This window comes from Macrobrachium rosenbergii, chromosome 4, assembly GCF_040412425.1.
Source record: "Macrobrachium rosenbergii isolate ZJJX-2024 chromosome 4, ASM4041242v1, whole genome shotgun sequence".
NCBI classification, from domain to species: Eukaryota; Metazoa; Arthropoda; class Malacostraca; order Decapoda; family Palaemonidae; genus Macrobrachium; species Macrobrachium rosenbergii.
Window position 1 is genome coordinate 73,471,123 of NC_089744.1, and position 142,720 is coordinate 73,613,842.

Consider the following 142,720-nt stretch of genomic DNA (forward strand, 5'->3'; position numbering starts at 1 on the left):
ACTCGAAGGAGGAGTTTTTGCTAAAGTTACGCCGTGACTTGATCGTGCTTCAAATGTGACGTTAGAAGTGCATTGCAAGGGGATCGAGTTTGCATTTAATTAGCGTTTGCCGTTAAAATGTTAACTAAGCTGGAATGTATCATATATGTAATATTCATAATGTCACTTTTTCGTTCATAAGATATTTTTATGCTCTAATATATCCCTAATTATATATATATATATATATATATATATATATATATATATATATATATATATATATATATATATATATATATATATATATATATATATATATATATATATATATATATATACACACACACATATACATATACACATGCACGCGGGCGAGCGAGCGAGAGAGAGAGAGGGAGACAGATGACGGTGCAATCCCCCTGTATTCCAACTAATATTGGAACATACAGTAGAGTGATGAAGAATATTGTTGTCAAAAAAGTACTGAAACAAGAAAAATCAATTCTTGAGATGATTACACGCTTTCGGTTTATTTTAATGCACTTACATTGTACCGAAGGCCAATATTAATAAAAGTTGTTTCTTATACCACGAAACAGATATAATAAAAAATCAATTAAAATGGGGGACTCAAAACATCAAATCGGAGCACACTACTTGTTAAGAATGAGGTTCCTCCGTGACTGCTGGTCTAGAAAGCAATACAGTACAGGATGTACAGTAAACGATACGGATCAACTGTTATAATTTTTATAATCATTACCATTTTGCAAGACTCGCAATAAGGCATGGCAAAAAGAGGATCATATGCAGTTTTAAAGGAGAGAAAGCGAGTTACAAGACCAAATAACAATGAAATTCAAACGGAAACCAACATGAAAAAACGGTGCCGAAACACAGGAGGATTATAAAAAGAAAACGGAAGCGAGAATCTACAACAAAGAAAATGCAGTTCTTTTCGAGCAGTAGGGAGTTCGTCCTCTACACACTCCAACTTTTTAACCACAGAGGAGGCACTCATTCGAGTTCCTGGTAGAGGAAACAGCCACCGCCAGGGACATTTTTCATCGTTCCATTCACGCTGACTCTTGTTTCATGAAAAAGGGCTACTATTTACTTGGAAGAAGAAGAAGAAGGGCGACTTCCTTCGAGAATAAACAGGCGTTGTATTCATTAACATTTTTAGTAGTTTATGTGGTTACGCAAAGGCAGATAAGAATTACCAAACAGTACGTAAGTACTTCCTTTCAACAACAACGACGGCAAACAAATACATGAATACAATACAAATAAATTTCCTACATTTCACACATACGTAAATTTTCTGACTGACACCACACAACACTTCTAACAAATTACCTTTCAATCAGTAACGACAAAATTGCACTTAAACCAAACAAAATAATTCTCAAATGAAAAAAACCGGTTTGCTTGGAATGTCATTAGGTGTGGTAGAAAAAAATACAAAAAAAACGAAAAGAAAAAAAGCTATACATGGCCTTGACGTTGATTGATATTCTGGGCACGACACGCCTTCGATACTTCCCTTTAAGGAGGTCGGTTTCTATGTAGATTAGCATGATAGCAATGGCTTCAATGCACCCGAGCAACACAAACGCAACAATGAAGTGTACATACAGACAAACAAACAGTCACACATACAGTACATAAATACACACGCACACTATATATATACATATGCAATATATAAAATATTAGTATCATTATGTATAAAATACGTATTAAAATAATAATATATATATATATATATATATATATATATATATATATATATATGTATGTGTGTGTGTGTGTGTGTGTGTGTGTGTGTGTATATCAGAAGCATATAGCATCAAGAACTCCCATGTACGAAAAAGTGCAAAAAAAATGGCATTGCTCAATTTATAACTTATTGCATTATAATGATCACTTTAATAGCATCACTAAATAAAACGCAAACGCAATCCCCTTACAACGCACTTCTAACGAACACTTAGCAAAGTTTGTGAATGAAAAGGCCTTTTAAGCTGAGGGACACTAGAGAGAGAGAGAGAGAGAGAGCCAGCCCTCCTACATCATCATTACACGATTAAAAGATGAAAGAAAAATCGCTTAACCAGACATGAAAAGTCAATTTCACGAATGGGCGAATTTCCATGGGAACAAAGAGAGAGAGAGAGAGAGAGAGAGAGAGAGAGAGAGAGAGAGAGAGCACAACCATCATTCACTCGCGTTCTAGACCCGTTCCGTATGAAAAGATGCATTTTCATGCATTCCTGGTCACGGTGACGTAACGGCAGAGGCTTCTGAATAGCGATATCCCTTTCCACAAGGTCCCATGGCAATCTGTACAGGCTGAGTACGGCAAAGTAGTTGACTTTCATTATGCAAAGAAAACTGAGAAATATATAATGTCGGGCAAATTATCATAGACAATGGACAGATCGCACTGAATTGAATACAGAATTTAGCCAAAGGCCAAGCACTGGGACCAGTGAGGACAATCAGCGCTGAAACAAGAACTGACAGGTTTGAAAGATGTAACAGGAGGAAAACCTCAAAGCAGTTGCACTACGAATCAATTGTTAGGAGAGGGTGGAAAGTAAGATGGAAGAACGAGAATATGAAAGGAGGTACAGTAAAAGGAACGAAAGGGGTTGTAGCTAGGGGACGAAGGCACGCTGCAAAGAACCTTCAGTAATGCCTACAGTGCACCGCATGAGGTGCACTGGCGGCACTATTCCCCTACAGTGAAATTGACAGATATTATCCCTTCTTAGGCTAAATTTGAATCAACTTGTGAAGGTAAAACGTAAGGGTACTGGCTCAATACGTTTTCATCATAGGTCTGTTAAATTAAAAGGGTAACATAAACAAGTTTGAACACAAATGAGCGCCAGCTAAACTTTCTCAAATTTGGAAACATTAGTCTTTAAAAAAAAAAACACTACTGTTATAAGTAGTGATTTTCAACAGACTGCAGTCTCATGGTGTAATTGCATCATTCCTCGAAAAATCAAATAATTTTTAAAAGCTCTATAATCACATGAAATTCGCCAAATGAGATATATAGACTTGAAAACGTCTAACCAATCATTTCACTTATTACAAATAACTAACGGTGCACACTAATACTAGTCACGGAAAACAGAAACAAACCACATATAAATTCAAGAGCATAACCTCTTTATAACGGAAATAAGCAAATTGAAAAGAAATTCTGGCAAAAAATACCGGAGTAATCATCATCATCATCATCATCATCAACATGCAACTCCCTTTTCCATTTTGCAACAACAGGATATGGACAATCTCAACTACTGGACCAATGCAATGCGTGACGTTTAAGCCAAATCCATAATAAACTGGACCCAGGGCCAGGATCAGAAATTAGGTCGGGACAATGACTCGAGGGCTACAAATAGGACCAGAGGTGGGGGGGGGGTTGAGGATTTTAGGAATAAGGTGGCGCTTTAATTTTAATTAAATCTTTCAATAAAAACATCTAGATCCCGCTTAGTCTTTTATTTTCTTAATGATGAAAAGAAAAAGGAAGTTGCGTCATTAATATGACCTCACGGAATTGCCACGTGATTTGACGGCGAAAGAAATGTAAAAATAAATCATCGGATGATATTTAAGACTTGTCACATGTTTTGCCTCTTTCTAAGCACGAAAGAAAATTTTTGTTTTTTCTTACTTTATCAATACTCCAACTTCTATTTTTTCAAGTGTGTTATCAAAGCAAGAGAAGCACAAGGCTTCTATTTTTCCAGTTTTTTATTTATTTTTTTTTTCTTGGTCCGCGCTTCGTAGTAACAGGGAGAGGAGCGCCAAGGGCGTAGTCCTCCATCGGCGCCGAAATTATAATAGTCTCAATTCGGTTTCTATAAATATCTGTCGTAAAGAAAAATATTTCTATGAGGAATGCCAAGGTTAAAACTACAATTCTCTCTCTCTCTCTCTCTCTCTCTCTCTCTCTCTCTCTCTCTCTCTCTCTCTCTCTCTCTCTCTCTCTCTCTCTTCAAGACAAGCGCACTTGAACATGAAGGCAGGCTTTGTCACAATAAGAGCGAGGAAGTCGTCTACAACCACAAATTACTTTTCATTAACCATAATCCTTCTGAGCAGCCATAAAAAAAAAAAAAAAGAGCGTCGAAGTTCCTTCGGCGCAATCGAGTTTTCTGTACAACGTATAAAGCTGTATGAAACTCTCAGACACTCCCCATGAAACTCTTAGCCGCGCTTCATGAAACTTTCAGCCACGAACCGGTGGTGGCATGTGTTACTGGCACCTACAGCGGTGCCACACGCACGATTATGGCTAATTTTAACCTTATATATAATAAAAACTACTGAGGCTAGAGGACTGCAATTTGGTATGTTCGATGATTGAAGGGTGGATGATCAACATACCAATTTGCAGCCCTCTAACTAGCTTCAGTAGTTTTTAAGATTTGAGGACGGACAGAAAAAGTGCGGACGGACTGATAAATAGCCATCTCAATAGTTTTCTTTCACAGAAAACTAAAACATGAAAAATTACTTCAACTCACAATACTGAATTCTTTCGCATGAAAAGGCAAAAAAAAAAAAAAAAAAAAAAAAAAAATTACACCAATCTTTTGTAAGGAATAAAAAATAAGTCTGCCAATCACCCAATTATCATTGTTTTGGCTTAGCATCATTGCACGTTCCAGTAAATGTTGGAATGTCATAGGCTGCAAGTCATACTGGGTGATGATATCAGATATAATTTTTTGATTTGCTGCGGTTCAAAAATTTGGGCAGGGACTGGATATGTGTGGTAATCACATTTTTTTTTAAATCTATTATAATTCATTACAAGTAATAGTGATGAATGAACAGCGAGATATAATGCTGATTATAGTTATGGGTGTCAGAATAAATCCCACAAATTTTATATTTTCCAATCCCTTAAATCTTGTGTTAAGAAAACCTGCTTTGTCTTGAGGGTTCAGAAAACATACTTGATGCAGAGTCATTAAATGCACTTTTTTTTTTTTTAAACACGATCACACCTATTAAATCGGACGAAAAATCTAAAAACATGTAGAACACTAATTCAATAGAATAAAACTACACGTTCGGTCGACCATACTCAATTGTAATACAATGAAGACAGATGCTTCTAACCAAATGCTGTAATACAATGAAGACAGATGCTTCTAACCAGATGCTGTAATACAATGAAGACAGATGCTTCTAACCAGATGCTGTAATACAATGAAGACAGATGCTTCTAACCACATGTTGTAATACAATGAAGACAGATGCTTCTAACCAAATGCTGTAATACAATGAAGACAGATGCTTCTAACCAGATGCTGTAATACAATGAAGACAGATGCTTCTAACCAGATGCTGTAATACAATGAAGACAGATGCTTCTAACCACATGTTGTAATACAATGAAGACAGATGCTTCTAACCAAATGTTGTAATACAATGAAGACAGATGCTTCTAACCAAATGTTGTAATACAATGAAGACAGATGCTTCTAACCAAATGTTGTAATACAATGAAGACAGATCTTTCAAACCAAATGTTGTAATACAATGAAGACAGATGCTTCTAACCTGACACATTTGGCTTCCAAGGAAAAGGTGATTCCTCCAACATTACAAACATAAACAAGTGAAGAAATGCCAATATTACTGAACAAACAAAAATTTCGCGGTCAGCATGGCAATAATGAATAAGGTCTCGGACGCCACAATACAAACAAACAAGTACACGAGACTACTGCACAAAAAGAATTCTAATATGATTTCACTTCTCAAAATAAACAAAGGTGCGTCCATTTACACTTCTCTTCTTCATTTTGGATATTTTACGACACCTGACCACACGGTGTAAAAGCAAAGTGCACCTGCGGCTTGCGAGCGAGCATGAATTAAAGCGCGTGCGCAGACTGAATGAGGGTAGAATGAAATGACCAAGAACGAATGGATGAAGAATGCGGAGGAAACGAAGAATGAATAGGTGAAGAATGAAGTATGAAGGGTGAAAAAGAATGTGGAATAATTGAAATATGAATTATATAACAGTGGGAAGAATTCTGAGAGGGTGTATGATAAGACAAAAGCAAAATAATGGTGCGAGAGAAGTAACTAAAATTTTTTTTTTTTTTAAATCGAATATACAGTGCACTTACATGAAGACCAGCCATAATTTTTGCAGTCAAATGCAAATAACCTACAACGATCAAGTAAAGCAACAAACTTTTTCATACAAAATCATTTACAAAAATCTGGAAAAGCAATAAAAACGAACAACAGAAGAGAAAAACCAAGTCCGGCCATTTGGTGAACCTCAGTAGTACCAGTGACCTTGAAGATGACGACAAGGCTAACCCACAAAAGCGCTGGAGACAAAAATCCAAGGCAAAGACTCGAGACTTTCACCCTAAAGTAACCGAACCGAAAGCCCTTTGCCTTCAGATGCGCCGCCACTGCCAGTCCGTTTCTTTGGATTCATTTTATTTAAGTTCGGCTTATTCTCACGCAGACGTCTAATGCTTCTCGGTTCCTTGTTGAGGGTTCTTTATCATTTCCGTTTTCTTTATCATGTTTCGTTTTCTTTGTCATATTCCGTTTTTGCTGAACTCTACTCTTTTATCATTACTGTTTCATTTTAAGAGAAGGTTAAGCGTGTGAGATATTCTGTCCTAAAAAACTACGAAGCTACGGTAGTTGCTAAGCAGGAAACTACAATAAATCGACTTCCACTGCAAGCCAAAAACTAAGGTCACTAGAAGTATAATAAAAAAAAATAGATCATGCATCCTGGATGGCACTGACAGACTTCAAGAGAGATCCGTCAACAATTACATAATTACTAAGCCCAACCGCAAATGTATTACGTCTTCTCTCTCTCTCTCTCTCTCTCTCTCTCTCTCTCTCTCTCTCTCTCTCTCTCATTTCAGACCTCTACCGCCACTACAGAATAAGATGTCCTTAGATGAGAGAGAAAGACAGTGAGTGTGAACTCATTGAACAAACTTTCCCAGTTAAGCTTTCAGAAGGAATGATGATTTATGTACTGCAAATCTGAGAAGATATACAAAGTTAACGGCGTAAAATATAGTTCCTCGTGATTCAGAAAAATTAGTATTCGTATTTAAGATGTAAATAATATTACGGCTCATAGTTTCATCAAATAAACTCTTTCAAGATCTAAATATTGCGGCACAGAATTTTATCTTAAAAAGAAAAAACTCCCAAGATCTAAATATTACGGCACAGTTTTATCTAATGAACTCTTACTTTGTCTGAGCCAACGTCCCAGTAAAGCAGCCCAATATCTTCCCATGAGTTTACTTTAAAATATAACAACTACTTCCACACAAGTGATGGTAACAGATTGTGACTTTGCTTTCATTAATATCACCTAAACTTCTCATATACCTCTTTGCCAGGTTAAAATGACTTAGCACCTACGAATCATCTAGTCAGGAAATTTCACTATATACTATAAAATCTACCAATGTTGAAAAGAAAAACTTAAAAGACTCCTCAAGAAACGTGACTTAAAACATTCGTTACCAACTAATGGCTTTTAAAAGAGCATAAAAGAAATAAAGCAACGTCAAAAATAATAGGAAACGACGAATTAAAAGAGACAGCCTTCGTAATTACATTCCATTCAAAGCGTGAGTTATCACATAATGCCTACTATGCACCGACATCGGCCAAATGAACGCGCCATTTCGTTCAGCTGGGTCAAGGGCTCACTTGTGCGCATGCGCTTGTTTCTCGGGATGTCGATTCCATTAAATCTATATTATTAATGTGACGTCAGGTGTAATTGATTACTTCTATGCTGTAATGACCGGTAGGTCGAATAACGGCGGTACTTGGGTTTACATAAGCACTAATGTTAAATTTATACAAGATAATTAGTTAAAATTTTCAAACGCTCGATTTTTATAGTCTTAGCTTAATTCTAACAATTTATTCATGGTTAAATACAAATTCAACGGTAGAAATAACGCCACAATGTCATCCATACTTTTACCAATAAAATACAAAAACCGAAACCTAAGTAATAATTCTAAAGCTTAATAATAATGCTGATAATAAATCAGCAAAAATCAAGACGTCGGAAAAGTATACACTAGCAAGGTTGTAGAAACCCCCGAGAATACAATTAACAAAGGTTTGAATCAGTGGCTCTGACAGAAGTGACAGATAGTGAGGTTACTGCATTTAAACTGCGTAGTTCTTCAGGTACAATTTTTTTACGTTTAATCACCGAGATAGGAAAGAATGTAACAAAGGAAACTGTTTAATACATGAGCAGAGACGCAATAAATGTATTGTCGGGTCTTCTGTATCGTTAAGAAAATAGGTATTACCAGAAACTCTTCAAACAATTCCGACCAGGTTTCATCAATTTCATGTGTATATCTTCATTTGCAATAATTACCCAAGTACCTTCTCTTCAACTTATGTGATTGTTAATGATTACTAGTTATGTATTCGAAGTATTACCTCAGGTTAATCAGCTGACTCGCCTCTCCATGGGGGTAGTAGGACTAGTAGTAGTAGTAGTAGTAATAAAAGGGATTTGTCTTTGGGACGGCTTACCCCTCACGTCCTCTACATAAGATTCTCTCGAGAGCCTCAGTATCACCCAACGTGCCGTTCTGCGCGTTCGCTCCTCCCTTATTAGCCAAGACGGGATATGACCACAGAGTGGCCCCCTTCCCCCAGACACATTCTGAACATGCTAACATCAAGGAGAGGTGGGCAATTTATCTAGTATCTCTTTCCCCTTTACTTACGAAAAATGCTCTTTGTGCTTGAAAGCAGGTCCTGATAACAGCTCGGCTCAAAAGGTCAGGTCGAGTTTTTTCCAGGTTCTTTAAGGTCATGACACGCACTTTCCGATAATATGCAAATCTCCAAAAAATATTAATATTTCATTTTATGATATCTAAGGCTTTTAATCGAAGAATACTTTTTTCCCACATACAAGTGGACATAACAGTACGGTCTTACAATATACAAAATTTAAACAAAATTTGTCTTACAATATACAAAATTTAAACACATTTCGTTACAGAAATTGAAATGAAAGCTTATAAACAATTTGAAAGAATAAATAATGTAACAAAAATGAACCTATCTACAATGGTTAGAATGACAGACAATTACAGTATTAATATTATTATTTGAGGTAGTGGTACTATTAATAAAAACAAGTAACAAATGCGCTGAAGAGTTTTCTATACAACGTATAATGCTATATGAGCTGCGGTCCATGGAACTTTCAGCCACGGCCCGGTGGTGGCATGTCCTATAGCGTTGCTAGACGCACGATCATGGATAACTTTAACCTTAAATAAAATAAAAACTACTGAGGCTAGAGGACTGCAATTTGGTATGTTTGATGATTGGAGAGTAGATGATCAACATACAAATTTGCAGCCCTCTAGCCTCAGTAGTTTTTAAGATCTGAGGACGGACAGACAAAGCCATCTCAATAGTTTTCTTCTACATAAAACCAATAAGAACTTTGAGTCATAGTCGTTAATTAATTTCAAAAATCCAATAACATAAGCACAAGCAGCGCCTAGATCTCCGACTAGCTATACGTGTCCACGAAATTAACGATCAAAACCGCAAGGCAGCACAAAGAAGGGAAAACGACATCAAGCCGTTGCGATATTGACGACTACCACCTGATAAACTGACATCCTCATAAGTCTCATAGATGGCGGTGCCACCATATTGGAAAGAGACCATCAAAGATCAAATGGCAAGTTTCTTTTTTTCTCGAAAGACAAATCTGTTCCCATATCTCTCTCTCTCTCTCTCTCTCTCTCTCTCTCTCTCTCTCTCTCTCTCTCTACTGCTCGCGAAGAGCTGGCCTCACATAAAACAGCCTGTTTTGTACATGATTTTCTTTTCCCGCCAATTTCGTCGATTAAATAAGTGTGTCAAGGTCTTAAGGAACATATGAGGAAGTATACTGACTAGGTAACAGTAGGCTTTAATTATTTAACAGCATTTCTACCAATCGACCACAGAGATTTCCTTCAATGAACAAAAAAAGACTGGAGCACCTCAACATAAACAAAAATATAAACCAGCGGCAATACTTCAGCAAAGACCTTGGTTCTGAGTATGCAAATGAACACGAAACCAGGACCCCCTTCCTCCAACTATGGACGACATCTACCAGCCATCCCACGCACAAATTCTCATCCGAACACCCCTCCCCACAATCCCCCACCTCTCTTACCTAACACTACAAGTCCTTAGTCCTTCCCCTTCTCCCCAACCCCACCACTTCCCAATCACACTGACAAACACCCTCCTCGTCATCTTTCTCTCTCTGCCCCCCTAGACCACACCTACCCCATTACCCATGGTCAGCCATAGAATACTAATTGAATGCCATCACAAAGTACGTCAGGCCGACCGTTCTTCCAACTTCGGACAAGCGTCTCACAATAAACATGAAACAGAGTGATGGAGACGAGATTGTGTGTGTGCACACTTCCACTGATAAAACAGACATATCCTGGGCACAGCAGAGCTAGAATACGTATTGAGATAATGGCAACATGATGTGTACATCAACTCGCGTATTTAACATATACAAAGGGAAAAATTAACAAAAACAGTGATTAACAAAGACAAGAGAATTTATTGCCAAGCAACTAGCCTCAACCTTTTTATCCCTGTTGCTTAGAGCGAAAGTGCATAAAACCTTACCACTTCATCCTCCATAACTGTCAGCCAAGAGTATCATAACGCTTTACTAGGCCCAAGCCCAGATTTAATCTTAAAATCTAGCCCGAGAAAACAAAATATCCACCAGAGAATTCGACTGAGCAATACTCTCTCTCTCTCTCTCTCTCTCTCTCTCTCTCTCTGTGTTAACAGACAGACATTCATTTCCAAGAACGACCGCTATACGCAACCAAGACCATACAAGTACAATAGCCGAGACGTCCACCAGCATATATAAATAAGGTTACTGGGAGAACGGCAAACACGCTGGACAGAGTCGAACACAAACACATTTGCATTCTCCTTAAGTTGAGAGACGAGTCTGGCCTATGCAAGTTAAAAATATCGCCTCTTCGTATAGCTAAATGGCTGCAGTGCATCACTAAGTGTGTGTACCGTGGAACTAGGCAGAAATATTATCTTTGTTCGTCTGTTAGGACTAATTCAAAACCATTCGAAATACAACTTCCAAATAGAGGTCTACCGTTCACTTGTAACTCCATAAGCTGGGCTTTATGACAGAATAAATCGCAATGAATGAGTCAAAGCTTCAACAAGAAGAGGTTGTGACCACCGAGTCGTCTATGACTACAATATAGTGATAGTTTTGAAGTCAAGAGACTTTCGAAAACGCGTATAGCTAATATTCGCTTTCAAGGTAAAGACGGTGTTCGTTAAACGTCTAGTAAATTTCAGATTATCACTAAAGATGGTATATATATAGATAGATAATCATAAAAATATAAATATATATGCATATAATTACACATATGTATAAACATGAATATATATATATATACATATACATAAATAAATATATGTATGTATAGTGTATGCATGTATGTATGCATGTACAGTATGTGTGAACTTATGGATAGATGGACGTTTCCACATAAGCTTAACTGTACTAAAAGCTGGGTAAGTCTCTATTCAGTAACAGTCCACTATGCAGTCACGAGTAAAAGGAGAAAAGACAGATGAGGAAAAACACACTCCCAGATGCAAGAAGCAAAGAGGATAAAGACCATCGTGTTTACAAACTAGCACAATTACAGTAATGCAGAACACTGATAAAACAACGCGCAACACTTTCACCTGCTACCGTACTCTCTCAATCAAAAGCTGCGAAGCCAATTGCCTGATCATTTTAGATAAATGCAAGGAGTCATTGTCTAAATTTTAGACAAGATTTATTTTAGACTAGTATTTTTTAGTATTAAATGTGTTAATTTATGACTTAACATTAATATTTATGCGTCCATTGCTTAACTCGTTTTCCTGGTAAATGTGTTCATTTATGACTTTACATCAATATTTATGTGTCCATTGCTCAACTCTCTTTCTTGGTATGTGTTCATTTATGACTTAATGACATCAATATTTATGCGTCCATTGCTTAACTCCTAAGTTTTAATGCTATGTTCTTAAGAAATATTCACAGCTAACCCTTAAATTAGTAAACAATATAACACCTCAACATTATAGTACCAGCGGTGAGGAGAAAACTGTTATATCTTTAACATTTAGGACCAAAAGAACACAGAGGAGCTTATGGATCTACCGATCTTATCACAGCACACCAACTCTGATATAGGTACTTAGTGGTTTCAAGAACGCCCAGTCCCCGGAGGAGGGAAGTGCCGTCAGTGCACCTCATGCGGTGTCCTGTAGGTATTACTTAAGGTTCTTTGCAGCTTGCATTCGGCCCCTAGCTTCAACCTCTTTCATTCCTTTTACTATACCTCCGTTCATACTCTACTTCTTCCATCTTACTTCCCACCCTCTCCTGACAATCGATTCACAGTGCAATTGTAAAGTTTTCCTCCTGTTACACCTTTCAAACCTTCGTATAGTCACTTTCTCTTTCAGCGCTGAATGACGTCATACGTCCCAGCGCTTGGCCTTTGGCCTAAACTCTATATTCTAAGAGAGTCCAGTGTATTAATAGTGTATTTAACTATTTAGAAGTAATGAATAAAGGTCACTAAAGAAATGTTGTAAGCTTACTACCAAGACGCAATAGATTCATCTTCATGCCCTTCATTAACATCAGCGCTCTCTCTCTCTCTCTCTCTCTCTCTCTCTCTCTCTCTCTCTCTCTCTCTCTCTCTCTACGTATTTGAAAATAACACAGCGGTGATGACAAAATTAGTCATCGGTACATGATTTTTGGCTCTTTCATTTTTCTTCAGGATATCAACTATCAATAAACAACCTCATCTAAAGAATAAATCAGATCCTGATTTGATAAAATTAAAAATTTCTTCCGGCGCGAAATTGTCTTAAATTCTCCAAAGAACAAATCGTCTGCAAAACTGCGGTGGTATCTAGCCTTGCAGTATGAAACCTAATGTCTTGTCTTAAATCTGAACTTATGCCTCAAAAGGTCTTGAAAATTTTTATTTTCTCCGTAATAACTTAGGGACAAAATAATAATAATAATAATAATAATAATAATAATAATAATAATAATAATAATAATAATAATAATAATAATAATAATAATAATCTGGACAAGAATAAAAGTTGATAAGGTGTTGCTTCAGCAAAAACATATCTATGCAGAGAGAGAGAGAGAGAGAATCTTATCAACCTTAAATCTTACATGGGAAGCAAAGCGTCTATACTTGACAAAAGGAACAAAAATGAACCATCATCTTTCACATTATCCCAACTACAGGCTCATATTCGTATCAGCAAAAAACCAAGGAAAAAATTATTGACGCTCTATGGAAAAAACAGCCCCGTGTTCGTTAAAATTCAATATTCATAAAGACTTTTGAGGACTAAGGCTTTATCTGCCCTCATGAAACACTAAAAAGAACTTGAGCTTGACTTCTCTTGCGACAATCTGATATTAAACCAGTTCTCTTGTTCTTATCTCTATTCATCGATTAAGCATACAAAATCTGGTTTGTCCAACAATCAGTCCTTTGCCAAATAAGATCAATTCTTCTTTTTCCTCATTCTTAATGCAACTGCAACGCCTACTGTCCCAAAAAGCTTGTACACAGCGCCGAATGAGGTTGTCTGTGCATTTGGGGTGGGCGTCTGAAACCGCCTGATGATCATGTTATCATTTAAGTATGATCGTGTGACTAAGCCTTCAGCGATTGACAAAACAGCTGGCAAATACTTATCAGAGAGTAGACCCAACTTTCACACGAAAGGCTGAAGGCCCTAGCTCTACAAAACCAGCCCATGAACCCGGTAAGATAAGACGAAAACCGAAAGGTTAATTCAAGCGCGTCTATCCAAGAAAATCTAGAGGTACGAGAAGACAGCCTCGGTTCACTCTCACAGCCATTCTTTACCAGTTACCTTTCCAGGAAGAGGTTACCGGTGTAAATTCGATTACGAAGATCATTCCATTTTACCTGTGGAAGACAAGAGAAAGGGAACATCAGTCTGATGTGCCATGATGACTAGAAAGATGTAAAACGTAACAAAAAATAGGGATATTTAATATTCCCTGTCAAGTGAATTAATTGCCCAGCGTACTGTAGCTAACATTATTACATAAAGGGTATGGGAATATATTTCCATTAGTAAAGAGTACGTATTGACATTACGGCTCCTTTGCTTATAGAAGAGTAAGGGCATAATGTGAACATTGTCTGTTTACTATACAGGTCTAATGCATCTTCGCGAAATTTATTTTATTCTCTATTTTACGTGCAGTGTCTGAAAAGTCTGACTGCATAAAACTGGACCAGAACCTAAGATTATTCTCAAAGTTAAATAATTTAAAAAATACGGCGCTTCAGTGTTAAACAACATAACAAACCAAATTCTTCCCGGGTGTTAACATTAGTATTCTCTAGACAGAAGCACCAAGCAGAGATTGAGCAAATGTCCACTGAACCTCGCCGGTTAGCCCTACGTCACAGAAGACAGACGAAGCGTAAAAATGGTGTCCTGATGAGCAACATCAATCTGAGTCACCGCTTGCCTCTTGAAAACATAAAATTACTCTAACAACCTTTGTCGCGAAACTCCCTCGTGTGCTTTGGGGCTGACGACGGCACGTAGGCGCCAAAGTTTTCTCCCTTTAGCACGCCATCTCTCTCTCTCTCTCTCTCTCTCTCTCTCTCTCTCTTTGTGTGACACCGCCTATCCCCATTTCCAACAGCCCTAGTCCCCTGACTCCTTCCACCCAAACCCAGGCTCTTCTTCAGAAGACCCAAGTCCAGACAGTCTTCTATTGTGACGTCACGCCTTTCGCAATGGACTGACTGTAGAATTGAGAGAGGAGAAGAGAGAACCCTATCCCTTGTATCCCTCCCTTCTCTGCTATCTTTCAATCTGTTTCCATCTACAATCATCCATTAGCTCTCTCTCTCTCTCTCTCTCTCTCTCTCTCTCTCTCTCTCTCTCATAATAAAACGTCCACCACATGGCAAAAAGCAACGAAGGTCCGGTGAATCTACAATCCTTCATTACCTTCTCTCTCTCTCTCTCTCTCTCTCTCTCTCTCTCATGATAAAATGTCCAGCGCATGGCAAAAAGCAAATAGGGTCCAGTAAACCTTGAAAGTCAAGCCTGGGAATACTGAAAGTAAAAAAGGTAGACAATTATCAAGTGACTCCCATCTACTGAAAGTTACAAAGAAGGAAAACTCGTGTATATTCAACAGAGTTGTATTCATTTAATTTACCTCGATCCCATTAAAAACGAATTAACATTCTAAAAGTGAAACAAACAAAAAGAGTATAGGTACACGATGAACTTCCAACGTGAGTAGCAAACTTAATCTGTCGCAGCTTTCCGAGAAGATTCATCGGCCGCAAGATGGCACTGCATAACACTGCAACACGCCACCTTACACATTCCACTTCTAGAGCTTCCCTACACGAATTACGTTCACACCAAAACCAAGATGAAGCAGAAATTGCTTTTTGTTTGATTTTAGCAGTATAGTAAGTGTCAGATTACTGGAGAAAACAACCCTAGTGTACTAAATGGGACGCACTTATTTACATTTGCAGAGGTTTCGTGACTTTCCTAAACATAAAACCGATAATTATCGTTATAATAAAATAACTGCTTTCATTAATGTTCCACTAGGGCTAGGCAATCCAACCCTTGATCATCATCAGACCATGATTGACAGCAGCAGTGTGGCATTCCCAAAATGTCCACCCTGCAGGCTCTCTGTATGACACAACACAAACCCACCACAACTCCACAAAGCCACGATCGGGTTACCAAGCCACCAAGTTGTCTTCCTTCTCGTCTCATTTTTAAAGAGATTCCGTACATAACCCTCAAAGGCAGACCGATATATAAAAGTCCCTTTTGTTAATGTCTTTGAGAGATTCAATATACGTTTCTGATGTGTTACTGAAGACTAAATAGAGGTATATCAATGAAAATGATAAACACGTTTACAAAATCATAGCATGATCTTGAGATCTGACGTAACCTGTTCCTCGTATATCTTACGCTTCTAATCCAATAAACAGCACACAAAGGAAAGCGCCAGCGCGTGCGTCACAATCCATGCAGTACGTAGACGCAAAAGATTCCACTTCCTTATAGCATGTGAGTAAAGAATAACCTTAATTTGTTTTTGCGCACTGTGACAAACTCGGTAATACCTGACCTTGAAATTTCTCATCATCTTCAGAAGAGTAATGGCCTTTGGAGAGCCTCACTCTCTCTTTCTCCCTCTGGCCCTCTCTCTTGACGAGGTAATCTCCCAACCACAAAGAAGATAAGACCAGGTAAAATCTCTCTCTCTCTCTCTCTCTCTCTCTCTCTCTCTCTCTCTCTCTCTCTCTCTCTCTTGCGTGAGTGGCACATCCTCATGGAAACAATTTGAAGAATAACTTACGGAAACTGTAAATTTATTCTTTTCATGAATTGTTATTACTCTCTCTCTCTCTCTCTCTCTCTCTCTCTCTCTCTCTCTCTCTCTCTCTCTCTCATAATAAAATGTCTAGCCCATGGCAAAAAGCAAATAGGGTACGGTGAATCTTGAAAGTCTATTCGAAAGATGGTCGTGTAGTTGGGATAGAAATCCATTCTTGGCAATAAAGAGAAATGGAAATACCGAAACAAGCAATCCAACAGCCATTGCCAAAGAGTCAGTCTAAAAACAAAAGTTCGCGAAAATAAAATTTACAAAACAAAGGTCTAATGGAAGCTGTATGGCCCTCCTATTTTTCCCCCTCTCCAGTCACTCCCTAAGAGCCAATATAAAAACAAAAGCCCGTGAAAATAAAATCCGCAAAAAAAAAAAAAAAAAAGTTTAATGGAAAATGTACGGTTCTCATATTTTTTCCCTCTCCAGCCACTGCCTAAGAGCCCACATAAAAAAATAAGTCCGCGAAAATAAAATCCGCAAAAAAAACGTCTAATGGAAGCTGCAAGACTCTCATATTTTTATCCCCTTTCCAGCCAGTGCCTAAGAGCCCACATAAAAACAAGTCGGCGAAAATAAAATCCGCAAAAAAAAAAAAAAAAGTCTAATGGAAGCTGTAAGACTCATTTTTTCCCTTTCCAGCCACTGCCTAAGAGCCCACATAAAAACATAAGTCCGCGAAAATAAAATCCGCAAAAAAACGTCTAATGGAAGCTGCAAGACTCATATTTTTCCCCTTTCCAGCCACTTCCTAAGAACACACATAAAAACAAAAGCCCGCAAAAATAAAATCCGCAAAAAAGACTAGTGGTGGGTTTAAGGTCCTGATATTTTTTCCCTCTCCTTGCGTGTCCAAACCAGTATTCATGCCCACATTCCTGTCCGAAAATAGCATGAATCTGGACCGTGTTTTCACATTGCAGGGACACTGTGACCCCGGTGATGCGCTCCAAAAATGACTGTAATTCCACGAATACCGCCACTGTTTAATGCCATGCCAATATCCCTTCCGAAGTCGACCCGGAGCAAGTTCTTGTTGACTTGTTTCGAGTTCTGGGGAAATGCGTGAGAAGATATTTTCTGTTTTCAAGAAATCGCGCAGACGCATGACATTTTACAGGTGATCACTCTATAAAGCAAGTTCAAAGACATTTGCAGAGCGCACTGAGATATAAGTTGCATGTTTGATTTTATCAAACATGTATGTCTGTACGTATGTTTGTATGAATATGTATATGTATGTATGCGTGTACCACTCGTACAGAACCATGCATTTCAATTTATACGAACCAAACATATTGAAAAACTATGAACAGACTACTTTGGTTAACATAATAATTGATGTGTATCAGTATCACAGAATGCGTTATAACCATATTATTACATCTAGTCTTCACAAGTGGAGCGGGGGTTTTATCCTTATATCAATGGGACCAAAGTCTGCAGGAAAAGGATGACTATAAGCTATAAAAAAGAAGAGACGATCACAAGACAGGAACGATAGATGCCATTATAGTGCGGTAGACCACTGACGCCACCATCACCACCACCAATAATAATAATGTTATACTGGTTTCATGAGGCTATCTTTCGAATATTTAGGAACAATCTCTAGTACAGGTTACCATGAGCTGGAATGTACAGTAGTGGAAGACAAAGAACATTCAACGATGGGCCAGCTGAGCAAGATTTGGAAATCAAGACAAACTGCTTACGGAAGGATATGCAATGTATGTCTAGTACGATCTGTTTTGCTTGTAACGACATTACTCGCGATAGGACAATGATAATCTAAGAGATTTTGTCGATTTGAGAAGAAAGCTTTAAGAATAATAATGAATATTAGAAGTCTAACAGCAGGACAAAGTGAGAAATGATGCCATAGGGAAATTACAGTCACTCAATACGTGTACGAGATTATGATGTAGAGTTAAACGGACGACCTAGACCTACGTGATAAAGACCACGAGATGGAAGGCTCAAGATTGGAACTGGACTATAAAATTTAGGGCAGAGGCCAAGCGCTGGGATCTATGAGATCATTCAGGGCTGAAAATAATGTTGAAACAATTGTTAAGAGAGGGTGGAAAGTAAGTTGGAAGAAAGAGAATGTAAACAGAGGTATAGTAACAGGAATGAAAGTGGTTGCAACTAGGGGCGAAGGGTAATGCATACAATGCACCGCGTGAGGTACACTGACAGCACTAACCGCCTACGAGGCGGGAGGGAAGAAGAAAGCTACAGATAAGTGGAGATTTGTGGTACAGGGAGTACCGGAAAGACATGATTGGCAGAATTTCTGACGCCGCTTGCGTCACACGGTGTTGGAGGCGATGATGATGATGATGACTGTTTAATGTATGGGCGATACCACTATATCGCCTACGTGAATAACCTTTAATGCAGTGAGAATGAATCGCTTTAAATAAGTGAATGACACAACTGACACGTTTTGATCCGGCGGGAACTCGGCAATGACTTGCCGATGTCGCATTCAAACGCCCAGCTGCAAATCAGACCCGACACACGAGTCAAATCAGCTTCCATAATAAATACACGTATTGGAAGTAAAGTATGTAGATGGAGGGGTAAAGCTGTCCAAATCTGTTTCTTGAAATTTAAAAGTCGTAATTCCATGGCGTTATCATTTCAATGTCAAAGTAATTTTTTTTTTACTGAAAACATTAGAGGAAGATTGAGGCTTGCTGCCAAGCCATAATAATATGGTCATCATTCGCCCAAGGACAAGTAGCCATATATACTTACCCAAATAGACAAGCACACCCACACGCGCGCGCAAAATGGAAAAGATGAATTACTAAAAAGCGGAGAGGAACTTATTAGCATAGTTCGATATATTAATTAATGGGCCACACAAATTATGAAAATGTGCTAGCAGAAAGTAGTATCGAAGTAACTGCGTTGTTACGTAATAAGTAAACTTCGCAACTGAGAGAGAGAGAGAGAGAGAGAGAGAGAGAGAGAGAATCTCTCAGTTATGAAGATACGTTTTACGTAATAACACACTCATCTTCGATACTACTTCCTGTTAGCATATTCATAATTTTATTTGTCAGCTAACTGGTTTTAGTCTTTTAGGGACCTTGAGAGAGAGAGAGAGAGAGAGAGAGAGAGAGAGAGAACTAAAACCCCAAAACGACTAGAACCAGTTCGCAATGTAATTGCATGGTCTGATGCCATAAGCGGCGCTTTGCCACTTGGTAACATACCTCCTTCAGTATAGCAGTGAATGTTAACCATACATCCCATACGCACGCGCGCGAGCGTCTGTTTTTGTTTTCATGTCAAAACGACAATTCAGTATCACTGGACACCAGACTTGTCATTTTTCCACCGTAAAGACAACAAGACAGAGATCAGTGCTCTACAGTGACTTTAAAGTGATAACTGCGATTTGAAAAAAAAAAAAAAAAAAAAGTAAAACATGCGCCGAAGGTTCTTAAGCGCAATCGAATTTACTGTACGGTACAGGCCACCGCCACCGAAAATAGATCTATCTTTCGGTGGTCTCGGTATACTGCTGTATGCGCCCGGGCCCACGAAACTTTAACCACGGGCCGGTGGTGGCCTGGCATGTATTGTTGCCAGACGCACAATTATGGCTAACTTTAACCTTATATAAAAATAAAAACTACTGAGGCTAGAGGGCTGCAATTGGGTATGTTTGATGATTGGAGGCTGGGCGATCAACATAACAATTTGCAGCCCTCTAGCCTCAGTAGTTTTTAAGATCTGAAGGCGGACAGAAAAATGTGCGGACGAACAGACAAAGCCGGCACAATAGTTTTCTTTTCAGAAAACTAAAAAAGTATGCGTTAACATAAACTCCTACATCGTAAAAATTTCTTTTGTCCGATTTTCTTGGTAGCAAAAACTGTATCCTTTGATTAACATCATAAGGTCTGAAAATGAAGAGATGAAGTTTGAAAAGATTAGCTCAGATTTCTTACAATAAACGGAAAAAATCTAAAAATACGCATCATACCAACCACTCTCTGGTATATAAAAAGGATATATATATAAATTATATATACACATGGTACCGACGACTCTGGCTTTTAAAATATAAAAAAATAAAAATGATAAACTGTTTCAATGACGTATTTTCGTTAAAGTAGGCCATATCGAAACATATTACGTGGCGCTGGAATTTCTTGCTACAACGGAAACATCAAGAATAAAATACAGACAGCCAACAATTCCCTTCCAAGGTAACACAGTTTTACGAAACCCGAATTCCATTAATGGGTCAAAGGTCACAAAATACCCCTGAATTTGCCAAAGCCGTTTCCTTCCATCATTCTGTAATATTTCCTTTGTATACAACCACGATTTACTTACAGTACACAGCAAATGGCAATAGTTGCACAAAAGGAAAAGTAAATCTTCTGTTGATTTAACATGTGGTTTTATCAGTAGGAGCAAAATTATCATCACCTCATCTTCATACGAATGCTAAAAGTTCTAAGCAAGAAGAGAGAGAGAGAGAGAGAGAGAGAGAGAGAGAGAGAGGGCCACAGCAAAGCTTCTGGAAAGTTACTAAATATTTCTGAATTGAGCTGAATGAAAACCAGTAGTGCTGGATGAAACTTAGAAATGAGCAAACCGACAGCAACATGAGGAGACAAGTCTTCATAAATATAAAGACTTAAGAGATATACAGACTATCGATATGAAGGTTTTCACACACTACATTACCAAAGAACTTTCACACTGCATCACCTGCACAGGCAATGAGCAACGTGACAGAAAAATAACGGTTTTAAGAGCTGGCAAGTTCAGTCACCCTCAAATCAAACGGAAGACTAGTTCAATTAAAAGTAATTTGTTTTAAAAAAATATATGATTAATACTCATTTACAGGATTTTTTTCGAACTTGACAAATGAATAACCAAAATTTATATAAAAAAAGAAAATTGTAATTACAGAACTACCCAAGCACAAATGAAACAGTACAAAAAAAAAAAAAACTGATCGATTACCCTGGAGGCAATCTCACCCTAATTCTTTGCCAACAAAATCACTTATTTTTTGTCCACTTCACGTTGACGTTCCTGAGAAAAGCGATTTCTGACGTCCACATTTTCACGCTTTTTCTTCCACTGGGACGGAAACGTGCAAACCAGGGAGGTGACATAAAAAAAAAAAAAAAAGGGAATTCACTTGACGTCACAAGACACTTTGATTCGTGAAACAACTGACGAACGCGGCTTAACCGGAAGTGCACATCATTCACCGGTTGGTGGAGAGAGAGAGAGAGAGAGAGAGAGAGAGAGAGAGAGAGAGAGAGAGAGAGAGACGAGATACTGTGTTCCTTTAAAATCAAACTATAACGAAATGTGAATATTTCGTTGAATTTCCGGCATAATTACAAATCCTGTGAAACTAAAGTGAACAAAAACCGCTTATATACTCAAGTTTTATGAACACACCTAACGGGAATTGCATATCACAAGATCGAAAAAAAAGCTTGACTTAAAACTCCTTGTATCTCGTGTTCAAAAACTTAAGGAGCACTTCTTTCGCCACCAACCTCTCAAACCTCTTTTTCCTGAGCATAAAGCTACTATCATAACAAGTGTATCGCAATTTTATATAACCAGTGTATCGCTATTACATATATTTTTCTGTAAACGACCGATAATATTAGTAGGAACAGCATTATCGATGCAAGTTATCTATTTCTCATAATGAAGAAATCCAACTATTTTCCAGTATAAGTTATGAAATTGGGTTCTCACTATTTTCCTATCTTTTTGAGTAAGCAGTATTATATATAGACATAATATATATACAGTATATAAGTATATATATATATATATTATATATAGATAGATATATACATATATATAAATATATACATATATATATATATATATATATATATATATATATATATATATATATATCGCGAATGAACTTCGCAACTGCATACAAAGACCTAATTTACTTAAAGGATTCTACAATACCAGTTTACTTTCAAAGGACCATAAGTGTAAAACACTCAACACAAAGTAGACATCTAAGACTTCAGAAATATCAGATGTCCGGTATCTAGCATGTTTTTTTTATATTAATTTGTATAAAAAAGCTACTTCTTTTCCTGTTAGTCCAAGTTAAATTCTGAACTTTCAAACGGCGCCTACGCGTGAAAGCTTTCAGATATTTCTCCTGGATTCAACGACAGTGGCCATACCTCGGGACCAAATGCATTGCACGTAAGCATTTAATCAACAAAACATGAGTTAAACTCATGCAGACTTCCTTGTAAGTGTATGCTTTTGTTCTGAGAGAGAGAGAGAGAGAGAGAGAGAGAGAGAGAGAGAGAGAGAGACTGCTGGAAATAGACCAACGCGACAAAGGGGAAACTAAAGCACATAAATAACTCGGTTGATCCCAAGAACCGGTTTGAACGCCGACACCGGGAGTAATCCACTTTCAAGACCAGGTTACCAAAAAGCTCATAAAAACTGTTACACAACGTTTTCTCGCTTTATGACCACAAAAGAGAAAACGAACAACGGACCAAGTGTTTATAATGCACACAAACTTGCATACATACAAAAATACTCATATACATATAAATATGGATCCAGGATCCGCAGTGACAAACGTTTCAAAAGGTAAAGTAATAGAGAAGTTAAGGGGGCGTTGTGCTTACCAAAATTACAGTTATCTGGTACAATGACCAGCAGGTTTTTTTAGACAACACACATAATATACTGAGTATATGTATATATATATATATATATATATATATATATATATATATATATATATATATATATATATATATATATATATATATATATATATATATATAATAATCAAAGTGTTGACTTATAGCATGTCGGATACGTAGTACAAACAGGAGAACGAAAAGGAGGGGAATTTCAAAGTATCCACGGTATGGCAGAACAACTATCACAGCCTGTACCCAGAATGGATCTGACTCTCTCTCTCTCTCTCTCTCTCTCTCTCTCTCTCTCTCTCGTGTCATAAATGTTCCCATTTACCGATTTACATCATCCGTTAAGAGTAAATGATAACCCTCAATGATGAAGTGGTTATTAAGGATACACGTGACGATAAACAAATGCCAGAGACCCAAATGGATGATGTTTACAACCAAAGAAAAGTTGAGCAACAACAGTGAAAGTTTCGGTGAGGCCTTTTGTGTGCCCCGAACTTTCGTCTTCTTGAGATATTCGGATAAAGAAGACCACACCTCTGGTGCACACCTGGTGTAATAACATCAAAGAAAATAACATAATGGAAACCCTTTGTCAAACACAGAACTTGGCAGATCATGGTATCAGGAAATCAGGCTGACTGAAACTGACAGGTGCACCAGTCTCAACTCTAGGTCTAAGGAAAGTTATTGCTGTGCAATAATTCATTTGGGAGAAAAATAGAAGTCATCTCCTATTGTTAAATAAATACCTTTTCCATAATTAAAGAGCCTACGCACGAGCAATCAGTAAAATTACTGAAAGAACTCATGAAAAACTGATAAGTAGGCTGATGTTAAGCACTAGAAAGTCAATATAAGCCTATTCAAACTCGATCGGAAACCTTGGTTAGGGAAGAGAGTTGAGTCAGGGAAAGCGAAATTATGAATAATTTCATCCTCTATGTGCATATTTCACAAGCCTTTACACACCCACAAACACACACACACACACCCCTATAGAAGGTCAGGCATAAAACCAAACGCTCACTCTCGGCGAAGTGGGTCACCGGTACAGCTAGAAACACCTGTTGGTCACCTGTAATCGCCAGGCAAACACACCTGGTGGCTCCAGGAGGTCACGCCTGGGGTCCAGATAGCAATCACGCACAACCTTACTGTCGCCAGATATTCCAATTAACACCAGGTATTTAGCGAGGCAATTTGGGGCAGGTAAAGATGCTCACTCTGAGAGATAATGGAGGAACCAGATTGGCTACGTGACATCCAGCCACTCTCTAAGACGAGATTGGACAAATAACTATCCAGCTGAAGACTGTTTCACAAACGACGTGCACAGGCTGCAGATTTCCAAACTGGGAAGGCTTTCAAAATCGATTTAACTCTCTCTCTCTCTCTCTCTCTCTCTCTCTCTCTCTCTCTCTCTCTCTTACACTTTCTATGTAAAAAATAACACACGTTCATTAAATACACACACATATATTGAGAAATAAAATAGATATTCCTCTTTCATCGGTTCCCAAATTTTGCATTACAAACAAGAGAATTTCTCTCTCTCTCTCTCTCTCTCTCTCTCTCTCTCTCTCTCTCTCTCTCTCTCTCTCTCTCTCTCTCTCTCTCATGTAAAAAAAAGCGCCTTGAGTAACATAATGTGAACGAATTCAAAACCATATTAATACAGAGACAGAAAATCAACAGCATGAACATCAACAATGACTTCCAAGTACAGTATACATTTTTTTATGCAAGCAGCTCATAGGAGAAAGAATCCTCACTGGCATAAGGCCAGCTTAATTTTGTGTCCACATAAATAATTCACAGAACTCACCGAATTCCAACGAAATTCTCCCAAACGGTAGTAAGAGTTGCACATGTGCAGCACAGGTGTGAAAACGCCTCGCCGGATTCCACACAGGTGTCAGGATACTACACACACACACACACACACACACACACAGTGTAGTGTGTTTGCTTTGAAAATTTATTAATAGAGCGAAAACGAACCGATATTCTGTGTTGAAATGAAACTTAGGGACGATGAAGTTTCAGGAGTTAACCGACCTAAGGATTTGCTATGACAAAAAGACAGGTAAATGTAACTGTAAAGGAAATATCTGTGAGGTGCAACAATGGAATTTTTCTTTAGAAAAGTCTAATTCATGTGAAGCAATTAGGACACCAAGTAAAGTAAACAAAAGTACTATAAGCCGGTAAATACATTCAGAATTACTAGTATATATATTTATATAAAAATTATACCTTAACAATGACAAGATAAGCTTGAAATCGAGGTTTCACAATCCTGCGTATATGACAGAATAAATAAGTAAATACATGCCAAGATTGAAAATGCTTGAATACAACTAGTCTTTAGGGTTTCTCTATGATTACCACCTCTTGAAGAAAGCCTCTAATATATATATATATATATATATATATATATATATATATATATATATATATATATATATATATATATATATATATATATATATATATATATATATATATATATATATATATAAAAATATATACATATATATGTCTGTATGTATTAATGTATGTATGTACATATGCTTTACGCAATATGCCCTCTTCCAGATTACACATTCCACGAACAGTTAGGTCTGTTTTCCGAGAAGGCTTAAGGCAGCCCGCATTGCACTTCCTCTGCCACCACCTCCCCCCACCCCCCAGCCCCCGCCCACACACCCCTATAATTCAATTAGGGAGTCAAATCCTTTCTCTGGGTTTCCTCAACTACGTACAAATATTCACAGTGGAAATGTAGAAAAAAATTGCATACAACATACGACGAAACTAACGTACATACATAGTGTACGAACACACACACATATATACATATATAACATATACAATGATAACAAATACACAGCCTCAAATGACTTATGAAAATGTATGGTGTACTCCGTATTTAAATAAGTAATGCATTCACAGGAAAAAAAAAAATTTATGGAAGTGCTCTGCAAAGAACAGAAACTAAAATCCAAAGACCGCACAGCCAACAAAACTATAGATCGTTCGTCTTTAGTCCCGCCTCTAAAAATATCTCAAGGTCTATGGACACCTGTGAATATTTCTGATTAATATTTCTGACAGAATTGAACACGACAGTCGAATTCACACTGCGCATATTTATCGGGACATAGTTGTTGAAAAACCGAATTTCGTAAGTTACCTCAGAATCACCTTTAGATCTAGTTAATGCGTCCATTACCATTTCTTATTTAGAGCATTAACTATTCTTCCTTGATTAGCTAACCAGCGATAAAAGCAAATCACGTGACCTACGAAGCCAAACAGTCCCCAAGCAATTTTTTCCCTTCCTGTTAGCTCTCATCTTGAGCCACTTCTTACTGAATGTGCTCTAAATTTAATGGCTTTTGCAGATGACTTTTTTCCATTATCAAACCTGATCTCATTAAATACAATCCTCTCTACAGTTTGCCATTTCAAAATGCACGTAGGCATTACGTAATTAGTTCCAGACCTAAACAGCTGCGAGTGCAAACAGCATGTAATAACTATAGGCCATCATTCATTCAACCTTTGCTTTGTAAGGTTTCTGGGAAGCTCATCATGGAACATCAAGTTCCTTAAATCTAAACATGGCTTCCTGAGAGCCATTGTGCCAACAGGAAATTATTTGGTATCTTTTGATGCCCATTTAGATTTGACTGATTTCATCTGAGTCAACCATCAAACCAGATGAGAGTGCAAGCGTATGCGAACTGATCTTGTTGCTGGCCCAGTCTTTATGAACCATGGGGCTCGTAAGTTTATATATATATATATATTATATATATATATATATATATATATATATATATATATATATATATATATATATATATATATATATATATATATATATATATATATATATATATATATATATATAGTGTGTATATAATGTATAAAATACACAAAACTTAAAAAGTTCGAGGTTATGCACTCAATTTTTTTGGACAGTTTTTCAAGAGACCAACTCATGTATTTTTGGAGAGCCTTGACCTATCGTGTCCAGTGTTCCAGAACAATGCTTTGGGGACCTTTGCCGTTTTACGTATTTAATAATGGAGTGCTTCATGGCCATGAAAATGAGACATAACAATAACGAGATAATGGCACTTTTGTTGCAGATAACTGCCCTCCTAATGCAGTGTGAAGCAACAGCTACCCTGACAGAGACTAATTTCTGACAAAACCAAGACGCTATTTAATACGTGTTGCTAATATTGCACTCAATTATTCCAAATATCTGACACTAGATTTGACGTTACATTCGATTTTCCTATTCCTCTTTCGCAGTACTTCAACATATCAATCACACTCTTTCAGAAAAATATGTATATAATGTTTTTAGGAAGTCTACAGCCAAAATGGGTAATGCAATCCTTTAGCCTATTTCGTTCACTATACTTCTTGACGTGGTAGCTACATTAAAATTGACTGAAACAGTACTTTAAAGTGACATGGTCCTTGGCTGAAATTTTTATGATTTTTTTACTTTTCAACTAGAGTTTCATTATATAAAACACGTTAATTTAATATAGGCCTATATATCATCTTCACATGTAGGCTGACTTATATGTATTTCTCCCTTTTCTTGTCTTTCACATGAGGAAATCCTGTACAGCAAAGGTCCATTATGCAAATGAATGCCCATTTCAGACTGTCCTACAAATCTGAAAAAACAAAATAGCGACGATGATCATCTGAACACCTGACCACATACGAAGAAGCAGAAAATTCTCTCCCTAACAGGCAGGTAACATATTCAGCGACGAAGCAAAACGAAACAAGCAGATTGGATAAACAGGTGCAATGTTCTCTCTCTCTCTCTCTCTCTCTCTCTCTCTCTCTCTCTCTCTCTCTCTCTCTCTCTCAACCGACAGAGACACATCCAGTGTTGATAACAGCTACGGACGCTGACAGGAAATGGCACACAGTTGAGGCGAACTACAGAGCAGACAGTCCCACGTCGAATTGGAGGAGGGAGGGGGAGGGGGGGTTCACATACAGTACATGCATGACATTAGTAGTTTTCGTCCTAAATCTTAAATTCCAGTTTTGATACACACATAATATTATACATACACACACATATATATATATATATATATATATATATATATATATATATATATATATATATATATATACTGTATATATACATATATATAGTATGCGTGGTCATGAAAATTGATATATAGATATATTATCTAGTGATGCTTTTCCTTAATATAAAACCACCAATTTACCCAGAAATACTGAACTGACTTCGGTTTCGCAAATGTCAGTACCCTACCGTAAGGGTAAAGAAAACTTTTCCATACACGAACATAAAATGACAATGCGACTAAGCCCAAGAAAGAACAATAGGGTTTTCCAAACAATTATTCCGGTCACATAATAATTAGCCTTAAACGTGTATGGGTGGAGTTTGCAAACACCACATGCAAAAACTAAACGCCCTCATAATGAATAAAGAACAGCGGATTAAGGAAAGGAGATTTTATATAACTTTTAACGCTAATTCCATTGAACTTTCTCATTCACATCTACACAGCCCTGCATACCCTTCAGTGTAGTAAAAAATATTCTATAAACCTTAACAAAAACAACTTATACCTTAAAGTACATATATGAAAAACACAAAAACAAACATTTACAAAAATAACCCGATATTAGCAAAAGCGCAAATACCAGGAATAATGCACAAACCAAAAAAAAATGGCTGTACATGTAGCAAAGTATGTATTTCGCTGATGAGTCTGGCATGTTTGCGTGAGAAAAGGGGCGGAGGGAGTGTGGTAGCCCACCCACCACCCTCCCCCCAACCCCACAACAACTAATGTTACTGCCATCACCCACGACAACATTACTCACGCCCAGAAAGGCTCCCAAATTTACAGGCCCACCCAACACCCAGAGAGCTGGCTGGCTGGCGACCACCACCACCCGCGTTCAGTGCGAAACGGATTCCTGGAAAAATGACCAGGTACGGTGACTGGTTGTCAGTTTCGAGCGATCACAAATTAAGAAGAAGAAAGAAAACTGACAATCGTCTGAGTCTGCCGAGGGCGGGATCAATAGTGAAAAAGAACACGAAGAAAGGATGCAATAAATTCGACCAATCACAACGAAAAAATCTGGATCGATATGAAGAAAAGACAAGAAGAACAGCATCTTTCGTTGAAGAGCTAGAAGTCTCTAGCGCAAGAATACATCAGCAAAAAAGACTCTCTCTCTCTCTCTCTCTCTCTCTCTCTCTCTCTCTCTCTCTCTCTCTCTCTCTCTCTCTCAAAGAAAGAACGAGACTAGTTTTGTTACCACGACCAGCAAACTAGATCACTTTAACCGAAGACACGAGAGACAGTGGCTGAGATAAATGCAAGCACACAGTGAGTTGACTGAAAGCAGATAAACACGAGAAGAGGAAAAACAACTAGACCAATGTATGCAAATCATGCAAAGAGGGACAAAGAAAACTATATTGAGAAAATGGCACACTGTGAGAGAGAGAGAGAGAGAGAGAGAGAGAGAGAGAGAGAGAGAGAGAGAGAGAGAGAGAGAGAGAGAGAGAACTAAACTAAACCACTTCTCCAGCTGACAAGAAGTATATATATCGTGTTGCCTTGACTGCTCCCGTTTCTCGAGGCATTATAACTTGACTTGCGTAAGCTTTTTACTGTTTAATCAATTTTTTTTTCTTTCTTAAATCCTTCCCAACGAATTTCTTCTACAAAATACGCTAATGATTTGTGTAAGAACTTAAACAATGTTATTCTCGATCGATCAGAATAAAGCTGGAGAACCATGAATGAGAATTATCACACATACTGCAAAAGAATTTATGACGCGTTTATGCAGAATACTGCAGCTTTACTGCTTATTCAAGCAGTTTTCATCATCCAATGACGCAAACAAATGCATTATTGCACTATCTTGCATTTCATCGTTTCAACATTCAATCTCTCTCTCTCTCTCTCTCTCTCTCTCTCTCTCTGTGTGTGTGTGTGTGTGTGTGTGTGTGTGTGTGTGTGTGTGTGTGTGTGTGTGTGTGTGGCATAATAAAATATCCAGCACATGGCAAAAAGCAACGAAGGCCCAGTGAGTCTACAAATCTATATTAGCTACTCTCTCTCTCTCTCTCTCTCTCTCTCTCTCTCTCTCTCTCTCTCTCTCTCACACACACACACACACACACACAAAGGCACAAACATATATATACATATCATGACCCCATCCACTAATGTCGATATATTGATAAACTGAACCATCGTCTTCCTCCAACCCTGATTGCAATAGTGATATTTGGACCCAGCACGGCACTTTAGTGATCTATTTAAAAAAAATCCACAAAGAGGATGGCGCCTCAATGCACCCATAAAAGTGGAACGAAGCCCTACTTAACGGCATCGTAACAACGAGATAAAAAGAAAAAAGTCGGGGGGAAGGGGGGTTAGGGGTCTACGTCAAAGGCAACATCAACAATATTTCATGGAAAAGCAATTTAGGACTCGACACTAAAACCATTAACGCTGTAAAAGTATAAAATCGTTACAGTTAACTGGTTTATACAACCTGTACATATGTAAAAAGCGCCAACTGCAAAATCTGTTCAGTTACACTTCGACGGAAAATCGAACATAACATAATCACAAACACTTAGGTTAATGCAGCAACAATCTTTCTCCAAATGTACGATAACTTTTATCAGACATTGTCATGAAAAACACCGTTAAAATAAAAATCAGCGTTACCACCATAAGATGAAATCTGTGCATATTTTCCCACTAGAAAGGAATGGCATTTTTCCACCAAGGCGAAGCCACTCCCCCAAAACTATTTACGAGGCTGACTCGAAGCCAGTGCCCTCTCGTATCGCGAAAGATTTTCAAGAAGCGCCAAGTACAGTGACATTTCTTCCCGTTCCTTCAATCCCCAGAATCACTGTGGATGAGGTGTAGCAGAAAACAATTTTTACTATACTGTTTGCAACACCTGTGGCCCATGACAGCAAAATATTTCGAAAATAACCTATTCCAACATCCATCTTGGGCCTAAGACAAGCATAACCATTTTAGAGAATTAAAACACTTCTTATTCCTGTTGTTTCATAAAAATTTGTAATTTGCAAAATTTACGTCTACGATTCTGATTTTTCAATAAGACATTTACCGCCATACAACTGACTTTTCGTACAGATCCAACAAAATACATCACCGTCAGCCTAGCCTACATACAAAGCCTGCTCAAGCACACACACACAAGCATGCGCACCCCAGATCCCTAATTAGAGCACTAACGGTAATGAGGAGTCAGGAGAACACTGAAGTTCAGTTCAGACGTCCGAGATGATTTTCCCTCGAAAACTTCTAAAATTCTTGTGGTATCGGTCGTGACCACACGCCATCCGGGAACTAAATTCCTCTCACGCCATCGACCCGGGGAATTCTCTTTTGCAAAGGACAGATTCACGTAAATCGTAGCTTCGTCCCCCTCTCTCCCTCTCTCTCTCTCTCTCTCTCTCTCTCTCTCTCTCTCTCTCTCTCTCTCTCTCTGTTCAACCATTTCCACAAGCAATTTTTTCCTGGTCGTTTATCAACCAGGCCTTCAGACCTGTAGGCCAAATTACTGTTGAAACTAAAAAGAGCTTCGCTTAACTTTGTTCTTATCCCTTTTGAAATAAAATATTCCGCAAAACAACAGTGCTCGTGTAGTTGTATTTGTTGTTTTTGCCAACATGAAGTTTGCTCCTCCATCAGCCCGCACGCGAAAAAAAACAAGCCCGTAAAAGAAATGCACGGAAATGAAAAGGCTAAGCAAATGCACGACAGAATAGTGGCCTGGGAGAAAATCTACATAATTAAGGAGTCTAGCAACACTTAACCCTTACAGAAAATCAAATAAAAATTTTAAAATTCGAAAATATTTTATAATTTTAACTGCATGACCGATCAACTTAATGACAACAACATAGCAAAGTCCAGTACTTAAAATAGCAGAGAGAGAGAGAGAGAGAGAGAGAGAGAGAGAGAGAGAGAGAGAGAGAGAGAGAGAGAGAGAGAGAGAAACCTAATTACACCTGCCTGACCCAATTTACAAATTTAAAAGTCGTCATACGGAGTCTGTTTAACACCGTGGCGTAAATTTCAAATTCACAAACCTATTATATTTTGCGAGAAGACCGTAGGAGGCGTGAAGCAATCACACGTAATTAGCATAGCCTCACACAATCAAACAAAAGGTGGAAGAACAACACGGCACTTACGAGAAACCATTTACCAGGAGAAAATAAAAACTTCCTGTTTCGACATGCAGCATTACACATATCAACCGTCTCTCTCTCTCTCTCTCTCTCTCTCTCTCTCTCTCTCTCTCTCTCTCTCATATATATATATATATATATATATATATATATATATATATATATATATATATATATATATATATATATATATATATATATATATATATACCACTACTAATTTCACATCTCTAATTATATATAAATATATATATATATATACCATTACTAATTTCACGTGAGTAATTATATATAAATATATATATATATATATATATATATATACCATTACTAATTTCACACACGTAATTATATATATATATATATATATATATATATATATATATATATATAACAAAACAGTTGCATATTTATTAAGAAACGTTTCGTGTTACTTAAACACATCATCAGTCTAAAATTGAAAAAATACACATTAATTCTCTAATTTAAAATAAAAGCTAGATTAAAAACCGGCAGTTAAATTCTTTAAAATTACAACATACATAAAAAGTAAAAAGAAAGGAGATTTTTCTAAGTCTATGATCAATAGAAGGGAAAAGACGATGAGACCACAAGCTCACATGCCCAGAGTACACTTAGGCCAAGTGCAGAGGAGAAGAAGACACGTTGGAGTTTAAAAAGAGGTGCATGACGTTTAATAAACAAAGACTCAAGGGTCGTTAAATAAGCCGATTGTTTGGTAGTTCCCATGATGGAAAAATGTTTTTATCTATATTAACCTTGCATTTAACGGCATGATTTCTAATGCTAAAAATTTTAGTTATACGTGAGCCAGTTTAAACTCCAACGTGTCATCTTCTCCTGTGCACTTGGCCTAAGTGTACTCTGGGCATGCGTAGCTTGTGGTCTCACTTCGTCTTTCCCCTTCTATTGATCAGGTAGACTTAGAAAAAATCTCCTTTCTTTTACTTTTTATGTATGTTGTAATTTTTAAAGAATTTAACTGCCGGTTTTTAATCTAGCTTTTATTTTAAATTAGAGAATTAATGTGTATTTTTCAATTTTATATGATGTGTTTAAGTAACACGAAACGTTTCTTAATAAATATGCAACTGTTTTGTTGACTGTCGTCTTCTTTACTCTGCTTGCTGTTGTGTGTGCTTCCGCCTGAATGTGTGTATATATATATATATATAAAAGGCAATGAGAATGTTATGTAAAGATAAGAAAAACATTTAACAGTTACACGAAGACTGGAAATGACAAAAATCTTTCACTTTCATTTCCAGAACCAAATGAGTGCTTTCACTAATAAAGAAAAGACACGCGTAAGACACCATTCCACCATAAACTTGAGCCGGACAGTCGATACAACTGGATTTCTTATGAGCACCGACCTTGGCATTTTTCGCATTCCGAGGCTGGAGGCTTCTGTGCGTCTCCGTGGTTGTCAAAGGCATTTTTTTTTTATTTCTTTCTTGCTTCATCTCTCCTTGAGAATCCAGCAGTCTGACAATGGAAATGAGAAGCGGCAAACGCCTAATTTCACTCAAAGGCTTTGCCTAAAAGGACATGAAAACGGGAACGTGTCTCGTCAGCGAACGTTAACTTACGTCGATGATTTTTGTATATGAACGTCAGGTGCTCTACTGATGTCGCAAAAATTTGCATTTTCTTCGGACACGTCTTTGTTAAATCAATGCTACCACTTATAAATGATCATTAAAATATGATTCGTCTGTAGATACACAGAATTAGCAATTTCCGTAACAGATATCGAAATTCCAGGAAAAATACTTTTACACCATAGGCGCATCGGCCTAAATTCAAATTTTCATCGGTTTCGCATAAGACTGACGTAACTCAAGGATTCCGGTTAGGACATATGTGTCCTTTCCCTCAAAGGAGATGTGGTATCCCAAAATGACACTGGTGAGACGAGGCAGAGACGGCAGAGTCGAATCCAACGACTCGCAAAAAAATTATTGTTTTAAAACTGCTTCCGTAAAACTCCAAGACGGGACCTGGTTTTATTCACTCGTAATTCACGTCCTTGTCTTCAGTTCCCTCACTTCTCTTTCCGTGAGACTGATCAACCCCATTCACTACGCCCACAATTCAGTATTCAAGGACATACCTGGAGTATTGGCATCCCTTAAGGGGATACTGAATTACCTTGTCGAGACCCTCCTACGATTCTACATTTAAATGTATTGGTTACTTAAAGGGACGACTGTATAATCAACTTTGAATTTCGACTTGTGATAAGATGGCTAAAAGGACCAGTTAGACTCGCATCTTCGTTCATCTGGGAAGATCCACGAAGTTACTGTGTGTGTGTGTGTGTGTGTGTGTGTGTGTGTGTGTGTGTGTGTGTGTGTGTGTGTGTGTGTGTGTGTACTGGTTAATTAGTGATGGCTATTTTTCTAAGTTTATGGCAGCCATGGACACAGATTACGAAATACGAGTAACAGCAGCTGTGCTATATACATTTATATATATATATATATATATATATATATATATATATATATATATATATATATATATATATATAGAGAGAGAGAGAGAGAGAGAGAGAGAGAGAGAGAGAGAGAGAGAGAGAGAGAGACTTATCAAACAGAACGAATGCAAAAAGGAAAAGACCAGGTAAATGGACTAAGGTTAATTTTCATAATCTCACATACAAAAAATTTACAGCTGGCCATCAAACAAATCTGAGGCATTTCCTGTGAACTATCTCTGACGCCCTGCCCGAGTACACAAACGAAAGTTCTAGACCATTAGATGGTAGTCTTATGTGAATGTCACCTAGATTCTTGGCCTCTACACAGTTTGATTTTTTTTTTTTTTTTTTGGCAAACAGTAATACTTGAAAGGAAGCTACAAAACGACAAAAACTCAGTTACCTACAAATATCACTGGTCTTAAAGAACTACATTAAATAATATGTTCCTTTCATTCGCAAAGCATTTCATAAATCGTGTACTATGTCAAATGACACTTTCATTTGGATAGATCATTATCTTGCATACACCCAAATTCCCTGTCTAAAACGGGGCGTTTGATTTGTATCTAAATCTGATACGAATACTGTTGTCATTTTCTGGGCATCCAGTTACCGTGGCACTAAATGACTTAGCATTCCTTTTTAACATCAAAACAGTTAAAACAGTTTCGTATCTCAAAGTCTTAACAGACATTCTGTCAATGTTGGTACTAATACTGCGTTGATCATTATTGTTGGGTCGGAGGATTTATTAGCACTTGCTGGAAAATGAATCGCCTTCAACAGCAGCAGTGTACTGTGCATTTTTCAGTTCAGACGAATATATGAAAATAATCCAAGAAACGTCTCTTGCTATACAGAACAAAATGAACAGGCAAGTTAAAAGTGTACCTCTGCTCCACCCAGACCCATCTCTTTTGAACACGGGATGTGAACTCTGACCTCTCCCAACGCCTGCTTTTCCCTGCACTTGTCTATCATGTGGCAAACTTTTTTTACTTTAAACGCAGTCTTTCCTTTTTGCAAAAATGTATGGGCTTCAGAATGACTGAAAAAAATTTAAGGCCCTTGGAAAACGAGATGATTTCGATATATTAAGGAGGGCTTACCAGATAATCATGAACAGCAAATTACCCGAATACAGTAAAACGAATCCGGCTACTTTAAAATTTGACGACATCTATATTACGAAACTATTCCCTGTATTAATGGCAAGTAAACCCAAGCGGTGGATGAGCTGTCTTGACTTCTTAAACATGCACTAAGCACCCCTCTGGCCAAATTTGCTTGCTGAGCACTAGACTTATCGTTCGAAGTTATTTTACTTTCTATGCGAATTACGAATTACAATACTTATTCCCTGAACTGAATACTTACTTCTAAAATTTTAAAGCTAATGATGTGACAAAATAATGCTGAATTGCAGCGTTATTTCCCCTGAAACGCAAACTGAATGACTTAATCCTAAGCCAAAGACGTCAACTGCCGGATCCGAACGAGTGCAGTTGAGAGGTTGCTCACAGTCCAATATACATCGGCGTTAGCATTCCGATTTATATAAGTTCTCTTAAAATCCTGTCTGAATCCGCTAACTGCCGTATGCAATTACTAAACAAATCAAAGTCAGAATTTATTCAATTTTCACTATCTTGCTTTCAACCATGCGTGCCGGATGCATAGCACAATTTATAAAAAGTAACCTCTAGTCTTCACTACTGCTGTGTGCATGACAGCACAAGCATTAATCATAACCTGACACCTAAATAGCCTGCTTGTCCAAGAACAGTCCTTCAGTGCACGGAAGGTTAACACTACAGGGCGTGTGCTCGTTTCGGTAATAATGCATTGAGCAGTTCTCTGCAATTTCGCCAGTAAAATTTTTTAAAAAATGAGTAACTTGTGAAGCTGTAACTTGTTAAAATATACAAATTTATCCGCTTATAAAAACTATATATACGCTTTGTGTCCCTAATATAGTAAATTGATGTGATCCTTACATTATTGCCACTGTACATGCAAAGGGATTTTATCTTGACACCGATTAAATTAGTATATCCTAGTGTTCCTGTAGAAAGATATCCTAGTGTTCCTGTAGAAAGATTGCACTTCACGCAAGCACCCTACCCTTACAGCCTTGGTTAGGCCTAGGCTATTCGAAGTCTTTAGGTTCTTAGCCCTTTTTAGGTTAAAATGAAATACCTTCCTAACATTATCTCCCTTTTAATACTTGTATTCAAAAGACATTTTGTCAGGCGTGTATTTAACGATTATTTTATTCAACTTAACCCTAATGGAACGCGTTTAAACTCAGAATGGTAGTTTGAACTGTGTAACTGACAACCACCGTAAGGAGTATCGGTTAAAACAAGTTATTTCAAGGTTGTGAAGTAGCCTGGGATGTTCAGCGTCATAAAACCTTAACAGACGTGTCGTCGAAGTTTCTGGGAGATTACTGTGTAACTCCAAAGAGAAGTTTGGCAATGAATGTCATGAGAACTGTCATGGATTTTGGGTAGGAGACTATTCAACAGGTGTCTCAGACAGACCCTACGAAGAGAGGCAGTAGAAATAGAAGCCCGTGTATGAACCAGATAGTAGTCGATAGGGGGAGGGGAAGTGAACATCTCACAGCGATACCAACGGTCATTTATCTAACTCTCTAAGGAGTTTGTCAAGTTGTTAGATCTTACCTTCATCTGGCATTCCCTGCTGAGACCGTAGGAGGGACCGTGGTAAGCCATTTTTGATTAGTGATTTATGAAACCCGAATTTATCCCAAGGGAGTGGAGAGCCCACGAGAGAGCTTCGCGAACGTACGTGTTCACAGAATGAGACACAACTGACGAGTGTTGATGGTAACTCCCACCTACCTCAGTGTGAGGAGTGAGCCCTGCCCCTTCCCTCCCTACTCACTTTCACAGGACAAGCTTTCCTAATATGGCAAGGCCGGGTGATGCCAGCTGTTCTCTCTCATCTCCCTTTATTATCCAGTAACAATCATTACCCATTAATTGCCATAACTCTCGTGCGAGTTTCCGTCATCAGAGTTCGGCGTGTTACATCAAAAGAAGAATGTATTGGAGGTAAGAACATAAGACCCTTCGTAAGCTCCACACGGGTACTCCAGCCCCATGACCCGACAACCAATCAGATTAAACGGATGATGTGAGTCACAGGAGTCCACCAATGAGATCTCGTCTAGATGAAGTCTGGTGATGTCACTATGACGTCGAGGAGTGAAACAGAAAGAGAGAGAAAGGGCCTCAAAGTTTGCCGAGATATGTTTGGATGACATAATTTCCTGCAGTTCACCAACTGCCGAAATATTTCTTAAAATAAGGGTAATGGAGTGGCACTTGACGTTGCCGTCGATCAGAAAGGAACCCCTCCGCAAAACAAAATGCTTTGTGGGAAGTTAAATTACACAGAAGACGGAAATTTCCGGAGAAACCAGTGACAGGACTTTAAAAGGTAAGGAGAGTAAATCCCTCACCGGGGTTACTGTGACTCCTTTGTACTTTATCGGTCAGGTGTCCTTTTTATTGTTGCCGGACCTGATGGATTACGAAAGGCAACAGTTACATAAAGAAAACAATGTACCCTCACATTAGCTTTTTACTCTAGAAAATAACGTGACTGACAAAAGAACTGAACGCTGAAATATGTATACAAGCAACGTTCACCTTTCCTATCAAAGGACTTTATGAATTTCCTTGCTACATGATTTTTTTTTTGGGGGGGTGGGAAATAGAGTGGGCAGCGCATAAATATGTTCCTACAGAAAGACAGAATCACATCTTTTGTAATGAAAACAAAGCTGTAAATCCAAATCTTATTTGGGCTTCAGGAAAATGCTGGTCTCTTGAAAAATTAACGAATAATGTCACTAGGCTCATGTTTTTACATCAGTTTGCAACTGCAACTGTACGCAATATGAAGTTCATGATGAATGTGAGTACAGCAGCTGTATAGAAATGTATATAGCATACCTGAGAGTTATGGAAATTTATTGATGACCCAAAATGGCATGTTTACTCATGTTGACGATTGTATATACAAATAAATACAGCATTTCTCATATCAAAATAACCAATAATAGGATTGGAGAATGTTTGAGATAAACCGAAACTCATCAATGCCAACATTCATCAATGAAGGGAAGGGGAGAAAGTGAAAACTCCACGGAGAAATATAGCCATGTTCGGCAGAATCATTGTATTCTTTTGCTTATTATATATATATATATATATATATATATATATATATATATATATATATATATATATATATATATATATATATATATATATATATTATTGGATCATGTCAAGATTAGCGAACCCACTCACAGCAGGGTTCGCTATTGTTTACAAGAAGATTATTGGGTTCGTTATTCTTTTCATGGAATAATCGGGTTCGCTGTTCTCGACATGAACACTTCGGTACCATACATTTGATCCCCAGGGGCTAGCACTAAACAAGGCGAAACACATTTGACCCCGCGGGGCTAGTACTAAACACGGCGAAACAGTGTAGATGATCCGTGTTTAGTACTAGCCCTCATGTGGAATTGAAGTTCGGACAGGAAAGGGTTGGCCATTCTCTACATGGGGATCATTGGGTTCGCTGTTCTTTACATGGAGATTTTGGGTTCGCTAATCTTGACATGACCCTTATTATTATTATTATTATTATTATTATTATTATTATTATTATTATTATTATTATTATTATTATTCAGAAGATGAACCCTGTTCATATGGAACAAGCCCACAAGGAACCACTAACTTGAAATTCAAGCTTCCAAAGAATATGGTGTTCATAAGGAAGAAGTAAGAGGAGGTAAAGGAAAATACAGAAAGAAGAGATCTCACTCATTAAAAAAAATACATTAATAAAATAATAATAATAATAATAATAATAATAATAATAATAATAATAATAATAATAATAATAATAATAATAATAATAATAACAACACGACTGTTAGGAAGATAGAAATCTCCTAATCCCGATGCACTAGACCTCAACATGTGGTATACTGAAAAAAAAATTGTAGAGTTATCTATTAAGCAGTTTCTGTCCTGCAGCACAGTAGGTACCGCTTTGAAACATTTGTACCCCAGCATGGTCCTATTGTTTCAAATTTTGTTGCTCTTGCTCTTTGAAGATGTGTTTGAATCATTTAGGGATTAAATCCACAGAATAAAGATGATATACGTAGGAATAAAAACACACACACCTAAATACATCTTGTTTCACCTCTGGAATGTCCCGACTTTCTTAACAATTAGAAGATAAATTTTTATCCTGAAATCGGCTGACACATCATTCACAGTATTGCATATTATGATGTTGTTATGCATTATATTTTCTTATAAGGTCTGATGAAGACGAGCTGATGTACAAAACCTATAATATTTTGCAACGTGCCTTCGGCCCCTAACTGCAACCCCTTTCGTTCTTTTTATTGTACCTCCGTTCATATTCTCTTTTTTCCATCTTACTTTCCACTCTCCTAGCAATTGATTCATAGTGCAACTGCGAAGTTTTCCTCCTTTTACACCTTTCAAACCTTTTACTGTCAATTTCCGTTTCAGCGCTGAATGACCCCATAGGGCCCAGTGCTAAAATAAGTCTAATCCTTCGGGCCAGCCCTAGGAGAGCTGTTAATCAGCTCAGTGGTCTGGTAAAACTAAGGTATACTTAACTTTTTAGTGCTTAGCCTTTGGTCTAAATTCTATATTCAATTCAATTCAAAACCTATCATTTGCATTTTAAAGCAAACTTGACATAACTAAAGTTTTCATTGCGTAAAACGAAAAATGAATGAACGCAATAAAGAATTTATTCTTTTAGTCCATATTTTTAGTTTTCTGTAAAAGAAAACTATTGTTTCGGCTTTGTCTGTCCGTCCACACTTTTTCTGCCCTCACTTTTTCTGTCTGCCCTCAGATCTTAAAAACTACTCAGGCTGGAGGGCTGCAAATTGGTATGTTGATCATCCACCCTCCAATCATCAAACATACCAAATTGCACCCCTCTAGCCTCGGTAGTTTTTATTTTATTTCAGGTTAAGGTTAGCCATAATCGTGCTTCTGGCAACGATATAGGACAGGCCACCACCGGGCCGCGGTTAAAGTCTCATGGGCCGCGTTTCATACTACATTATACCGAGACCACCGAAAGATAGATCCATTTTCAATGGCCTTAATTATAAGCTGTAGCGGCCGTACAGAAAACTCGATTGCATCGAAGAAACTTCGGCGCATTTTTTACCTTTTTTTACTTACAGATTTCAAATGGTTTTTAGTTCGAATAACTGTTTTAAATCTAAAATGTTCGTTTCTTGATTAGAGCTTTACAGTTGCCTCTTTCAGCGTCAGTTCTTTATTTGTTCTAATGTTATTGCATCCGCCAAGAAGACTTTTTACACCTGTGTGTGTGTGTGTGTTTTTTTATAAGTTTCCGTGTGTGTAACTGGAGAACAACATTCGCTAAGTGACCCCCTTCAAGAGGGTTACCTTTCGCTGGACGTTAGTAAAGATGTGACGATTTGTCGCATTGAAAGCCATCTTATGCTTTATTTTCCCGCCTTTAGACGGAGTTGCAGAGGAAATCCGGGAAGTTCGCGCCAAAGATTAAAGTTATTCATGATAATTCCCTCTCTGGGCAGCTAAGTCTGACGAAGGTTACTCTCAGCTTGTAAAATTTCTCGTAGATCTTGACGCCTAACCGGTTTTGGTAGATGAAGATACATACTCGTGGGGGTTGGGTTGAAACTGGCAGAGGTATGCTCTGTACACTCTAGTAACCTCAAGCATTTGTTTGTCAGTGTTAGCAAGATAACTTGAAAACCCAAAGAGGAATTTTTGTGAATTTTTCCAAGATTCCCAACATTCCAGGAACAATTGCCTCGATTTTGGTGCAGATCTGAGTTTGGAACTGGAACCATAACTATTTGTTATGTTTGCCACAACTTTCTCTCAACTTGAATCTCACAGCTTTGCCCAACATCTCCAGTCGGTGCAAGAATAATAAGCAGAAAATATGTTTACATCATATTTAGGAGCAAACTTAACAAATTCAAAAACAATAATATTTTGAAGAAAACTATATGCATAAAACTGTTGGGTAGAATCCATATAAAACATAACAAAATGTCATAAATGGTCGACACGACGGAGCCATGGTGGGCAAAGTGCCCCCTGAATAATTAGTTCTACTGAAGGAAGGACAATAGCGTTGCTTTGACAACAGAGATTTAAAATACAAATAAGAAAATTATAAGGATGGGAATAGAGGTATCTCTTGACGAATCACCTGGTTGCTTTGGCAATCCTAGCAAGTCTGCCGAGCACTCCATTTAAAAAAAAAAAAAAACAAGAGGAAGGGCAAATTGACAGAGAAGTGTGGTCGAGTCAAACCCTCAACAATAGAACCCTACCCAAAGACAGTGGAAAGCCACGGTACATGGGTTATGACACTGTGCGAGAACTAGAAAACATTGGTTTCGCTTTGGACTGGCCTTCTCCTAGGAGAGCTTTCCATAACTGAAAGTCTCTTCTACCCTTACCAAGTGGCCCCATGAAATAACCACTATATCTCTGGCGGCTGTATCTTAAACGTGTGATTGTTATTTTGGCCTTTAAAAGAAGCAGAAGTCATTAGTTTAATGACGGAAGGTGCTGCATGGCGTCCTGGGAGCTATATAAATAAAAAAAAAAAAATCTCTGGAACCTTAATGGGCCTCTCTTCCAGGACTACCAGCAACAAAATACAGTACTTCCTAAGCCTATTTTGGCCCGCGACACTAACCAATTATAACGGCTCCTCATGGATGCAAAAACCTCTCGAATGTGTTTACCAGAATCGCAATGACACAGATCACCACAACTTGGGTGGTATTTTCTTCATTCGATAATTACCAGAAACTGCAAGTGTGACCTCTTTCTGTATCCAGTCTCGTGTCTTTCCTTATTTTAGTCATTTAAGTTAATGTTCGTGAAATTTATTTTTTGTTTTCCTGGGGGTAGGGGGAACTCGGGAGAAAGGTGTAGTTTAAATTTACTTTCCCGATAAAATCCTCCTACTGTATAAATTAACGGAAAGCTGTAAGGTTTTCACATAATATATACGACCAGAAGTTGAAAGGTGAACCGTACAGTATAACTGTGTGCCAAACCCAGAACTTTCTGGTACATTCCTGTTTTACTTTTCTGACATGGAAATGAAGTTTATAAACCATTGGCAACCCTCAGGAAAAATAGCTCACATCATAAACAAAAGAAGTCTGAATTCCACTATTTTCCATGATCAGAAGGTTATGGTGCATACTCCAGAACTTGCGGATTCTTAGCAATGTGATTTTAGTAAGCCCTTGTACTGTAAATGAAGATAATAGGAGTTTCAAAAACCTAATAAAATTATACGATAACTCTTTTAAAAAAAATGTAAGATCTCGGCCTCAAAAGATCAGCACTGACCATTAGTTACAAAGGTTAAATGAAACAACCGCTTACAAAATCGAGAAATACAGTCCCGCGTGACCATATTTCCGTACCATTTATTACATTTTCATAGAACTAGGAACCAGTTCTCTAGAAACAACAAGGATACGAGCCACAAAACCGTTGTGGTTAGATTGCAGTAGACCAAAGAGAAGCTACGTGAAAGCAAACATTGTACATGAGACAATTGATTAATAGGAATATGTGCCCCATTAGCACTGGAATGCACTTGCGTAGCTACTATATATAAAAAATGTTTGTCCTATGTTACAGGATTTAGGTCTAATGATTACATTCTTAACAGTTAAGGCAGTGTGACTATGTATCTACATCAGAATGATACAAGGATTTCCAGCCATTTGTCTGACTGTGTGAAGGATACAGTTACCATTTCTGATCAGACTATGTACTATAACAACATTAACAAGGAAAACCCGCTCTAGTTTCCATAAGTTTCTTCAAGAAAGAAATGTCATTGAAGCCATAATTCTACATGTGACATATCCAAGTGTCGTGTCATAAACTATAAATCTGCAAAATTAGTCAGACGTATGGCCTTACATCATGCACTGTTATCAGCCACATATTTGCAAAATATGATTACCATAACACATGGCTTGACATAACGTAAGTTACAAATTAGGCTGCTAAGTATCTCAACGTCATATCGTAAACTACACGTGTCCTCTTTACATGAACTGGCGTAAAGTTATGCAATACAAATATGCAAAATCAGACGACTACGTGACCTCATCTGACGTAAATCATACGCTACAAAACTACCAAATTAGACTAAAAACATTGACTCTCTAAGCAATTTTCATGAACAATGCACTTAACGATGTACTTTGGCTAAGCCATACCTAATACCACAGATGAATGACTTATCTGAAATAAAGAAGAGACCTGGATATCTTGATATTGTCTTGTTTATACTAGAGTTTCTTACCAGAACACATCATTTTGATTTCCTTCTACAATTCTAACAGTGACCAGCATTTATTTACATGCACTAGAACCTTAAAACTCTAGTACTTAATAACTAATATTCTCCACACTGCTGTGTGGATTCAAAGTCCTTAATTAAATAATTGCTCAGAAACTTCCTATAACTATACACAAATAACAGCACCTGTAAATGCGAATGTCTCGTATAATGTATACAGTTCACAGACATTACCCATCACACCATACCATAATAATTATACACTCAATGCGTCATTAACAGCACCATACAGTAATGTTCACAATTCCTCATCTGGAAATTTCTCCTCTTTTCAAACTACAACACTCCTCGATCAGGCTTAGTTCTTTGAGAACTTTAGTCATTTTTGGAGCTACATCAAACATTGTGGTTAAATTCAAATGTAGTTGTCGGGTATCGCCTTAATGCCTTAAAGTTGTACCCTTTACCGCATCGTAGATTTTTAGCAGTTTTGCTCAGTAAAATTCCTCTTGAAATGAAATGAGACTGTTGAGTCAGTCTTTTTTTTTCTTACTTGGAATAAAAACGAACATGCAGTGGATACTTAATGCAATGTGTTATCAAAAGTAAGCATGTCCAGAGAGCTGAGAAATTTTGGAACTTAATCAATACTGTGTCATGCAGTAATACTATGCACTAATATATACATACATATATACAAAAGGAAACACGCGTGGTTTCATGTAGGCAAATGCATAAATATGTTTGTGTGTGTGCCTGAGAAAGAGATAGAAAGAAACTTTTAGTATTTCCATTGGCAGTGCTTATGTGACAACTCACATCTTCAGTTCATGTAAACTGGATTGGTCTTGAATGGTCTGGCATCAGAAAAAAAATGGAATACAGGAGAAATACAATATACTCAGAAATTTTCTATGAGAATTTATCTTCCTACTAGTTGTGATTGTTAAAGTCCAAATAATCTGGTTATTTCTATTTCTGTATATATACCTATATATATATATATATATATATATATATATATATATATATATATATATATATATATATATATATGAAAGTAAAATATAACAGCTAGTATGTACAGTACATGGACGAACATCGGCCATTGAGCATCGGTCCCATGTATAAGCGAAAAGTATTTTCATAAGCAACAAATGTGAACGCTTCTGATATCTAGTAACAGGAGCCTCTTTCGTAGCGGAATGAACTCAGAAAGTTCAACTAGTCCAATGGGATGGAATATTGCATGACTAGGGTTGGGTTGCGTAGGTCTAGTCAGTGGAATATTTCACTCACTTTATAACTGCAAACTCCGTCTAGTCTTGTTTTAAATGTATCACTACCCAGAGTTCTGGAACATATTTCCAGTCCCTCAGTGCCCCTTTAAATTAAAAGAATTTGCTCTCTCTGGTGTTCTCTCTTGGCAATATTAGAAGCATTTTGAAAAGGTGATATTTCCTAATTTCCCTTTGCTGTTGATTTCACAACTTCATGAGTGGGCTAATGTTCTAAATGGGAAAGTATATAACTTCATAACAAACTAGTTCTGTGCTAAGATTTCTAAAAAGTGTACACATTCATAACTTCAGTGTATTTTGTTGCTTTTATGTGGACTTGGTGACGGGACTGGATTCCTAAAATGTTACGTTGGTTTGATTTGAAAATAAAGAGAGGTAATTCCCAGCCTTCATGCTATCATAATTATTACTACTAATAGGCCTACAGTACATTACTATCTCATCATTATCGCCTCAAACGCCGTGTCTTAAAATGCTAAGGATAAACTGAAAACGGGTAGTTGGAACGTAGGTACCCTACATCACAATGAAAAAATGCAACATGCAGAAAATTAATTTAGGCCAAATACTTGAAATCTTGTGAATCGTAGTGCAAAGAAATGGAAAAGATATGAATGGAGGTAAGGTGCATACGCATACACATATACACCCTATATAGGCTATATATATATACACACTATATTGTGTGTATATATATATATATATATATATATATATATATATATATATATATATATATATAATATATATACACACACACACACATTTGCCGTATAAATTTCAGCATGCAAAATCAGTAAGTTTTCCCAACTCCAAAATATGAGTAATACATTCGCTGATACCGACTATTTAATTAAAAATCTTGGATGATGCATGACAAATTGATTTTATGGGTTGACCCGTTGGCAACCTAAAGTGTTTTGGGAAACCAAAAACAAGACGTGCACAGAAATGGCCAAAGTGCGTAAATCACGAGATAAGGTAAGCTGTTGGAAACGGACATTGTTCTTGAGAGTCATCAGCATAAAGCTCTTGAGAGACATCAGTATAAAGCGCAAAACAAAACATGAAACACAAACGCGGATAGGTTAATTGCAGGGATACGTCCTTCAGTAGGGAACCCCTAGACCCCAAACCAAACTTCACCAGGAAATCCAAAAATTAGAGAACAAAACGCTGTAATGCACCCAAACTTGAGCAAACATAACCTAAGAACCCTGGTTTTACATGGATCCCCAATCTTAGCCTAACCTAGACTCCACAAATCACTGAGTGAACTCTGAGTTGCAGGCTCGCCTACCCTAAACTACGATGATGAGCAATAAATACCCAGGGTGACCGTAGACCGAGTAAAGTTGCTTACCTTAATGTTGTATAAGGAAGGTCTTGCGTGCAATGAAAGGTTGAAACATTTTTTGATTCTTCTGGTTTTCATTAAAAAGGAGGCTCAAGCATTTGTATTTTCAGATACAATGAATTTTGGAAACTTATTCAAACAAGTGTAAAATTCTAACTGTAGTATGTTTTGAAAATCTTCGATTACAAAGCGTCCAGATTTCGTTTTCCCCTTATACCCAGGTACTGAAGGAAGTGACATTCCCAATCCATATCAGAGCCTATATATACAGTATATACAGTATATATATGTATATATATATATATATATATATATATATATATATATATATATATATATATTATTTATTTATATGTTGGCTTTGTCCATATCTGCAAAGCGGTGATAAAAAAAATGCTCAATTCTGAAGTCATGCGTAAACTGGTGTAATATAAATTGAATTATAATTTCTTTTTAAAAAAATGGTGAATATTCACTATTAGACATGGGAGCATGAACTTCTTGAAAAAACAATCAGGGAAAGAAATCATGCCTATACTTAAAGATTCTGGAACTTCACGGGATTCCGTGGTTGCAAAAGAAATAAATGTACCCTACTGTAAATTAATCCTGTTTCAATTTTCAGTCAGGCTAATTGGCAGAGCCTTTCTATTTTCATTATTACGACATTTACTATTGACCAATGTTCCTTACTGGACAAATTAATAAATTATGTTATTTTTATATTTTAGTAATTCTAGAGTCGTATAAGATCATCAAAGGTTTGATTAGCGATAGTCATCACAACGTTAGCTAAGTCTGAATTTCTGAAACAACAACAAAGCCGAGTAAGTGTATCGCAAGGTAAACTAGGTTTGTAAGCTTTAATATTATTGAAAGTAATGTTGCTGTGTAGCATTATTTCTAAGTATGTTATATACCGATATACTCAAGCTTATTCAGTTTGGGAAGATTATGTGTCAGGTTTTCAAAAAGGCTGGTAATTACAAAGTTATTTTTTTCTATCTTGAAGGACGATGCCACAGGGTAAAAATAGATTAGGGATTATGGGATATATCGTAAAGCTAGGGTTGGAACTAAGCCAGGACGTGCCCAATCCCCGAGGAGATATAGGGTAATGATGAAGAGGATAACAAAAAACTAGGCTATGGTTTTGTATGTGATTGCAGTTTTATGATACCTTAATAAGGTCAAGCGCTGGACAACCCCATTAAATAGGACCAGGCACCACAGGGTAGGTGAGCCTGGTATGTATTCCTTTATATCCATGCTTCATTATGCTCTAGCTCAGATTACTTTTGTCCCCCTCCTCCCCTAACCATTAGGTAGGGCACTGCTCCTAGGTTAGGGTATACCCCTGTTTTTCCCTAATTTTTGTATTTCCCCACCAGTAACAAATGTTTCCTAATGTGATCCTACATTGTTGTTAGATATAGTGGCCCTGTGATGGGTTAACTAGTGTTTCCTATACAGTATTTGGTAGAACTATAGGGTAGCTCCGCGTCGCTGACGGCACTATAACTTGACTTTTTCTAGTTTTTTGGTTGCTAATTATGAATTTACCTTTCATTTTTGGCGCTCGAGTCTAATTAAGCTGTAATTAACCCCTGAAATACATCCAACAAGGGGTTTCCATACGCGATCTTCACAAGACAGAGCACGGCTACGTCTGTTTCAAATGGTTCATATCCCGTCCAGCAAGTGCAATAACTTGTTAACATATGGGTACCCCCCCCCCGGGCCAGTACTAAACACGGCGAAGGGACATTCCACTTGGCCAACAACAAACAGATGCACCGCCAGTATCAGAACCCCTAAAAATGTAGAAAAAGCCAGTTGAAAAGGTAAAAACAGGCACGGAGCTAATATATAGAATTACCATTCCATCATTACTGTTGGTAACATTCACTAATACTAAAAATCTTCCAACCCACTGTGATCCTTAATAAACTATACTGGTATGGATAGAAGAAACAAAAAAGATTGATTTGCCAACAGATATGGTTAAAATAACACACAAGTGAGCAATCCAGAAAGGAGTTCCCATCCACAGTTTTTGCAAGATTTTATTAGTATTACACATTTTTTGTATGATTCAAGATTGTGAGGTTTGCAGCTGTATGCAGAATACTCGTATTTAAATAACTTAAATAGCTTACTTTTCCAGTTTGTGTTACACATTGATTCCATTAATTTGCCCATGCTTTTGTACGCACCAATGCTTGCAGTGGTATACTTTTGAATTTTATCAGATTTTTTACCAATGTATACATATATCAATAGATTTGTTCCTCATTATTGAAGCTCAAAGGACAGTACTACATTGATTTGCAGTTGATATCCATGATCAGTTTTAATTTTTATTTTTGCATATTCTTTGAACTTTTGCCTTGATATGGCCCATTTTTGTCTGGGCCTTGACAAGGTACATAATCAGTATACAGTACACTTTGCATAATCTGAATCACAGTCCTTTAACTTGTGTTCTTTCCCACTCTTTGGGCAAATGAGTTCTCCAGTTCATTTGAACTGCTCTTGCCTAAATTTCTGGCAACATTTGAAGTATTGTATTATGTATGGCATTTTTCATAAATATTGCAACACTTATTGGACATGTAGGTTTGCATGTACAGTCTTCCTATATTTCTTCATATGTGCGGTGTGCATTTTGTAATGTAATGTTTCATCCTTTGGTGTAAGATTTCAGTGTAGCAACCTTTTTAAAGTCATTTTTAACTTTTACAAAATCTCTTAGCCATGAGTTCTTACTTTTTATTTATTATGTGATGTAATCTTCTTCCTTATTCTCTGGGACATGTGCTATCTTGATCTTCGTGGTCTTTATTGCAATTTTCATCAACCGAAATACTGACTATTTTTCACTTTTTTCATAGGTCTTATTTTTTGCAGCTAATAACATTGTTCTGTCAGACATCACTGGTTAAGTGATGTCTGGAACTGATGTCTGGAACAAATCCCCACTCCCTCCTTCACCTGAAATGTCTTAGGGGAGAATGGGTGGGTTGCATAGTGCCCAACCCATTTAGTCTGCCTGGAACAGGATAATAGATGGCACAGTGGACAAGCCTGCTACTATCATTGACCCTTATGCTAATTCCCTCTCACCTGTTCCAGTTTTAGCCACTACTTTGAGGTGCCTCAAGGAGATGGATATCGATGTTTTGGTATTGTCCAACGGTTTCAGTTGGTAGGGTCCTTCTCAGTCTGTGATATCCCTGCCCCTTTGTTTCTTTCTTTTTAATATATCTTTGTTACTTCTTGTAAGCTGCATACAATATAATTTTTCACTGTGAATAAACACATTTCAGGAGGAGCATAGATTAGGTGTTTTGCATGCTCAGAAGGTTAGCATGGGTGCAGATTGTAGTAATTTCAGGATAGTCACAGTCCAATCTGTGTCCTCTAAGTTGCTCAGAAGTCAATCCCCAGTCTTCTGTGGAGGCACATTACGTACCATGAATGTAAAAATCTTGCTTCTAGGTGGACATTAGGTTCTTGTGATTCTCCTTTTAGATATGATACACTGTACTGCAACTAGATACACCAAGGCATCCACAATAAATGGCAGAGTCCAAAATTATTCAATTTCTTTTGACTTGGTTGGTCATGATGTTGTTTCATTTAAGCTTCATAACTTGGGTGTAAGAAGCTGTGTACAGTACTTTATCTCCTTCATAGATTTTAGAAGCCCAGCAGTGTAAATTCAGTACATGTACTGTACATTAGTTTGTGAGCCTCGACCATTATAGTTTTCTGCAAAATACCTGTAGTTCTGTAGGACCTGTGTTTTTCATGTTGGCCTTGGAAATAAGGTAAGGAATATGAATGTATGAAGAACAATTTGTGTTTATATGTGGAGTAAGGTTGAGATCCTTTGTGTCATGCAGTGTTTGAGGCGATGATGGTGTTGTATGTGAATGATGGAAGCCTTTGCTTCAGTAAATTCTTCTCTCCATATACAAATGAATCAGCTGGTATCATAATGTATATCCAGAGTAAACCACCAGTTGTTGTAATTTGTAAGGTATGAGACGTAACACTGAATAAAAGCCAAGACTTCATTATCCATTAGCCTCCCATGCTTCCACCCAGTGATTTATTGTGCATTTGTAACACTGCTCGAATTATTCTTAGTTGTGTTTGATAGTATACTTTGCGTCACCTTTGAGTTCACGCTTATTTTTTCTGCAGTACAAAAACTCATCAAGGGATTGCTTAGCTTCCTTAATGAGCAGAGATGGTGGGGCTTATGTCAATTGCATAAGATATTTCAGTCTAATGTTGCTCTGTTGGAGTAGTATGCATGAGTCCAGATGTTAGCAACATCACAACCCTTATCTTTTAAATAAAAATTGTTCAAAATTATAATTTTTTTTTCTAGATATGTCAGGATCAGCATAGGATAATGTTAAAAGATTTCTTGCTTGGCCATTTTCCATAAGTTTTATTATGGTAGGAAATGTCTGGTATTACCATGCCTTGAGTGTTTGCTTATTTTGCATAACTGGCACTCGTAATTTGTTGAGGTACCCTAAATGAGTACTGCTTAATACTAGAAGTGTTTGACTCTCTTTAGATTAAAATGGTCCCTTATACAAATTAACAACCAGCTACCATAATCCTTTGTTTTGGAAATTACTACATGGTTGTGTGGGCTGACATTTCCTATAAAGTATTTGTACAATCTGAGATTCTCTATAACAACCTCCTATACTGTACTTATCTAATTTGGCAAAAGTGCATGTTCAGTAGCTTGACCATCTCTGCTGAGAAGTTATTTCATTCATTGTAATTCTTGAAGCAATAATGGAATAATTGAATTTGTTGTGATTCTTGAAAATGCAAAGAAAATTTCATTTTGATGTGATTCTTCAAGTAAATATAAGTTGATGATTAGATGCATTGTGATTCTTTAAGTGAACAAATGGAAATGATTTTTTGTATAGTGAATGCTGAGAAAGTATCTGTCAAGTGTTCCAGTAACAAGTGTGAGACAGCAAATTAGAAGAAAAAGATGACTTGTAATTGGAGTTGATAGATATCCTTTTCCACATCCAGTATTATATGAGCTTCAAAAGTCATTGATTATGCTGATGGGGTAGGGGCTTATAATGATATGGAATGTACTTTACATGTAAATTTGTTAGACTGAAAATTGGCTATACAGTTGGTTATGATGGAAAACACAACCCAATCATAACCCAAAAGCAGCTGTGATAATTATACTTCCTTGTTTTTATACCCTATGTGCATGGCTTTGCATTTATCAAAAGTTGAATGAAATCTGCCATTATACTAACCATTTGCCCATTTTCTTCGGATCATCCTGAAACTGCTTTATCATTATACTGTATCATCATAGCACTGATACCCAATTTTTTGTATAATCTTCCCAACCATTTGTCTATTTTCTTTGGATCTTCCTGAAACTGTTTTATCATTATATCATCACAGCACTGATACCCAATTTTTGTATCATTAGCACATTTGCTGATTTGGTGAGTCAGCACTAAGTCTAGGCCAGTTAAAGGTATTGGTATTATTTTGCTTACTCACAAGGCTTATGAGGGGCACTGTTTCATAGTAGCCACCTATCCTTGGCTGGACAAGTGAGAGTCATGCCATCAGAAAAACCAAGACTACACAAGCATTGGTGTAACATAAAGTACGATTGTAGAAGATTTGCTTCTGTTTTGTCACATTCCTTAATGATATTGGAAATTCCTGTTAATAAAAAGCCAGGGCATTACAGTGTAGATATTCAGAATAAGGTACACCCTCAAAAATGAAAATGTTCAGACATTGTGGGAGACAAAACTTGAAGGTTAACTCTTCTGAACTGAGGTAAGAAGATGGAGATTGTAACTATCTAATATTTAAGGGCATGAAGGAGCACAATTAACACTCAATAACCAGCCAGAACAAACCTGGCTGGTCAGGTATGTTGTAGACTAAACTGTAGTACAGTTTTGGCTGTCAGGACTTGTTGAAAGGTATTGTAGACTATGGCTTTATGTGATTCTGTGGTGTAAGGAAGCACAATTTCCACTTTATTAACTACCTAGAATTAATCTGGACTGGTTTAGAAGAGTAGAAACCTGGAGGAGGAGGACCATGAACATTCTAGGCAGGCACAGGAAAGTGAATGTGCATTTAAAACTTCATTTAACAGTATGAGATGAGCAGTACTCTCCACAAACTACATTAATAAAAGTTTGAAGACTGCAGACCTCTGCCAAGGCAGAACTAATCAATACACCCCAAGAGGGCTGCATTCCCACAAAAGTTACTTTAATAATTCTCCCCAAATCTAATCACTTGTTGCCAGTCACAGAGGAATGATTAAATTTGGTTATTAAAACCTTTTGTACTGCTGCATATAGTTTCAACTTCTTGAGCCTGCATCTTTCACAATAAAACTGAGCACTCCACCCTATGAATGATCCCTCATAACCAAAAGTTCCTTAACTATCTCTCCTAATCTAATAACTTGTTGCCACTTATTTGGACCACCTTTTGGTAAAATTTACATAAAAATCCACCCTAAAATTTTCTGTAATCCTGCTAACAAATGGACAAACGGCAAAACACACAACAAGGATAATCTTAGAAAGGTCAAGTAGAGTAAATGCTGCATCCTCTCTGAAACAGGCTTAAGGAAAGAGAAAGCTTAAATCCTTTAGTACACATAGAGAAAACAGGTTGACTGGTATGGTACGAGACAAAATCCTACACAAACGGCGGTCCAGATGTCACTGAAGGAAACTTTAGACAGGAACAATATTGTATATCTGCTCTGGTGCAGGAAAGTAGGGTCTTGGCAGTTGATGACTGTGAACATGACAAGAATGAAATCACCTGTATGTAGCAGTATTCTGTATGAAAGGATGGTTGCCTATTGACTCTTGACTGGAAGAAGTTAGTTGATGATACAGCCACCAGAGGAGGAAGAAAGTCACAGCAAGAAAAGGATTTTCTAAAGGTCTTGTACCTAGGAAAGTTATGGAAGGAAATTTGAGCTGATGAAGCTTTTGGATGAGGAGAAATTATTACAGTTGTAAAAATTACCATAGACATTTAAAAGTGCTATTTACTAAGGGAAAATTCCTTGGACATGTGTGTCTTATACTGGGAGAAAATACCTTAATTGTACCTTCCAAAATATTCTGTGCTCTTAGAGATGAAACAAGTCACTACTAGTATATCCAGGAAGTCTTCTCATTGTAGGAGTGAAAGTGGGTACCAACCCCAAGATGTAGGAACCTATTCAAAAATGTTCAATGGCAAACTCTGGGGCAGAAGCATTAGGCCACCATCTTTTGCACTCCTTCAGGAAAAGTTAAAATATGCCCATGGGTTGGGTTTTTTTCCATCAAAGTGATTAGGATATTTGATCAGCCAACATCCAGTGAAGTAAACACCACTGAGCTTTTCTATTTACTTGACAGCAAGTAAAAACAGGAAATCCAGAAAGATGCCGTGACACATATCCATTGACAGTTAACAGATTCTTTGTGAAGTGATTGCAGTAGACCTCATTGGGTTAGGTTTCTCATTACATGTATTTACTGGAGTCAGGGAACAGTATATGCTTATCAGCTCTTGCATTTATACATCACCTGCTTTATATACTGTAATAGTACTTAGAGGAAAGGCTTGGGAAAATTGTTCAAATCACTTTGTTTTATGCCAAGAAAATCAGCAACAGAAGCTGTCTTTATAATGAGGCAACTACAGAGGTACCTCTTTTTATGGATATTAAAGAGGCATTTGACCAGAGTTCCAAGATGAGAAATTAGATGGGCTTTACAAAAGCAGATGGTATCATGAAGATTGTAAATTAGTGATGTTACTATATCCAGAGTGAAGACACTGGGTGTATATCAAAAGAATTTAAGGAAGGTGTTGTATATTATAGTAATGGAGTAAGCATTAAAGGAGTACAGAAAAGGAGGCCTCTAAGTACTGATATGCAAAGGGTTTGGTGCTAAAAGAGGAACAGTACATAGAGGTTGAAGAAGTCTTCAAAAGATGAAAAGAGTAGATTGGACATCAAAGTAAGCAAACCAAACACTATGGTACTGGAAAGGCAACAAAGAAAATCTACCTGGAATATGATCTTTCTCACCTTGAGAAGATATGCATGAAATCAGTGACCAAATAGAAACTTTTATATGATTCTTGGGATTACACAACATATTTTGAGCTAGAGAGAAAGAATCTTACAAATATTAGGAATTTTGTCATTCTGGTGAAGAGATCGTAGAAACTTTCAGAGCCATAGAACCATTTTGTTAACTATATTAGATCACAAGAGATTTACATTCCATTCATTTAGACATTTAAATAAGTAAAATGAAGGCATTCCCAGTCAAGACCTGAACTTTGCCCAATGAAAAACTGATCAGTTGGGGATGTGAAACTGCATCAGAAATGTACTCTAGCTGTCTAAAGTCTTATTGATGATGAACTGTGAAAGCTGTTAAACCAGTTATCCTTCAGGGATCCACTCGTCAAGATGACATACATCATAGGCTTTGCATCCACAAGCAGAATTAGGTAAATGCAAGAACCATTAGCAGGATTGCTACCTAAGGCTTACTATACATTTGTTTGAATTTCTTGGCAAAGAACTAGCTACAAGGCAAAGTATTGTCACTGACCTTTTGTTCACTCAGCATGAATAGCATTCATTGAGGATGAATGAATATACCTTCTTATACTCAGTAAAGGATCTACAATAGTACCTTAGGCAAGAGAAACTGTAGACCAAGGTGCCTAAGACTATATCCAGAAATGCATCACATAAAAATGGGAGATATTCACTATGCTCTTTCTGAAGTTAGTGTACATAAAGTAAAGAAATTGTTGTTGTTAGTTGAAGAGGATTTCAAGGAGCAGTCATGGTTGTTGGGATGATCTATTTAGGATATGCTTTGTACAAGACATCTCAGATCAAGGATACATCTTTGAGCCAGTACTTGTGGCCAGGCAAGTGAATAGTTGCTTCTTTATCATCCACCATATTGTAGATAATAGAATATATTCCTTTGGCATTGCTCATTCTATGACGAGTTAAAAATTTAATATACTTGATTGTTTTGTTCATACAGAACAAAGGCAGACCCCTCCCTGGATATGTGGTCCACAATATCTCTCAATACCATTTTTTGGGATCTTCAATTATAAGTGAACTTGAAAATTACTTTTATTGCATTCCAGTCTAGTAATCTGGCTACTTGAGAGTTTGTTTACAATACTATATTGCACTTTTTATTTTGTCTTACCCATCAGTGTCCTGCCAGCCCCTCCAGTTGAGAATCTTACAAGTTTACCAATTCTGCTTCCTAAGATGGAGAATGTAATTTAAACACAGGCAACATTGAGGGACATTAGCAGGAAGTCTTGCCCAGCACAAACACTGGATGGGTGAGTACCAGAAACTATGAATAAATTGAACTTTTGTAAATGATAGGCTCCCAATTCACTTATGCTCTACTTTAAAGACCAGAGGTGGTGGGTGAAGAACAATCATTCTAAGACTTGACTGCCACTAATAAAAGAGACAGACAAACAAAAGTACAGTATAGAAATAGAAGAGGCATAGATGGCCGAATTATAGGTATCACTTGTTGCTGGATAAAAGGCATAAGTGAAGAAAACAGAACAGAAGAGGAATACCACTTGAAATGTCCCCATAGAGTTGTCACTTTTTTTTTTTTAAAGTTGTGCTGCAACCTCTATAGTACATTTAAAAATAAACTGCAGGTAATGTAAAATGTAGATCTCAACACTGCCAGACATTTTTGCTAGTTTTCTTCAGTGCCAGCCTCTCTGATGCTAGTATTCGCTAAAGCAGTTGTAAACTATGAACTAGATGGTACAAATGAATGAAAGTAAAAAAATAAGTTGAAAAAACTCTCCATCATCACCAACACCATCTTAAATTATTTCTCTTGAGCATTTATTGTCTCCTACACAAGAGCTGGCACCAGCACAAGAATCTACATATGCAACAGGAATAATGATGAGTAAAAAGAAACTGGATAATGTGGTACAACATGTGAAGACTAGGCTTCTGCAATAGAAAATAAGTTGTGTGTGGAATGATGAAAGAAAGACAATTCATGCCAAACTTGTTTTAACCAAACCCATGAGATTATCAACTACGTTTCAATTCATCTGGCACTAATAAATTATTATTCATTGAAAGTGGTCATGGCAACATTGCGGGGTGTATTTGCCCACTGACAGATGATGAGAAAAAATGCAGGGGAAAGGACACAAGAGAATGAAGCAAATGCTTGGAAAGAGAGACAGATGAAAGAGAATAACACAAATTGAAAGCGAGAGAGAGAGAGAAACGGTGATTCCATTGTCCTAACACACTGCAATACTGTATAGGACTAGGACTCGACTGTCTCCTAGCATTACTTTATTTGGATTAACAAATATTTTCAGTAATGATAAGCTTTCGTTATGTTTAGCATGAGAGAAGGGGGAAGGGAATGCATTCTCGTATGTAGGCCTTTGCTGATTTTACTCGACACCAGCCTTGCCCACTCATCATATCTATCAGTGGCAACAAAATAACTGACCAATACTCAGAGTCAGAACCTGGTGATGGTTATACTGTTTTCTGGGTTTATTGTCAGTAACTTAATGTGAGAAAGGCAGAAATATATTTAAAAACTATTAGAAATTAGTTGCTCATTTAGCATCACTGGGGAACTGAAATTATGAAGCTATGAATTTAATTTTGAATGCTTAGCTTGACTAGGCTAACTTGTCATAGCCATTATTTTCTCAAATAGGATAAGTACATTATAATACATAATTTTTAATTATTTTGCAACATGTATACATTGACATACACATGGTTTCCATAAAACACAACTCTGCTTTGTTAACAGCAAGTATGTATTCTAATGTTCTCCCACGGGAATTTTACGGAGCTTCTGTTTTATTACCCATCCTGCCCTGTGCACCAGGAGGTCTTACTCACTGTACTCTTATAACATGATTTCTACCTAATTTCATACATCAGGCAGTATAAGTATGGTTATTTCTGAGAACAGTATGAAAGAAATATAATGACAGTTGTGCAATACTCAGACTAGAATGGAATTTTGTTAATTCTGACTAAGTCAGTCAGTCATGTAATTTTTTTTTTTTCAGAAATTTCATGTATGACATAATGACTTTTATCACTTATAAATAAAAATTTATGAAGAACAGTAGTAACTGGAGCATGCATGTTACACATTGGTAGTATGACTAGGATGTATATGTCTGAGAAAATGTAACAAACTTATGCAATGACTCGAGTATGTATACTATAGGTGTTTGGTTATGAAATACTTATAAGTTATTATTATTACTGTGTAGTCAAGTCTTTTGACTTATTTACATTAGTCTCAAACATTTTAATGGATGCTTGCATAATATATATTGCCACAGTGGGATTTAAGCAAGAGCAATTCAGATTCATCTGAAGGTCTAAATTCAAATGTCAGGTTAGATTCTCACACCCCATCTTCCTCTCTGGTTGTGAGTATATACATTACCAGTATTTTTTCTGGTATTTAGTTTTCTTATCCATGTAGTTCAGGTTTCTCTAAAGCAACTCAAAAGGACATTTGTTATGTGCTTTGGTAGAAATTTAAAGTCTGTGAACATTCAAATAAGATGGAATTGAGCCAATCAGTGACAATATCAAATAAGATGGAACTGAGCCAATCAGTGGCCAACATCATCAGCAGTGTTGCCATGACAGTATGTATTATTGAACACAATATTTCAGTGACAGATCAGCTGATACCGACTATAGTATGTTAGATAGATAAAGCGCAAGTGTTCATGCCGAGTTACATTTTCTCCTACTGTACAGAATGACAAGGAAAAATATGACAAATTAAATATAAAAACTCTAATGCTTTTCAGTTTTGTGCTTTCAGTAATAAAGGAAATTCGAAAACAGCAACCAAAACTTTTTAATTTTGATAGTCACAATATATATTTGTTCATATACTGAACAAACCTTTGATCTTAATATAAGGGAAAAATTCTCTAGCGCCTGCTGGAGTTCAGTTAAAAAAATACAAGGAATTTGGTGGCAACAGGAGTTAGCCAAGATGGCGGTGAGGAGGAGACTCTGCTGACCTCCCTCGCCCCATCTCGGCTCCATCGCACCAGTTTTTTCTTGACTGCGATCTTGGACCTCCGAATTGGGACCTAACACTCGTGCTTAGCAATCTCACACGTAGTCCATATAAACCCCTAAGAGCTTCATCAGACAGAAATTTAACCCTGAAGATGGTTTTCCTTTTTGGCCTCTTCAAAGAGAGTTGGTGAACAACAAACTTTTTTTTAACGTCAAACACAGGAGGGGTTGGGGTCAGTAGTCTTCGAATTTGTCCCAGGATTCGTAGCCAAGTCTCAAAATCCCTCTGGTCACGATGACAGTTTCGAGTCTTTCCATCCCTTCCCTTGGAGATTTTGTTGGTAATGATCCTGAAAAATTCGTTTATGTCCCGTTAGGAAACTGCATAACTAAAAAGGACTCAACATCTCAGACCAGGTTGTCAAGGGCTTTTTGTTAGTACAGGCTGGAACAAGAAGGAAGTGTCCAAGAATTCTATCTCCTTTTGGCTATGAGAAGTAATCAAGCAAGTGTATACTTCTTCAAATTCAGATGCCAATTCAGTGCTTGCTTTCAAAAAGAACTTATTGGTTCCAAGGATTTTAAAGGCTGGTATATGGATACGCAAAACCACCTTAAGACACAGTGTAACAGGAATTACATTGTCTCTTGACCCAGATGTCTGGCTGGTAAGTAACCTTATACTTAACAGATCAAAAGCATATGACTGCTTCCTATGTGAGCCAGGGTGAGCTGAACCTCCAGTCGGTTCAGGAGCTCTCTCTATCCTCCTTCCAAGAGTAAGTCTCCCTTATGTTAAGACCAAAGGTTTGTTCTGTATATGAACATATGATAAATTTTAAATCAATTTGTATTTTTCTTAACTAACAAACCTGCAGTCTTAACATATATTGCCCACCTCAAGTCACCCCTCATCCAATTACCTGGGACAAGGAAACTGACACGATGGAGCCGAGAAGGGGCGAGGGAGGTCTGCGGAGCCTCCTCCTCACTGCCATCTTGGCTAATTCCCTTTGCCACCAAATTCCTTGTACTTTTTTAACCAGACTCCAGCAGGCGCTAGAGAATTTTTCCCTTATGTTAAGACCATAGGTTTGTTAGTTATGAAAAATACAAATTGATTTAAAATTTGTCATTCTACAGTCAAATAAGATTCTTCTCACATCTGCACAACACCTCAAGGAGGTTATCATATCCAGCAGAAGGTTATATTAGTCAGTCACTCTCAACAGACAATTGGTTCTTTACTCCTGCATGTGAATGTATTTTTCTGAGTAATGGTCAACAAAGGAGAAAACTACAAATAAAACAAAAGGCAAAAATCAAACATAAATTTATGGTCTCGAGTTAGAATGAACAGCTGCTCATGAGTTACCTGCCATAATGGCCCATTACTTCTAGAACAAAAAGAATACTTACAAATCACTGGGACATTATTAAAATGTGTACATAATGTATAGAAAATATTAAAAATATATGGCACAAAAATATGGCAAAATCATCTGAAAGAGACATTCTTTGAGCAAACACTAATATCTACATCATACAATCAATCTAATCAAAGGAAAGAATGAAAAAAAATACTGTAAAAAAATACAGAAATTTTACAAAAATTACGGAGTCTAAATACAAATTTCTGACAAAGCTAATGTCATGAGAATGGATAAATAGGTACCTTACTCCTGTACCTCATGTATAATGGAAATTAACTATGATAAGAAATTTAATACTGTAGCTAAATCTTAATACTGATCTGAACTGCAACTAAAATTCCAGTATCTTAAGTTCACAAAAATTTTTCACAAATGAAGTCCACAGCTAAAGTTCCATTTAGAAATTTTCTTCTAAGGAAATTTTTTAATTTCCAGCACTTTTTCTAAAACATTAATAATGAAGAGGTGTGACAACTCACTGCCTTGTCACTGAAAATTTCAACTTTAAAACAGAAAAATAACAGGTTATGAAAATTAGGAATATAAACAATGTCCCTCATTAAAAATACTAAATATAACGTGTAACAAAATTGTAAATTCCTTGAATCTCACACTGGAAATATGTTTCTGTTGATGAATCCCAATAGTAATTTAATTTACAGAATGTAGTAAAATTTCAAGGACAAAGATGTTAGCCAAGATTACCGCTAGTTTTTTCTTGATGGCTAGTGATGTTTCATTTGTGAGAATATTCATTGCAGAGAGAGAGAGAAACAATAAAGTGCAGCCTGTACACTGGAATTTAAACATACAAAAATAACTTTGGAATTCTATTCTAGAAAAAGATAATTAAAATTTCTCAACTGCTGTGTAATTGTAGTATGTGAAAGAAATTTAATATGAATCATCACAATTATCACAGTCTCCATACTTTGTTACAAAAACTAATATATACTTTGTGACTAACTTCAATTAAATTTTCCCAATTTAAAATTAGTTTACGGTCCTTTCAACCAGATTATACTTATCACACAATAAATATATGTAGTATAAACTGAATAATCTTTAGTCAGCCATCTGTCTTCTATGAAACTTAGTTTTAGAGTGCAAGAAATACATATAAAAAATCACATTACCTATGATAGTGGAACACAACACGCAAGTTATGTAGTAAAAAAATTAAGAGACTAAAAATTAATGATAGTAACACTGACTCCTCTACATATAAAACTTTATTATTACTATCAATAATTTAATGTTGATTTCTCTATGTATAAAACTTTAGCATTACTGTACTGTACTATCAATTAATCAAATTTCATCAAACCAGCTTTTTGTAATTTTTACAAAAATCCAACACAGGACATGGCAACCAATATTTTGAAAGTATAAATCATAAGAAAAATTCCCATGCTGAGAAAATTGGAATTTTTCATAAGATTTTAAAAATGGTACACAGACTGAACAAGGGGGGATTACTTTAATAAATCATGTTGACTTGTTAGCTAAGAATCAGATGCAAAATGGAAATGTTCTATAAAAATACAACACATTACATTTATAATGTAAAGTATTTTGATTTTTAAGTCTATAAAATGCTTTCTTTGGTCCATAAAGGTGACCTCAATTATAAGAAATGAATATTGCAAAAATTCCTTTTCTTAACTAATAGGTTAGACCTCAATTTCGTTATGAAAACATTTAAATGACACAAAAGAAGCTCAGAGTAACTCATAATTTTAGTTAAGTTCCCAAATTCTGAAGCATGTCTACATCTTACGTCACAGTCAAGTTTTGGCTTTTATGTAAAACATTATTTTCTTAAGCAAACTACTGAATCATCAGGATATGTATATTTCATGAATTTGTGAATGACAAGAAATTATAAAAAAAACCCTTGTTCCTATTATTTCCGTGACAGCTTGGATGGTTCTGCTTTACTTCTAATTTTGTCACCACTATTTTTAAGTTTCAATCTGGGGCTTCTGGTCCTGACAAATTTATATATATATTTTAAACAAACCAAAAATTTCATAACCATTTCTGAGCTACTACCAATTATTGTCATTATAGTCTTCATCTATAGGATAAATGGTTGTGTGCTTCACTAGCTTCACTACCAATGTTTACATGTTACTGCAGTATGTGATTAGGGCTATTTTCTGATGTGGGTGTTCCACAACACAAAGAAAGAAAGAAAGAGACAAAAGTGGCACTTGTGTAAAAATAAAAATTAATCCAATACCAAATTAAGGTATCAACATGCAACTTTCAATATAGCTGCTGTGCAAAGTATTTGTCAAGCAGTATTTACTTCAAAAATAAATTTCATAACAAAAATAGGTGCATGTCTTAATGGCATTTAAACATAAAAATAAAATTTGTATATACATCTCACTGGAAGAATAGGAATTATCACTTTCATAACAGAATAAACTCCTCAAACAAATATTAAAGAACACATAGAAGTTCATACACAACTTACAATTAATCTGTAATAATACAGATAAAGGCAGAGAAAAATGAGTACATCTGCAATTTACAACACATGCTCACTAGACAATTTAAAATAATTATAGTGAATCACAGATCACCAACTTTGAATAACTTCAAAGAATGTGATGGGCAAGAAATAAAGAAGTGTGACCATCTTGGTTTTCAACTACTTGAAAAGATCAAAATGTTTCAATACAGTAGTAACTAAATATAAAGGACTTAAAAGCTTTCCTGTATTTATAAAAAAAAATAAATACTTTTCAACCATTTAGCATATGAAATTATCCTAAAAACATGCAGCCTTACCATATTTAACTTAGGTCAAAAATACTGTTATTCTGGCAAGCTACCTTGTAAGAGAAAGATAGGAACTTACAGAATGAAAAACCCAAATGAGAATATACAGAATGAATTTAATTAATTGCGATAACGGTAAGCAAAGTATTAGAATGAACATTGAGAAATTACTGTATATAAATGAAGTGAAAACTAACAAACTGCAAAAAGAAAAAATACATATACAGTATTCTCTCTTAAATGACTGACAGGAAATGGATGAACCTGATTAAACTGCAATTTCAATGGTCAAACTCCTATTATTCCCATGGTAATCATTTGCTATATGAGCACTGCTCATGATAAGTTAAAATTAAATCAAACTACTAGTTTTGCAAAATGCTACATCTTTGGTAAATAAGTAACCCAGACATACAAAACAAAAATTTATGGCTAAAATGATTTAAAAAAAAAACATTAGCTGCAGCTAAAGACTAGACTGAACTACATCCTTTGTATAAAAGGTAATAGACTTGTAAATCCCATTCATACAAGCTTAATTCTTAAAATTAGCCTTTAAAAACCTAATATTAAGAGGTAATATGCTTTGTGCACCTTGTACACAGTCATATGGAACTACTACAAGACAAATGGAGGCTGAGTCACCAATTGATTTTGTAAACTGGAGGGTTGTTTGTGCTTTAGAAAATTCATTTTTTGATTACTTTTCATTCATCCAATAAGCACTTTAACATGCTCTAGACTCAGTTATTTATTCCAGCCTCAAATATTTCTGACAAACTAACAATAGAGCATTAACTTTATTGTCTTTTTAAAGATGTTACTATTGTCTTCAAAATAAAAACTGACTTATGCTAGTACAGTAATATTTTTAGAAAAAGATTGAGTACTAAATGTATGCCTTAATATTCAAACTGTGTCAACCATATGTACAATTACTGGTACTATGACAATATTTGGTCCATTTTGCTTACGTGATGACAGCAATGTGTGAGAGGGATCATGTGGGTCTTCATCTTCAGCAAGATGATTTCCTGTCTTCTGAGGTAAAGGAGATGATGGAGGAGACCAACCTGATGAAGATGGGGGGTCATCCAACATGCTTGATACTGGAAGAGAGGGAAGACTAACTATACCTCCCAAATCTGTGTAATTCAGGTTTTCTGAATCATCATGTGGAGTCATTGTAGAATACCCATGATCACTCGAGTCTGCTTGACCAGGAGGACGGCGGTAACCGGGATTCATTCGATATGGACTAATGGTAGCGGCTGCTCCTAAGCCAAGGCCAGAGACATCACCTGTGAAATATAAGGGATCTGACTTCAAAATCTTAACCTGCAAATAATTACTGGGTATATGCACAGGAATGAAAATAAAAATTTATGAGGTTAGCCTTCATTCAAGTGACAACCAAAATATCCTTGCTAAATGAGAAACTGAAAGTAAATAAACTTGAATAGCCCGACCTCTTAAAACTGGCACCCCTGGGACCAGGCCACTGCTGGACCACAGAAAATGCTGGATGACAGAAATCACCCCTAAAAAATCCCCTTTGTAAATGAAGTCTTGCCAGCTCATTCCACATAGCATGTATTGCTATGTTTTCAAAAGAAGAACAAAGCTTATGAACAATCACTGTCATTCGTTAGGTTTAGTTCCTTATGAAAACTTTGGCCTGCTCTATAAGCATCTCCCTGAAAATGCTTTAACCTACGCTAAGTTGGAGCTTAAACCACTTTATAAGTGCACTGTCTTATTCTGATCTGGCATCTTTCAATGTTTTCCAGTATTTCAGACTTTTCTGGCTTTCGTTTTCAGCAAAAACCTGAAACCAAAGAAAGAGAGAGAGAGAGTGAGTGTGTGTGTGTGTGTGTGTGTGTGTGTGTGTGTGTGTGTGTGTGTGTGTGTGTGTGTGTGTGTGTGTGTGTGTGTGTGAGAGAGAGAGAGAGAGAGAGAGAGAGAGAGAGAGAGAGAGAGAGAGAGAGACTATTGGCCCCGGTTAGGTTGTTACTCAACAGATATCCATTTGCAAAATTCAAATAATGCAGTTGTAACAAGAATAATGATAATTTTAATAAAACTGTTGTTTTATGTACTGTACGTGATTATAGTTCATGCATTACAGTATTGTCATATTATTATCTTATAATTTATGAACACAACAATCAGGCACAATTTGCATTCTTGTACTATTTACATTCTTACAACCATCAGCTGACTGCATTTTACCAACATCACAGTCATTAGTTGCTAAATGAAATGTATGTTGGAGATTCGTTTTTTTCATAAATTACCAGATCATGGCTTAAAAATGTATGTGGTTTTGCCAATATCAGGTGCTGCTTTTTCCTCTTCCAAAACATTTTGTCGCCTGCACATTATTTCTTTCTTCAGCCACAAATACAACCGTAAATTTAGTAGCATACTTTCATAACATTTTCCTCTCCATTGTGTGATGGGTAAAAAAAATTTATTTTGTTTGTACTTATGGAAATCACCATTGAAATTTGCAAATTTTCAACAAGTCGACAACTGTAACGCAACCCTTCATAGATGTGTGTTAGTTACGGTGACTGACATTGGCAAATGGCTGTTTCTCGATTTGACTATTTATGTCAATACTTGATGTTTATGCTGTGTCTTGCACGCAGTAGCAAGTGGTTGTTAATTTTAAGACATAGTAATTATATAATTCTTAGACAAGTCACAAGGTTGGTAAGTCTCATTCAATGTATGAAGATTCGCATTTACAATAACCTAATGAACTTTTGCTTCTAGGCCTATTTATTAGTTAAAAGCTAACTCATTACCAATGGTATCTACCAAAACTGAGACGGGCATAGAAACCCTAGCGTAGTTTAATCTACTAAAAATACACCTCGCACTATGCACGATGTATATGTATGATGAAATCATGGTTTTGGCCAAAGTTTTAATGATCGCAAGATACACAAGATCGGATGATACACAAGTACAGTATATACATGTATGCTGTATATTTTCAAGTTTCACAGAATTTTTTGTTGGAAATAAACTGTGCTTGTGTATTTATGGAGCAAGTTCAGTTCCAAAATCCGTGAAAATCCAAAAACGAAATGTGTGGCACTGCCCTCTTAGCTGGTCAAGAACTAAATGGGGCTGATTCAAAAACAGTCCCGGATCATGGGAGTTTACGGACCACAGAATGCCAAATTTAAGAGGTCAGACTGTACTGTGAAGTCTTTCCTTTCCACAACTCCATTTCCTTTCATACACCACACAACAGATTTCATATGCAGGCAGTCCTTGCTTATTGGTTCGATTTTATGCTGCTTGGCTACCATTGTTGTTAACCAGATTTTCAGCAACGATAAGTGATTTTCGGTGTCAGCAAGTGGTTTACTAGCATCAGTAAGTGGTTTATTGGAATTGGTAAGTGGTTAACAGCAGTGTTAAGCAGTTTATTGGTGCTTTCGACATCATAAACACATTACCTCAATTATTGTGATGTTTCGGTTATCGACGATTTTTAGTTATTGGAACTCAGCCGGGAACGGAACCCCCGCCATTAACTGAGGACTGCCTGTAGTTGTGAATATAATGGCTAACTTGACATATCTACATGTCAAAACATTAAAATTTTAATACATAAAACTTATTTTATACATGTAAACTATTGCCCTCCCTTCATAGTCTTACACTAGTTTGAATTGTTCACTTCATTGCCCACAATTTTTGGAAAAAATTCTGATCACCTAGATGGCAATACCAGTTGTAGTCCCTACAACTGCCTCTGCAAACAGAAAAAAAATGCCTTTAAAATAACATACTTTTCAAGTAATTTGTATTTTTCCTCAGTCTTTACATATGGGAAATAACTTTCAGTGAGCTGGAAAACCAACTGTTAAACTTTTGCAAGGTGGTTATGGTAACAGCTACCTATGGTAGGGGTGGAAGCACCTGCCACCAAGTCAGTGAGCATTCAATTCTATGCAGGTTACTTTTTGTTGCTGTCTCATTCAGACGTGTTTCTTTTCTCCGACTGCCGTTCACTGTTGTCATCCTTGCTGTAACTGGAGCTTAAGTCTTACTGCTGCAATTAGGTTGTTACACCTGCTGCTGCTGTACTCACTGGTGCAGGTCATGCTACACCTGCTGCTGTTGTTATTGTCCCAAGTGCAGCTGGAACTCTTGCTGTATCAGTTGCTGGTATTCTTGCTACACCTGCTGCTGCTGTTCTTGTTCCAAGTAAAAGGGAAAGAGGAGGCTGGCACTGGCCAGCACAGGTGTTGGCATAGGTGTTTTGCTGGTGCTACCTCTGGCAGCTGCTGTCACTGGTGACTACTAGTATTAGCAGTTGCTGATGATGGCTGCCACTGGCGGTGATGCTTGATAACACTGGTGTTACCTAGTACAGTACTTGCTTGCTGGTAATGGTGCTGCTGTTTATTTGTTACAGGTAGTTGCTGTCCCTTCGTAGTGTTAGCAGTTGTATTTTAAAATAACATTTAATTTTTATGTTAAAAAAATTACTTTAAAGTGTACAACCTCAATATGAATTTGAAATAGTTGACCATGTTCATCATCAAGAATGAGCTAGAACTGGCACTTCCTATATTGTCGTTCTCTAAAGCTACCACTTGGAAGGTAGCTGGCAGAGATCATCAAGAGTGCACAGTTCAGACCAGTGCTTGGTGTTTCTGGCACTAGCTGGTGCTGTTATTCAGGACAGAGACAAGTGGAGGCAGAAAATATGTGCAAGAGTTTTAGACAGAAGGCCCCAAGTGCCTGTTTGCAGTTAACCAGCCAAAAGGCAAACAAGAAGTAAGATTTGCCCAAGGGGACCTGGGGACACCAGATACACATGCACTAACCTTCCAGGAGCAGTAGGTGATTTTTTTTTTTTTTTTTTTTTTTGCTAGTACACTGTACTGGAGTTTCTGCAGCCCTTACAAGCTGGGTTTGGTAAAAGTAACAGATTTGTGAAAAAGCAAATGCCTATCTTAATAATCTGACTATGAACATACCTAAAAGGTCTTCATCAGCATTATCTATTTCATGTGTTGGTTCTGGTTGATATATTGGATGTTGGTGTGGACGAGACTGAAAATTTGCTGGAGTGTAGAGTGAACGGCTGCTCCCTCCTACATGCTGTCGATAGCAATATACTGCCAATGCTACCACAAGGAAGACTGCCATGATTCCACCCGCAACTGTAAGAATTTTGACACTTAACACCTATTCAGTAATTTGAGGACAAAATGGTGTACAGTACTACTTTTTACTCTTAATTTTTGATTACTCTAGACTTGCTAAGGAAACCTTTATATATTCATTAGCTATTCAGTCATAGTACTACAATAATCTAAAATTCTAAATGAGTTACTATCATGATTATAATGTACAATGTACAAGCAAAGCATGTTGAAAACAACAAACCTCAATGGAAATAAATGATTACATAAAACTTACCTGGTCCTATTGGGCTTCCAGAACCACCATGGGTATTGTCTGAATGAGGAAGTGTGGCTAGTCCATGAGGATATGGTGATGGACCTCCCAAAATCCCTCCATAGCAATGTTGTTCTTCTATGCAATGAGGATGCACTAGAGCAGATTCTCCATCATTTGTCATGGAACACCAAATACAACCCATTACACCAAGGCATGACTTTTCTGTCAAATGAACAGAACAGGAAACAGAAACACAGGAGTCTAAATGTGACAGCAACCCAATAGAATACTGTAAGGGAACAGCTGCTTCTGGAATACGGTCACAAGTGGGTGCCAAGTTAGGAGGATGCATACCCACATCTAGCACTTGAGGTACAGTAAAGCGTTTACTGGACCCTATGTCCATGTATGTTTGCCACACCTGATTCAAAGACTCTTCACTGTGATTTGAAACCAAGGTTGAAAAAATGGATGAATGAGCAGCTTCTAAGTAGGACTCGGTGAATGGGACGGAACATGGATGTGAAGACAAAGGACACTCGCATGGACACTCGCAAGCCCCTGCTTCAAATAACTGGCAATTCAAGCACAAACGGTCATCCTGTCAACAAAAGTTATAAGTATATTTGAATTACTAAAATTGTGGCTAAAAAAACTGATGCCCTCATACTGTCATGGAGTTTTCTGCCAATCTTGTTTCCTGTCTAAACAAAATTTAAAAACGATCAAAGCCATAAACATTTTGGAGAACTACAATTACTGTAATTTGTTATTTGAAGAATTGTTTAGATAAATGTTGCCCCACAATATCAATAATTAGGATTCACTGTAAAAGAAGCAGGTTTTCTAAAATTAATTGTATTCAGTCATATATTTTGTAATACTATAATACAGTGAATGGGCATGTATAAACATAGACTAAGAAAAGAAAATTCTACAATTTTGGCTATCCACTAGCCATTTAAAAAAAAATATACCATACCATGCTACAGGGACAGAAGGCCACAGCAGGTGTGCATGTTTGATTTATGATACCAAATATGAGGTTGGTAGCAGGCACAGCAGTAAGGGCATATTGTAGGCAAGAGTTATCAAGCTGAAAAAAGATAAAACCCAGAATAAATGTTGGTTATTTTGTTACATGAAGCTACAAAAGTCAAGTTGATTAAAACACTTTGTAACTGCTGTAACACTGTGAACTGTTTTCTCAGCTGTCTAAGTAAAAGTAATCATGAAGTATTAATAAGAAAGCAAGCATAAAGTCATCATGTCCTTCTATAACTCTACATGCTAATTTTACCAGGCTATATTTTAAAGCTGCCTAATGAAGATCAAAACTTAACAAATTCTAAGTTAAACTTGCCTCTGATGATAGTGAAATTTAACTGCAAGTCAATGACATCATTAGTTCATTGCAACAACACAATGTTCCCACAATGAGGATACTGATTACTGCATACAGAGGGAGCTTTAAAATACACTACAAAATAAAACAATAATAATAATAATTATAATACCAGTAATATAGTTGCTAAAACACCCCAAATAGTCATGGTTAAAAGAAGATTTGGGTATAAAATATCTTGTCATTATACAAGTTCTCTTAGACTAATTCCTTCTAAAGGTTGTTCATAGAGGCACTTTGCTGTTCTGCTGCAAAGAATTGTGAACGCTATGGTTTGTTTTCCTTATGTGCCAACTATTTGAAAACACAAAAGGGAGGCAATTTGTTCTACGACAGATGTCAGTACTTCAAATTAAAATAACATACAATAGCAGTTAAGCCTCTGCCTTGAAACCAAATGTAGGAAATTACATGCACTGTGAAAAAGTGGATATACCTAAAATTTACAGTTTTACTAAAACATTATGGCTTCTTAGCAGTAAGATGCTTTCAAAGTTCTTGCATCTGTATTTCCTGAGAGACAGTAACTTTAAATATAATTTTAAGGGACTATAAATAATTTTTTAAAATGATTTTCCTATACTGTACAAACTCATCCCAGATGCTTCTGTACCTTTGAAAATGAAGAAAAAACAGTCAGCTCATACTAAGTATGCAAGGGCAGGTATCAAGGTCATAAGCAGCTACAAGTCATTATTCACACCATCTGATCCCAGAATAATAAGAGCTGGGAGGCAGAAACTCACATTATCAGCAGAAAGTTTGTGTGGAAAAAATTTTGCTTTCACAAAATACTTTTTTACAACAACCCCACTACAGTACCTATCCTTACCCCAAATTACATTTAAGGTGGGAAGGATGAAGTTGGTAAAGTTGATTTAAACCTGGAGGATTTGTCTGAAAAGTCCATTGGACTGATCATAAGCATCAAAAACCATTGTCTTTCAAAGATATACAGGGAGTTGCATTCTAAAGCGAAACTCTAATATGAATACATAACTCTGAGGTTTATAATCATTGAGTCAGCATGTCCACCTTCTGCTTCAGATCAAAAGCTTTTGTTCTTAATAATTATTATTATTATTATTATTATTATTATTATTATTATTATTCAGTAGATGAAACCTATTCATATGGAACAAGCCCACGGGGGCCACTGACTTGAAATTCAAGCTTCCAAAGGATATGGTGTTCATTAGGAAGAAGTATGAGGAAGTAAAGGGAAATACAGACAGAAGAGATCCCATATAAAAAAGAAAATAAATTAATAAATAAATAGTACTCCATTTTCACTGGAACTTCTGAAGTTCCAACTGCACTACATCCTCTGGGAGGCTGTTCCACAGTCTAATGGTGTACGGAGTAAAGGACCTCTGGAACTGAGAAGTTCGACAGCGAGGCACATTTACTGCATATTGGTGGTGCTGTTCAGGGAATCTGGTTGTTCTTGGCAGATAAAGGGGATCAGAGATCAATTGTGAATGTGAAAGATCTCTGTTGAAATACAACTTATGAAAAAGTGACAAACAAGAGACCATCGACAACTGCTACTATTAGGAAAGAGAAACCTACCACCATGAATCACTCTATCTAAAAGAGATAAATCTCTGGCAGAAGCAGACATCCACACCAGAGAATAGTATTCCAGTAAAGGAAGTACAAATGACCTAAAACAGGTTGCATTGATTTTATCACATAAATATTTGAGGTCTTACAAACAAAACACAAAACTTATTAAAATCAGCATATGAACTGAAAAAATAAAAATTCTGACAATTTTTTCAAGGAGTTGTTTCCTGTATTTAATGTACATTGTTGGTTGAAAGTTGGACGATCACTAAGAGTATGTTTGGTTGTAAGTGCTGATCTGCTTTCTCTTCTTTCAGGGATTGGGTGACACGGTTTATTCATCAAATACCTAGGGGTCAGATGAATGTACCCAGTTCAATGATGGGATAACATTACTTCAGAGTGGAATTCTTTATGGAATAAATAACACCACAATCCAACAGCTGGTTTAATGTTTTAATTTGTTATCATCAGATTCATTATTCCACAATGCTGCCATTTAATGAAGATGATGGGTTTTGGAGATAATAAATCACTCATAGGAACAGGTAGCTACTTTACCAAACCTTTATTTCCTTTAATGTCCAAAATTTGTGGGTACCCTGGATATTTCACCAATCATACTAGTTTATTATAAATTGTGGAATGAAATCTTAATCAGCTGAATAAAGGGATTTTTTTATCAATAATTTTGAAGGATTTCTAAAGCCCTTCTGGAACCACTGAAAATGACAAATTTCTATAGTGTCAACTTTTTGATATTCTTAACTGCTGAAAACAGAAGCATATCGGGAAAGAAAATGGGCTTGTTTCATTGGATGATACTGCAGCAAATCCAACAATGTGGATCATGAGATGTAATGAAACAATGTATATGTCTTGGTACTCAATATACCACTTTGCAAGTAAACTGGAGTTCAGGTACCACCAACACTTGACACATAGGCAGGCAAAGCCTTACGTGTGCGTACACATCGCTGCAGCATCTTCACATTGTACAAATAGCTGACACAGTGAAAAGACCTACATATATGACTACTGTAATATAGAACCAAGCATTCCCAGTATTGCTAAAGTGATACACATCCCTTACCAGAAACCTACCAACTGCCATCTATAACCAATGGTAGACTGCTGAAGCATTGAAGAAAACATTACATTTCTGCAAACCTGAATGACTCCTCCAATTTTCTCATGAAATAATGTACTGTATTTATGCAACATGAATGCTCCAGGGTAGTTATTTTGGTAAAGTATGGTTATGATCAAGGTAAAAAATCTTCATCTAGAAGAGCTTCATTAACAATATGTGCACGTCATTATATGCAGTCTTTTTCACTTAACAGTTCAAGAGTTATGGCCAAGGTTAATGTTAAAAAAAAAAATCCAAGGAATTTGCACCCAGGGCACTAAGACGACTTTCTAGCTGGTAACCATTCGTATTCATCTCTACCAGATATCTTCCCATCCTCTCCTTACTGCCTGTAATATACATGATCACTAGTGGTTTTAAAGCATCACAACCTGCCCTAAACCAACTGAAAATCTGCATGTGAATTTTTCATTTGCCTTTGTAACTTTCATGATTGTCTACAGTTACTTAAGTTGTAGATTTCACCACCACTGACTACTCAGACCACTGTATCTTCATTCCCTTCATCTCCATCATTTCTCCTTTGAAGGTGTTTGATCTATAACAAAATGAAGACAGGTCTCAGCACTTGATGAAATATATTTGACTACACAAACCAGTGGGTGAGCCAACAACTGAGGACAGCATAAATGAATTCTCTTACAAGAAAAAACTGTGCCTTCCCTTGTGTAAGTCTGCCTAAACTTGTACAGAGACCAATGTCACTTGACCTGTCCACACATACACTTCAGGGAAGTACCTTTACATGAACACCTTTTGTGTTAATGAAGGCCATATACTTGATGCACAGTCTGTGTTGCTAAGGCTCAGGAACAAACACTGAGCAATAGCAATAATGATATCCCAACTTAAGTTAAGGACTACAGTAGCAGAAATTGTTCATAACACAGTGAAAATTGTTCAAATTTGTAAAACTTTCCTGGTTTTTTTAGAGGGAGGCCAAACCAATAACCTCAACAAGGTATCCTGCACCTTGTAAGAGGACCACCAGCATGCTTATAAATGTTTTAAAATTTGAACAAAACATGCATGCATTATCACCTGTATATGCACAAAAGTTAAGTAAAACGAGTGAGAAGTGCTTTTGACAATAACCATAAAAAGTCTTGGCTGAATGAAAAATATCACGAAAATAAATAAATCAAATGCTTACTTAAATAGGATTTTTGGTGAAAATGAAGATAAAAGTTTAATGATAATGCAATGAAAATGAAGATAAAAGTTTAATGATAATGTAATGAGTCCAAAAAGTGAAGATATCTGACCTTTTAACTGGGAGGATCTCACACATACACACAATAACACACACTTTCATCTACTGCTTTGCTTGCTGAATTCAACTGAATATAAAATTTAGGCTAAAGGCCAAGCACTGGGACCTACGAGGTCATTCAGCGCTGAAACGGAAATTGACAGTAAAAGGTTTGAAAGGTGTAACAGGAGGAAAACCTTGCAGTTGCACTATAAATCAACTGTTAGGAGAGGGTGGAAAGTAAGATGGAAGAAAGAGAATATAAAAGGAGATACAATAAAAGGAACGAAAGGGGTTGTGGCTCGGGGCTGAAGGTGCGTTGCAAAGAACCTCAAGTAATGCCTATAGTGCACAGCATGAGATGCACTGGTGGTGCTATCCCCTACAGGGGCTTTGCTTGTTGCAACCAGTAATTAGACACCAAGTTTGCTTGTTGCAACCAGTAATTAGACACCAAGTTTGCTTGTTGCAACCAGTAATTAGACAACAAGTTTGTTCAGTAAACCCTATGTTAGGGTTTTAATAAAAGCAACAGGTTTGTATTGTGACAGAGTGTACAGGAATCAAATAAAAACAGAAAACTTTCAAGATAACTGAAGACATAAATCAGATCTTGGTAACAGGTGCAGAATTACGGTAAGCTAAAAATTCATATTTTCAGATTGATTTTTTGGAGACAGAACAGGTTCAGACTTTACTTGGTTAAGCCAAGTCTGCACTTAATCCTACTACCTGCATATTAAATATAGTCTGCACTTAATCATACTACCTGCATATTAAATATCTTGAAAAAGAATTATAGTATATAAATAAATCTCAATAGTCCTGATACTTTCATAGCACATTATGCCTATGATAAATCCTGATACCTCTAAAACGAATCACAAACTACAAAACTGATAACATTAATATGCCATTATATTTCTAATAATGTACAGGCGAACAAATTTAGCAGTAGTAGGGGTAAATAAATCTCAATAGTCCCTTCATAGCACAGTGTGCCTATGACAAATCCTGATAACTCTAGAACGAATCACAAATTAAAACACTGATAGCAATAATATGCCATTATATTTCTAATACAGGCAAATAAATTTAGCAGCAGTAAAGGGCTGGACACAAAATCTTGCAGAAACTGATATATCTTCATTCCCCAACTGACTGAAAAATGATTGAAAAACTATAACAGCATGACAAGAAAAAAAGATCTTATTCAATAATCCTAGGTCAAATCAATACCTAGAACTACAATGTCTTCAGACACTGGAAAATCATGAGCTTTTGTCATTTTTCCTCAAGAAACTCTACCTATTATTAAAAGAAATTTTGTTTATTTTTACCTGACCATTGCCATTTCCAGAAGAAGCCACAACTTGCCCTGGAGGAAGGTGTAGAGTGTAATGTCTTTCACTTGCTCCATGCCACCATCGTCCACACCAAACCTTTGTTAATAACCCTCCACCACCTGCTAATAATTCCATTGACACTACAGGTTCCTGAAAAGAAATTAAAAGACATTGTATATTTCAATATTTTTAATTCTGAAATCTAGTTTTTTGTTTGAAAAATTCAATATTTATCTGTAATCTTTTACTGGCAAACCAGATATTTATTCTTCCTCTATCATATTAGTAAAAACTCAGCTGACTTGGGAATACAGGTAGAGAATAGGATTTACACAATTGATGGAAAGTACTAATGTGAATCAGATTGAAAGCACTAATTTGATTAGTATCCAGGAGCAAATATTATAGGTCAATAATCATAAATGAATGGTAAAACGGCTATTTACTGGTTATAATCAGTTATCATTTGACATTTTGAAATAGCATGATGTTTCACCACAACCTAATTAATCACACACTGCCTTATTTTCACAAAATGACAGTTTTTATTACTGTACTGTAATTTGTATTTTTCATAGCTAACAAACCTATGTTCTTAACATTAGGATAAATCTTCTAGTACCACCTGGAAACCAGTAAAAAACATAAAACTGTAAAAAAAGGTATTGGTGGCAACGGGGTTTGGCTACTCAGGTGAGATAGGAGGAAACAACCAACCTACCTTCACCCAAGAACACTGTGACGTATCAGTTTCTTCCAACCCAGGGAATCCATAGAGGGGTGACATGAGGTGGGCAATATATGTTAAGACTGTAGGTTTGCTAGCTATGAAAAATACAAATTAATTAAAAATTTGTCATTTGTTCATACGCAGAAAAACCTAGGTCTTAACATTAGGATAGACTCACTTTTGGCGGGAGGAAAGGAAGTCTCTAACCGACTGGAGGTTTAGCACACCTGGTCTCATTTCTCCGTTAAGTAAAAGCAGCGAAAAGAGACAAAAGCCCCTAGTCTAATGAAGGATATTAAACAGTCAGACTACTGGGCTAATATACATTTGTAAACAAACAATGTATAAATGGAAGTTAAAGAGCTATATCTCTTAAGACAACAAACCTACATTAGCCACCAATTCATTTGTTAACATTCCTCTCTCCCCTTGTTAGAGAGAGGAGGGACTAGCTTCTGCAAGGAAAGATTAGTGTATTAAAAAACTTTTCTCAAACAGAAAGGCATTTACTCACCTGTATCTAACTAGTTCCAGCTCATGATGGATCAATCTTCCTACTGCCCGCCAGCAGAGAAGGAGAAAGTAGAAAGGAAAAAGACCAGTCATCTCAATCACTTTCACTTTCATACCATCGTCTTAGGTAAGATACAAACTGTCTTGCTAGGGGAGCTGGATGAGCTGCACAACTTGTTGAGCAGCCACCATCGGACCCAAGGAAAACGTGTCCAAGGACCTGTGGGCAATGTCCCTTAGATAGAAGGATGTGAAGGTGGTTTGAGAAGCCACATACCAGCCTTCAAAATCCTATGAACAGGTAAGTTCTTAAAGACTAACTAAGGACCTAAACCCCAAATATCATGTGCTCTTGGATCCACTATTTTAGAATTAGAGGTTGCAAAAGAGCTATAAGCACAAATAATAACCTTACGTAGCCAGAAGATGGTATTCTTGGACACTTCTCTCTCGTTCCGGCCTGTGCTTACAAAAAGTCTTCAACACCTCTTTTCAGATAATCATGCAGTGCCCTAATTCATCTGGGTCGCTGTCAACAAAATCTCCTAAGGATGCAATGGAAAAGGATTCAAATCTGTCATCATGAACTAAGGGATTTTGAGTTTTAGCTACGAATTCTGGGACAAATTTAAAGGCTATGGAACCTCAACCCCTCGAGTGTTTAACATTAGAAGAGAGACCATGGAGTCTGTCCATTCTCTTCGATGAAGCTACAACCAGCAAAAAGACTGTTTTAAAGGGTCAAGTCTCTGTTAGATGATTGTCACAATGGTTCATATGGGGCTCAAGTAAAACTGCTTAGCACCAAAGTCAGGTCCCAATTAGGAGATTTTAGTTCTACAGGATAACAAGACCATTCAAAGCTTTATAGAAGCATTGATATTTCCCAAGAGGAAGACAGGTCTACATCTTTTAGGTGTAGAACCAAACCTAAAGCAACCCTATAGCCCTTGATGGTAGACACAGAAAGAAGTTTCTCCCTTTGGAGAAAAACTAAGAAATTCACTATTTGCTGAACAGAAGTTCCGACTGGAGAGAGACTCCTTCAACCATACCAATCACATTAGATGGCCCAATTACCATGGTACACGGCTGAAGAAGATCTTCTGAGGTAGCCGGACATCTGTCGCTGCTTTACAAGAAAAGCCTCTTGCTCGCAGGAGATACTGGATAGTCTCCAGCCGTGAAGAGATGGGGACCCTACCGACTGGTGATACCTCTATCTGTGAGGTTGGCAAAGGAGGTTGTGCCAAGGAGGGATCTCTCTGGGAACTGTTGACAAAAGGGTTAGCAGATCGGGGAACCATTCTGCGTGAGGCCACCATGGAGTTACAAGGGTCATTCTGAGATTCCGGGAAGACATTACTCTGTTCAGAACTTGACAGATCACACAAAAGGGAGGGAAAGTGTAAACTTCCATATTGTCCCAGGGATGTTGAAGGGCATTGTCTGCCACAGTGAAGGAGTCTGGGGCAACCATACAGAAGACCAGCTTTTTGTTGAACCTTGTTGCAAACAGATCTATCACTGGTCTTCCTCAAGATGGAAGAGCCTGTCTGCTACCTCCTGATGTAAGGACCACCCTGTCCCCAGGACCTGACCCTGACAACTGTTTGTCGGCCACCACAATCCTCTTGCCCAGGATATACCTGGCTGAGAGGTCTACTAATTGGTCTATCGCCCACTGACGGAGAAGTACTGTCATCGAGTGAAGTTGGCAAGCAATGGCAGCCAAAGAGATAATATCTCCTGACCCCTCTCCCGAAACTTCCAAAGTTGAAACTATGGAAGAATGGGAAGGGGTAAAATCTTCCAAGGAAGAAGAAGCAACTGGAGGAAGACTGGGCATAGAAGAGGAACCAGGAGACTGAGAAGCAACCATCAAAAGATGAGAAAACCCCTTCCAAGATGGTGCCTCCTTCCTCCTCTGATGCTTCTTCTTGGCAAAAATCCTCCACTGCTCAGGAGGCCACAAACAACATTAAGAACAAGGATTAGTAATATTACACACATTAGTTCTGCATCTGCTGCAAGTAGAATGCAGGTCAGTCTTAAATGAAGCCAAAAACATGAACAACGGAAGCCACCAAGGCCAGGACATTTTCTCTGAGGCTTGGGTACGGGAAGCCGAGATGAGTTATGGGTTTGCATGTTCAAATGCAACACAAAAACACACAATAAAAGCACTAATGCACAATCACACAGAATAGCGCTACTTCATAACACAAAAGGCAAACCAAAGAAGAAAAACGGGCAGGAAGACACCAGCTTCTGGAAGGATGGGCAGTAACATGTCCATCTAGTAGGAGGTAAGGAAGTAACTGATGTGTCACGGTGTTCTTGGGTGGAGGTAGGTCGCTTGTTTCCTCTTATCTCACCCGAGTAGCAAAACCCCGTTGCCACCAATACCTTGTTCTACAATTTTATATGTTTTTTATCAGTTTCCAGTTGGTGCTAGAAGATTTATCCTAACATTAAGCCCTAGGTTTGTTCTGCGTATGATCAATGAAGGAATTCTGGTCACAATAACTTGTCCTCCTCAACTGAGAGACCTACACTGCACCTGCTCAGTCCTGCATATCCTGCCTCCTACCCACTTTCTGTGTGATTGCCACAGAGACAAATCACTTTCCTTACGATCACCCTCCTAAAACTTTTGTAGAGTACTCTCATTATTTGACTTGCCATTCCATCATCTTTAATTCTATTACATCAGCTTCTCTGAGAAAAATACCACAACTGGTCAGTAATCAAGGTTTCACTTTTGCCCAGAAGAGAGCTCATACACATCATGCACAGAAGTATTCCGTGGACAATTTGTTGGTGTCTTCCAGGGTGTCTGGGTACTTTCCTGGTGGTTAAGTACTTTTCAGTTGCTAAATGGGATAGGTTCTGGATAGGTGACATTCCTCTCCAACAGCAACCCAATACTGTACATTTAGTTCATCTTGCATTTGTATATAATTCTTTCTTTTTACTCTGAGATTTATTGACTTGAATTACTCAATTTTTTAAAAACAGAGTACCCTGCTGATCATCTATCCATTTTAATGTTGACCACAAGTGGGCATGGTCTGCTCAACATGAAAACCATTCTGATTTGGACAATTCACTTTTTTATATTTCTACACATTACTGTATGTGGGAAGCTTGGAGGAGGGTTACCTAGCTATGTCCAGAGGAAGACCTATTCTGTAGAACACGCTTAAGTTACCCCACTAAGCAAATTTGCTATAAATTAAGAAAAACAGAAACTAACAAAAATAATTAGGAGAAATGAACTCAATATGGAGTATTTAAAAAAAAAAGATTGTCATGTATTTAGTGTACATTAATGTATTGTGTTTATTTCTTTGTATCTCTTGAGTTCAACAGACTTCAGAATTTGCATAAGGAAAATACAGAATTGATCTTGGCAAGATTAGGACATAGTTTGGGAGGCTAGTTTATATGTATCCAAAACACTGCTCTCAAAATTGAAGACAGGCATTACTCATAATTTATTCTGCAATAGCAATCTACTGCTTATTTAAAAGAATTAATTCTTCTTCTGAAGGTATAACTGTGATCACTGTACTAATTATATTATATAAAGATGAAATGTTAGAAGCTAACCAAGCATAAAATACTTAAAATGTGTGATACGCAGCTTCCTGAAACTGATGCACTATCCTAGTGGGAGGAAGAAAACTTGGACTCCACTTCATCCATAGGTTGGAATTCATCAATTTGCTGTTTTTGGTTTGTTGATCATTGTGACACAAGTAAACAGGAAGTTTATAGGTTGCATGGACACCTGTAAAAGTTTCTTGGCAACTTTTTTTTTTGAAGAAACCAAACTCCAGCTGTACAATAGAACTCTATTAGGCACACATTTTTACATTCTATATTAATCAATTAGAAAGATGCAACAGGTTTAATAGTCAAGGGTTAAAGAGTCTTACCTGATGTGTGATATGTGGAGGAATATCAGTTCCAAGACTAGAAGTTGAGGATGGGGATAACATTGATGGATGAGCAACTAAAAATCCTTTGTTGTCCATTAAAAAACAACGAATACTTCCAACTTTCTTCTCTGAAAACAAAAATTCAATGCATCTAATTAATAATATAAGACAGTATTTATGTTATATGGCTATTCTTTAATTGGCAAAAGTACTCATTCTTCATATGTTGAACACACCAACAATATAAAAACACATGTTCCTAGGCCCAAAGAAAAAAAAAATTTTATGATCCCCAAAGACAAACCTCCTACTTCACTATTGCTCTATTACTAGGAAGAGTATAGTGTTAGTGACATCAACTGAAGAATTAAATCTTGAATGTTTTTTCCTCTAAGTATTCCTCATTTGATACCAGCATTGCCATGATCTACCTTAATGAGCAGAAGCAGCTTCAGGGAAGAAACCAATCACAGGATCTAAGAGTCAGGCACTCAGCAGTAAAATGATAGATTTAATTAAATTCAATTTTTCCAAAATGAAATTTATTTTTTCAGTACACGCCCACACCTTTACAAATGCCTTTAGGAGTGTCAATACTCCTTTCTAGCCACACTTGAAAGAAAAATAATCCACCTTTGCTACCAGCACATCCAAAGTCCCCCTTACCAACAGACAACAGTCATTCCAAGTGTTGTCAGACCACCCCCAAGTCATGTGGGATCAGGAGGATGGCAATTTAGATTGTCAAGTAATGGGTTTTAGAAAAAAAAATTATTTTTTGTTTTAAAAAACTTAATTGGTTTTGGCACAAAATACCAATCATTAACTATGCCTAATTAGTTATTTAGGTGGGAGGGATCTTGCTGTTCTTTAGAAATTAACCCTAGAGACTTAGAGTTGGCAAACTAATAGAAGAAATATCAAGGAGCCTAGAATCTTGGCAACTAACAAGGGGTCAAGAACTTAGATGTACCTAATTAGTAAAATACTGACTGTATTCAGCAGGGCTGATTTAACAGTAAATTAAAAGTGCTTACTCCGCTCATGTGGCACAGAAAACAAGTACCATAGCTTACCATGGTGTGTGACATGTGACCATGATTTAAAAAGAGGAATAGGAGCCAGAGTCATGACAATTCCCTGCCTACTGAAATGGATTTGTAACTTGGCCAATGCTACAAGATGTCCAATTCAGAATAAATCAATAGAACTGTATGTTCAGTCGTGAAGATAAAAACACACACAGATATTAGAGAACATCTATAAAGCAAAGTTAATAAAAGAACTTTCATATTTACCTGTATCAGTGTCACCCCCACAAGCTGGCTCTAGGTCAAGTAAAAGCTTGTACCAAAATCCCAGAGTAAAATCTGTTGCAACCACTGCTACAACTGGATCAGCAGGTGAATGCATGGCAGCAGATCTCCCCTGGAATGTATAAAAAAATGTTCTAACACAAATATGCTTAAGGATGAATATGAATAATCTACTGTACATAAAAAGTAGATTGAGAGGAAATGTTTACTAATGAAAAAAGTCTATCAAATGTGTTTGGATAAAAAAATATGTACAGGTGTTTAAGCCTAAGTATGTACAGGTTACCCTAGTACAAGAAGGACTGAACAAAAATTTAGTTCTGTATGGAAAATTAAGTCACATAAAGAGCCAGCTAGAAAAATATGGTAAAACTGTATTCATGGTTTTCTGGCCAATAATTTTTTTAGATGATTGCAAATACTATTACCTGTACTGTATTATATTTTAGGTTAACAAAATTTCATACTAACCTGGTAGACTGTATGAGATACTGTGACTATGTGACCAGCACCACCAGGATCAAGATATGGAGCAGATACTACAACTTTCCCTGGATTAGATGCAGCATCAAGATACCATGCTTGAGCACGTGGGTCATATGATCGGTCAAGCAGAGTACCTGGATACATGAGTGTTACACCCGATGGAGCTGCTGCATACCTACAGTAAAAAGTAATTGGGAAATCTATTAAAGAGGATGTCAATGAAAACCATCCAAAATATAATAATAATAAAGTACTTTAAGCACTTTATTTTATATAACTAGTGTCTTCAGTAACATAATAAACTTTCACAGCTAAAATACCTTACAAATATGTAAAATGCTGTTTAGAAAACAGAAGAGTCACTTCAGAAGTAATAATGATGCACCACTGCCTTAGATTCTCTAACTTATCTTGCTATATTTACATTCAGCATAAAGGTATCTATGCTTGGGATCACTGAAGTATATCATGTGTATATGCATATATATCACAGGGAAACATGAAACACTGGGTATAAACCCTGATCAGTTTCATCTGTAGTTTTTTGGAACCTCAAAACTTAAGATAAAATCGGTCATGACCAAAACCCTGTGTTTCATTTCTCCTTGTGGTCAATCTGCTTGTGCATCTGTATTTATTCTTACTGACTTTCACCTTCATGTTTTCAAGCTTACCTTCGAATAATGTATTTACTCAGGTCACTATTCTGGAACTGTTTCTTCCAGAAATCTGTAATATGATATAGAGCTGATGCATCTGTTCGGACTCCTAGTCTTAGGCCAGGATTAGCAATCAGCTGGGTGCCATCACTCAGATAAGCCGTGATACTCTGCACCACACCTTGAGTCTCAGGACCAACTGCAACCTGACTCAGAGGTGAAATATAGGCACCTTCAGCTAGGAAGACTGTACTACCATCTGAAATTTTAAAGATAAATACTGCATTACAACATGTTTTGAATTGAGCTGGCATGAAATGTGCAAACATCATCTATATTATTTCCTCATACCTATCGTTTCATTACAGGCTACTGTCCACATCTGATCTATATCAATAATTTGTTGTCTGACCTTTCCAGTAAAAGTTAGTCTGACTTCTGCTAAAATTATAAAAAAATTATAATTTAATGAAAAGCATTACACATATACAACACTGCTTTACTAATGTATTTTCAATTAAATTCTTAATTTAACTCATATCCTTAGTGGTTTCATTTGCAAGTAAGGTAACCTCACTTTATATTTGCCTCTTATAAGGACAGGGAATCTTCCATAAAACCATTATAGAGAAAGGTGGGAGTAAAGGCTTTATAGACCAAGTCCAAACAATTGTTATTGCTTTATAGAGCAAGTCCAAACAATTGTTATTAAGGAATTAAATAGATTTAGACTAACTGAGATTAGTGTAGACTGTTTTTGTATGCTGAGGCAAACTGAATTAGTATTCTACATGAGCTATTTTCATGCCTGACCATCATATTGTGTTCACTTCATCATTATGACTGCTTGTCAGTGTGAGATAGTAAGTAATAGTCTCCTGATGCTCCAAGTGACAACACTAGGCCCTTAAGTATATATTCAATATACAAGCAATGCTAAGCACAGGTTACACACCATGTGCACAGGCTGATTAGTGCTGCAAGATGCCTTTGACTTATAAGGTGATCTATACTATTGCCTGCCTGCCAACACTGAATTTAAAGACCAGTGAAATGGACAAACCAACAACCTTAAACTACCCCAATAACAGTGAACATAAGAGATAAAGATGGACCTTGCTCTATATGGAAGAGATACACTAACATTCTGAAAATGAGAGATTAAAGGGATCAAGGAAAAAAAGAAAAATACTCCCGAAGCTCCTAGGTAAGAGGGAAGAAAAGTCACTGAAATGAGCAATAGGAAGCTGGTTAAGAGTCGAGGGGGCATTTTTACAGCACATAAACAACAGCTAACATAGTGTCTTTAACTAATCAGTGAGGATGGTTGTGGCAGAGAGGGAGATCTAAAGAAGAGGTAAGGGAAGGGTCACTGATTAAAGACTCTGCCTTAAGATTCAATACTACTGAAATAAGTGGCAAAAGATGTATCCCATACATATATGAAAATAATTCTAACAAGGACAGATAAGGCCTCCATAAGCTTTGATAAAAGGGATGACAAAAAAGACTATCATATCCAAGCAAGAAATAATTTTAGACATACAATTTAGCAATCTGAACAATGTTAATTGTAGAAAATCCTGACAAATAGGTATTTCTTCAAGGTACAGTATGTAGACAGCTATATTAAAAATACTGTTCAGAGACAATTTGCAGCTTTGGATATAAATATATGCAGCTCCAGTATGCCAACAAAAAAGCTGCACATCAACAGGTTAACCATAGAATAATTCCCTCATGCAATCAACTGACTAACTATGCCTTTTTCCATACCTTTACACTTAAGTAAAATGAGAGGTTTGTACAATTCATGGACACATGCTGTATCTATAACCTACCATGGTGAATCATGTCATTGATGCACATTAAAGAATATACTTTCCAAGTCCTCAAAATTAAAATCTTTATTAGACTTGCACTTACCAAGACTAGCCATTTGATTAAAATGCCGACACACACGAGCTTCACTTGGAGAGAGAAGATCAAGCCGATGAAAGAGAGCAGAGGGTGGCAGAGGTGGGACATTTCTACTTAACCTTTTGTGAGGCATACCCGAATTACGCCATACAACAACAAACACCCAGCCAGATGATAAGGAACGACGCCACCAAAAATGAAGTTCACTCTGTGTATAATATAGTTGATTAATGAATCAGCACACTGATATACTGTATATGTAAGCAAAAAAATTTCAGAGCTCTTGAAAGGCTGCCAGGAAAAAAATCTCTGATCATCTACAATGTTAAAACTATAATGCAACTTATATTTTCAAAACTCAAAATCAGAAAAAGGAAATTCAATCATGATAAAGTGTAACCTTGATCTGAATAGTGAAACACTGAGAATGAGAATGGATGGATTAACATCAACCTAATACATATATAACATCCCACTGAGTCATTTCCTATTACAGGGTATTCATAAAGGAAAAGTATGCACACACCAACTCTTCCTGACCAATCTTATATCAGGTAAATGTATAGCACATCACCATAAAACTTGTTTTGTCAAATACTTTTCTAACAATCTATATACATTACATTTCACCAGTGTGCACGTACCTAATATGAACGCATTGTTTATTAATTTGATTTAGCAAACTGTACAGCGTAAAGACATATCTCTAGGGATCTGAACCACTGACCTATGATTTGCCAAGCAAACACCACCTTTTTGGAAATTTGAACTGATGACATGATTTGCCAGGCCACCACTACCCCTTTTGTGACAAAGTGGATATACAGTAGTGTTGGCCTGGTAAATCACACATAAGTGGTTCAAATCCCTAGGAGGATGTTTGTCTTTATCATCAACTTTAAGGTGGAATTGCTTGATTATATGTACTGTGCAATGTTGCAAAAAACACTCACTGAAAATAGTTAATGAAGGTTTGTCTAAGGAGACCTAGTGTTTTTTACCCATGTTCATTTGCTGAGGCCTGATTATCATGTTTGTTTCTTGAGAGGTAGTATGCTATTATTAAATATGTTCTTTCTTGTGACATTCTTTCAGACATACCTTGTTACAACCAAAACAAACTTAATAATGGGTATTAGCTGATTTTTTCAAATTGATATTTGTGCTTCTGTAGCCCTAAACATATAAAGGATCTTATACATAAACTTTAAAACTTATGCATTGTAAGTTTTCACATTTCTACAGCGACTGTCACCAAAAAATGATTCTACATAATTTTTTTATGAGCCAACACTTATCATGGGTATTTCTGAGGGCAGTATTTTGGAATCTGATGTTTTCAGTCTGCCAACAACATGACTTCATACCAGTTGCTCTCCATTAATGCAAAATGAAGTGGATGGTCAGTGAGTGATGCGTAAATGCACTAAGGCTGAACAACATCAAAACCAATTGTAAAATGGAATAAGGACTAAACCCTGTCAAAAGCAAGACTTTTCTGACTGATCAATCTTGTAACATGTTCCTGTTCTAAGATTCACTGAGTCTCTGCAACACTGTGCTTAACAAGAGCTTCAAAGAAATGGGACTGCCATGTGAAAGGACAGTTGCTCTAGTGAGAAAACCACATTGGGAGCATGGCTACACCACCACATCAACATTATTCACGAGACTACATACAAGGCAGTATTGGCCACAACCAAAGCTAGCAAGGGACAGAACCATGACATGTCTAGAGAACAGAATTTTTTTCCTGTCATGAATCATGTCACGAATAACATTAGCCAGACCAGATCCATGCTAGTCCATGACCGACCTAGAGTACACTAGTCTTACACCATATTAGACCTGCACCTCACCAGACGCCTCATTTTGGGCCTGCAATCTGTGACCAAGCTGTCGGGACCAGGACACTCCAACCAAGAGAGCTAGATTTGAGAAGTTGGAATAGATCCTTCTAATGATTTCATCTACAAATGATTTCTCCAATGATGGAGACCTTTTGGAGACCCTTTGGCCCTGCAAACAAAGCTTCTTTCTTGAGTCCCAGGATTGATCTAATCAATCTTTGTTACAGGGGCAGCAGATGCCTAATAACATGGTCTTGATGACAGAACCCAAGGCAGATCTGGAAACAGAGGTTTAGTTCCTTTCTTTTGACCTTCCGATGGATAATACCATCAGCCCCTCTGCTTCACTAATGGTCAACTTCAGGGCTAAGAAGAGTGCTTAGTCCAACAGGAGGTGCACTCCCATTCAATCCTGCTACCATTACCACAGCAAAGTTTCTTGATATTGACCAATCATGGAAATTTTGATAAACTCTCCATTTTCAATTTAATCAGTCATAAAAGTTTTAAATAACTATAAGTTAATAGATAAAATTTCAATTCTGTTATTAAAGACAAGCACTTTGGGTTATGTGGACTCAGTAATTTGGTTAAACTCTTAAATAATAATAATCATCCGTTCAATCTTTCAGTCAGTCATTCTGAGTAGTGACTTGCACCATGATGGGAATCACTCTACAGCCATTACCAAGATTTCTACTCTTTTTAGTTTTCTGTAAGAGAAAATGGTTGAGATGGCTCTTTGTCTGTCTGTCTGCACTTTCTCTGTCCTCCCTCAGATCTTAAAAATTACTGAGGCTAGAAGGCTGCAAATTGGTATGCTGATCATCCACCCTCCAATCATCAAACATACCAAATTGCAGCCCTCTGACCTCAGTGGTTTTTATTTTATTTAAGGCTAAAGTTAGACATGATCGTGTGTCTGGCACCGCTATAGGTGCAAACACAGGCCACCACCAGACCGTGGCTGAAAGTTTTATAGGCCGCAGCTGTGAGTTTCATGGGCTGCGGCTGAAAGTTTCATACAGCATCATGCGCTGTACAGAAAACTTCAGTGCATTTTTTACTTTTCCCTTGCCAATACAATGGACACCAGAGCTGGAACCAATAAGATATCAACAGGAATGCTCATCTTAAAAGGCGTTTGTGCCATTAAGACTTTAACTGCTATTCTAAGTGGGAAGCAATGAGAAGGAAATTTTCTTATGCACAGTAGCAGCTGAGATATCTACTCTCTTGCAGGAACTATGGTGTATGAAATGACAATGACTGGACACTGTGACCTCAAGCTTTGAGCCAAGACAGCCCTGAAACTTCTGAAGATCATACCTTTCAAAATTCAATCTGTTGCGATTAGAGCTCCTTGCTTAGGGGCTGAGACAAATGGGAGCTAAGAACTCACAAATTTTTCCTAAAAACAATTGTATAACACATGAGTAAGAGTGCCCAAAATACCAAAGAATCCACATTAGAAGATTCACAGTGACAAGGATGTCATGGAAGTTTCAATGTCAAAGGTCATCAACCAAACCAAGCTGATCATCAATTCCCATCTAGTTGTATACTGGAGGAGATATGTTCTGTGACTTTCAGTCTAAAAAGGTACATGGTATTACATGGGCAGAGGTGCCTCAAACTTTGAGACTTAGTAGTCCATCTGAGGGAATAGAAAAATTACATGAGAAAGTCCATAACTCTGTTTAATTATTCTTGAACTTACAAGTAGATGTACTTTTCATAACCCCTGGTAGTAATCTGTTCCAAAATGAGATTATCTTATATGGGAAGAGGTTTCCAAAGGGGCTGGTGTTGAACCTTTTTAGTTCTATTTTACATTTGCTGGATCCAGTTTGGTTACTACTTTAAGCAAATAGAGTAACTTAAATGATTCAATCCACTGACCACTTACCGTATTTGCCAGCATATAAGACGCACCCTCACATAAGATGCACCCCTATTTTACAAGGATATTTTGTAGAAAAATTTTTTTTTTTGTAAGTTTCATCATACATTTATTGAAAGATATTTTAAATTGATTTTGTATGAAAAAATCTATGATGCTGTGCATGAAATAAAATATTGTGAGAGTATACTGCAATAAAGTATGGACTCTGTATGAAATTTACGACAAATACACATTTCTGTGTTACCGTGACAGGCCACCAGGGCGGCGCTATTATTTTGTTTACATCCACTCATTGCAAATGGCTGACAAGCTAACTGCCAACATATCATAAGCAATTTTTTGTAAATTTGTGATAACAGACTGATAATTCAGCTTGTTTTTAATATTTTATTATTAGTAACCCAATTTACTGTAATAATTAGGCTTGTTTTTTTAATGTTTTTTTTATTAGAAACAATTTTTGTGCCTACCCAGTACTGTATGCTCGCCGTGGGCTAGACCTAGCCTAGCTATGGCACTTGGTCTTTCATCTGTAATACAGCCACATTGGGCGCAGGGCAGTTTTTTGATACGTTTAAAAATAAAGAAGTGCTTCTAATACACTGGCAAATACGGTAATTGATATTTTTACAGAGTATAAATTGAGGTGTACTAGCCCCCTCTGATGTCCAGGGTTTTTCGATTGATAATATTGGTATGGTTGCACTTACCTGTAGTGCCTCTCATGCATTTATATGCCTCCCTTCTAAGGGGGGTGTAATTTGCATTAAATGAAGTTAGTATTATCTCAATTTTCCTGGTAATAAACTTTTATTTAATGTAGCCTAGTATTTTCCAGACTTTTTAAAAGATTGGAAGCAACTACTGTACTGACAATAACTCCTTAATCTTCCTTTTCCCAGGAATTTTAAATCTCCTTGCTAACATCTTTTTTCTCTAGGTTTTCTAGCAACTCTTTTACTGTGGTTTCACTAGCATTGCTGAGATCCTTTCTGTAAGTTAAAAGTATACCTCTACAACAATATAGCCTCTAGACTGGTAGTTTACAAACTTTGTGCAGTACACTTACAACCACTATTCCTGTTCCCTAAAAGGAAAATATAGCTCTTTTTTACACTAGTACTGTGGGCTTGCTGACAATTCATATGACATGAAGTTAAAAAGGTCAACATGGAAAATATGTCATGGGGATGGATGTTCATAAGAATATCTTCAAATTTACTTACCTCTCCAATTTGGTCGTATAAACTTTGAGTAGTGTATCTGTGACCTGAGGAGAGGTTAACCAGGTCATCTCTGATAATATGAAAACCTGGTGTTTGTTCAAGTAGTACAACATCTGTAGGAATTAAAGGTAATGACCATCTTTCTGGACGGCCAAGTCTGGGATGGCTCAAGACGTTCCCTAGAAGTAGAAAATAAATACATTAATGTCCCCATACAAATACCTCTAATGATACAAAATTAAAAATAACTGTTTTACAAATACAAGCATAAGTTTATCAATGTTATAATGACTAAGAAGGTGTAAATTAGCTAAAAGCTGATTCATTCAAGATAAAGTAATTTCTCTAGTGAGAATTCTCTCATTAGAGGAACCTCTTCCTTCAATTGCAATGAGCGTCAACTGCTGCCCAGTGAGTTGGAGCAAATGTGTTTAAAATAAATCAGAGGGGTTACATGGAAGAATTCACCACAGACTATTCTTTTATCATGTGCAAATACCAGGATTCAAAACCATGCTTTGTTAGAATGACATCTTGGTAAGCATGACAACAATTAACTTTGTCTATGGTATATTTTTCTGTTGAGTTCAGATTCTGTACTTAAGAGTCAAAATCAACCAAATCTCTACCATGATGACTGCTATGTTTGTAGCACAGAGCTAATGATGTGGAAGTTTATGGCACAAGGAGTTTATCCCCAAATCCGCAGTTTAAGAGTGAAATTGACAAGGTCTTTTTTTTTTGTTATCTGTAGAGCTACTAATGATTTATCCCTAAATAATAAGGATATATTTTGTTTACTCTATTTATCCAAGAGTTCTTGAAATTTCTGATACCGATAGGAACTTACATAAAGCAGGCTTATTTTAAACATAGATATTAAAGCTAGTAATCATACATTTTTCACTAAAGTATATGATAAAAGAAGAGATTTTAATTCTGAAATATCAAAATTTTATTCATTCAGGTGGTTTCCAAAATACTGCCACCAATATTCCTATACCTATTTATTTTCAACTTTAATAAGTCCATTTTATCTTTTGTATACTTTGCCCCTTGTATATCTTTCCTCAAGCACTTTGCTATCCAGAATATTCTCTCTACTATATTGACATTCTGATTCCATTCCCCCTGCTTCTTAGCCTTGCAGCCCCCTTTCTCCTTTCCTAGTACTGCACACAACTCTAATCTCTTCCCTGTCTGTTTTCTGCAAAAGCTTGAAGACTCTCGCAAGTCTCTTCTTTTCAGTTATTATTATTATTATTATTATTATTATTATTATTATTATTATTATTATTATTATTATTATTATTATTATTATTATTATTAAAAAATACTCATAGTAGCATGGGTCTTAAAAAGGAGAAGCAAACCCACAGTTATGCATTATTATTATTATTATTATTATTATTATTATTATTAATTATATTCAGAAGATGGACCCTATTCATATGGAAGGAGCCCACAGGGGCCACTGACTTGAAATTCAAGCTTCTAAAGAATATGATGTTCATTAGGAAGTACGAGAAGGTAAAGGGAAACACAAAAAGAAGAGATCTCACTTATTAAAAGAAAAAATAAATTAAATTAATAAATAGATAAAAATGTATTAAAAAGCAAGGAGAATTGCATTAGGGCAGTAATGCATTGCAATTTTGCTTGAACTTTTGAAGTTCCAACTGCACGACATACTCAGGGATACTGTTCCACAGTCCAATGGTGAGAGGAATAAAGGACCTCTGGAATTGAAAAGTTCGACAGCAAGACACATTTACTGCATATTGGTACTGCTGTTTAGTGAATCTGGTTGCTCCCAGCAGGAAAAGGGGATTGAAGATCAATTGTGAATATGAAAGATGTCTATTATAATACAACTTGTGAAAAAGTGACAAACAAGAGACCATTCGTCTGTGGTCCAAGTCATAACTACTAATATTAGGAAACATAAACCTACAGCCATGAACCACTCAACCTAAAAGAGATAAATCCTGGCAGAAGCAGACATCCACACTGGAAAACAGTATTCTAGTAAAGGAAGCACAAATGACCTAAAACATGTTGCACTGATTTTATCACTGTTTTATATACCAGGCCTTAAGAACAATACCTAACTTCATGCAGCATTTGGTAAAACTTTCATTAGATGTTTCTCAAAAGTAAGATGTGAATCAAAAGTTACACCCAGAATAGATAAAGCTTCAGACTCATTCAGCAAAGTTCCATCCACCTGAAGGGGAGGATGGGGTGGGAAAATCTGTACAAGATCTGCTAATCAATAGTGTTTTCATTTTACTGGAATTCAGCCTTATACCCCATCGACTACATCATTATTTGATTCGGTCCATGTCCCATTGAGGCTGAAGGCAGCTTCACTTCTCATTCCACCACCATCTCTTTTTGCCTCTAGAACCCTTCACTGATGTCACCCAGCAAACTTCTACTGCCTTTTGTATGTCCTCTTTCAGTTGTTGCCACCAACAACTTTCAGGTGCTCTGTTTGCAGTCACTTTTTCTTGATATCACTCTTTAACTTCTTTACTTTTCAGCTTCCATGCTTTTATTTTATTGACTGGTTCTTCCTTCATCTTCTTTCTATCTCTCACTATTAAATTAGCTCACAGCAATCTATTGCTAAGTAAGCCTCATCAGATAATGCTACCAAGAATAACTACTGTGATAATAAATCCTTCACTGTAGCATGAATCATAATCCAACAACCTAACCAGAAGTTTACTAACATAAAGAGGCAGTACTTACCCTTGGAATCAATAGCAAAAGCATATGACTGAGCAGGTGAACTATAGTGTGTGACATCTTCAAGAAGACTAGCCAGAGGAACATCAATACCGATTATGCCCAACAGAGTCCCTTCACTTGTCTGAATACTCTGGGTTAGAGATACAATCATACCTAAAAGATGTAAAAGAAGTAAAATTATTCTATGATTACACATTATAAATGTAAAACTCAATGCAATCTTTACACTATATTAATAAACAAAAAGGTGCCTTCATGAAAACAAAGTGACCATAACTCAAACTAAATTTATAATCTATCATTATTTATGAAATTTTCTATGCACACAACAAAAATTAAACAAAACATCCTATCATTACAGATAGATTTTTCTTTTGTAACATACAAATTTTGTATTATCTAAAATAAAAACTAATACATTATTAAAGTCTATTACTTTAGTATTACAAGCAGCAGACAAATTTTAATATAAAAAAAAAAGCACTTGTACCTCTACTACCTCATCTACCTTCCTCTACCCAGCTTTACTCTTTACTGACGGGTCAGGAGAAAGGATGAACCTTTGTGTATTCCTCAAAATGCACAATTCCTTCAACACACAAGATTTTGATGTGCTCATATATAGTAACAAAGCACTGCTTTACCAAAGCCAAATATTTACTTAAATAGGAAGATAACAAGTGGATGGGCAATTTAACAGGTATGGCACCATTAGAAAATAAATAAGCAAACTTTAATACTGCAACTAACTCTCTGATAAGAAATGTGATGGCTATGAGATTGGTGACAAAAAGGAGACTCAACTTTTGAAAATGACCAATTGAAATTGTTTTGATGTTTGTTACAAAATAACCTTGTTTTGATGTTTGTTACAAAATAACCTGAGTACAGTAATTACAAAAAATATGCCTACTACTGCAGTCTTAATGTTCCCAGGATCAACAACCCCTTGTCTACCATGAAGAAGAAGCAGATGGTAGTCTCACCACCCAAACACCATCTGAACCTTCAGGGAAATAAGGATTAATAAACTTACTTTTTTTGCAATGTCCAGCCCTGCCAAGGTCTTTTCTCCAGTCTCTTTTGCTTTTTTTTGCCATTTCCATCTAAAATAGTTTAACTGAACCCTACTTCCATTTACTGCCTGTGTAAGCTAAAAAAAAAAAAAGGGTGAATTTTACCCATATTACAGTATTTCAGCCGCTAATACCAATGTTGTTAACCGGTGGCCTAAAAAGTAATACTGCAGTATCAGGGAGTAATGACAATACCTATTTGATATCCTAAGAATATAGCTTTTTAGTAGTGTTACTTCACCAAACAGTATATCAAAATAATGTTTGACTATATGGGGTTTGACTGTGTTGTGATTGTACAAGGTAATTAGGTGAGCTCAGTAAAGGCCTTATGCCAACATCTCATCTTACATCCTGGTCCTCATATTTTCAGGGCATTTAAGTCAACTTTGCCAAGTTTATGTACACATTTTCTTAGTACAGTCAAGTAAATATTACTATCAAATGCATATATTACTATATTATATTATATTATTCTTTTCCTTCCTGCTATTATTACCATTCTTCTTATGTTTCTTCCAAATAATTTTATTTTTAACCTTTGTTATGCTGCTCTGTTCTTCTCCTGCTATGCTAATCATCTCCTGTTTTTATTATTCCACTTTACATTGTGCTTTGCTTTCCTGCATCTTACTTATATTTTTTGTTCTAATAGCAGTAGAAGCAATTTAACTGGTAATGAATAATGTAATGCTCGACAAGGCGTAAAAACCAGTGAAAAATGTCTACAGCTACAAGCCACAAATGGCAAATATGCTACAGTTTTCTTGAAAAGCCAAAGGAATAACCCACCTGATACCGTAAAGCTCTAATTTACTTACAGTAAGAATGTTAGCTATAAAATTATACCATGTATCTAAAGAAAACACTTACCTCTACTGTCCTCATCCCAATATGGTTCAGAAATAACAAGAGCTTGGGAATTTGATTTGTAGTCTTGAGGTTCGTGCACTGCATCATAAAAATTGTTGATTATTGGTCCAACACTTAGGGTTGAGTCAAACTCTACAACTCGCCCTATCTTCGGAACTTTTGTTGTTTTGATATGGTACTTATCAAACTCCTGGTATGCTATAGCTTCTAAAAACTGTTTATGTACGGACGGCTCACCTGCAATATAATAAAAAATACTTCATGTTACATTCAATCTACAAGAAAAAAAAGAAACGCTCTTATTTTAAGTTCTTTATCAAAAACACTGAAAAACTATAAAAATACAAATTTTTAAGAAATCTTTATTTTTACTAGGTATACAAGCCGTATCTTTCATGAATGGAGTCTTCCAGCACATCTCATGCTTTAGCTGTTACTAGCTAAAAAACAAAAACCTATCAGATAGGCTCAGGTACCATTCTGACCTCTGCTGGCCTACCTTGGCCACTGTGTTCCCAGCTGCACTTGCAAATGGTTGTTTGTGTGTGTCAAGATAGCACTGTGATAGTGTTCTGTGTGTTAACCAGATTCTGCGTTCTTGCAAAGATTTTTCTGTTTTGGTGCTGATACCCAGAGTAGTCTTGTGTTTAATTCATGAGTATCTTGAGTGGTGTGTGTGTGTGTGTGTGTGTGTGTGTGTGTGTGTGTGTGTGTGTGTGTGTGTGTGTGTGTGTGTGTGCATATAATTCTAATGTTCACTAAATGGCAAATATGACAAATTTTTTAAGTAATTTGTATTTTTCCTAACATACAAACCTTCGGTTTACATATGGGAGTTGTCTCCAAGACCAGTAGCTGTTGTGTCTATGGTTCATGTTCCGTCTGTCTCTGGGAGGGGGAGTCAGGCATTTATATGATCCCTCCTCTCATTCCTGTTTTTAAAGATCAGAAGTCCCAGGAAGCTTTCTCTGAAGTTCCTTTGCCTCCCTTGCTCTTTTCCTTGTCATACACTTTATCACAGTTTCACCATCTTCTTTCTTACCCTTCTAGAGACATTGGGAGGAAGAATACAATGTGACTGGAGAAAGAAGACTCCCCATTAGAGCTGCAGCCCACAAGCCAAGTTCAGCCAGTCGTTTCAGTTTGGGTGTGTGTGCTTTGTTGCTGTGTGTCATAGCTTCAAGAGCTACTTCATTCCACCGCCCGGCTTTCAATGTTGGATTTGCAGAAGTCGAGCCTTCTCCTTTGTCTTTGCTAGGCCACAACTGTGTCTTCCCTAGACATGCCTCCCCCACCGTACATCTGCCATCAGTGCTGCTCCCGCCCAGATCGTCGTCTTTCCCCTTCCTTCCGTAGTCCTTCGGGACACGGATGAGCGTTTCTTCAGTGCCAGAGTAGTTCCTAGCGTTCTAAGACTGCATTTTCCTTAGAGAACAGTTCCTAGTTGTCATTTTCAGCAATGCCACCACAGTTCCCGGACGTCTAAGCTGAAGATACGTTCTCCAAGGAAGGAAGAATTCCCGGCCGTGCAATGTTACACGACCTTGTTTTTTGCTTCATGTTGTATGAGGAAGAAGAGAGAGGCCCGAGGTAGGCACATGTAGCCTTGCCCTTGCCACAATGCTGCACAGCTGTGACTTTTTTGACGTAACTGCAGTTTTCCGATCATCCTTAGCCAAAGATTTGTTCTGCAAAGATGAAAATGCACGTCTGTGCAGATGATGCATGCCTGTGCAGATGTTGCACTGCTGTGTCCTTTCTACAATTGTTGCACAATTGAGATACAACTCTCTTTGGTTGCTTTCACTGCTTTCTTCCATCCCCTGTCTATTGGAGTTTCTTCTACTTAGTTTGAGGAGTGTCAAGTATGTGGAAGTTTCTTCATTCCTTCACATTTCCGCTCAAAAATGTTGCCACGGCAGGGCCACACCCCCATCCACATTCATACAGAGGTTTAGAGAAGAACGAGACAGCTCTTCTGAGAGTTTTTCCCCCCCCTGTTCATGTGAAGGTTTCATAGTGGATGGATTGCTCCTCAGAGAATGTGTATTTTACAAACGTTATACCTACTATTTTTAAAGAGAGAAAACCTTTCCAAAAAGATTGGTACCAATAGGATACCACAAGAGGTTACTAAATAAGGGTGAGCTATCACAAGAGGCATGGGGATACCATCTCATTTGTTACAGCTTGGTAATCTACCATTATACAAATCTAGCCTACAGTGTTTTGAGATTTAACCCAGCAGTTTTGTGAAACTGCTTTATAATAAGTGCAGTATTAGGATTCAAGGCTTTGGGAAATATGCTTGTTTACATTTTTATGAATATCAAAGCTACTTTCCAATTTCAGAAAGTTCCACAAAAAAAATAACCTTAATATTCTACATATGGTAAACAACACATTGCAACAAGAAGAGTTCCTTAAAAACATTTAACCCACCATAAAACTGGTGGAAATGTATAAAGCTTTACAGATCTTTGGATAATCCTATATAAATACATCATCCACTTGACCCAAGGTCCTTTGGAGCACCCTGTGGAACTGGCAGAGGGCAAGATTGGATTTTGTGTGTGCATGTATGATTTTGTTTTTATACATTTACAGTATTCTATTCTCAACCACTGGAAAATTTAGTGGGTAACTAGGCATTACAACTAGTTGCACAGTTGGTTGTTTGTATTAATAATCAATCCCTTTACACTTGAGGGCTGTTACTTTGTTCTATGACTTTTGATTTGTTCTACATTGCTTTGTGTGAACAGGCAGTCTCCGGTTTATGACAGGTCTGGCTTACGATGTTCCGAGGTTACGACGCTTTTCAAATATATTCATCAGAAATTATTTCCCAGTTTACGACGCACGTTCCGGGGTTATGACGCTTACGACACCAATCCGACGGAAGAAATATGGCTCCAAAACGGCAGAATAATAAAAAATTGGAGGTTTTTGATGAAAAACTCAATAAAAATGAAGTTTAAATCATTTGCAATTCACCAAAAGCATTAAAAGTAAGGTTTTCTTTGGATTTTTTATGATTTTCGACGATTTTTCGTGTTTACAACGAGTTTCGGTTTACGACGCGGCATAAGAACGGAACCCCCGTCGTAATCCGGGGACTGCCTGTATTTCTAACACATCCTGTTTTGTTTAAGTAACATTATGTTATTCCTTTGATGATTTGTCTTCAGTAAATAAATAAAAGTAGTCTTTTACTTCACCCCAACTGAGGCACCCTCAGCACACAGAGCAGTATTAGGGTATCCCGAAAGTCTTAATATATGAAATGCCATACTCGTATAAGATAATTACAGTACAGTCGACCCCCGCCTATCCGCTGTTCTGGATTTCCGGCTTCACCTATTCGCGGTTCTGGATTTGCGGCTTCACCTATTCGCGGATGGCAAAACAGCATTAAGGAAAACCTAGACTAAATGCAATTCAGAGAGAGAGAGAGAGAGAGAGAGAGAGAGAGAGCACGTGTGTGTGTGTGTGAGTATCATGAGACCTATTGCAACAATCAAACTTTTTCTTTACATATGAAAACTGGACAGAAATTTTTGAGTCTTAAAAATGAGAGTAGCCATGAAAGACAGTTAACTGAGAGATAAAAAATAAATATTCAAATCACCAAGAAGTTCATGCAAAGGTTCTTGACCTAAAAATCATGCAAAACATGAATAGGAGATAAAATTGAATGCTGTTCGTCAAATCTAATAATCTTCAATGCAAGTTACCACGAATTTGTTTAAAAAAACAAATAATATTACTCAATTTTAGCAAAACCTATATGTAAATGTAAACTGCACAAACTATTATGCATCTTGAACAGGTTTTCATTTCTTATTCAAGTATTTCTATAGCTTGGTATGAATAACAAAAATTGGGTAATCTTTTACTAGTATGCTCATACAGTCACAGCTTCGAGAATTTATCACTAAGTAATGACTCTAATAACACTATCTTGTTTTCCACTTCAAAGGTGAAGACTTATCAGGTGTTTAAGTGGAAAGTAAAATAAAATGTTAGTCAATTCTAACAGCACATGTAAACATCCAGGCAAAAGAACACAAATATGCTCTGAAGTTATACATACAGAAAGCAATTAAACCATAGCGTATGCATTGTCAACACAAGTGAGGGTTTCACCAGAATATAAAACATGTAATAGCATCTCACCAATAAAAGAATTACATTAGTAAATTGAACAATCACTCAATGATTATACATATGACAGAATAAGGAAACAAACTGCATTAATGAAGCGTAACTTTAATTACTGCATCTGCCCTTTAGCAGCATCAGTCAGAGAAAGAGAATGGGAAGTTACAGCCTCACTCCAACCTTAGGTAGCTCAGCCTTAATCATGAATCCCCCTAAGTAAGTCACTTTTAGTTTACATCAATTTTAGAACTTTAATACTCATGACAGCAGAAGATAGAGCGACAAAAAATATATACTTACCATAAATAAGCCCAAGCCCAAAGGCACTGATGACAACCTGGGATGTAATAGCTTGCAACTTATTTGCCACATTTCTTAAAATTGTTCGAATTTTCTCTTGGGCTCCTAACACTCCTTGACTAACATAAACAAGTAGCACCGATGCATCTGTAGAAGACAACTCTGAAGACCAGTTACTTATTACATCAAGGGCAGTTGTCAAACCCAAAGTGTGGTTAGTAGGTTCTGAAATGAAAAAAATTCAAAACTGAAATTAGCGCATTTCTTTTTTAAACAATTTACAGTACAGTGTACTGATAAAACGAAAAAAATTATATGTCACCTATGCATAATGCCTGAAAAGGTTGTTTAGCTTAGTGTTGATATCTCCCATAAAAGAAGGGGCTTTTCACAAAGTAATCATCATTAAAATAACTCTAAACAGAAAATAACATAAAATGCTCCAAAATTTTCCTTACATTTTTATTTGCAACAACAGGCATTATTAGTAATGATATACAAATCCTTTATAAGGAAATACTGTATATCTTTTTCATGTTAAAGAGTTTACAAATTTCTACAAGTTTATAACTTTCAAAAATATCTGTTTAGGATTAAAACTTTTTTTTACAGCCAACTTAAATGCATCAGTGTCAAAAATATAATTTGTTTTCAATTTTTACCATGTTACACAAAAGTACATTTCATCAGCTTAAAAATAAGACCAAAATCAGCATTTCGTTAAAATAAATACAGTGACCAAAATCTCCAAGGGTTAAGGCATCAAGGTTGGCAACAGACTTAAATCTTTAATTTTTGAGATCACAGGATATCATAGAGGAGAATTTGTTAAGATTTATGATGTTCCTAATATAATTCAACATATCAAGTACTTTAGTAAATTAAAAATCCCTTCCAAACCTACTATGAATTCTAGTACAGCATTTGGTGTCATTCAGTTATTTACAACAAACTGCAGATGAACAGAAAGTATAGCTATGATGAAATAATGAAGAGATCCATTTACTATGGTTTCTGTTAAAATGTCATTTAGTTCCTTGATAAAAAGCAAAATCTTACCATCTTTTATCTCAATATAGTCAATGAAATGCCTGACAGTTTGCCTGACATCATGTGTTGCAAGTACCAGACTAGTTCTCATACAGGGGGCAGAAGGCATGGATATTGTGTTTGCAACACCCAATATTGCAATGTGATCCTTTGATGTGAGAGTAGAAATTATTTGGTGACCTGCAAAGATAGAGCAAATGATTCATTAAGCGTTAAGTGGTTATGACCTTATATGTCATGTAAGTACATGAAGATCAAAAATAAGCCTGCATGAAGATAGAAGGAACTCCCTGATTAACATTGGGAAGCAAACAAGGTTTATCAACATTTACCATAGATTTAATGGATTAATTTGCATGCTTCTTTATTTCTATCTATGCCAATCAGTTTTTTAAACATTACTTTAGTTCAGAATAGTTGCTACATTATCATACAGGCAAGAAACTACTACTGGGATGTTGTTGTCCTTTTATCTCGCAACTTTGCATGCACAAACCCCATCCTTTATCTGACTTGCTGCATTACGTTATCCATAAAAGTATTAAACATCAACAGAGTCATACCACAACCATGTCTTAAAACCCCCTTTACACAGAATCATTCACACAGCAGCATCGGGGTGGTCAATTTAATTTCAACCCTAAATGCAAAACTCCTAAAAATTTTTTTACAAATCATTTAATTTATGAATTTGTCCTCTTGAATGAAAAATGTTACCCTTATTTGCTGGTTCTATAAATATCTGCCCTTTCCACAATTCTTCTAACCACTAGGTTATTGCTTTTAAATAAAATTTTTGCATTATGCCAACTGATTAAATAATTACTGTCAAATGCTCTTTGGACTATGACACTAGTTTCCAGCACAAACTTAAGTATTTGTTTATTTTCTTTTTAAGATTTTCAGTCCAGAATCTCTTTCTCTGAAATGTTTTAAACAATACTCTTTATGTGGTGTTACATATTCCCCTATGTCATTAACAATACTGGAATTGAAAAGCTTTTTAGCTGGTGACTCACTCGTCTGAATGTTTATTATGTTTCGTATGGTTACAATGTCAATGTCACCATAGAAGAGAGAGAGAGAGAGAGAGAGAGAGAGAGAGAGAGAGAGAGAGAGAGAGAGAGAGAGAGAGAGAGAGAGAGAGAGAGAGAGAGAGAACGAACTATACCCCAAATCACTATAACTATTTTTAGAAAAGTTAGAATAATTAGGCATTAGTACTTTGTATGAACATGCTTTTACACTGAATTTAGTTAACTACCATTTCTAGAAAACTTAACACTTACATACCCAAACATTAGTTTTGTGAATGTTAAGGTACCCAAAAAGTCTGAATACATTACAACACTACATTTCACAAAACATCATACCTATTATTAAACAAATGCTGTAATGAGCCTAAAATTATACGTTCTTGAGTCACTTTTTAATGTGATTACATAAACCGGTATGTAAACAAGGCAGCAGCATTACAACATACCTATAGCTTTGGCAGTGATCAGTAACCTTGGAGAAAGAGTTCCTCCAAGGTCAAACAACAAGACAATGTTTCGACCTTTCGGCCTCAGAGTAGCCTCGTAGACATGCCTGTGCCGTGATGATTGTCCACAATCGGAGCCAATGCTTGTACCTGCAAAAGAAACAAATGAATTCCAAAGATTATGTCTTTTAAAAATGCGCTATCAACTAGGGTGCCCTTCACTTCATTCATTTAATAATTATTGTAATCTTTTTTGTCGGCTTGGAGATATATGCCATCTTTAACAGCAGGTTCATCCCAAAAAATTAATTCAGTATTATGCATCATCGTTTAATTTTAGCTTCATTGCTTGTTTGTTAAGCATAAGATAACAAGGAAATGGCTTTAAAATTAGTATTCACAGCAGGCTACTCAAATGTAAATTTTATATGCAACTTGGATGGGAACCAGGATAAGGGATGTTGGAGATTTATCAAAGATAAAGCACAAGAAAGAAATAAGAGGAGGAATTTCTCAGGATGTAAGCAAATATTTTGTAAAAAAAAAAAAAAATTAAACTGTCAAACTTGCTGAGATGAACTGTACACATGAGTACAAAAGATTGAAAGAGTGAGATGTGGAAGGACAACAAAGTAGTAAATAGTAAATATGTAAGTATAAATGAAAAGTTGGATTGGAATGTATGAAGTTGGTATGGTCAGGTGGATTGAAAGAATAACGGATATGTTACAAGATTGTTCAACCTGGAAATGCTAGGAGGAAGTGAGGAGAAGACCTAGAAAGTGTTGGATAGATGGAGGGAAGGAGGTATAGCAGCAGAAGGGCCTTGACACCCAAGATGTGGGAGTGTGTGTGTAGGGGATTCAAGACGCTGAAGATAAGCCTTCCGTGTAGGTATATAAAGCAGGTAATATTGCAAGTATTTTATGCATATGGGGTGATCCTTAATTTTTGGTAAGTAACAGGACAAATGTAGCATACAGGATACAGAACACTGAAGAAAATTAGGTATCAAAACATCATAATATAAAAATCATACAAACCAGGTCTATGAGCAGGATATTCAGTATGCAAACCACTTTCACCCATGAAGTATTGCCATTTAATTCCTGGATACCTCCTTAAATTCATAATGAACACTGAAACAAAAAAAAAGTTAAAATACATAAAAAAGAATAAGCATTCTGGAGAAGTACACTGCCAATTCTTAACCACACGGTTATCATGTTGACAAGATTATACACAATAACAGTAAAGTCTGTGTTGATGCAAGAGAGACATAATCTTTCAAAGTAATCTTTGTATTTTCTAGCAAAGAACCTCTCTTACAATAACAGCTATGTAGTGATTCTGTAGTCTTGATAAACTTTCAGGATGGCTTCCTAAGGCCCGTAAGAAATAAAGAGTTTTAGATAATTCTGACTTAAATATTCTGATAACTTACTTTCTGTCAGGTTATATGTGGGAGCATACACTTTTGAAGGTAGTTGATGATCACCTGAACCAAAGCCCGAGTCACAGCTAAATTCTTCATTAACCCGTGTTGCAAAATGACTGTGATATCTGCAATAAAAGTAATCATAAATACTGTACAGTGAAAGGATGTTTGACAGACAAGAGGATTAAAATCTCTTATAAAATTGCAATTTCCACACCAATGCCAACTAAACAACCTGAACAAGTAAGCTACAGTGAATGTCTTCTTGAAACAGCAATTGAGCAATTATATGATGAGCAGGATTTGAATGTTGACACTTGACCTATCATTCCTACCATGAGACAAGGGCAATAGCAGCTTGGGAGGTCACTTCACTAAAGAAGTTTGTAAGAGAGAAAACAGAATTGACACAAAATATTAATATCTGTTACTGCCATTTGCACGCACTGTACAGTGACCTTTATATTATTCTTGATTTTGCTATCTGTGATGACATTTTATAAGTGTACACTGGACATGAATGATAACAATCTGGAATAATGGTATCTATAGGCAATGAATGAGTTTTCAACTTGGACCCAGTAATTTGTACTGTATAAATTATCTATCTCATATAATTTTTAAAAAGATTATTTTCTGTCTCTTCTCTATTATCTATCTCATATAATTTTTAAAAAGATTATTTTCTGTCTCTTTCACCTGACATTTATTTTCTGTCTCTTTCACCTGACATTTATAAAACTCATTTTCAGTAGAACTATATCTTAGCTTAAGTTTAAGCAAAACTATGGTTTTTTTAGCCTATGATTATATGTATTCATCCATGAACATGACTTAAAAGATATTTCAATAAATTATTTTTATAAAATCGCAACTGTAAGTAGTACATGCAAAAACTTACACAAGATATGTATCTGGAATTAGACAGCACGCATGGTATTCCAATTCCTCTCTTGGATAGGCATAGGGGTCCTTTGCTGTCTGAAAGGTTTGATTGTAATGCACAAGAACAAGACTGGACATTTCTTCTATGAGACTAGAATACAGGGAAAATTTTCTTTCTAGACCTTGGATCATCTGGAAAAGAGAATGAATAAACATGAGTTCAAACTTTAAAAAGATCTTTCCAATTAACTTTTATTCAGAAAAGGGTCAAAGCACTCACCTTTCATTAATTATAATTTTAAAAGCAATATCACATACATTAAAAAATATGTAACTTTTCCTAATATCCTCTATTTCATCACAGTATATAAAAAGTTTATATATTGCACAGACAAAATGAAAATGATTCCCTTCTTGTTTCTTCACAAAATATTCAGTGACAAAAGGAAAATAGAAATAAAAACATTTAGAAAGTTTGCCAGTTAATCTCAGCAGCATTCAGAAATGAGAGTTGAGTGTGGACGGTGTTCATCAGCCAGTAGAAAACTGTATGAAGCATGTATGGCCGATACAAGGGTGGCTTAGGGAGGAGGATAATAGAGATGCACACTTGCACTTCTTCATCTTACTCCTACTACATCTCTCATTCTGCTCTTCCAAAACAAGCAAGGATATCACTATTGAGGTCAATTTACAATCTGGGAGTTGCAGCAGCAAGAGCAGTGGTGGTAGCCACTGCAAAGGCTATGCAGCAGAAGCAAGGACTTGGTGAGAGCAGGAAGAACCACAGCAACTGCAAAAGAAGCACCAGCTTAAGCCAGATGCTCCAAAAAGTAACAAAGGAAGGCTCCCTGGTCAACCCTAGGGAAAGTCGGAGAAACTTCAGTAACTCCTGGGACTCTGAGAGAAACCTCAAAGCCTGGTCCAGCTTTCCATGGTCAGGAGCAAAGGTTTCATGAGGTCAATCAATAAGAAACTGGAGAGAGAGCTCACCAACCATGTGCCTGACCTACTAAAAATAGAGACAAGCCAGCAGTCATCCGCAGTCTTTGACAAATACTCCCTGGACCACGCAGCAAAGAACTGCGAGGAGCAATCTCACTAAGAGAAGACAAGTCCTTAGAGGTACATCACCAACAAAATCCAAAAGGGGTAAAGGAAGTGTGTTAACCATGACAACTACAACAGAGACTTCTAAGCCGTGTTCCATTTGGATCAGAATCTTTGCCATTTGGAGAGTTGCACACACACACATGCCCACCCATTCCTAGGGTATCTACACTACTCCTGCAACTCTCAGTCACACAAGAAAAGACAAGCAAATTTCATGGAATGGGTATCTACACTACTCCTGCAACCTCTCAGCCACACAAGAAAAGACAAGCAAATTTCACAAACTAAATATCATAAACAAGAATAGATGTTTTGAAAAAGCATGTGCCACAAATGAGCCTATATAAAAGACAAAGGTTTGTATTCTTCGCAGAATAAATTTCTCTACAGAAAATCCAGCAATTCACTTAGAGAAAAAGGGATTTTGACAACGGAAAAATCTATTTCTGGGCTCGACCTGTGTCACCCAGTGAAATGGTTCCAATGGCACACATTTCTAGGTATAAATATTGCTAAATATACCAGAGAAAAAAGCTATCCATAATGCCAGGGTTACTACCCTGGATCGATCACCACAATGGTGTCGGTATGCACTAAGGGTGAGTGGTAGCCACTATCACAGATGCTTTGGCCCAACAGATCTCTCCATTCTCAAAGCCCCCAACATGGGAGAGCCGTTCTACCTACTACCTTCCGTTTGCTGCCACCTACCACACATGCAAGCGCCATCTTCATTCCAAAACTTAGCACAACACGTGAACACCGTGTCCTTTTTTCTTATAGTGTTTTCAATCGTATTACGGCTTTAATCATGTCATCCCGTGAGGATATCACACCATCTAAGTTGAGTACTATATCTGATTGGTTTTTAAATGCAAGAGGCACAGTTTTTATGAACTGTATGCAATATATGTTCACCAGGTGCGCAGCCGAACGTAGGCTATGCTTGCCTCTGTTGCGTTTTTGACCTTCAGTCTCCGCAATTAGCAGAACGTAAAATTCTGCTAGATATCATCCAATTACTCCATTTCAGTTTTTGGAGCATATTTTGGAGAATTTACCACGTGGCTGGTGAAGAGGCATGGAACCTTTGTATCATGGCTTGAGCCAGGTTCAATTATTTCTGATCATAGAATTTGAGTCTTTTTATTAGTTTCCTTTCCTCCACCAGTGAGTTGGTGCTTTCTCGATGGTGTTATTATTTTTATCATGATTATAGCCTATGTGTATTATGTGAGTGATTCGGCGTCAGAGGTAGGCCACCTTGGTACCTAAAGTTACCTCTGAATGATTTTCGGGTTCCTTCTCTGCCACCGAATCATTTATGTTTATATATATAATTTTTAGGCTAACCCACATCATGGGTGGTTAACATTATATTAGGTTTTAATTTGTTCTGGTAACAAGGATGGTTTTAAAAGGTAGTTACTAGCCTAGCCTACCTGACCAGACCATGATACGGTTTTGGAGGGTTAGGCAGGCATGACATGCGCCTTTACACGATGCTCAGGCTACCTAGCTCACCTGACCAGGCCGTTTCACGGTTTTGGAGGGTGAAGTTAGGCTAGTGAGAGAGTTCCTCATTCACACTTAGCCCACCTGACCAGGCCGTTAGGTTTTGGAGGGTGAGGTTAGGCTAGTGAGAGAGTTCCTCATTCACACTTAGCTCACCTGACCAGACCGTTAGGGTTTTGGAGGGTGAGGTTGGGATAGTGAGAGGGCTCCTCAATTCATACTTAGCCACCTGACCAGGCCGATTCGGTTTTGGAGGGTGAGGCTCAGGTTAGTGCGGAGATTCTTCTCTCTCCCACACCTGTAGCGTTTTTCGATCCTAGCCTTCCTGACCAGGCCAAAGTTTTGGTTTTGGAGGGTAGGCTAGAACAAAGAGGTTTAACCTCCTGCTTTTTGTATATATAGCCTAGTCCTTCTTTACCTGAACGATTACAGAATCTGGCGGCGTTGCCTGGGCGACATCCTCGTAAGGGGGAAAGCCGATCGCTGCGCCTCGGCACCTCCATGATAGGAGGTTGCATTAACGCTTCTCGAGGGTGCATTCACCTGACCGGTTGCCCGTTCGCCGGTTTCGCCACTCATCTCCCTTTCCTTTCGGGCCAGACTAGTTCAGGCGATGTCGTTGGCTTCGCTACTATCTACTTATAGTAGTTAGTAGCTGGAGCGTCAAACACTGTCCCGTGAAAGCAAATAGGAGTTCACGATACGATATAATTAGTTGTTTTAAAGGTACTTTATGTACAACGCCTGCTTGAAGCGGCGGAGTCTCCGGCGGACTAGTCGGGTTTCTCGTATGTTATTGTCCAATTAACCACTCCCGTGGGTATGGTTTCCGGCATATTTTACGGTTTCCATTATTTGGTTACTGCCTTGGGTGATTTGAGAGATGAGCTATATGCAAACACTCTATTTCGCTCATATTACGCCGATTCCATATTTGTGTGACACAACGAGATTTCAGTGACAAGTCACGGCGGAGTAACATGGAGTACTTGCTTGGAACACAAATATTAGTTAGTTAACCATCCCGTAGCATAAATCTATGTTAAAATAGACTTTTGCTGCCGGACTCAGTTCCGCGGGTCCTGCCTTGATGATACTCATGTACCATCATTCCACTTACAGATGGTACGTTGTCAGGAGCCAGGTTGCACGGCCATCCTCCAACAAACCTGCGGACACGTGGTGTGCCATTCGCACTCCAGCTGCGCGGTGCAAGTTGGAGACCTGGTTGTTTGGCACCCGGACGGCTGTGAACCATCCCGTAGCATAAATCTATGTTAAAATAGACTTTTGCTGCCGGACTCAGTTCCGGCGGGTCCTGCTTTGATGATACTCATGTACTCATGTACCATCATTCCATTTACAGATGGTACGTTGTGAGGAGCCAGGTTGCACGGCCGTCCGCCAACAACCCTGCGGACACGAGGTGTGCCGCTCACACTCCAGCTGCTATATTTATACCACCTTTGAATGAATTCCAATTCCCTGAATCTCTCAGTATAATGAATAAAAAATTTGGGTATTATTGCCAAGACTTTCTTTGTAATCACTTTCTTTCAGAACTGTGGAAAATCTATGTACACAGGTTCAAGAAAAAAATTTCACAGTAAATGAGCAGGAATGAAAGCAGTTTTACAGTTTTAAAGGTAAAAATATTATCTTAGGAGCCAAAATTAAATATCCATAGTATAAACATTATTATGCAAACAATATACACACAATAAATTTAAAAATAACTACTACTTACCTCTTTCACTGTCTCCTCTTCACGCCTTTCAAGATCCGAATATGGCAATTCATCAAATGTGGCCTGAAACAAATACATAGAATCTGTTAAATTCAAAAAGAGAATACAATAAAAAAATATTAACTGTCTGGACAACAAAATTGTGAGGATGTTATAGTAATTTTCCACAACAAACAGGCATACACAAAAAAAGAAAAATAGTCAGTTCCCTGAAAGAGTAATCAATACTGTCACAGTCATTGCCAATGATATAAATCACCATCATCCTTTGTCCTCTAACTTGTCTAGAAGTCAGATTCTGACATATAAAAAAAGGATTTTATGTATACAATAATACAATATATACCAGAGGGAAATAACTATAAACATCCCTTGCTATACAATCTAACTATATGATTGCTTAAATAATCCTAAATTTTTCCCACTAAAATTGATATGCAAATTGATTGTGTAACATTGCCTATAATTTCTCCATGTTCCTAGTTCTTAGTATTAATAAGGATAACAGAAAAGGAGTTGACAATAGAAATAATAAAGTATCGCGTAATATCTCTGCAATAGAAATACTGTATGACATTTTTATAATAAAATAAGTTTTTATATATACTTACCAAGTAATTACATAGCTATAGTTTCTACTTTAAACGACAGCTTAAGAATTGAAAATTCGCGGTAGCGCTCTTTTGTTTTGGTACAGGTAAGTGCTCTGCCCACTTTCGGGGAAGATTAGGTACAACGTAGCTAAAGAGCTCAGTTCATTTATGCTCTATGTCCATGTGCAGGGAGGAGGGACGGGCTCTGTTCATGTAATTACTTGGTAAGTATATATAGAACCTTATTTTAATAATGTCATTTTTATATATGACACTTACCAAGTAATTACATAGCTGAATCCCACACTGATAAGAGGTGGGAAGGATGGACATGTGCTACTCCAAAAACATTATAAAGAAGTGCATTTGAAATAGAAAAGAAAAGCTAGCATTGTGGTAATGCTTGTTGTAACCTTACCTGGGGAGAGAGCAAGAGCAGGAAGATACTGACTCTTGGTCTTTGCTCATCTCGACCCGTAGGGACATGACCGGTAGTGTCAGGATTGTCCCTACTTCAGTGGGAGCTTTGTGGTCAGGGAGTGTTTCTATGACTCAACAAAGCTTAAACACAACAATTGCCCTTGCCCTGGGCGAAAAATAGACATCGACCAACACGACCTAAAAACTGCTCGCTTAGCCTGGTAGTGCTTTGAAGAAGAGTTGCGTCTACATTTTTGCGAAAGCATACGCAACTTCTCTTGAAAATCCTTTCACTCTAACAAGCTTCCTGACAGTTTAAAGCCTGCCAGAGTGAAAGTGGACGAACCTTGATGATATCTGTTGAATTGAGTTTGTCTGAGAGGATCTTTCCTCTGTGGGAGGAGCCGTGGAAAGTCCGACAGAAGTTCCAGGAGGTCTGGAAACCACTCCTTTTGAGGTCAAAAGGGAGCTACTAGGATCATCGATGCATGATGAGAAGTCTTGAATCTGTTGATTACGTCCCTTACTAGACTGAATGGAGGGAAGGCATACATTTCCAAGTGTGACCATTCCTGAAGTATCATATCCATTGCCCAAGCCTGAGGGTCCGGCACCACGGGGAGGCGATGGTTCCTGGACGTTGCAAACAAGTCTATTGATGGTGTTCCCCACCGCTTCAATAGGTCAGTGCACACCTGTGGATTCAGCAACCATTCCATGGGTAGAACCCGTTTGCAACGGCTCAATTTGTCCACTAACACGCTTAACTTGCCCCGAACACAGTGGGTGAGAATCTGTGTATTGTTGTTGTGCGCCCAAAGAAAGAGATCCCTGGCTAACTCGCACAGTGACAGAGAGCGAGTGCCTCCTTGGTTTCGAATATAAGCCAGAGCCGTAGCATTGTCGGAATGAACTGCAATCACTGAGTCTCGAGTTGCTGTGGCAAAATGCTGAAGAGCCAGGTGAATTGCTTTCAACTCCTACAGATTTATGTGAAGTTTCCTCTCTTGAAGGGACCACTTCCCTGACACTTCCAAATCATCCTAGTGTCGCTCTCCAACCTAGGTCCAATGTGTCGGAGAACAATGAGAGGTTCAGGTTCAGATGAGACGGGACTTCCGTGAGTGGAACCTTCCTTCTGTGAGCCACCACTGAAGATCTTTTATTTCCTGTGTGAGGGGGGAATGAGGAGGAGTCTGAAAGAATCTTCTTGTTCCAACTGGCCTTCAGAAAGAACTGCAAAGGCCTTGCATGCTGTATCCCCAAAGGAACGAACATCTCTATGGAGGAGAGAGTCCGTAGCAGGCTCATCCAGTCATTGGCTGAGCAGGCCTGAAGACTCAGAAAATGGCGGACTTCTTTGGGCGCATGATAATATTCTCTTCTCTAACGGAAAAACCCGAAAAACCCGAGAGATCTATCTTCATCCCCAAATAGACTATTCTCTGTGAAGGGGCTCATTGGGACTTTTCCTGCCCAAATCCTGGGCTAAGTGTGGGGTTCTGAGAAGGTCCTCTGTGCACTCCTTCTGGGATGATGAACATAGGAGCCAGTCATCCAGATATAGACAAACTTTCACGCCCATTAGCCCTGGTGAAGACTTGAGGGGCTGTTGACAACCAAGCACAGAGCCCGAAATTGGAAAACTTTGTCCTGAGAGCAAATCTCAGGAATTTCCTGGAATCCTAGTGTATTGGGGTATGAAAGTAAGTGACTCTCATGTCTATCAAGACCATCCAATCTTCTCAGGAAACTGCACCAAGAACTGAGCTGTTCGTCTGCATCCTGAACTTTGTGGTTTGGACGAAGAGGTTCAGACCACTTACATCCAGGACCAGCCTCCAACCCCCGGAGATTTTGGGGACTACAAAGAGGCGATTGCAAAACCCCTTTGATGACAAGTCTCCTACTTCCTCTATAGCTCTCTTGTGGAGAAGAGCTGTGACTTCCTTTGAGAGGGCCAAAAAAACTCTTGGAGCCTAGCGAGTGTGCCTTTAAGGTAGTGGGCACAGGCAACAAAGGTGTACTCTCTTTGAAGGGAATCGCATATCCTTCCTTGAGAACCCGTAGTACCCATGGTTCTATCGATCTGACCTCCCGCTGTCTCCAGAAGTTTGGGAGTCTGGAGCCCACAGGTAGACGGAAGACCGAAGTCTCACTTGCTAGAGACTGGTCTAGAAGAGGACTTCTTGCTGATAGGGGGAACTGATCTGAGATTTGTGCGTGGGTGCGAGGAGGCTCCTCCTCTGTTACCTCGAAAGGGCCGTGGCTGGAGAGGAGAGAGAGGCTGAGGCTTAAATGAAACAGCAAGTGTTCGGTTAGACTCTGTCGTTTACTTGGAGGACTGTGCAAGCAAAGCATGAGCAACCCTTTGCAATTCCGTAGCTACCCATTCTAATGCCATCGAGGAAAAAAGGATGGTACTGTCCAGATGAGCGAGAAGAAGAGCAGATCTCTGGGATGGTGTCACTCCTTTAGTGGTTAAAGAACACCACATGTCTCTTTTCTTCAGTATACATGACAAAAAAAGAGAAGCTAATTCCTATGCCCCATCTCAAATCGCCTTGTCCACACACGACAGGACTCAGGGCCAGTCTGCATGTACGAGTATAGCAGAAACTCCCATGGAAGGAGCTTTCCCGGTTGTACAGAATACACACCTCCTTTTGGAAAACCAAGGAGAACAAAATACAGCTTTGCCCAACTCCCCCTTCTCAGACAGCCAAGAGTCAATCCTAGACAACGCTTTCTTGGACGAAATAGAGAGGGCCATCTACGGGAATCTAGTGGTGCTCCAGGAAGAAGGGGCCGCGGTTGAGAAATATGTCGGGAGGCAGAACAGGAAATAATTCAATAATGAAGAGTAAGCTGATGAAGGCTGTTCTGTTCGGGTTCCTCCTCTGCTGAAGATACAGCGGAAAGCGCCAAATCTTCCTGTGGTTCTTCTGGTTCCAAAGATGAGGGTTCTTCAACAGTTCCAAGATGTTGTCCAAACGTTGGCGAATGGGAAGCAAAGAAGTCTTGGGGTGCTGATATACTTGCAGACTTTGCATGATCAGCGACAGGTGAAGAGGATACGGCCTTGGGAATCTGTGACACAGAAGGTGCCAGAACAGGTTGACCTGCAGTAATGAGGATGTCTGAATCTCGAGTCTCAAGTGCGCTTATGAGCCAATTGGCACTTATGAACCAACTGGCACTTGGGAGCCAATTGGCACTTGTGAGCTTATGGGCGCTTATGAGCCAATGGGCGCTTACAAGCAAATAGGAGCTCGGTGTCCGAAGAGAGCTCTCTGTCGTCCCAATAGCTGCAAGAGGGCTCTTAATCCTTATGGCGCTTGCGAGGTACCGCTGGACGCACGTCTGCAAAATGCCTCTTCAAAGGCCTAGAAGACCCCTGAAAACATCGACCGTGTCCTTTGGGTTTGGAATTCGAACCACTGGAAGGTAAGGTGTGATCCAATTGGACACTTTTTGAGGTATTGGTTGCCAAAACCTGGGAAATAGCAACAAGTTCGGCTGAGGAAGCAACTACTCGTGGGCAAACCCCACCGACCTCCCTTGGACTTACAGTTTGCCTCCTCCTAGGTGCAGGGGAGTCTGACAGGGATCGAATTTAGGTGATCCGTAAGACGCCTTTCCAGTGGTTGTCTGTCAATACCTGGGACCAGCAACAGGCTCAACTGAGGAAGCAACTACTCATGGGCAAACCCCACTGACCTCCCTTGGACTTATGGTTTGCCTCCTCCCAGGTGCAGGGGGGTTTGGCAGGGACCTCCGTCTAGGAACATCGGTGGGACGAGTAGCCACCCCCTCCACAACACTAACCCAGGTGCACACACTAGCACTTGCACCGACACTTGCACTATGATCCTCATCTGCTTTGTCCAAAAGAACTCTTACAGAAGCTCCTATCTGAGCAACAGTACTTACTAAAGCGACGAATTTCTTATCCATCCGAATCTCGAGACTGGCGATGGCACTAGGTTCAGAGGGAAGGGAACCAGGTAATGGAGTTGCAGGGAGAGTGAGAGAGGTAGGAACTGGGGGACAAGAAGTCAAAGGTGTCGAAAAAGCCAGTTTAGGGGTAGAGGGCACAGAAGCTCTAGCCTCAGCTCTAGCAGCCACTTTCCTAAGCCTAGCTTTCTCTACTTTATCCAAATGATTGGTCAACACTTTCCATTTACTTACGGCCCAATCCTTACATTCCTCGCAAGTCAAGTCGGGGGAACATACTTGCCCACAGCAGTGAAAACAAACAGAATGTTCGTCATATTTAAATGAAATCAACCTAGTATTACAGCCTTTGCTGCAATACCAGTTACTGGTCAAACCCGTTTCTAACATAATAATCCAAAAAATTGAAAAAAGGCTAAGCTAAGCTAAGCTATGAAAATATAGCTCGGAGGCTACCAAATGAAAGAATACTTCACCAAATCCTTTGACAGACAACCAAACCATCTGGTGAATTAACAAGACACAGCTGCTGAACAACTGATGTTCGGTCATCAACGGCAGAACGAACAGAGCTCTTTAGCTACGTTGTACCTATTCCTCCCCGAAAGTGGGCAGGGCACTTACCTGCACCAAAACAAAAGAGCGATACTGCGAATTTTCAATTCTTAAGCTGCCGTTTAAAGTAGAAACTATAGCTATGTAATTATTTGGTAAGTGTCATATATAAAACTTATCTTTTTAGGATGCTATAAGTTGGCCCCAAGGGATCCAAATTATGGGGCTTTTGTAAGTTTTAAGAAACATATGAGCAACAGAAAGGTCTTTCCTTCTATGCTGCCAAAGCTGAACTAGTTCTCTACCAGTAGAGGCATTTAACCCATCTAGGAATAGCATTTGCCTTACTGGACTGTGGCAATGAAGCTGCCTAAACCTGTTTTTTTCCCTTTTCAGCCTGTCAAGCTAAGACAATTAACTTGTCTTTCTAGCATGCACCAATATGTATTTACTCAAAAATAAAAGTCAAGAAACAATTCAGTATCTCACCACCCATTTTCTTTTCATTTGGACTAAATTCAAGGGCCTAAAATACACACAAATTAATTCATACAGTCATAAAAAATTTAAAAGTATCAAACTCAGCTGCCACTATGCAAATATTTTACCTGCATATGTGTTACGCCTAACTCATTATTGGCAATTTGACGAAGGTGTGATGCTAAAGTTGTGGCTCTCTCTGTTAGTGGTATTCCCCCAGAGAGTACCCCGGAATCCTCTCCATCTGCAGTGTCTCCAGGTGACAACCTATAAGGAAAAATTGTACTAAACAATATAAAATTTCATTTATTTTTAGTTAGTAAGAAAAAAAGTAAATTAGATATAATAAACAATGTCACAGTCATGAAAAATTACAACTACCCTGTAATGCATCCCATAACTAACAAAAAGTACAAAAGTGAAATAAAAAGAAATTCCAGTGCCTATCGCTCAAAAAAGAATCATAGCACTAAATTCTAGACACCAAGTTCCTTATTGGAAAAAAAGGGAGGGTCAGTTGCTGCAGGTAGGTAAGCACATATACAGTTAGTTCACAAGGCCCAGCAGACAGCTATCTAATTTCTTGTTTCTGTAATCTGAAACTGCTACAAAACACACAAGGATGAAGAGATCAATATAGTTAAAAGTAATGGGACTGTACTGAAAAACTCAATAGCTTTTAAGAAGCTAATAATTTCACCACAACTATATCACTGTACTCTTAAACCTTAAACGCCGAGCCTCTATTTACAAAAACGTCTCCCGTATGCCGGCGGCGTTTGGTAAGTTAGCGCCGAAGTGGAAAAAAAAGTCTTTTTAAAAAAATCACAGCACGCTTAGTTTTTAAGATTAAGAGTTCATTTTTGGCTCCTTTTTTTGTCATTGCCTGAAGTTTAGTATGCAACCATCAGAAATGGAAAAAATATCATTATCATATATAAATATTGAAATATATGACAGCGCAAAAAATTTTTTCATATATAATTTTATACAAATCGCACTGTGAGCAAAACGGTTAAAGTTAACGGGTTATTTTGTTTTTCTTTGTATTGTACACTAAATTTCGATGATTTTGGTATATAACAAATTGTAAAATGATCAAAGTAACACAGAGAAAATATTATCACAAAATGATGCATGAATTAAGTAACGCAATGGACGTAAAAATGTTTTTTTCAAAAATTCACCATAAATCGAAATATTGTGCTAGAGACTTCCCGTTTGTTGAAAAATGAAGCTAATTGATTGAATATTACTAGACTGTAAGTGTTTTAGCTTACAATTGCAGTTTTCGACCATTTCGGTCGAGTTAAAGTTGATCGAAAGTAAATTTTTCTATTTATCGTGATTTATATGAAAATATTTCAAAACTGATAAAAGCTACAACCATGAGTTATTTTCTGTTGTATTGTACATGAAATTGCGCACATTTTCATATATAAAACTTTATGTAACGACTAATATAAAACGGTGCAAATATTACGACAACATGACGAAAGAATTTCTGAGATGTTCGGCCAAGTTACCACGCAGACGTAAAGAAAATGTTTTTTTCAAAAATTCACCATAAATCGAAATATTGTGCTAGAGACTTCCAATTTATTGCAAAATGAAGGTATACGATTGAATATTACTAGAATGTAAGAGTTTTAGCTTACAATTGCGTTTTTTGACCATTTTGGTCGAGTCAAAGTTGACCGAAGGTTGAAATTTTGGCAGTTATCGTGATTATGTGAAAATATTTCAAAACTGATAAAAGCTACAACCATGAGCTATTTTCTCTTGTATTCTACATGGAATTGCGCACATTTTCATATATAAAAGTTTATGTAACGACTAATGTAAAATGATGCAAACATTACGACAACGTGACAAAAGAATTTCTGAGATGTTTGGCTGAGTTACCGCACGCAGACGTAAGGAAAAAGTTTTTTTTTCAGAAATTCACCATAAATCGAAATATTGTGCTAGAGACTTCCAGTTTGTTGCAAAATGAAGGTACATGATTGAATATTACTAGAATGTAAGAGTTTTAGCTTATAATTGCGTTTTTTTTACCATTTCGGTCGAGTTAAAGTTGACCAAAGGTTGAAATTTTGGCAGTTATCGTGATTTATATGAAAATATTTCAAAACTGATAAAAGCTACAACCATGAGTTATTTTCTGTTGTATTCTACATGAAATTGCGCACATTTCCAAATATGAAACTTTATGTAACGACTAATATAAAACGGTGCAAACATTTCGACAACGTGACGAAAGAATTTCTGGCGTGGACGTAAGGAAAAAGTTTTTTCAAAAATTCACCATAAATCGAAATATTGTGCTAGAGACTTCCAATTGGTTGCAAAATGAAGGTAAATGATTGAATATTACTAGAATGTAAGAGTTTTAGCTTACAATTGCGTTTTTTTACCATTTCGGTCGAGTCAAAGTTGACCGAAGGTTGAAATTTTGGCAGTTATCGTGGTTTATATGACAATATTTCCAAACTGATAAAAGCTACAACCATGGGTTGTATTTTGCTGTATTTTACATGAAATTGCACACATTTTCATATATAAAACTTTATGTAACGGCTAATATAGAACAGTGCAAAAATTACGACAAAATGACGAAAGAATTTTGGAAATTTTCGGCCGAGTTACCGCACGGGCGTAAAAAAAAAGTTTTTTTTCAAAAATTCACCATAAATCGAAATATTGTGCTAGAGACTTCCAATTGGTTGTAAAATGAAGGTACATGATTGAATATTACTAGAATGTAAGAGTTTTAGCTTACAATTGCGTTTTTCGACGATTTCGGTCGAGTCAAAGTTGACCTAAGGTTGAAATTTTTTGTAGTCGACGTACGGTACGTCCACTTGACACCCAACAGACAATTTTAGTCGACGTATGATACATCCAGTAGGCGTTTAATGGTTAACATACATTAAACAGCAATATATGGAGAAAGGAGCTGAGCATGGTGCTTTCCATACATCCTGGTGCCAAACCTCCAAAGCTTTGGGACCTAAATTTCAAACAGGCAACTGCAAAATTCCAAGAAATCATCCATTGCCTCCTCGACTGCTTGTTTGTCTGTAATGGACCTCATCTCAAGGTCCATGGCTTGACAACTACTGTATGACTCAAGCACTATCAACTGCAAGACAAGGGTAAGACTTGTTTCCAGAAAGGGCAAACAATAACCTTCTCTAAAAGTTCCAAAATTTACAACTTTCCTCTCATTTCCTACCAAAACTTCAAAAACTCCTGAAGATGGCTCCCAATTGCTAATTTGCCTATTCCCCATACATGATAAACTCAAAATACTGTATAAACTGCACAGTCTCCGTGTGCCCCATATGCTTACTTGCCCCTCTCTGGCAATAATGTAGAAGGTTACCTTTGGTTTAAAGTTAAGGGCAAGAAATGGGGTGTGAAGGATCACACAGTAATGTAAAAAACAAAATACTGTACTGCAATGTATTAACAGGGAAAGTTGTGAATTTTCCTAAAACAGGCACAAAACTCTAAAATAACTAAACATCTAAGGCCTATTCCTTCCAAACTGCCAGACCACTATAGTAGTTTAGGCCGAGAAAACAAATGGAAATAATGTACCTGTAGCAATTAATGAAAAAGCTGAAAGGAAATCTTGAGTAAATCTATTTCATACACTGTACAGTGCTGTGTATCTCTCTTCAAATAATGTCTAAATTATACCATATTCACAAGAAAAAAAAAAGAGATAGCCAGGTATTGCTTACAAAGTACCTGGTCAACAACCAAGAAATGTACTACTTACAATATACTTGGTCACAATATAAGTACAATTGACAACACATTATATGTAGTAGCACTATGAACAATTATTTACACATGTACATCAAAGACATTAGAATAAGGGAATGCCTTTTCTCACTTCTGTATAATACAGTTCTCACTCTTACAGATGTACTGATATAAGAAAATATTTCTCCTGTTACATGAATACACTATAAAGTACCAACTTAATTCATGGATGAAAAAGAATGTAAAATAAGGAAACATTCAATACATACCACTGGCCATCACAAAGCAAGTAAGCTGAACAGAGAATGGCATATGAGCCACATAAGATAGGGGGTCCCCCTTATGTAAGACCTACTCAAGATTCTAATATGCACTGTACAGTATGCCTATCACCCAGCTAACTGAGCATTTCTAGGCATGAGGCATATAAGAAAAAGTCAGGTTTGTTACTTGTACGAACACAATTATTTTCATAAATTTAAGAGATAATAAATAAAGTAGGAATCATAAATAGACTATCACATTACAATGACTCCAGCACTCATGGAAAACCCTTTGAGACATCTATCATTCATTCAGTTCTAAAACAAACACAATTTTAATCTGATACATGAAAGTGATGTACAACATCGTCATCTTAGTGAGTAAAGTACACAAAAAATTAAATTTAAAAACTGCATTTGTTATTTTCATACTACAAGCTTACCTAAAATTGTGCCTAAGGAAGCTCTGTTGTTGCATCTCACGAAGAAGTTGGGGATTATTCACATAAAGCACTGGCTTACTTTCCCGAATGCTCCCACTGCCATCATCAGAAAATCCCATATCACCATTTTTGAGGGAATTATTATAAATGCTTGTGTTTTTGCTTTCCTGTGCCACTGAGTGTGAGGACCACAGGAGGAGCGAAACAGCTAGTGGAAGAAGAGTAGTGAGAAGGGCAGCTCTCGACCGCCCTCTCCTGACAGAATGGGCTGGGCCCCTCGTCATCATCACCAATCACCTTTCATCCTTACTGATTCCAGGTACTTGGGACTGGTCCAAAATCACAGTTTTAATATTCTGCTGGAAAAGAAACAAAATCATAATAAAATACCTTATCAAGAACAATATGACATACCATCAGGCATAAAAAACTCACATGGAAACAAGTACATGTATACACCACATGGCAGCAGCTTCAGCAGCAATATAACACATTAAATAGTCTTACAGCAATATATCTTTGTTATGGAATAAAATAATCATACCAACCTTTTTAGTACTGTAAATATTTTCAATGCTTCAAAAACAAGAACAAAAGCTTGAAAGCTAACATTTGTGCAAAAGCCACAACACTACCATGGTGTGTGATGCCTAGAAAAGTATATCAGTAAGCATTTTCTTTATAAAATGTTCAAAGTAAGTAATTATTTTGTTGAACACTTATCCCAAAAAAGCTGGTAAACTTCCATTAATTTTCATTTTATCACATACGTACACAACAAGAAATGTTTTGCAGATAACTATGCTCTATACAGTACATTGTTTATTCACTAACAAGTGTTGGTATATACAGTATTGGTATATGCTGGTATGCTTGCTTTTCAGTAGATCATTCCTATGATTTGCTAACCTATTAGGCCTATACAAACTCTTAGAAATGTTAGTCAAGAGTGTATAGGCCCCATCCTAGTCTACCCCTAGCCTAATGCCACTGGCTAAGCAAATTTTTTCAGTTAACAAGACTAATCATGAAAAACTGTTCTAAAAAAATATTTTTAACCCTAGCTAGCATTACATTTTATTTAGCCATAGCATATACCTATGAATACTTGACACTCAAAGTTTTTCATGGAATGGAATGGAATATACAACTTAGGCTATGGGGAGCTGAAAGGGAAATTAAGAGTAAAAAGGGAAATTAAGTGTAAAAACCTTTAAAAGGTGTGACTGGAGGAAAACCTATCAGTTATTAGGAAAGGATGGAAAGTAAGAGGGAAGGAAGAGAATATGAACAGAGACACAGTAAAAGGAATGAAAGGGGTTTCAGCTAGGGGCCAAAGGGAGCTGCAAAGAATCTCAAGTACAGTAATACCTACAGTGTACAGTGTAAGGTGCACTGACAGCCCTGCCCCCTACAGAGGGAAGTTTTTCTTACAATATCTAGGTTATTTACATAGGCCTACCATTGGCGATTTGACCTCTCATTCTGTAAACATTGGTAGCCTAGGCCTGGCTACCATATGCATTTCAGAATTTAATAAACTCACAGCAATCAAATCTGCAGTAACGTTTGGGTCCAAAATATCGGAGTATCGTGCACACCATACGCTAAGCCCTAAGCTAGCAACTGATTAATTGAAGATATGTATGATATACTTATTTTGCTGAAAAACCCATTTCTTTACCTTGTCTTCTTAACCATGAGTTTAAAAGACTATGCTTTGTCACAGTTATAATAAATCGAGTAATAGAGCTCATGTTTCTGCTTTGGTCGACCTGTCAAAATTTCTGACCGTAGTAACTCCACTAAAACTCACATTGCTTCGAGTCAATAAACGTGTAAGACTATTGTTTTGTGTAGTTTCCCAATTCTGGTACCAAATTTGAGTAAATGGAGCTACCAAGAACTCCCTATAAGAGAAAATAAGCTTGATATAGGGTAATCTCTTACCTACAGGGATGCTTTGTTTACATCTGAAGCGGTACATCAAAAAGATCGCCTAGGTTCGTTCCCTAATGAAAAACTATAATAACTAATATACAAACAAACACAAAATAGTTTGCTTTAAGGTTTAGAAGTCAAATTTATAAATATATATGTATTTAATAGAAAATTAATGTAAACTTCCCTCCTATATTTTTAAAATATCAATAATATTTACTGTCTTCTTCGGTGGGACAAAGGAAATTGGATCACATTGATCAGGAACAGAATTCGTCAATCACTGTTGTGGGGCAGGGAATGAGTTCATGATATAAACTTTGGATAAGTATTTGAAAATATTATAAGTACGCTATGTGTTAAAAGATTAATATAAGAATACTAATCGAGCATTTCTTACTCTTGGTAATCATCAGCTCGTCTTTTGCTACGGCAAAGTACGAAGGTATCCTGGAGAGCAACTAGCTCAAAGAAACAAAATGTAGTTTCAGAAATATAAACAATTTTGAGGTATAAGTCCATCATAGAATTTGTTGTCACAAGTTTAAATTATAAACGTAATCAAAACATTCAGTTAATGCATGATACCTACCACGGAACCCCTATAAAACTGTGTTACTGTTGAAGAAGAAGAATTGCACATTTGATTTCGAACTTTTAATTTTGCACATATTTTGGATAGCTTCAGACAGTTATTAGGCGCTAAATGTCTGTTTCACTTTGTGCTCTGTTTCTCGTGCTGTATATGAAAAAGTAAACAACTTTTATCTTTCTACATTATCTTTAACGCTATTTGCTTATTTACGAGATTTCTTTGTCCATTCCACTAATTTTATTTCACTTTTATCAATTCATTTCACAATCGGAGAATTTGGGTGTTCAGTGGGGTAGAATTATTTTAATTTAATTTAGATTTTGACCTCTGTTTTGACATCTGAAACCGGATGTGTTCAAAGCACCTGTATCATCCCACTCATATTACTATATTCTACAGATATGACAAAAAATATTAAAAGTTAAACTTACATGACCTCACATCTTGTGTAGGTAAATGTACATGTATTTCAGTCTCACTATGGTTAATGCATTTCTTCTTCCATCAGTTACCACCTTCCACAGATAGGCTATAATTCTCTATTTTCTGAAATTATTCTTCATACTCCTCTTTCATTGTTTTCAAAATTTATGTTGTTATTTTTTTTAATATCTCTTCCTTCGTCTTCACTCTTTCCCATTAAGAAGTCAGTGCCGCGATTTTGCTTGCCGCAGTCGACCTCAAGCGTACTTGGTATAGCAAGCTCTCTAGCAAAACTGTATGGATAAATTTTGAAATCACTTTGTAATCTGATACTTATAAGAATGTTAAATGGCAACTGAATGAGAGCTTAAGTTCCAGCCCAGCAAACACTGGTACATATTTACAGTTAGTTATGTGACTGGTGGGCTTGTAAATGTATATTGAAAAGACACACACATGCACACGCGCACACAAGATGATGCTGAAGTTTCTGAAATTCAAGAAATAACAGTAATGCAATTAATGTTTGGGAGACTGGTAGATCTGCTAACAAGATTAGCGGACCCTAAACGATTTGAGCAGAGACCTCCCAGGGATTTCCGAAAATGAGACCCTGGCATTAACATGAAGTGGAGTGAAGACAAACTGTTTTTCAAAAGCAACTGCCCATACTAAAAGATGATTCTGGAATGTGAAATCATCATTCAAACTGAGAATGTGAATCCTTCAGGAAAACAATGGAGATCTGAGTTCTCTTGACATTCTCAAACAAAATGTCCTTATTTAGGCCGAGTGTCGAATGTGCATTTTTTTAGTTCTTCGAGGTAACCTCACTGACGGTGATTTTTAGATTGAATTCTTGTTTCTGCAAAGCATATCAAGTCTATCTCATCATTCAGGATGCGTGATGAGCGAGACAGACAACAAAAAGACAATAAAAAAATCACAGTCAATTCAGTTACCTCGAAGAGTTGGAAAAATGCACATTCGACATGGCCCAAAAAATTGGACGAAAAGTTTTGGTGAATCCCCCACCTGGTGGAAGATCAAGAGAACTAAGAGGAAAACGGTGTTTTGACCCCTTTCCTCACCAAACCGCTAAATCAGCGATCATTTCTAGGCCGACGAAAGACGTTTTCTACACCTGTGCATCCCAGATAAATATCTTTGTGACCTACCTGCTGACTCCCTTTTCCCCCACCCCAACACCCCCGCGCCATCTCATTTCCTGGTGGTACATGCAAGAATGTTTGCCGGGGGAAGGATGAAGAAAACAAATACTTCTACAGCATTCACACAGAGAGAGAGACTGTTGCTCCAGCTTTGTCAGCTTGAAGATTTCTGTGTCTGAAGTAATATGCATGCCTCTTCAAGGAAACACAAAAGCAGGAAGAGAATGACAGACCTTTCACGAAAAGTCTAAGTTGGTTTCTTAGCTTTCATCAAAAAAACATCTGTAAGGTGTTTGAAAGATCGTGAAATACAAACACTCAAAGAAGCGTTCCATGCAACACACACAGAGTGTTCTGTGGTTTACATAAAATATATCAAACTTTTCTTGTGCATTAAATGTTACTATGACTACTAATCAAGTCAGTTGTTATGATCTTCATTGTCGGCGTTACTTATCCGACGTGCGGGGACATAAACTGTAGTGAAAGGCACTCAACTGAAATTCATTCAATGAAATAATTCTCCAGTGTGCCTCGAAATACAGCTTATCTAATTTTGATGTATATATATACTCGTATATATATATATATATATATATATATATATATATATATATATGTATGTATGTATGTGTGTATTTGGACATAATGAACACATGAGTACATGTTTCACAGAAATAAATTTCTGACTCATACCGGGAACGAAACTCAGTCTCCCTTGGTAGTTGAGTCGGTATTGTCTTGGCCTGTCACTCGGGAGACCAAGGTTCGATCCCTGTGTTGGTCATATATATATATATATATATATATATGTGTGTGTGTGTGTGTGTGTGTGTGTTTTGTGTGCGCGCGTGTGAGTTCGGTTAATCATGTCAAGAATGATGATTCAAGAAACTTTTCAGATGTTTTGAATGTCTTTGCTAAAAACGAACTGACATTAGTAAATTCTTAAGAACGTTCTCTTTAACAACGACCCCCCACCCCAACCCAATCTCTCTCCTTCTAAGACTATGTGGACGCAAAAAATGCCAAGAGCCATTAAGTGAACATCTTACCTCTCTTTCCCTACGTTGTGATGGACACGCCACACGCAAACTGTATTTTGGCTAACATGGAATGGTACACAATTACTAGGTTCGTGACGGACAAAATTACTGCAATTCGCTGTTAGTCGATTAACATACTACACTGAAGATGAACAGGCCATTGTGTACTAGGTACGATAGATGATGCACGGACTGTCATTACTGTGTACAATTATACTCTTCGTCAGTTGCGTAATCTGAGAGATAGGGCAGAGCGAAATATATGGTAAAAGCTGCCCTTGTGTGAATAAGCCATTACACTCTCCTTGTGTACGCTGCGGCCTTCATTTGTGGTCAGTATTCTTTATTCTTTATTCATTATTGACGCACGGGGATTTATTCCTTGATAATGGATCCACATAGCTGCTCTAAAGAAATTCTCAATCATTGTGCATAAGTGAGAGGTGGGTGGAAGTACAAGCTCAAATGTCCTTTTTTGCACCTCTCTGAAGTTAGGGACGCAATCATTTATAAGTTCTGGGCATTTAATAAATTTCTTGAAGTCTTCGCTGACATTCAGAGGGACGTGAGATAGATAAACTGAACCGTAAACTCATCGTAATTTTCCAGTCTTACTTGTATCCGAAAAACTGCGTTTTCTCACCCCGGGGCTAAGTGCAGTCTATTATGAAATAAATTAGTCGGTTATTGTTTCTGGTTATTTTCTGGTTTAGTTTTGAAGTTATATTGATGGGATATTATTTACAACTCACTAATCCTTTATGGTGTTGCCATTACCCAGTTTCGCCTCCTGGCACTTAAACACAGAAGTTCTTGCTACGTAAAGAAAATGAGATGGAACAAATTAAATGACAAAAACTCTTAATGCTTATACATATAGAGGAATAAGGGGAGGGCAGACTATGACTATATCATCTCAAAGAAAGAGGGAGCGAAGTAAATCATGTAAGAATTATTTTTTCTTTTTAATTTCCATATGTAATGTTATTCTAATAGTGGAACATGTACATATGAGTGCTTGTGTCTATGTTCCTTGAATTTCTGATCTTTACCCGCAACAGATATTTTGTTTTCTTTTCTGAGCCTTGATATACCAAATCTGGTGTTCCAAAGAATAGTGTCCTGGGACCTTAGTTTTTTTTTAATTTTTATTCAACCAATGACACGCTTTTGAAAAAAGTAGTATAGGAAACAGATGATGCAACTCTTAATGTTATATGATCTCCCCTATGCATCATGAAGCAGCTACCGTCTGTGATACAGACTTAAAATGGACCAATAAGTGATGTGCAGTCCATGGTCATCAGACTGAACTTCAGTAAAACTAAGACCTTATGGATTAGCTGATCTCCTGCCATGCTCCCACTAAATGATTAACTTTGTAATAGCAATGCAGTACTTGGTGATTCTGAATATTTAACTCCAAACTTTCTTAATCGTGGTATTGAAAAATATCACCTATTGGTGCCAGAAATTTGGCATAGTTCAGATTTCCAGATCAGTCTTCGGTAATGATATTATTACTGCATAATTTAGAACTTTTGTTTTAATATTGCTAAAATATATTTCTCCTGTTCGAATGTGAGTTGGTAATCCTCTGGAATCTTTATCTGTAAGACAAAATTAAGTCATTAATAATAAAGAGAATAATAACAGCCATTCGATTTTGACAAGGCGAACAAATTACACTAAATGAAGCCATTCGTTCATTCATTTACAGATAATTTTTTTGTTATTTATCAGAAATTTCATTAGCTCAAGAAGGTCGTTATGTTAAAAGGAAACGATTAGGATAAATTGTTACCAATTCGTGCAAACTGGCGGTTTGATTTGTGCCTGATGCCGCGGTTGATTTGCACACTTGGCCAGTGTTACAATCTGCGGACAAAATTGCAACATTTGTCGCCAGATGGCCGAAGCTGTCAGAGACCGTCAATACTGGAGTTTCCTCGTCTCTCCAGCTGAAGTTCTCAAGCAAAACGACAACCTGACGAAAGGTTGCCCAAAAGAGTACTTCTTTGTCTTCAGCTTTGTCCATTCGTATGTGGGGTTATTGTTTCCCATCGGCCTTCTCCACCTTCCTCTGTCCAGTGCATTCTCCCGCTTGTCATTTGTTATTTTATCCTTCCATCTGAGCTTTGGCCTTACTCTTTTTGTCCTTCCCTCCACCAACCCTTTTAAACAAATGATCTCCTCTTCGCATAACATGACCAAACCGCTGTAATCTTCTTTCCTGGGTCTTCTTCGATACTTCCCCTACCCAATAGTACTATATTGTTGCCAGTACAGTACTATCAATCTTTTTTATCTATCTTTCTTCGTAACAGGCATTACGACCTTTGATATATCAGTCAAAATCAAAAGCAATGAGATTATATTTGTAGACGTAATCAATTGTTTAAAAGCAGAATAAGCAATGCAGATCTGCACACTATCTTCTAGAGGCAACTACTAAGTTGAAATTTCATAGTTGAACTTCCATTTCTCTCCGGGTCGTCTTGGCAAATGGCTAGCGGATGCAACCCATTGATTATCGGTCCCAGTAGGTACAGCAGCTACCGAATAATGGATGAGTCCTAGGTATGATGAACTTTGAATGGTTGTGGAAACAATCAAACTAACTACACTCTTAATTGGATGCTAGAGAAACGGTGTTATCGATTCAGTATATCATACCAAGGGGACCTATAGTAAAGGATTATGAATGGCGTCATATTTCGGGAGCAGAGTGATTATGATGAATGAGATAATGGCTAGCTTTTTTTGTTGTTGGGGGGGTGTCTTAATTATGTGTTTGTTCTGTAACGAGTATGATTTATGTTTACTTGTTTATTTGAATTCTAGGCGAAGACAACTAAGAGAAAGAAAGGTGCTTTTAGTGTGTCTTATATCAATGGTTAGTTATTGAATGTATCATGTCATGCACAGTCTGCCAATTTTCAACAGGTATGCCTTTCTTTTTCCCTAAATTCTAATTCATCATTAAAAACTTATAGTAAGTCATCCCTAATTTTCCTTGTCCAATTTCATTTCCATTATCTCCTACGCGGACTCGGCTTTTAACGATGGTCTAAGATCTCTTAAAAAGTTATATAATTGAAATTTGAACAAACATAGACAATACACACTTACACACATATATATATATATATATATATAGAAAGAGAGAGAGAGAGAGTGTGTGTGTGTGTGTGTGTGTGTGTATGTATGACTTGGTTATTAATGACAAACATTGCGGTGATAACAAGCAATACAGCGTGGGCATTGCTGACCTTGCAGTGTCAGTGGCTCAGGATACTAGGCGGGGAGCTCATAGTGGCTTAAAATCTGGGCATTTTCAGTCCTGTATCATGCTGGAAAACAAAAAGAATTTTATTCTCAACCTCTTCATGGTGTCAGTATCACCAAGTCCAAGGGAATGGGTCTTGCAGGGGGCGCATAAACTGCTCTTGCTGCAAAAAGTCAGTGGAAAGTAAAACAATAAGCCTTGAGGATTTGAATAGGATGGTGTGGTACAGAAAATAGGAACCAACGGTATTTCTGTATTAAGAAGAGAAGGATGAACGCTAAGGCACTTTATGAGACCCAGAGTTGGATGTGGGAAAGGCTTGTTGAGCCATTTCTCCTTTAAGGATGTGAAGTTTGGATGTAGAATGTATATGAAAAAAAGTCTGGAGTTATGAAGATAAATGATTCTTTAGGGAGCAATAAGGACTGGAAGTGTTTGAAATAAGGTGAAACGAAGAAGTGGTAAAACTGTTAGTGTAGGTAAAAAGATGGGTAAAAGCCTATTGAGACGATTTTGTCATTTAAAGAAACTGTGAATGATTTGTTAGAGAAACAACTGTGTAATTCGGAAGTGCTGGGTTAAAGAATGAGAGGAAGAGCTAAAAGTATGAAATAGACAGGGCATAAGAGATATAGGAATAGAATGGCCTGGATAGCTATCTAGGAAGCGAGAGAGCGTGCACGCTACAAGTAAGTGGATAGCGCAGTGTGAGTGGGGAGGCCCGACATACTGCCGGTGGGATTTCTCTCTAGGTATAAGGGGTGGCAAATGTAATGAGAGTTTCATGCAAGAGGATTCATCTTTTATTCATGTATATATATATATATATATATATATATATATATATATATATATATATATATATATATATTATATGTATATATATATATATATATATATATATATATATATATATATATATATATATATATATATATATATATCTAGACAGACAGAGAGAGAGAGAGAGAGACAGACAGACAGACAGACAGACTGTAATATAGCCTCTACTGTTACTATTCAAGTTGCCATTGCTACTGCTGGTGATAAATACGATTAAAAATCAAGAGGACTGTGCATTAACAATTCGCTTTACTAAGAACTACTACGTACATAAAAGGCAGAGAGGTAGTTTTTTTTTTTTTTGCGACAATATTTTTTCCCTGGGTCACATAGAACGCCATCTGCAAATGGATTGCGGAGTACAGAATTAGCTATTAGATCTGTATTTAGAAAATTGAGACCTGATGACCTACTTTGAATAATATCAATTAGATAGCCCTAAACTTGGTATATATCTTACGTTCATAATCTTTCTTTTTACTAAAATTCGTTAAGTGCTAGACACGTAAATGTTGGCAGGTACTTAAAAGGAATTCAGAACTGCCTTGGTTATCTTTTTTTTTACTAAAACGTGTTTTTTTTCTTAATCGTAAAAAAGACGAATATCGTACACTAAATTAGATAAGAAATCCCTGAACTTTAACCTTGAACCGAGTCTAAAGGTCCACACAAAGCCACTTTTTCCCTTCAGCAACCTATCCCACATGCAGCCATCCTGTGGGCAGGGCAAGAGTCCGTGCTGGCATAAGGTCAGTTTATTCCAAATTAACCACTAGCACGAGTGTGAGCAATGTAAGTTTATGGCTATACTCAAGAATTTACAGAACTTCGAGAAGTACGTTGAGAGAGAGAGAGAGAGAGAGAGAGAGAGAGAGAGAGAGAGAGAGAGAGAGAGAGAGAGAATAAATCCAAAGCTTTACTACAAACCCATGTGAAAACAATAAAAAAAAAGGAAAAAGAAGGTGAGAATCAACATACTTAAAGCCACGTCAATCAAGAACCTGAAGGTTATGCCTGGCTCAGGAGAAGTCGAGTCTCCAGTGTCACCTCAGACGTTGCCAAGTGGTGTTGCCTATCTGCTGATACGAAGATTAATCGGGGTTACTTCCTATATGATTTGTGATTGTCAACGCGAGGTTTAGCAGTACATGGATAATACGAATGTAAACTGATTGATTAAGATTTGTCCGGCAGAACAACTTGGTAGTTCACCTGAGGTCGAAAGGATTTTGCATTTAAAAAAAAATCAGTATCATATTACATGGAAAATATTGCTCTTGATTACATACGCAGTTTTGCCATCCACTGCCTCACTGCTGAAAAAGGCAAATATAAATAATAGTTGCAAAAATTAAAAGGCCTTATGTGAAGAAGAGGCCGTTTTTAACTTGGAACCATCCGTAATGAGAGCATAGATAATTACTGCATGCAAAATCATCACAGTGTTCATATTCATAACTCAGGAAAACTGGCGATGAATAACTTATGCAGTGAATGACCAACCTTAAGTGGACTTAGGGAAAGGAACTCCATTAGCTGGAATTATTCGTTTGTGTCAATTTCTTTTGTGTAATTCTTCGTTAATAATGACGATATCAGATTCAGTGAAGCTTTCGATCCTCATGTAGTAATAAAGTTTCCAATGATAATAACTTAAATAGCTGGCAAATGATCAGTATCAAGGTTAGTGACGTCAGAGAATAGGTCAGAGCAATAACTAACACAGAACCTGTGCTCTGTCCAGAGGTACTGGAATACTATGCTGTATTTGTTTTCGTGTTACTCTTACACTGTAATGATATATTAGGCCTATTTTCATCTTAATTTTTACTGTTATCTCATCAGTTAGTGAAGGGAAGTGTGTATTATAAAGATTAAAGGACTAAATCACATTACATGATCAGTAACGGAGTATTTTTTGCAAAAGTTTCAAAGTTTTCTGTAACTAAGGGCGCATCCATTCCTGGTTAGACGATCTAGTTTTTCCTTAATTTGTAACTCCAGGAAGAGCGTTAGTGTTGTTTCGCTTAATTTATTCTTCCTATTGTCACTACTTCCTTGCATTTTATTTTTTCTTTCTTTTAAATTTGGTTTCTTTCCTTTTCTGACTTCTACCATTGGCTACAAAAGGTCAGTGACTTTCCATTTCCCTCGTTCTTTACAAGAAATTACAAACGCTTGTAATATTGAAAATAAGGGGAAATAAAACCATGAAGATGTTTCTTCCAAAGGGCTGAATAAATTTCCCCCGATGATTGATGCGTAAGTCAAAAACAAGAATGGACCACGACACACTCTTCAAGTCGTGGTATTGCAAATAAAATCTGCTGGGTTAGTTCTCAAAAAAAAAAAAAAAAAAAATCCATCCGGAGATTGCTGTCAAACCAAAAGATCTATGTAACGAAGGAAAACACTATCCGCGAGTTTAAAATTAAACTTAACCAAAGTTGGATTAAGAATGGCGTATAGATTTCATGAATATCAGGGTCAGAATCAGACAACGATTTGCAATAAAAGAAACAAGTGCAATCATCTCTCATGAGTTATGGTTCAATGAAGTTCTAACAGTTTGAATAAAAATCATAAGTATATGTGCGTCTGTCGAAGGAAAAAGTTAAGTACACCTTAGTTTAACCAGACCACTGAGCTGATTAACAGCTCTCCTAGGGCTGGGCCGAAGGATTAGATTTATTTTACGTGGCTTAGAACCAACTGGTTACCTAGCAGAGTGCTAGCTGAGAACGGTACCCAGCCGTCCAATGTCGAAGGAGACTCGCAGGAGGCTTTCTCAATCAAAGCAAAACGCACACTTCATGGACCAAGCCATTCGTGTAAATTATTGCTCTGATTGCATTTTTCTTGTGATGGGTCTTCTGTTATTTGTGTTCAACTGTAGTCTCGGTAAGTCTAATAAGAAACAAAGGGAATATGTACGTTTTGCAATAGCTTACAGCACTGGAATAACGGAGAGTCAAAACGATTTGATTTTCTATTAGTTTTTTTGTATTTTTTTTTTACAAAATTCTGGTGGTAACCTCACTTTAGAATACAGTATCTAAATTAGTTTTAGAAGAATCATGGGCTCAATAGTCATACACTGATTAATGGATCTGTGTAATACTGTCTTGTTTTAACAGCTGGTAATAACAAATAATTGAAGCGTTTTTGATACGGTATAAGCCATGCTCCTTCACGTGATACGTGCAAGGTCGAATCCAGAATTATCCTTTCCATCATTTGGTTAATTTTATTTGCTGACATCGCAATCTCCATCTTGCTATTGGTTTTTTAAAAAAATTGAATTTTAACACTCACAATTCCCTAATCAGAAGTCTCATCATGCACTGCTGATTTATTCTTGTTCTTTATTTCCTTTTTCATTTTCTTTTACGTGCCTCTTTATCAAATTTCTTTATGCGGCACTATGGTGCAAGCGACGTCTTGAGCAATGGTTAAAATTCCCATTTATAAAATTTGTAGTATCTCTTAAGAAAATTAACCATTTCTTTTGCATGAAAACAGAGCAGTAATTAGTAAATGGTATGAGTTACTGGAACGTAGTTTGAACTGATTGTTGTCGGACCGAAAATATAGTATTAGAACAGCTTTATCTCTTCGCGACTGTAAAGTGGTTTTGGGGGTGACTGTAATAGTTTAAACTATTTATCGGACACAGAATACTGTTATTTTTCTAATTTTGTAATTAAGTACAGTTTAAAAAAAGCACGTTAAAAGAAGAAGAAGAAGAAGATTGTTTACTTGACAAATATCTAAGTAGCAACATGAACTTATGGGTAAATTGCTGTCAGTACTTCAAGGAAAGAAAATTATGAAAATCCAAAAGCCACCTCGAAGTGTCCTACACGGTTGTTAAGATTCTTAGAAAGAGTCTGGTGGCGTAAAAAACGATGTAGCACTGAAAAGTCCACTTGACGTAATTGCTCCAAAGTTCATCAGACAGAAAGCTGCTTTATAATGAATCTGTAGTGCCTTTCTTTGCGGATTTGAAGGGAAGATGCTGCCACTCATTGGTTGCTTCAGGTATACGAACAATTGTTCTGATAAACAACAGAAGAACAGCTGTTCATTGATGGTATTCTTCATCGTATTCTTGCAACATCAGCATTTGTCTCAACTTTTTGGTAAGTATGATGTTATGTTCAGATCAAGCTTGACATACTGCTATTTTCTGCTCTGTATGCAGATTATTGCGCGTAATATCTATCTTCTTAGTCTTATACTTTAAATGCAACGGAAAAGTCATTTTTTTTCAGGGGTCAGTGCCGCACCCCATACAGTATTGGTACACGAAGACTGTCCCAGTACGGTGAAGATTATATCGAATTACAAGCCATCCTCCCTTGCTGGTCTTGTGCCACTGCCCTGTGGCGCCCAAGAACCACCGACGTCTGCACTAGTCACTTTGTCTTCAAAGGCCGCCCAAAACGGCACATTTTTCATAGTTGTGGCGTCTTGCGGGGTTGTCAGCAGTCTCTCCCCGCCCCTGAGGTCACCCACTGTCGTGCCACAAGGGAGGATGATCCCTGTACCCACTTCAGGGCAACGGTGTCGCGGCAGAAAAAGGGGATGCGGTGCTCTTGGGGAACCTCTGCGAAATGTCTTGAATCTCGCTGCTTGCTGGATGACCTATAACATGTGGAGTCAAGTCGTCGTGTTTTATGACGGGACACTGGATGCCCAAGCCAATGCGGATTTAGGTAAGCTTTCGCTCATTTAAGGCAGTGTTACTTGATCGTTGTATCTTTGTGGCATCACCTGGTATTTTGCCAACGATAGCTGCACCAAAAGAGGTCATGTGTTGTTACTCTGTCTGAATCGTTAGTTGCTGTAAATAATATAGTACTTCTTTTAGTGCTGCCCATGTTAGCACTGTGAATCAACCAAAGCAGTGTGTTTTAAAGGGTAAGCATATTGCACCCAGGGTACACTGCATGTTTTGAATTGTTGTACCGTAAAAGGTATCCATCATCTGAACACATTCTATAACGTTTGTTTTGATTTCTCATGTGTGGTTTCACGCGATCTTCAGTCTTCTGCCAAGAAATTTTATACCTGCGCCATCTGTCAGCGCGACGTCACCGCTAGATTTAAAACAAAATAAGCAATAGAAATAACTACTAGTAGGTTTAGTACGAACTAGACGGAAGTTACGATGGTATGTTAGTTATTGAGTCTAAATTTAGTACTAGCTTATCACATGTTTAATCTTCAAAGACCAGGTCGTTAGCTTTAGAGGAATCCCCATTATATAAGAGTATATATTTTAGAATACTATAGAGTTTTCTTATACCCTTTACGGCGTGGATTTCTTTCTTTTTCATTTAAAAGATTTCGTGGAATCGTCAGTATTAATCCCATCATTGAGTTCAAGGCTAACCTAGCTTACTTTATGAATTTGCTGAACGTTCAAGGAATTCCTCTATAACGACATGGAGTCCTCTCTGGTATTCTCAAGCTTTATGCAGTAACACTAACTTAGAATTTGCGCTTTATATATATATATATATATATATATATATATATATATATATATATATATATATATATATGTGCGTGTGTGTGTATAATTATATATATATATACATACTGTATAATACACAATGTACAGTATGTATGTATGTATACTGTAGAAAAGGAACAAGGAAAAATTGCGCCGACGTTTCTTCGACGCAATCGAGTTTTCTGTACAGCGTATAATGCTGTATGAAACTCTCAGCCACGGCCCATGAAACTCTTAGCCGCGCCCCATGAAGCTTTCAGCCTGTATTATGGTTCGGGACCTTCCCTGGAAAAAAAAGCGGGACGCCATATCTTAAAACTAAACATAGAATCTTCTTGAAAATAATCTTAATATGTTTACCACGCCCAAAATACAAAATGTCCACCTTTAGAGACGTGTTTAGTACAAGCCCGTTGGGGACTACCGTAAAAACATAAACAAAGGACTGAGCGCGCGCGCGCCCGTTCTCACTCGTCTGGTCGAACCATGATACGGTTGGTGAATATGTGGCCAGGTGATGGCCTGTGTTGTTGGCAACTATAGCGGTGCCAGACGCACGATCATGGCTAGCTTTAACCTTAAATAAAATAAAAATAAAATAAAAACTACTGAGACTAGAGGGCTGCAATGTGGTATGTTTAATGATTGGAGGGTGGATGATCAACATACCAATTTGCAGCCCTCTAGCCTCAGTAATTTTTAAGATCTGAAGGCGGACAGAAAAATGCAGACGGACAGACAAATAGCCATCTCAATAATTTTCTTTTAAAGAAAACTAAAAATCATACCGTCTATTCAGTACCATCACAACCAAAAGGAAATTATTACAGAACTGCAAACATTAAAAGTGAACTGAAGGTATTAACTAAAACAGGAACTCTTTTAAAGTTAGTTTACTGAAGAGAACAAATATGAAAAAAAAAATTGTTTCTAATGTGTCTCAGTTCTGGTTTGTAGTAATTAGAGTTCATGAACATGCCGGCAATTCTTTTATGTAAATCGATGCAAATGAAATTGATAAAATGATTTTCCTTTTTCTCCATTTCATCTTTCCCTTCGTCCGTCGCTCAGTTGGAAATTTCCTCAACTACTGCTTCTTTCAAGGCTTCAAACTCTCCTTCATCAACACGAAGGAGTCTCCTGACGGAGGGAATTCGGACGGACATCGCGATGCTTTAATCGAAGCTGCCCTTGCTAACTGGGACACCATTGACGCCAAACACATGGTCGTTATAGCTGGCAGTGAGTCAGTTTCAGCACTTCTGCAGAAGGTAGGCCCAGTCGAGCCGTTTGGTAGCAATAACCTTTGGGTAAATGTTCTTTTATCACGGAATTATTGAGTTAATCTAGCAGAAGTAATAACGCTATATTGTGCATGCATCTTTTGCTGTTAGAAATATCGTATCTTGCCGAAGGTCGTGATCATTATTTTCAAAAAATACACGGCATCCATAAAAGAACGGGCAGATATAGAGGCGAACACTTTATTATTATTATTATTATTATTATTATTATTATTATTATTATTATTATTATCATCCGTTGTAAAGGTAATGTTGCTAATAGAGGTAGCTTCACCATCATAATGTTCATTTGCTTAATCCATATAATTCACACACCTAAATCTTATATTTGTCCACTGTCAAATGTCTTTACGAGTCTAGGTACAGACTGATAATTTTGCTTGTATAAAAGAATTCCTTTCACCAGTTTTTTCTATATACAGATACCACGTCTGAATAATTCCCGCAACCAGAGCAGTTATGAATGGCTGATGATCACGTCCGTTAAAACTGACGTCATCGATGCCTGGACGCCAACCAACGGTCATCAGGTTTATTTTGCAGATGCTCCGCTCAAGGTAATAGAGTGTTATGCTTTGTCAGTGGCTATTCCTGCTGCTGTAATTGATGACCTAGTGTCAATTACGTGCCTCACCTGGATGACAACTACCGTAAAAACCAATTAAAATTAATGTGTACTATGCACACATAATACACATTTTGTTTGTATTCAAAAGAAAACACCAGTAGAATCACTTTGGTCACTTGTTGAAGCACGAGTTGTGAAGATGAAATCTACTCTTACCGCTTTATGTAACTACTTTATTTTCGTGGATTTCTTACGATCATTTTCACCGTTCCAGCTCTAATCACTATTTAGTTTTACGCTTATATTATAATTACACTGATTATTTTCCAAGATCTTATAACAGAAAAGTGTACCTAAGAACTGTCCCCATTTAATGGTGGAGGAAACTGAAGTCTGTGTAGAGGAGAGGGTATGCATTCTTGGTCAGTAGTGCACCACTAGTTACGTCAAGGAACTACTGTCTGGTAATAAATACCCCAAGTAATATCGTCGGTCTTTCCTAGCTGTTCGTTCTCTTCAAAATTCCCACCTTTCTCTCACAATGCTCAGGTCTCTCAACTTCAGTAGCACTGGCTTTTTTTAACTTATTCATATGGATTTAAAACACAATAGATAAAACCTCGATAATATGACGTGATTACCTCTTTTGATTGGCTGGAGTTGTGGGCTGAAATAATAGACCAGTTGGTTTAATGAAGAGTTGCCTGGCCTGAAGAGAGTACGGTCTGCTCTTCAGCACATTTTATTGGTAAGAGAATCCAGACATCAGTAGACGATATCTGCATGAAGAATACGAAATCTCGACTTCCTAAAAAAAAACAGTTAAGTATACCTTAGTTAAACCAGACCACTGAGCTGATTAACAGCTCTCCAAGGGCTGGCACGAAGGATTAGATATATTTTACGTGGCTAAGAACCAATTAGTTACCTAGCAACGGGATCTACAGCTTATTGTGGAATCCGAACCACATTATAACAAGAAATGAATTTCTATCACCAGAAATAAATTCCTCTAATTCTTCATTGGCCGGTCGGAGAGTGCTAGCCGAGAACGATACCAACCCGTCCAATGAGGAACTAAATGAGTGTGAAAGGAGACATCTTATCCAGGACGAGAATGGAAATTTATGTAAACGTCTGAACACGCAGAAAATGTACATAAGTAACTATATATATGTATATATATATATATATATATATATATATATTGATATCTTTTTGCTAGAAAATATGCAAAACATATGTTTTCAATCAAACGACCTCTTTTCTTTTTGTCCCATCTGCATTCAGAGTGACTGTCAATGTCAGCAACGACTACAGGCACAGGCACTCAGAAATACCATTCACTATCGTTTCCTAACCACATGAGTGAATGAAGAAGTATCTGACATTTTGCAGAGTAAGACTACTGTTAGTCTTCTCAAAGGTTCTATCATTTAAAGACATTATCCTCCTGGTGGATCGATGACATCTGGGTACGAAAAGCCTTTATATTTTTGCTCTGTACAAAACAACTAAAGCGCTTCGTCCACCAAATGAATAGGATAAGGAAAACGATTTTCAGATCGATATGGCAATAAAACGTTTTTTATTTGGATACTTCCTCTGGCAATCACATTTCTCATATCAAATGAGTCTGAAAACGGCTGCCTAATACACGTTTTCAGTATTTTTCAGAAGATGAACCCTATTCATGTGGAACAATCCCACAAGGGCCATCGACTTGAAAGTCAAGTTCCCAAAAAATATGGTGCTCATTTGAAATTAACAGAAGGTAATAGGAAATGCAGAAAGAAGACGTCAGTTACCAGAAAAGAATTAGGCAAATTAAAGTTTGGTCAGAGCCTGATTGTACTGTACAAATAACTAGCGGCGAATACCAAGCGGTTCCACTGACTTTCGATTGGTGAAGCCAAATAACACTGGGTCTGGTCAGCAACTGGATGGATGACCAGCAATCAGTAAACTGTGCTGATTTTAAGAATTAGACTGGCTCAAGTTATTAGTTGTTTCCAGTGCGTATATCTTGTGACTGAAAAGCTGTGGCACCACATGTCTTGTACAATGCACACATGCATCTGCAGTTTCATCCTTGCAAATATATGCATCCACATAAATACGTAAGCAAACAGTATGTATGTATGTATTTATGTAAATATATAAGCTCTTCGTTGGGTGAGTCGGTAGAGCTATGGACTGGCACTCGCTAGACCGGAGTTCGATTCCCCGGCCGGATGATGAAGAGTTAGAGGAATATATTTCTGGTGATAGAAATTCATTTCTCGCTATAATGTGGTTTGGATTCCACAATAAGCTGTAGGTCCCGTTGCTAAGTAACCAATTGGTTCTTAGCCACGTAAAATAGGTCTAATCCTTCGGGCCAGCCCTAGAAGAGCTGTTAATCAGCTCAGTGGTCTGGTAAAACTAAGGTATACCTATGTAAATATATATACATATATACATACATATCTATATACAGTATATAATATGTATGTAAGGGGATTTACACGCAGGCACACGTAACACACGCAAGTACATGACGATATACTGATAAATAAGCACATTAATAAACATACGTACGTGAATTCAAGAACATGCGTATATATATGTACAGCGATAGACGTACATTAATATATATATCCGTAGACAAATTAAAACGTCTAAATGTATTTTGAAATACAAACAAGTAAATACATACTCGCATGCATATACTCTTACATACACCGCATACAAACTTTCCAAACAGTAATTGGTACTAAAAAAAAAAAAAGTGTTCTTTCACTGATGTAGACCGTCGTGTTCTTTAAATAGAACTCTGATTAGATTAGTTCCCGAAACCTCCACCAGACTTTGAAGAGCATGGATAGAATCTCAATGTGTCACAGTGAGACCCAAGCAGCTAAAGAAGTGTGTGAATAGAATTTCGGGATCGATGTCACCAGCCAGTTGCGTCCTAGCCCCAGGGAGAAGCAATGTCATGCCATCTATTAACATGAAAGTCAAAACCGACGGCCTTCGAGGCTGTCACTGCGGGACTTCATTGATATCTTGCAAATGCTGTCAAGCCATCGGGAGAAATTGTATATCTCCCTTTTGTCAAGTCTAAATTGGTACCCAGGGGTCATTAGAAAACCGGGCCATCGCACTGACACAAATTACTCCTTAATTGGTGCGTCACACAAATGGAAATTAAGCTTCATGGTACTTGGGAGGAAGGGATAACCAAATGAGCGCCTCCCTTGTCTCGCCATTTCGATACATTCTCGTAGACTGCGAGCAATAAATTTGAGAGAGTTAGAGTGTCATTCAGTTCTTTCTCTTTCCTTTTCTTTATTCAAGCGGTCTTCAGTGCCCATTTGTTTAATGGAAGACAAACGCACTGAGTAGCGTGTATGAATTCTCGAGGCCTATGATTTTAATTTATCAAGATGGATAAAAGCTACGATGTATTATGGATAGGTCTAATATTTGTTGGAGGAGGGATTGACGTATCTCTCTGACGTTGGCAGACCTTACCAACAGTCAGTCAGCTGTTTGAATTATTTCCACCATTGGCTTCACATCCAGTGCCTAAACAATTAACGACACAAATTCAAACGCACCAAGTAAATACTGCTTGGAGATGAGTTATTGCTATTACAGCAAAGTAAAAAAAAAAAAAAAGTTCATGAGCATGGTGTAAAAAATGTAATGTAGCGAACAAGTTTTTTTTTTAGACATTGCTTCATTTTGCACTCTCATTTTGGAATACAAATTCTGGTGCCTGTTATTATGGGGGCGTTTGATACATGGGTTTCTGTGGTAAATATGATTGCCTATTCAGATGTATGCGTATTTATGCATGCAAATGGCTTTTACTAGGTACAAACAGGTAAGAAAATGGATTACTACTTTACTGCCATGCACACACACACACACACACACACACACACACACACACACACACACATATATATATATATATATATATATATATATATATATATATATATATATATATATATATATATATATATATATATATATATTGTATATATAAAAGTGAGTGTGTTCATAAACCAGGCCAAGATCATCTAATCTAGGATAGTCTTGATTATGTCATTCTTCAGTCAGTACCATCTACAGCGTCACCTAGGAAGTGTAGAATTGCAGCTACTGAATATACATGCTTATAAACACAATATCTCTTAGGCTGTACTAGAATTTGACCAACAATTTTGTCAGTTTCCCTTCTTGCTTGTTGGTTAAGGTAGAAATTGTACCCAGAAATATTACCTCTTATGTTAATGGACTCAGTGTCAGACTAATGGCGTTAAAATTCTAGCCCATTTTTCAACAATATAGTTGATGCTATGGAGGAGTCCCCAAGAAAGTTGGTCTCTTTTCACAGGAAATGTTGCTGTGTCATCAATAATATAGGCTAAAGTTTTAAAAGGATCTTCACTCTGTACAGGACCAGACCCACATAGATTTTTATTCAGCAACAGCTCACAGAACACTGTTCTAGCCTTGTGGGTTGAAGACAAGAACGCTCTTTCCATCAGGAGAGAGGGAAAATCTGTCTCTAATTATACAGTACAAGGGTATGTTGGCTAACGCTAGTTGCATTAGTGTCCTCAGCATTATAAACTATGCAGCCCTGTCTTGTACGGTTCCTTGCTAATAATATTCCTCGACTGTGGACACAGATCAAGTCGCTTTTCACCTGAAGCAACAGGAACGTGCTCAAGTTCACCCACCACACCACGTCATTATGTCTCCAGTCGCATTTTTGGTTATTGTTCTATTGATAACAATGGCTCTTATTGTACATCTGTACCTGTATCCTCTGTCTCTGACCAAGACTGCAAGCTGTCCAGCTCTGAATGATGACAGACAAAAAAATTTCATAGCATAAATAACTGCTATTTTCAGTTAAACTGTTAAACCTTCCTATGTTCATTCATTTATATATATAAATCAAAAGTGGATTCAGATAAAAACAGGTTTATATCCTAAGCCAAAGATTAGTCCCGACCAGCAACAAAATTAGTTTGGAGGGAATTAGAATAAACAGGAACCAACCCAAGTAAGTCCATGTAAAATCTTATAACATTTCTAGCATTACAAAAAGTTGCACGGATATGTGGTTTTGTTAAAATGTAAGTATCATGCTGTAATGCTGTTGTGAAATGCCATGTCCTTTTATTTCTCACTGTTCTAAGATATTTTTCGGTTGATATATATATATATATATATATATATATATATATATATATATATATATATATATATATATATATATATATATATATATATATATAGTTTGGTATTGTCTATATTTACTGCACTCCTCATCCCTCTTTCTGTCTAGGTACGGTGGGCATATTTCACTCTTTTTTTTTATTCGAGACATATTCAGACCTTTATTTCTCTCCCAAAGCATATCTTTACTTTGGAAACCCCTTTCTCGGCCACAAACACTCATACGCACAATTTTAAGATGTGAAGTTTAACTTTCCTGTTGACTTCTAAAACATGTTTCGCCTCGGTTGTGGCTGCAGGCTATTTTCAGCAATATTAGTTCGCGGTCCAATTGCTTGGATCATCGATTGCACAATGAACTTGATTAGCGTGCGTTCTGTCTGGCAGTATTTCATTTTTCATTTGAGTTATTCAGAGCTACAGTGGTATAACAGGTTTAGGGTATCCCGGAAAGAGTAAGTATTCTTTGTTAGCGAGTTAATAGAGCAACGCCACGGATGCATAGTATATGAAAAATAGTTGTTAAACTGCAAGTTTGTAAAAAAAAAAATAAGAGAAATAAATACATTTTTAAAGATACGTTAACCATTATCACGAAAAACAGCATCAGTTGCATCAAGATAAAAGCAAAAACTCTTTTTAAATAAAGGAATTGATTTTTAATTCCAAGCACTTTGAATCTTACAGACCTAGAATTAAAAGAACGTGCAGTATAGCAGTATATTATGAGTTAATCGTCTTCCTTTTTCTTCAGGATCTTTCCGTAGCATTATCAAACGCCGTTAGGACAAGTGAAGCCCTAGCCAGGGCCGACAGCACGTGTTCGGATGTCGCCAAGGTAATTTATCGTTTATGGCATTAGCGAAGCATTTTGCTGATAAAATATGTAGGCCTCTTTCACACGGTTCTCTGGCATGACACTTCGATGACTTATTGCGCCTGTATGACGTCAAATAGGATGAGTGAATTTGATTGGATGCAACTTTTCTTTCACATGAAACCCTCTAATTTATTTCGAATTTATCTCCCTCCAAGTGAACTCTCCCTACTTGGACAGTGAAGTATATGACATTTGTATCGACTGCTTGGAATTATCTATTAAGGAAGCGCATTTCTTAAGCTCCCTAAAAGTGTCATTCTTGTCACCAATGTAATTCTTCCTTTCTCAAATAAAAACATCGTTATTTCTCTACATATTCCAACTTAGTAATTACACTCTAAAAATAGAAATATAACTTCTTTCCCTTATCAAAATGGGAAAGAAACTTCGTTTATTGCATAAACATTGAGATAATTTTCTTTTAGCCTAATGTTTTTGTCGTTTGTATTTCCACAGCACCCTGGAGTTCGCCTGCCCAGCATCGCCGTCTCTATAAAGCCACCCGATTATTCCTCGACTTTGATTCCACCTGTGGTAATTCCACGTCGAGGTCCTCGACTTGTTGCTACCCACAGCTACGTGCCCACGTTGGGTGGAATAGGCGGCGTGGGCGGGGTTGATCCGAGCGACGT

At 37.2% G+C, this 142,720-nt stretch overlaps 3 protein-coding genes across 9 annotated transcripts in view; 1 reads left to right on the forward strand and 2 right to left on the reverse strand.

The window, feature by feature from the left end:
- Positions 1-38,049, reverse strand: part of LOC136835706 (myophilin-like) — a 130,274-nt gene extending 92,225 nt beyond the window's left edge. Inside the window, exon 1 of one of the 6 annotated variants that reach the window (XM_067099582.1) lies at positions 37,826-38,049. In XM_067099582.1, the coding sequence (XP_066955683.1) occupies positions 37,826-37,876 (51 nt within the window). In that variant the 5' untranslated portion in view covers positions 37,877-38,049. The remainder of the gene's footprint in view (positions 1-37,825) is intronic. The other 5 variants (XM_067099594.1, XM_067099588.1, XM_067099572.1 and 2 more) reach the window with 5 other exon arrangements.
- Positions 38,050-60,750: 22,701 nt separating this feature from the next.
- LOC136835695 (VWFA and cache domain-containing protein 1) lies at positions 60,751-121,295 on the reverse strand. 2 transcript variants are annotated; one of them, XM_067099551.1, is made up of 23 exons: positions 121,213-121,295; positions 119,263-119,621; positions 114,908-115,046; positions 108,775-108,837; positions 104,416-104,591; positions 103,521-103,639; positions 103,120-103,215; positions 102,077-102,226; positions 100,603-100,773; positions 99,544-99,768; positions 95,080-95,316; positions 93,131-93,283; positions 90,374-90,552; positions 85,398-85,599; positions 83,487-83,730; positions 82,798-82,987; positions 82,309-82,438; positions 81,008-81,138; positions 75,815-75,970; positions 70,078-70,191; positions 69,114-69,696; positions 68,669-68,854; positions 60,751-64,960 (listed from the first exon to the last, which is right to left on the reverse strand). In XM_067099551.1, exons 2-23 carry the CDS (start codon positions 119,547-119,549, stop codon positions 64,569-64,571), a joined length of 4,323 nt encoding a protein of 1,440 aa, XP_066955652.1. In that variant the 5' UTR covers positions 119,550-119,621; positions 121,213-121,295; the 3' UTR covers positions 60,751-64,568. The 2 variants fall into 2 exon arrangements, with proteins under 2 accessions (XP_066955652.1, XP_066955648.1); XM_067099547.1 differs by having other exon boundaries at positions 119,263-119,618; positions 121,213-121,268.
- An 8,315-nt stretch (positions 121,296-129,610) lies between these two features.
- Positions 129,611-142,720, forward strand: part of LOC136835685 (uncharacterized) — a 28,622-nt gene continuing 15,512 nt past the window's right edge. The window contains exons 1-7 of the mRNA XM_067099541.1: positions 129,611-129,671; positions 132,381-132,713; positions 132,846-133,289; positions 135,164-135,363; positions 135,819-135,953; positions 141,963-142,046; positions 142,545-142,720. The exon at positions 142,545-142,720 is cut by the window's right edge and continues 76 nt beyond it. Coding sequence (XP_066955642.1) covers positions 132,587-132,713; positions 132,846-133,289; positions 135,164-135,363; positions 135,819-135,953; positions 141,963-142,046; positions 142,545-142,720 — 1,166 coding nt within the window. The 5' untranslated portion in view covers positions 129,611-129,671; positions 132,381-132,586. The remainder of the gene's footprint in view (positions 129,672-132,380; positions 132,714-132,845; positions 133,290-135,163; positions 135,364-135,818; positions 135,954-141,962; positions 142,047-142,544) is intronic.

What these genes read in the sequence shown, in the direction of transcription:
- LOC136835695 (XM_067099551.1), bottom strand. Translation starts at nt 119,549, where the DNA reads ATGATGACGAGGGGCCCAGCCCATTCTGTCAGGAGAGGGCGGTCGAGA. An exon ending in CACATATAACCTGACAGAAA is followed by an intron (nt 103,216 to 103,520) that starts GTAAGTTATCAG and finishes TTTTTGTTTCAG; the next exon opens with TGTTCATTATGAATTTAAGG. An exon ending in CTCCACATATCACACATCAG is followed by an intron (nt 75,971 to 81,007) that starts GTAAGACTCTTT and finishes ATTTCTTTTCAG; the next exon opens with GAACCTGTAGTGTCAATGGA.